At 53.5% G+C, this 134,558-nt stretch overlaps 11 protein-coding genes and 1 non-coding gene across 23 annotated transcripts in view; 7 read left to right on the top strand and 5 right to left on the bottom strand.

Moving 5' to 3' along the window:
- LRFN1 (leucine rich repeat and fibronectin type III domain containing 1) overlaps positions 1–4,660 on the bottom strand; it is a 7,054-nt gene extending 2,394 nt beyond the window's left edge. Inside the window, exons 1-2 of the mRNA XM_035023404.1 lie at positions 4,633–4,660; positions 2,812–4,254 (exon numbers count right to left, since the gene is read on the bottom strand). Of these exons, the coding sequence (XP_034879295.1) occupies positions 2,812–4,217 (1,406 nt within the window). The 5' untranslated portion in view covers positions 4,218–4,254; positions 4,633–4,660. The remainder of the gene's footprint in view (positions 1–2,811; positions 4,255–4,632) is intronic.
- A 9,870-nt stretch (positions 4,661–14,530) lies between these two features.
- GMFG (glia maturation factor gamma) lies at positions 14,531–22,714 on the bottom strand. Of its 6 annotated transcripts, none has more exons than XM_035023401.1 (7): positions 19,132–19,235; positions 18,585–18,681; positions 18,414–18,463; positions 17,377–17,426; positions 15,376–15,458; positions 14,871–14,944; positions 14,531–14,726 (listed from the first exon to the last, which is right to left on the bottom strand). In XM_035023401.1, the coding sequence occupies exons 1-7, from the start codon at positions 19,132–19,134 to the stop codon at positions 14,655–14,657; spliced, it is 429 nt and encodes a 142-aa protein (XP_034879292.1). In that variant the 5' UTR covers positions 19,135–19,235; the 3' UTR covers positions 14,531–14,654. The 6 variants fall into 6 exon arrangements, 5 of the variants coding, with proteins under 5 accessions (XP_034879292.1, XP_034879291.1, XP_034879290.1 ...); XM_035023400.1 differs by lacking the exon at positions 19,132–19,235 and adding an exon at positions 18,860–19,110; XR_004682544.1 differs by lacking the exons at positions 18,585–18,681; positions 19,132–19,235 and adding an exon at positions 22,403–22,714 and having other exon boundaries at positions 15,294–15,458.
- Positions 22,715–23,176: 462 nt separating this feature from the next.
- Positions 23,177–60,744, top strand: SAMD4B (sterile alpha motif domain containing 4B). The gene is made up of 13 exons (XM_035023396.1): positions 23,177–23,261; positions 36,232–36,634; positions 46,159–46,629; positions 51,042–51,281; positions 52,362–52,471; positions 52,632–52,718; positions 53,398–53,740; positions 54,368–54,453; positions 55,072–55,190; positions 55,732–55,930; positions 56,136–56,259; positions 58,211–58,294; positions 58,504–60,744. The coding sequence occupies exons 2-13, from the start codon at positions 36,439–36,441 to the stop codon at positions 58,530–58,532; spliced, it is 2,088 nt and encodes a 695-aa protein (XP_034879287.1). The 5' UTR covers positions 23,177–23,261; positions 36,232–36,438; the 3' UTR covers positions 58,533–60,744.
- A 96-nt stretch (positions 60,745–60,840) lies between these two features.
- Positions 60,841–65,737, bottom strand: PAF1 (PAF1 homolog, Paf1/RNA polymerase II complex component). Its single transcript, XM_035023397.1, has 14 exons — positions 65,330–65,737; positions 64,713–64,742; positions 64,522–64,614; positions 64,077–64,198; positions 63,913–63,979; positions 63,712–63,813; positions 63,524–63,629; positions 63,355–63,423; positions 63,169–63,272; positions 62,962–63,078; positions 62,727–62,855; positions 61,686–61,791; positions 61,485–61,575; positions 60,841–61,406 (listed from the first exon to the last, which is right to left on the bottom strand). Exons 1-14 carry the CDS (start codon positions 65,374–65,376, stop codon positions 61,003–61,005), a joined length of 1,587 nt encoding a protein of 528 aa, XP_034879288.1. The 5' UTR covers positions 65,377–65,737; the 3' UTR covers positions 60,841–61,002.
- A 125-nt stretch (positions 65,738–65,862) lies between these two features.
- MED29 (mediator complex subunit 29) lies at positions 65,863–69,792 on the top strand. Its single transcript, XM_035023398.1, has 4 exons — positions 65,863–66,151; positions 66,866–66,924; positions 67,184–67,268; positions 69,479–69,792. Exons 1-4 carry the CDS (start codon positions 65,936–65,938, stop codon positions 69,719–69,721), a joined length of 603 nt encoding a protein of 200 aa, XP_034879289.1. The 5' UTR covers positions 65,863–65,935; the 3' UTR covers positions 69,722–69,792.
- Positions 69,793–75,284: 5,492 nt separating this feature from the next.
- On the top strand, positions 75,285–77,806 carry ZFP36 (ZFP36 ring finger protein). Its single transcript, XM_035023395.1, has 2 exons — positions 75,285–75,366; positions 76,201–77,806. Exons 1-2 carry the CDS (start codon positions 75,343–75,345, stop codon positions 77,152–77,154), a joined length of 978 nt encoding a protein of 325 aa, XP_034879286.1. The 5' UTR covers positions 75,285–75,342; the 3' UTR covers positions 77,155–77,806.
- Positions 77,807–80,792: 2,986 nt separating this feature from the next.
- TRNAI-UAU lies at positions 80,793–80,885 on the bottom strand. The gene is given in 2 exon segments: positions 80,793–80,828; positions 80,848–80,885. It is a non-coding gene; the product is annotated as a tRNA-Ile (tRNA).
- A 363-nt stretch (positions 80,886–81,248) lies between these two features.
- On the top strand, positions 81,249–93,100 carry PLEKHG2 (pleckstrin homology and RhoGEF domain containing G2). 4 transcript variants are annotated; one of them, XM_035023392.1, is made up of 19 exons: positions 81,249–82,025; positions 82,689–82,815; positions 83,635–83,903; positions 83,981–84,081; positions 84,854–84,920; positions 85,032–85,078; positions 85,303–85,453; positions 85,754–85,891; positions 86,066–86,266; positions 86,749–86,841; positions 86,933–87,019; positions 87,383–87,416; positions 87,508–87,609; positions 87,743–87,790; positions 87,870–87,908; positions 88,091–88,107; positions 88,213–88,389; positions 88,500–89,427; positions 89,507–93,100. In XM_035023392.1, exons 2-19 carry the CDS (start codon positions 82,707–82,709, stop codon positions 91,096–91,098), a joined length of 4,200 nt encoding a protein of 1,399 aa, XP_034879283.1. In that variant the 5' UTR covers positions 81,249–82,025; positions 82,689–82,706; the 3' UTR covers positions 91,099–93,100. The 4 variants fall into 4 exon arrangements, with proteins under 4 accessions (XP_034879283.1, XP_034879282.1, XP_034879284.1 ...); XM_035023391.1 differs by having other exon boundaries at positions 82,686–82,815; XM_035023393.1 differs by lacking the exon at positions 81,249–82,025 and having other exon boundaries at positions 82,307–82,773.
- Positions 93,101–95,017: 1,917 nt separating this feature from the next.
- On the bottom strand, positions 95,018–97,333 carry RPS16 (ribosomal protein S16). The gene is made up of 5 exons (XM_035023389.1): positions 97,157–97,333; positions 96,921–97,022; positions 95,519–95,615; positions 95,355–95,402; positions 95,018–95,227 (listed from the first exon to the last, which is right to left on the bottom strand). The coding sequence occupies exons 1-5, from the start codon at positions 97,202–97,204 to the stop codon at positions 95,082–95,084; spliced, it is 441 nt and encodes a 146-aa protein (XP_034879280.1). The 5' UTR covers positions 97,205–97,333; the 3' UTR covers positions 95,018–95,081.
- Positions 97,334–98,581: 1,248 nt separating this feature from the next.
- LOC118022906 lies at positions 98,582–101,220 on the top strand. The gene is made up of 4 exons (XM_035023871.1): positions 98,582–98,738; positions 99,217–99,375; positions 99,495–99,539; positions 100,222–101,220. The coding sequence occupies exons 1-4, from the start codon at positions 98,595–98,597 to the stop codon at positions 100,468–100,470; spliced, it is 597 nt and encodes a 198-aa protein (XP_034879762.1). The 5' UTR covers positions 98,582–98,594; the 3' UTR covers positions 100,471–101,220.
- A 1,386-nt stretch (positions 101,221–102,606) lies between these two features.
- On the top strand, positions 102,607–129,864 carry SUPT5H (SPT5 homolog, DSIF elongation factor subunit). 3 transcript variants are annotated; one of them, XM_035023386.1, is made up of 30 exons: positions 102,607–102,693; positions 102,949–103,026; positions 107,616–107,781; positions 111,131–111,196; positions 111,739–111,750; positions 112,248–112,317; positions 112,434–112,502; positions 112,601–112,666; positions 112,918–112,948; positions 113,305–113,373; positions 118,170–118,421; positions 119,759–119,848; positions 119,958–120,028; positions 121,447–121,552; positions 121,799–121,892; positions 121,984–122,120; positions 122,587–122,742; positions 122,844–122,990; positions 123,814–123,960; positions 124,048–124,173; positions 125,037–125,121; positions 125,463–125,582; positions 125,665–125,767; positions 125,856–125,983; positions 126,086–126,191; positions 126,597–126,755; positions 126,872–127,040; positions 127,378–127,581; positions 129,279–129,374; positions 129,453–129,864. In XM_035023386.1, the coding sequence occupies exons 2-30, from the start codon at positions 102,952–102,954 to the stop codon at positions 129,594–129,596; spliced, it is 3,264 nt and encodes a 1,087-aa protein (XP_034879277.1). In that variant the 5' UTR covers positions 102,607–102,693; positions 102,949–102,951; the 3' UTR covers positions 129,597–129,864. The 3 variants fall into 3 exon arrangements, with proteins under 3 accessions (XP_034879277.1, XP_034879278.1, XP_034879279.1); XM_035023387.1 differs by having other exon boundaries at positions 102,618–102,686; XM_035023388.1 differs by having other exon boundaries at positions 102,692–102,710.
- Positions 129,865–131,137: 1,273 nt separating this feature from the next.
- Positions 131,138–134,558, top strand: part of TIMM50 (translocase of inner mitochondrial membrane 50) — a 6,450-nt gene continuing 3,029 nt past the window's right edge. The window contains exons 1-4 of one of the 2 annotated variants that reach the window (XM_035023383.1): positions 131,138–131,280; positions 132,146–132,302; positions 132,836–132,867; positions 133,069–133,090. In XM_035023383.1, coding sequence (XP_034879274.1) covers positions 131,173–131,280; positions 132,146–132,302; positions 132,836–132,867; positions 133,069–133,090 — 319 coding nt within the window. In that variant the 5' untranslated portion in view covers positions 131,138–131,172. Of the gene's footprint in view, positions 131,281–132,145; positions 132,303–132,835; positions 132,868–132,919; positions 132,961–133,068; positions 133,091–134,558 lie in introns of those variants that run through there. The other variant, XM_035023384.1, reaches the window with a different exon arrangement.

Below are 134,558 nucleotides of genomic sequence, written 5' to 3'. Positions count from 1 at the left end.
TTCAAGGTCTACATATTTCCACCCTTTAAGGGCCCCGACACAACAGGCCACCTCTCGTTTCCTGTAGGTCCCATCCTCACTCAAGTGGACACTGAGGTCAACTCACACACCCTGTATTACTGCTACCGGGACAATGGGTGCTCTTCTAGTTCCTCTTTTCTATATATTCCCATCCTTTCTGGGGAAACTATGATACAGGCCACGCCCCTCATCTGCATGTCCCACCTTTGGGTAAATACATCAAGCTGCGCCTATCTTCTGGGACAATTACCAAACCCCTCAACTACATATTCCCACCCACTAAGGGGCCATGGCTATAGGCCACTCCCCTTTTGATTGACCAGTGGCTTCCAAGCCACACTCCCAAGACCTACTAGGGATGGTTTCCCTACTGTGCCTAGAACCATGTCCACTCTTTGCATGTCCTGCAACCAATCACTCTGTGTGCATGCTCTGCCCCATACCACCAGAGGCATGAAATCATGCCCCCCCCCCCCCCCCGTTAATGTCATCTGTAATTGGGTAAAATGTAGCCCAGCAAGCATGCCCTTTCTTGCTATAGGACCCTGTCCTCCAGTGAGGGACAGTGTAAAGAAGTGCTTATGCTGACAAAGTCTCAGAGCCTGTGTTTGAGTCTCTCTGCCACTTGCTAGCTCTGTGACCTTAGGCAAGTTTCTTAACCTCTCTGTGCCTCATTTCCCCCAAATGGAGATATTAAGGACTCCTTCATCATAGAGAGTGTGATGTGTGAATGAGTTAACACACCTAAAGCCTGGCACTGAATAATTTCGTCATGATTAGCGTGCATCCCACCCAGTGTGGACCAGTAGCCCTTGCTGTGGCTTTCACCACCAGTTGCACTCTTCCCCGTCTGTAAGACCATTCCCACTAGGCCTTGACCCTCTTCTGTTGGGCATATCCCTTCTGTGCTGTTGGCCATGTCTGTGCTGTTGGCTAAGCCAGGACTGCCCCATCCACAGGAATTCGCATTCCCAGCACTCAACCTCACAAACCCTCCTCACCTACAAAACTCTTAGTGGGTCGCCAGAGACAAGGACTGCCACCTCATCTGCCTGGGACCATGCAGCAGGAGCTCCATCTCCTGAGAGAGGCCACGCCCCCATCTCCACAGGCCTCCTCTCTCAGAAACTTCACATTCCCTCCAACCAGGCCACCTTTCATCCTGAAGCCCACCTCAGCTCCCTTACCACCAAGAGCCACCCTTCAACCAGAAGATTTCGGGTAAGGGCCCCACCCCCTCATAAAGGCCTACCCACATTTCCAACTGACCCCCTGCCTGCCATTTCACACACTGCCCCCCACCCCATCCAACCTCGGGCCCCTTAGCTGTTAAGTCTTCCTCTTCCTCTCCCCTCCCCTTCCCAAGAGGCTTGGATTCCTCTTCCTCCTTCCCCCAAAGTAACCAGTTGCTAGGGGCTCCCCACTTTTCAAGGATAGAGGCTGGCTCCTTAAGAAAGCTTCAGCCCATGTGTCTCTAATTGGCTGCAAGACCTAAGCAAGCAGCAGAGGAGGCTTCTGGTTGGATGTCACCTCCGCCCATGGCAGCAGCGAGGAGGTTAACCCCTACAGCACCGTAGCACAGGCATCTGCAATGGGGGACAGAGGACTGGAACTGTGGCCTTCAGGGGAAAGGAAGAGACCAGGGATTTGTCACCCTGCTGGGACAGAGGGCCACCAACATCCACATACATACAGGGTCTGAGGAGCACCCCCACCCCACCACATAGTGGCCAAGGGTTAGACCAAGAATGAAAGAGAGAAACAGAGAGGTGGAGAGTCACAGAAACCAAGAGTCATTTACAGAAATGTATTATCCTTCTCCCCTAATCCCTGCCTGGCAAACAGTAGGTGCTCAATGTGTGTGTTCAATGTCAAAAGGGCAAGATTAGGAGTTAGAAGGGTAAAGCCTGGAATCCTGGCTCTGCCACTTTTCTCTGTGACCTTGAGCAAGTGATTTCCTCCCACTGAGTCTCAGCTTCCCTGTCTATAAAATGGGAGGGGGGGATCACTGCTGCTTCACGGCAGAGTTGGGAAGATCGAATGAGGTAGCACAGGGCCTAGCACAGAGCAGGGGCTCAGTGCCTAATAAGGGCAGGAGGGAGAGAGGGTACAGACAGAGGCAAAAGCAAGAGAATAACAGAGATTATGGGAGAAAGTAACCTTTTTTTAATGTCTGTCTTATACGGTACAGATCTGTCCACACCAGGGCAAGGGCTTCTAACCCAGTGGATGGTGGAAATAACTTATGGGTGCCTATAAAGTGGGAGGGGGTATCATCACTGCTTCGCAACAAAGTGGGGAAGATCAAATGATCATTTATATCTTTTTCTCATACTTTTCCTTTTCTGTTCTGTGATGTACCCAATGGGTTGATACAGTAACGCTGGTATATAATCTGTAAATATAAATGTAACTATACATATGTAAGTGTGTGAGTATATTTCATGTTCCTAAATGTTTAACTGACAAGGTGCACAACCAGACACCTTTGGCCAGCAGTGAGGTAGACCGTGAACCCCAGAGAGCAGGGATCATGCTGGGCACAGTTCACGTCTGGCTCGTATGGGATCTCAACGAAGATTACCTAACTGCAGGAAAACCAGAAAGAGAGAGTGAGACAGAAGGAGAGAGAGAAGGAGACAGGGCAAATGAGAGCCCAAGACAACTCCGCACGGCCATCTAGAGAACCCCAGTGGAGCAAAAAGGCCAAGGGAGTGGGGCAGGTGATGGGGAGGGCCCCCGGAATCGGGGGCAGGGGCGGGGGGTGGTTCCTGGGACTGCAGCACCCACCTGTAGACAAGGGAGTCATCCGCGGAGCTGTTGTACTGGACCTGGTACATGCGGATGCCGGGCACAGGTCTCTGGGCGGGCCAGCGGATGAGCACCGAGTTCGAGGTGAGCTCGGCCGCCACGAGCCGGCGTTCGGTGGCCGATTCGTTGGCACCAGGGCGGCCGGGCGTGGCGATGTCAGAGGAGCCGGGCTCCGTGAGAGGCGGCGGGGCGGCTGGCGGGGGCGCCATCAGAGGCAGGGGCACCACGCACACCTCCACGGGCGCCGTGGCTTCCCCGGCGGCGTTGGAGGCGATGCAGGTGAAGGTGCCGCTGTCCCGTAAGGTGGTGATGGTCACATCCAGCGTCCCATCCCCCCGCACCCGGGTCCGGCTCGAGTTCCCCAGCAACCGCCCGTCGGGCGCCACCCAGTGCACCACGGGCTCGGGGTCCCCCACGGCGCGGCACCGCAGGCTGACCGCCTGGCCCTCCACCACCAGGGCCCGGCCCCCCGCCTGGCGCGTGATCAGCGGGGGCTCACACAGGAACTCCTCCTCGGGGATGGACCAGAAGTAGCGGTCGGTGAGGTGCTCGGGGGTGGCGCACGTCTCCAGGTCGTCCTCCCGCGTCAGCCGCCTCAGCCAGAGCAGCTCGCAGTTGCAGTGCAGGGGGTTGCCGCCGAAGCTGACCGTGAGCGGCGTGGGCGGCTTCGGCCCCGAGCCCTGGGACCTCAGGAAGAGCCCATCAGGGGGCAGTTTGTGCAGGCGGTTGGAGGTCATGTCCAGGCGAACCAGTTTGTGCAGCTGCACGAAGGTCCCTTCGGCGATGTGGTCGATGAGGTTGTGGTCCAGCGTGAGGGTGTTCAGGTTCACCATCTGGCCCACAGCCTCCCACGGCAGGGCCTCGAGGTTGTTGTAGGACAGATCCAGGTCCTCCACGGTGGCCAGGAAGGCATCGAAGGCGGCGGACTCCACCCGGCGGATCTGGTTGTTGCCGAGGATCAGGTGGCGGAGGTTGCCCAAGCCGCGGAGCTGGTCGCCACGCACCTCGGCCAGGCGGTTGCTGTCGAGGTGCAGGGCGCGGAGGGCGCGGAGGTCGGCGAAGGCGCCGGCGGCCACCTGGCCGATGGTGTTACGGGACAGGGTGAGGTGAACCAGGCTGGTCATGTTGGCGAAGTCTCTGCGGCGGACGGCCGCGATGAAGTTGTCAGTGAGCCGCAGCTCCACCACGCGCCGGTCGATGGCCGGCGGCACGAAGAGCAGGCCGGTCTTGGCGCACAGCATGGTCAGCGTGGGCGCCACGTTCTGGCAGATGCAGCGGCCGGGGCAGGGCTGACCACGAGACGCCCCGGCCCAGAGCAGCAGCAAAAAGGGCAGGGCAGCAGGCGGCGGCGAGAGGAGCGCCGAGGAGAAGGGGCCCGGAGCCATGGTGCAGGGGGAAGGCGGGAGGAGTGGGGCGTGAGACCTGCAAGGGAAGGAGACGGGTCACGCAGGCGCAGGCCTTGACCACCAGCCTGGCCGCCCACCGCGTCCTGCTGGGAGTCTGACCTGGGGCAGATCAGTGGCAGGACTGATCATCAGCAGGCGTGCATTTCATTGTTAACAGACCATCTTTCCATGCTGGCTGGTAAACTACACTGAGTGTCCCGATCCCAACTGGGACGGACCCTCCTCTAGGAGGCCCAGGCCTCTCATGACTTCCCAGCCAGAGGGGTGACACCTGGCCCAGCCTGGGCCTTCCAGTACCCACTAAATATTTTGAAAAATCAGAGCTGACTAGGGTTTAAGGTCATGGATTTCAAAGCCATAGTCCCTGGGTTCAAATTCCAGCTCTGACACTTACTAGCTGTGTGACCTCGGGCAAGTGTCTGAACCTCTCTGAATCTCGGTTTCTTCATCTGTAAAATGGAGATAAAAACAGGCCTTACCTCTGTGAGGATTAAATGGATTAATGAGCTTAATGTACTTAGAACCGTGCCTGGCACATAAAATGTGTTCAATACATGTTGGTGATTATTATCATCATGATCATCGAGTGCCCAATATGTACCCATCGAGTGCCCAATAATAGTGTGCACTATTATTAAGAGTAAGTGCTCTGAAATCAAACAGACTCAGGTTCAAGTCCTGGCTCCCCCACTTGCTACCTCTGTGACCCCAAACTAATGATTTCCCCTAACCTAGGCCATAATTCCCTGATTTGTAAAATGGGATGATAATTGTACCATCTTCAGTGGGTTGTTGCAAGGGTTCCGTAAGCTCATTCAGGGGGGCCACTGAGCACAGGGCCTGCCACACAGCAAATATTCAATAAATGTTAAGGGTAACACCCCCCCTACACACACACACCCTTGGGAGTGGCAGAGGGAATCTGAAGGTAGGAGGAGCTGAGAAAAACACATGTCTTCCTGCTCAGCCTTGAGAAGTCCTTCTCTGAACCTGGTTTCATCCTGGGCCCTGGTGAGCTCCCAAGCAGCGGGCAAGCTTTCATGCTCACATCAGTGGGCACATACAAGGCCCCACACGTACCCACACTCACACGCACTCTTCACACACTCACGCTATGCCTCTGCTCCAGGCAAAACCTTCCGGCGGGGATTCCCCTGCGGCGCCTGCAGCCCACGACATGTCAGCTCCCATCACAACACGGGGTGGGTGGGGGGTGAAAAGGAAAGGATGGGAAGGGGGCGTCCCTGAAACTGTTTTCACCCCACCCCACACCCAGTCCCTGCTGGCCCACCTCCTAGGAATCTGCAGTTTGAGGCTGCAGCCTGCTGTGGCCCTAAATCCTTCAGCCTGTGGGGAGGGGGACCAAGGGAGTCAGAGAGAAAGAGGTGAAGAGATAGGGAGACAAGTGGGGGGGAGCAGGGGGCACAGACTGGCAGAAACAGAGTCAGAGAGAGAGAAAGAGACAAAGTGGCAAAAAGAGAAAGAATCTGAGGGGTGCCTGACGGGCAGAGCATGTGACTCTTGATCTCAGCGTGGTGAGTTCGAGCCCCACATTGTGCCAAGAGCTTACATAGATAAATAAGTAAATAAGTGAGTAAATAAATAAAAGGAAACGAGAAAGAATCTGAAAGCAAGGTGCAGAGGCAAGGAGCCAGCCTGACGCCAAGAGAGACTGAAGAACAAACAGAGGAGACACAGAGAAGGGCATTGAGATCAAGAGATGAAGAGGGGAAGAGTGAGCCAAAAGAGGCAGGAGGAGATCTGAAGACACTATAGAGAGAGACCCAGACGGAGGCAGAAAGAGATAGAGATGGAGAGCCAGTGCCTGGGCTAGAGAGAGGAAAAGAGGCAGAGTGAGGGCGTCCCACCGTGTCTCTGAGTGCCCCCCATTAATTGGTCTTGCACTCCGCCTGGGAAACTGCTCTGTGTCTGATGGAAAACCCTGGCCCGAGAGGCGGAGCTCCTAAGTTTGGAGGCCCAGCTCAGCACCTGCTTGGCTGTGGGGTCTCTAAGGCTCAGAACCCCAGTCTCTGAAGCACAAGTACACGGTTTTGCCTCCCACAGTTGGGGGGAGGGGGACTCAAGTTGAAGGAATAATAACAGCAATGCAAATAGCTGACATTTATTGAGAGGCAGTGCAGCATTGCAAGGAAGAACCCAGACCTGATTGCTGGGGCTCGTACCCCAGTTCCCGGCTGCGCGACTTTAATCAGGTGACTTCCTCTCTTTGTGCCTCAGTGTGCTCAGCTGTAAAACGGGGATAATGATAGCACCTACCTCATGGGGTTGTTTTAAGTATGCAGAGATAATACAGTGTAATGGGTTTAGAATAGTTCCTGACAGAGTAAACCCTGTATAATATTAGCAGCCATCATCATCATCATCATTATTATGATTATTATTAACATATCATTTTCTCTGGCTCTCTCTCAGCCACCAGCAGGTCAGGTGACCAGGAGAGCTTCCCACATGCACACATGCATGCACGCGCACGCGCACACACACACACACACACACACACATACAATGGTAAACCATGTCCATGTCGCTCTCCAAATGCAGGGGTCACTTCATGTTGTGAAACTCTCTGTGCGCTTTTCCCATATCATCAGGAGACTTCCCCGTCCCAACCACCTCACCCATCCAGAGAGGGGATGCCTCCAGGCCTGAAACCCCCCACCTACCACCCAAGCCCTGGCTCTACCACAGGCCCTGACCCAAACCCAATGCTCCTGACCTTGTTGTCCCCCCACCCAGCCCCGCCCCTTGGACACGGCCATACTCTGCCCTGAAATCCATACCAGGCAGGGCGTCAGGCCTCCGGCTGGCTCAGAACAGGCCCAATCACTCCACATCTCTCTCCCCAGCCTGAAGGACCCCACTCACCTCTCTGCAGGGAGTCAGGGCCTGGGCGGGTACCTGCAAAGGAACAAAATGACCCTATTAGCATCCTTCGGGCTCCTCTCTGAAGACCTGCCTCAGAGACCATCTGGGCCAAGGAAGTCCCTGATGTGATCACTCTCTCCGTCCTCCTGCTGCAGGTTCTGTATAGTCTCAGACAGACCCAGTGAGTCGTTTCTGGAATCCAGGGAGTCTGGGCCTCAGGACTGTTACCCCTCCAAACCCAGGAGTCCAGGAGTTTAACCCTTTGTCCTCTGTGGGCTCGCCAGACCAGAGACCCCAGGCCCCTCCTCCCTCAAGACCCTGGTGTCTGCAATCCCAGACTCTTCCTTCTTCAAACTCCAGAGTCCAGGTCTTGGTTTCTTCCTTTCTCAAGACCCAGGAATCTGGCCTCCCAGCCGCCTTCTCTTTCAGATCCAGGATTCCAGGCTCCCAGCCTCTTCCAGAGTTCATATCCCAGTCCCCCAACTTTGAAGAGCTGAGTGGTACCGAGGGTAGGAAAGAACCAGAGGTCCCCATCCTCCCCATTACACTGCTGTCACACCAACACGTGTGGACACGCCAAAACCCACATGGACCCACAATCCAAGCCTCTACATCTGGATTTCCAGGGACACACCAGTAATGATGTGTGCCCCCACCCTCCATGGGCTCTTGGCCTGGCATGAGGACACACTTGTGTCCTTGGACCCCCTGGATGGACCCCAGCATACCACAGGTCACACCACACAGGCCCCAATCTCACTGGGCCACGAGTGAGGTCAGCCTCGTGCCAGGGAGACAGATACGTGCGTGCATATTGCCCTGCACGTACGTTTGAACAGATACAATCCCAATCCCCAGACACCAACATTGACACATAAATGGACTCACAACACAGACACACACCCTCAAGGTGGACACACCTGCACACAACCACACATGTACAACACTGACTTTCTTTGCACGTTCATACATACTCATGGACACACACAACAGAGAAACCCATGTGCCCCCTTGCAGACAACCAGATACATGCTCCTATAACAGATACACACTTGCACGCTAGCCAACACACAGGGGCACACACATATAACATATCCTCAGTTGCACAAACAGGTGATACACAGGTGCATGCTCTTAAATGCCCAAACACACTCCTACACACTCATACAACTTCACATATCCCCCAAGATGCACGGTCACAAAACGGATACATCCCCACACCACCAGATGCACAAATGCACACACTAGCAGATAGACACACCTCACACACACACACACAGAACTACAAGCATACACAGATACACAAAACTGAGACACACTCAAACAAGCACAGAGGCACACAAAGATCCACCTTGCACAGACATTCTGAGATGTTCACTCATTACAGACACAGGCTCACACAAGAGTCCTGGGAGGGATTTTACACACTTCCAAAATGCACACAAAATATTGAACCACAGTAGCATAGTCAACAGGCCTAGATTCACACACACAGGCATGAACACACATCCCTCCTAGCCCTGAGGTACCCCCACCCCACCTACTTCCCAGGCCAAAGAAATCCTAACATCCTTCCCTCCCAGCACATCCCCCCCCCCCCACCCCCAACCAAGGCACCAGCCAGGGCCTGAGGTCAGAGTTCAGCAGGTAGAGTCTCAAAGGGTTGGGGGGCTGAGTCCTGGAGCCCGGCTACAAGGCAATCCTCCCACTAGCAGCCCAAAAGTCCCCCGGCCTGGCCATCTGTATGCCGGCAACTCCGGGCCCCATCTGCGGAGATCTGGCGGGGGTGGGGATTGGGGTGGGGTGGGTGGGGAGGGCCGGGTCTGTGCCCCTCCCCTCGGGCCCATCTGTCCATCCCTCGGCCTCTCATCCTTCCATCTGTCCACCTACCGGCCGCCCATCCCCCCCCTCCCAGGCACCGGGAAGGGGAAGACATGGCCGTCTCCCCCAAGGACCGCTGAGGACCCCCCCAGTTGACATGGACCGAGGGAGCGGCAAACTCCCCTCCCCCAAACCCACACAGAGGCCTGGACCCACAAGGAACGAGCCCCAGCCCCCGGCCGGGAACCTGACGTGGACGCACAGACACACACCCTCGGAGACACACAACCCGCAGACACACACACACACACACACCACAAATGGACACCCGAACGGGCACACCCGGCTACACAAACCCTAGGATGGACATCCAACCTGGACACAAACACCCAACGCAGCCAGCCCCGCGCACACTCGCTGGGGGGAGGAAGGGGACCCACACCTGGGCACACAACCCACGCACACACACCTGCACACAGCCCCTCCGATGGGCGCGCGACAGCCCCCCAGACACACAGCCGGAGGGGCAAGCCACTCAGGGGGACACACGCGTGCGGCCGGACACAGCACCTCGGCTCGACACCCAGCACACACCCGGATGGCCACACAAGCAGGGCGCCGCACACGCCGGCGCCGGGCACACACAGGGCCGCGCGAGCGCACGCCGGGCCCGCCGCAGCGCCGCGGACACACACTCACACGCTCGCACGCTCACACCCGCGCTCCCACCGGCGCCCCCGCCCGCCGCCTCCCGGGCCGCTGCGGGCCGTGCTCACCCAGCCCGGGGGGGCCCCGGGCCCGGCCCCGCCGCCGCCGCCGCCTCGCTCCGCGCCATGGTGGGGGGAGGGCCGGGGGAGGGGGCGCGGTGCCGCGGGGCCGCCTCCCTCCCGCCTCCCGCCCTCCCTCCTGAGCCGCCGCCGAGCTCCGCCCTCCGCGCCGCCCGCCGCCAGAGCCCCGCCGCCGCCGCCGCCGCAAGGGGGGAGGGGGCGCCGACCGGAGGGGGCGGGCGGGGCGGCCGCACCGCCCAGACCCCCCCCCCCCGGGGCGCGCCGCAGACCCCTCTCCACTGCGGAGCCGCCGGCCCGCCCCCGCCCCCTCCCCAGCCCCACCTCCAGCCCCGCTGGCTGCCCCAGAGACCCCCCCAGACCACGCCCCAACTGGCGTGGGGACTCGGATCTCGCAGCGGAGACCTGGGATCATGTCCCAATACCCAGGGGAACCTCAGACCATGCCTTACCTCCTCTGAGGACCCAAACCATGTTCTACAGCCACCCGGACCACAAACCATGTCCTCCTCTCCTAGGTGACCTCAGACTCTGTCCCATACTCCAGTGGGGACCCCAGACCATATCCCAGAACCCAAGGGGATCCAGAGCATCCCCCAAAGGGACCCCAAATCATACCATAACATTCAGGTAGACCCCAGAATATGCCCCAGCTTCCAGAGAGGACCCAAACCATACTTCAACATCCAGGGAGATACCAGATCATGTCTTACTTCCTTTGGGGACCCAAACCATGTCCTACTGCTTCTTGGGGACCCCCAGCCATGTCCTTCCACCCTCTAGGACCACAAACCATTCCCTGACCCCCAACAGGGACTCCAGACCATGTCTAATTTCTAGGGGGACCCCCAAATGTCTCTTATTCCCCCTAATTTTCCTCATTACCCCCATTAGACCCCAGATCATCTTCCCCTCTAAGCCCCCCCTTAGTTTCCAGAACCCCTGATTTGCCCCCAGATTCTTTCCCTGCCTCCTTCCTGTTCCTACTCTTTCTTTTGGACCCTGCAGACCCTCCCCCCTCCCTGTGACTTCCATGGAGCCCAGATTCCTTGCTCCTTCCTTGGTTAGACTCCTTTCTTGCCCAACTCCAACCCAATAGCTGATCCCCAGTCCCTCCCCCAAATCCCACTGAGTATCTCAGGCCACTTTCCACTTCTTTCCAGGATACTCACCAGGCCCCCAAACCCAACAAGGCCTCTCCTCCAAATCTGTCTTATTGCAGTCCTCTCGCTCCCTGGCAGCTCAAACCCTTCCCATTTTGGATCCCACTGTATCAAGGTCCTTTACCAAACCCCTTCCCTAAATTCTTCCTAGTCACATCATCGCTCGAAGCATGCCCTATCCCTACTCCTCCAACACACCAGCTCAGTCCAACCCTTGGTCTTGGCACTCTTTCCCCTTCCTTTTCATTCAGGTCTTAATTCAAACGTAACCTCTTCAGAGAGGCCCTCTTTCCCCCTCCCCAGTATGGACCCTCACCCCCACCAATTGTCCTGATGTCTGCCAATTACTGTAAAATCCATAAAAAAATAAGATGGGTTATGGATGGGTTGATGGATGGGGATGTGATAAAGCAAGTCCAATAAAATGTTAATGGGAGAATCTAGGTGGTGGGTCTATGGGTGTTCACTGTAAAATAATTTCAGCTTTGCTGCATGTTTGAAATTTTTCATAATACATATTGGGAGGTGAGCAGGAGGACTCTTCTATTTTTTTTTTTTTAAGATTTTTTTATTTATTTGAGAGAGAGAGGATGAGTGAGAGAGAGCGCACACATGAGAGAGGGGAGGGTCAGAGGAAGAAGCAGACTCCCTACTCAGCAGGGAGCCCGATGCGGGACTCGATCCCAGGACTCCAGGATCATGACCTGAGCCGAAGGCAGTCGCTTAACCAACTGAGCCACCCAGGTGTCCCAGGAAGACTCTTCTAGAAGAGACTAAAGAGGCAACAAAAGGTCCCACCATTTCTATCACATCATCTCATTTTATTTCCTACCTAGCTCTTATCGTGCTTGTTAATAATCTTGTCTCTTTATTGTTTACTTATTTGTTTGTTTATTGCTTATTGTCTAGTCATTGAAATATAAGCCCCCTGAGGGGAGAGGCATGGGCACCAATTTTCTCCAGTGTCCAGAACGGCGAATGGCACCCAGTGGGTGCTCAGCAAACACATGTTCTTGAATGCCTCTCAGGAGACGGCCTGGGAGCTAGGCCCACTCCAGACTCCCTGTAGGAGCCACACTCAGCAATAAACATCATGTCCCAGACTGGGGTCACTAGAAGGGAAGGGGGAAACCCCCAGCGGTAGGAGGATGCCCCATAAGGTCGGGGAATGTGAGTTGGCCTAAAAAGAGGACAACAGGTGGAAGTTTCCTCCGGCCTTAATTCCTGCCCCAGACTTCCTAATAGAGACTGGCAACCATTCTCAAACTTCCACAATTAGGCCCTGCCCCAAGCCTAGTTACACACACACACACACACACACACACACACACACACACACCACCCCCTCTCCAAGGCTCTGCCCAAAGCAAAAACCCCAGCACTTTCTGACCTCAGGTTGCGCTCAGGCCTAGGTCCTACCTTCTTAGCCCCAGCACTGCCCTCTGCACCTTAAACTCCACCCCAAAAGCATCTAGCTTTCAGTCCAGGCACCGGCCCCTCTTGGCTAGTTTAGATCCTCCATTCTCTGTTTCACCCTAAATCCCGTTTCTTCCTCTCCAACATATGCCCTATTTTCCTTGAAGGTTAGCAGGGAGGAGAGCCCCAGGGAAACCCTAGAGCCTGGATTCAAAAATTAGGGAGCCTGGATCTGTGAAGCCTAGGTGAAGGCTGGCGGGAAGAGAGGAGGTAGTCCCTAGTTTGGGCGGGGGAGGGGGGGTGGCTTGAAGGAGTGGCCCCAAACCTGGAGCCATGCCCCATTGTGCTGACTCTCCACTGGATAGTGTATTCTGCTCTGGCCTCTCTGACTGGTCCCTCTGCAATCCCTCTAGCCAAACCTCCTCTGCATTGGGCAGTCCCCAGAACCACCCTCTCTGATTAGTCCTTGCTTTCCAAACTCCCTGCTCCTGATTGGGCAACTCCTCGTACATGCCTTTTTCTGGTTGGATTGTTTGCAATCATGAGCCTGGAAGCTGACAGAAGTTCAACTACGTGGGAAGGACGAGAGGGAGAGGGGAGAGGGAGGAGAAGGAAGGGATGAGTCCCTAAATCCCCGGCCAGGGAGAGGGAGTGGCCCTTGACCACCAGATAGCCTTGAGTTAAAGTTCTAACTGTGCAAACCACTAGCTGTGGGGCTTCAGGCAACTATTTTTGGCTTCTGTGCCTCAGTTTATTCATCTGTAAGTTGGGGATAATAATGATACCGTCCTCATGGGGTACTGTAAGGATTGAATGAGTTAACACCTGTAAGTGCTTATAGAAGTACTTGGCACAAAGGAAGCCCTCAATCAGGGAGTTAACTATTATTATTAATTTGATCATGTAAGTGCATGACCTTGGACAAGTCCTTCTGCCTCTCTGACCTCTGCAGCCGGCCGTTGCTTGACCTCTTAATTGAACGACCTCTCCTATCCCCAGCCCTCTTCTTCCATCTCTAGCCATCAGACACTGAGGCTGTGATCACAGGGAGCAGTAGAGATATGCCTGGCAGAGATGGGCTGGGGAGGGCACTAGGACGGTGTCAGAAGAGAAGCTCAAATCCCGCCCCCCCAAATACGGGGGGGGGGGGAGTGTGTGTGCGTGGATTTCTCTATGCAAAGGGCTTGCCCGACAGGGGACAAGGAGCAAGGGATGGGCAGAGGCGGGTGGTGAGGGGATGGTGTGTTCTGGCCGGGAGGGCTGGGGAGGGGTTGGAGCTGGGCTTGTGGACCCTCCCCCAGGAATGACAGGGCTGGGGGAGGGACATCCCAGGCACAAGGTCATTGTGTCATTGTTACCAGGGCAACGAACACCTCTCTACAGGGAACCTGAAAAGGGGGAGGGGGGAGGGAGCTCCCAGGTCCCTGGATCTGGGGACGGAGAGAGGAACAGAGACCGGGAGGAGAAGTACAGAGAAAGAAAGAGTGATTTATCTCTGTGAAGACTTGCCCATCTCAAAATTCTCAGAGCCCGGTACACTGTGGGTGCTCAGTAAATGTCCCTCAGAGACAAAGACAGAGAGCCCAAGAGACTCAAAAGCCCAGAGATGCCAGAAGAAAGAAAGAATCTCCTGACTGGGGCGGGTAGGATGTCCCTTTCCTGACCTTCAACTTCATACCCCTCAGGGGTCCACTGAGAGCCCTGGATCCTCTCACCTTCCCCAGCCTTGGGTCCTCAGGCCTCCCTAACCCCACAAACCACCCACCCCAGCAACTCCCTGAAGCAATTATGTTTGATCCTTCAACAACTTTTCTGCCTTTAAATTCTTCCAGCCTGGGAGCTCACTGAGAAAAGTAGCATTCAGAGCCAGCTAATGCCTGCTAGCTCCTAGAGCTGGGGTGGGAAGTGGGGAGGAGGGGAAACAGGCACTCTGCCTCCTTCACTCTCAGGAACCCAGGTGTCCTCATTCCCCTAGGAGTGGCCGCCTGCTGGATTCGGATATTTTCCAATTCCTCCCGGAACCACCACCCCCGCCCCCCGCCAACTCCTCCCCAGGAAACCCTACAGGTCCCTCCCTTTCTTTCCGAGAAACAGGTACCCCCCCCCCCTTTCCTCCTGGGACTCAGCGGGCATCCACTTGGTCTGCCTGCCCTCTGCTGGCCTAAGGCCGGTACTGCAGGGAACCTCGGCTAGCGCTCACAAGGAGAAACAGAAACAGAACTGAGGATCTCTGAGTTCCTGCATTTTAATTTCCGTCGGGTCTCAGACGTTCAGGCCCTAGGGGTCCCAGTTCCCAGTTTCTTCAGGGACTCCGACATCAGGAATCCAGTTCTCCAGCCCATAGGTCAACGAAAGAAAGACAACTTCTCCTGGAGCCAGGCCTCGGTGAGGTCATCAGTGGTGCGGATTTCAAACACCTGGGCAGGGAGAGGTCTCCACATTAAGACCCACTCAGGAACCGAGGGGGTGAACACTCTGACCCCCTCCGCCCCTCAGAACAGGAGCCTCGACCCTCAGCCCATCCTTCTTAGCGCTGGGGAGCCTCAGCCCCAGGCCCAGACCTTTGTGAGTTCTGCAGTCTGCACCAGTCTGTTTTTACTCCCTGCATACATCATCTGCTGTTCAGGCTTGCAGCCTGTGGGGAAAAGAGGAGAAAAGAGCATAACTGGGGGACACTGGTTATCAGTAAGGCCCTAGTAATGTCATGTAGGCCCTGAAGTTTTCAAAGGGTCCTGAGAGCTGTTCTAAGGTGGTCTCTTGACGCTATGCCCAGCGTTTGGGGGCTTGTTATTCTGAGAGTCCCTGGAGATGGTTTAGAGGCCACACAGGAGTTTCTAAGTAAAAGCGAGAGGTTAACTGGCTTATACACCTTGGGACTCAGGAGGATGGGTGGGCCCTTACGGAATCTGAGTCCCCACCTCCACCCCACTGCCCTCCCAGCACCCACACACCACACATGCCACACACTCACACCAGTCACACACCTGCACCCACGGACACGCTCCTCCATACGCCACGCACAGAATCTAAGACCCTCTTGTGGGGACAGGGAGAGCTGTGCCTCACCCACGGGACTGGAGAAGATGAAGCACAAAGGGTAGGACACTCGGCCGTCCTCATGCACATACTTGTAGCTGTAAACCACGAACCTACACCAGCGAAAGGGAATTCAAATTCAGTGCCTCCACCCAATGCCCATTGCCTGAGTCCACAATCTCGAAATCTTGCCTGAGTCTGAAAAGCTAGGGTTAACAAATGAGACCCCAGGATACTGGCCTCAAATACAAAAGGATGAAAAATAATCATGGTAGGTGCTTGTTTGATTCACAATAACCCTCTAACGTAAGTGCTCTTATTATCCCCATACTACAGATGGGAAAACTGAGGTCCAGAGTCACTTAACGAGGTTCTGTGGATACAGGAAAGATTTGAGCCCTGGGAATTCAGTGCCAGAGTGTAAGGGCTCAAATACCATGCGGTACCGTCCAGAGCTCTAGACCTCTGGCCTGAGACCAGGGCGGGCTCCATCATTTGCCAAGCGCAGTGCAAAATGGAAATGTGGGGCCTGCTGTTCAAAACGCAGGAGAAAAGCTGTTCCCTTTCCTCCGCAGTCTCCTTCCCGACTGGTCATGGTCTTTTAAAATTTGTTACTTCAAGTCAGGCTCTCTTGGGCATGGGGACACTAGCAGGGGAAGTACAGATGCTCGAAGACAGACCCTTGAAATTGTCATGCGGGGGGGGGGGGGAGGTGTGCCAACCCTGACCCTGATTCTGATCCTCCCCCTATCTGCACTCAGGCCCCCCGCCAGGGACAGAAGACCAGGGGAGATGACCAGGGGAGAACCTGTCCAGGGCCAAAGGAGGGAACACGTGTGAGCCGAAGAAGGCTCCAAGCCCCCAGCACATGCTCACTTTCCCATCAGACTTTACACAAAACACAAATTCAAAGATAAAACCACAAAAAATTTCCAGATGGCAGGCAGCCGCAGAGCACTAAGCCCCGTCTGCGTTTGAATCTCCCTTCTGTGCATGGGGCCTAGTGCGACTGCACGTGTCAGACACCTGGGGAGCTGGTCCTGGCTGAGATCGAGAGCCTGAGATGCAGGGTCAAAATCCTGGGGCACCCCAAATTCACCCTAGCGGAGATGAAAAATCTAAATAGACTAGATTTCATAGGAGTTTGACGTCAAAGAGCTCCTCCGTACAAAAAGCACCAGACTCAGGGCGCCTGGGTGGCTCAGTTATTGGGCACCTGCCTTCGGCTCAGGTCATGATCCTGGGGTCCTGGGATCGAGCCCCTCATCGGGCTCCCTGCTCGACAGGAAGCCTGCTTCTCCCTCTCCCACTCCCCCTGCTTGTGTTCCTGCTCTCACTATCTCTCTCTCTGTCAAATAAATAAATAAAATCTTTAAGATTTTATTTATTTATTTGAGAGAGCGAGAATGAGAGAGAGAGAGTACATGAGAGGGGTGAGGGTTAGAGAGAGAAGCAGGCTCCTCGCTGAGCAGGGAGCCCAATGCGGAACTCAATCCAGGGACTCCAGGATCATGACCTGAGCCGAAGGCAGTCGCTTAACCAACTGAGCCACCCAGGCGCCCCTAAATAAAATCTTTAAAAAAAATAAAATAAAATAAACTTCAATATAATCGCAAAACTTAAAAAAGAAAAAAAAAAAGTACCAGACTTGGGAGGCATCACACAGGATTCCCCCCCATCATTAAAAGTCAAATGACTCCTCTGCTTCCCAAAGTATTCTCAGGCATTGAAAAAGAAAAATTCCATTTTTTGTTTAATGAAGTAAGTGCAATCATGAGACCAAAACCTGACAAAGTTTGTACAGAAAAAAAAAAAAGAGCAAGCTCTAATATCACATGTGACCATCAGTGTAAAATTCTGCAATAAAATATTAGTATACAAACAAAAAGTCCTAAGCTGTGAATTCGTGGCCTCAAACCCAGATCAGAGCCTGTGATTAAGACTAGAATCCAAGGGGTCCCTCAGTCTGTTCCTTCATCATCACCCCCCTCTTCCCGGCTTGACCCTCCCCCCTCCCTACCCCTAGGATACCTGGGCTGTCTCTCTGGCAACTCTGTTTTTAGTTCCTCTGGAGAAATGTTCTGGGGGGGGAAGCAAAAGAAAAGACTGTCAAAGTAAGCATGAACTATGTGCCAAAGCACTGGTCTAAGAAAGACACATAGATCAACTCATCGACTTCTCCCACAATTCTGTGCGGTAGTTTCTCTTCTCACCACTTTACAGGTGAGTAAACTGAGGCCCAGGGTTGTTAAGATGCTGGTCCAAGGTTGCGGATAGAGAGCGGCAAGATTCAGATTTGAATCTGGGTTCAAATCATAACCATTTTGCTACACTGCCTTTCAAAGGACCTGAGAGAGCCCAGCTCCTAGCCAATCCCCCTCCCCTGTCAAACAGCCCTAGCCTCAGCCTCCAGGGGCCAGCCCCCAAATCCTTACCACAACACAAGAAGTAAGCCTTATTATCATCCCCGTGTGACTGATAAAGACAGTGAGGCAAAAAAGAGGGAGATCTACCCTTTTATACAGGATTTCCCCTAGCTTTTTTTTAATTGTTATGTTAATCCCCATACATTACATCATTAGTTTTAGATGTAGTGTTCCATGATTCACTGTTTGTGCATAACACCCAGTGCTCCATGCAGAATGTGCCCTCTTTAATACCCATCACCAGGCTATCCCCTCCTCCCACCCTTCCCCTAGCTTTTTGTTGACTTATCTGGAAACTTTCATTTAAGTGCCAATAAAATATCATCACCATCGTCGTCGTCGTCATCACCATCATTTTATTGAGCATATTCTATGTGCCAGGCCCACTTCTAAGCCCATGACAAGGATTAAAGCATTGAATCCATAGACCCTATGAGGTAGGTAAGGTATCCCCATTTCACAGATGGGGAAACAGAGACCCATGCAGGTGAAGTCTCTTGCCTCGAGTCACAGCTGAGCTGGGATTTGACCTCCAGGCCTTTCTGGCCCCCAAATTCAGGCTCTTAGCATCAGTTCCAGCCCCCTGGTTCTCCCAGTCCCACCCTGCCCTTCTTGGGGGTCCCATCCATCCCAGACTCTCACCTGAAATTCTTCCTCGAGCACCACCATCTGCCGGTCTTTGTCCACCTTCACTGGGGAGGAATGGCACACAGGGGTTAGTTGCCCCTTCCATGCAGCAGCGACACTAGCCCAGACTTCCTTGTTTGTCCCCACTCCCTCTGCCATCCTTCCAGGGGAGGAGATGACACTCACTTATTATGGCTGCATTGTCTGTCTCTTTTCTGAAGCGAAATTTTCTCAGCTTTTCCTTTAGCTCAGGGTCCACCTCGCACACCACCAGGGAATCGGACTGCAGAGAAGCCCAGGAAGAGCTGAGCTGGCCTGGTCTCAGCCCCCCCCCCCACGACCCCCTTCCCCAAACCTCAGTTTCTCCATCTACTCATTAAGAGGTGGGTCTGACGGCTCACAGGACGCCTCTGGGTACTTTAGGGAAAGGGTGCTTTCCTCAGGCAGGTGCTACCTCTTACCAGTGCACACATTTGGGGTGCAGGGCAGAAGCTGGGCTCCAGCCCTCTAGGCAGGTGCCCTTGGGCAACACTTGAGGAGACCCGGGGATCTGCTTGCCTGGGGCTAAACCCGGAACCAGCCTCTCTCTTCCCCACAGCCAGGCCCTTTGCCGCAGCGGGGTCACCTTCCCAGCCCCTGACTAGCCCACAGGCTGACCTTCACCCAGGCACTCTCCCAGCCCCAGCCCCAGCCCAGCCCCCAGCCTTTCCCATACACCCCCCAACCCCCTGACCATGACTTTTCTGTCCACAGGCCTCTTCTTTTCTCAGTTCCGCTGTCTTCTAGAGGTGGGGACTAGGGCTGCAGGGGGCGGAGTGTGGGGCAGGGGAAAGGTTTCATCCAACACCACATCCTGTTTATGCCCATTCTGGGACAACTGTCTCAGAGGGCTCCTCCCCTTCCTTCCTTCCCCTCATCTGCCAGGACCTCCCAGGCTTTGCAATCACCCAGACTGGGGTTCGAATGCTGCCTTGCTGTGTGACCCTAGCTAAGTAACTTCACCCCTCTGATTCAGGATTCTTGTGAGGATAAAATAGCTTCACATACCTCCTGGCATGGTGGACATGCTCAATACACAGTAGGTAACAATGAGCTCTTTAGTTCCTCCCCTCCTCCAGGAAGCTCTCCTGGATTGTCCCCCCCTCTGGAATATTTTAATTCCAGAGTAGAAAAGGGGAGCTTAGGGATGTTTGGTAGCCAAACTGCCACTCATTTGTTGATGGGGAAATGGAGACTTCACAGCGCCCAGGTAGTGCTGAATTTTTTCCTGCAGTTATTCAACTTCAGGGGCCTAATAATGGGCCCTACAACAATGGTGTCCAATTCTGTCAGACCAGTACCCCCTTTTTTATTAAGTGCATTTTGTGTTGCCCCCTTTCCCACTGTGAAATGAAATTCCTAGATAATGTAACCTACTTATACACAAATTCCCCTCCCCCAAAATCAATACAGTGTCCTGTCATATAAAGGAGAAATAAAAGGGAAGTAATTTATGGGAAAACTCCATGTATTTCAGTGAGAAAATATAAGCCAACAAAAGAGACTCTTCACAGGTCCCAGTTCCCCATTGGCTGGCCCGCCATGCTGGCTCCAGCTGTAGCCTTCCAGAACGCCCTCCACAGGCACTGGATCCCACCCTGTCCCCCTCTACTGACGGGTGTCACTGGAGCTATTCTCCTTCTCCCTGCATCATCAATGTTCCCACCCCTACTAGATCTTTCCTCTTGGCCTACAAGCGGGGTTCTCTTCCTTCTTAAAAACGAAGAACCCTATCTTCCGTTCAGCACTGCCCATTCATTTCCTTCCCTTTTCAGAAAAACTTCTCGAATCATCTACACATGCAGCCTCCTATGTCTCCTCCTGATTTTCTCTTCAGCTCTCTCCCAGCAGATTGTCACTCCTGTCCCCAACCCCTGAAGTACCCTTGCCGGGGCCACCAATGACCACTATGGTGTTGGACCTAATGGTCAATTCTCAGTCTTGCTCTGTCATGCCCTGTCAGCTGCATGTGACACCATCCATCCCTCTCTGTGCCCTGAAGAAACACTTTCCTCACTTGGCTTTCAGAACAACACCCTGGCCTGGTTTTCCTCCGAGTGTTCTAGCTGCTTCTTCTTGGCCTCTCTTGCTGATTCTTCCTTTTAATGGTGGGGTGTCCCGGGCCTCAATCCTTTGTCTCTTTTTCACCTACCATTCTCTTTTGATTTCATCCAGTTTCTTGGCTTTCAAAGGGGATACCCTATTTATTTCTCCAGCCTGGGTTTCTCCGTGCACTCTACACTCCTACATCCAACTGCCCAGCTGACATCTCCACCTGGATGTCTGTCATCCTTAACCTGTCTCATTCCTCTCATCGTACATTAGAACTTGTCAGTTCTGAACTTCATTTTGAAATGTAACCAGAACCTGCCCACCTCCCCCCTCCACGGCCCATACCCTGGTCCCATCAACCTCCATCTCCTGCCTGAACTCTCGCAGCAACCTCCTCACTGTCCCCCTGCTCCCCCTTCCATACTCTATTCTTCACAGGAATGCCAGAGGGATCCTAATAAAACCCAAGGCAGATGACATACTTCCTCTCCCAAAACCCTCCTACAGCTTCCATGTTATTTGAATAAAAGCTAGAGTCCTTACGGTGGCCTTTATCTGGTGCCTTTACCCCTCCTCCATTACCACTTGGACCTTGTCTTCTACCCTCCTCTTTGCTCACTCCATTTCAGCCGTGTTATCCTCGTTGTGGTTCTGTGAATAATCCTGCCACTGGGCCTTTGCAGTTGCTGTTCCCTCTTTCTGGAGCCCTCTTTCCCTATGGTTTACCCCTTCATTTCTTCAGATTTCTGCTCAAATCTCACCTGATCCAAGACACCTTCCCTCCCCCAAAATAGTGCTGACCTCATCACTCCATCCCCTCAGCTTGCTTTATTTTTCCCCGTAGCACTTATCACCAAATCACATTGTATTTATTTATTTATCATGTCCCCTCAACCAGAATGTAAGCTTCAAGCATGAATGTAAGCTTTGTTCTATTGTTTAATTTCTAGAAGCTTGAACACCACCTGACACATATTATATTAGGTACTTGAATATCGTTGAGTGAATAAATGAACTGTTATCTATGGAACTACTATATATGCTGTGAAGGTTTTTACTTAAATGTAGGGGGTAGTGGATGGGGTTTGTGATATCCCCTCCCCCGGCTTGAAGTGACCTTTCCTCACTGCATCTTCCTCTCTGTCTGGCTGCCCCTCCTCAACCTTGGAGAGATGTCGATTCCTTTGCTCAAACCTTAGGTGTCCCCCTTTCTTAGGGTTCTGGCCAGTCCTTGTCTCCATTCATCCTTCGTATCCTCCCAGGCTAGATCACTAACACCCACAGCTTCAATGACCATCTTTGATGATCCTCAAATTTTGGTTTCCAGCCCCAATTTCTCTCTTAAGCTCCAGACCCGGCGCTGTGCAGCCTCCTGGCCCCCCACTGCTGGGTGGCCCACACTGGACTCAGCATCTTGCAAACCTGCTTCTCCTCTGGGTCTCCTTCTCAGGGAGGCACCACCAACCCCTAACCCCCCCAGCCAGGGGCCTTGTCTAGGATTTCACCCTCTCTCCCCGCTCTGCGGCCAGCCAGTCCCAAGGCAGGTTCACTTGCCTCCTGGGCGTCTCTCCCGCCCACACCGCCCCCCTCTCCCACAGTCCCGCCCAGGTGCAAACGCCCCTGTCCCACCCCAACTGCCTCCCGGTACTGAAAGCCCCCAGTTTTATTCCTTCCAATCCACGCTCCATATGAAAGCCAGAGCCATCTTTCCAAACCTCCAACTCACCATGACTCTCCCTGGCTTGAAGCCCTTCCATGGCTCCCTAGTGTCCTCAAGACAAGCCCAAACTCCCTCAAGTGGGCAAACATCTGGCCACAGCTCATTTCCCACCACTCCTTGCCCGGAACTCTACACTCCGTCCACCCGGACCGCATTTTCTTTGAGTTCCTCTAACACGCCATGTCTCTGTCACCTTCTGGGTGAGGGCCCCCGCTCCGCTTAGTCACCAGATCCAGGGAAGTTTGTGGAATGAACAGATTACAATAGTCAAAGCAACAACTCCCATTTGTTGACGGCCTCCATTGTGCCAAGCGCTTTCTACGCATCGTCTCTTTCAATCGTATTCCCACTTGGGAGAGGGCTGCGGTGGTAGAGCTGAGACTCCAGAAGCCTGGGCGCCAACCCGTAACCCGGCCGCTCGAGCCCACCCGGGCCCAGGCCTTAGGCGGGCCGTGCAAGAGGGGCGAGGAGGCGGCCTTGAACACCAGATGCAGGAATTGTGACCTAGCTCACGGCCGCTGAGGTAGCCGCGCGCGAGACTGCCCCCTGCGGGCCGGGAGGCCCAATCTCGGGCTCCGCCGCGCCCGTTGCCCATGGCAATGCCGCGCGCGCCCCGCCCCCGCCCCCGCCCCGCCCGCCAGCCCCGAGGCCCCGGCGGGGCCGACTGCCCGTCAGCCCGCAGCCAACCAATCCCACCGCGCAGGGGGCGGGCCTCTGGGGCCTCGCTCAACCTCCAGCGCTCCCCTCTCTGCCAAGACCCCGCCTTTCTCCGCGCACACCTCCCGCCCTTCGGGCTGCCCTCGCCGCCCGTTGGCGGGCGCGCCGTTCGTCACCGCGGCGTGAGCTAATGCCGGCGCGCGGCGGCCCCGGCGGGGCGGGGCCAGGGGCGGTGACGCACGGCGCGGTGACGCAGCGCGACGGCGGCGGCGGCGGCGGCGGCGGCGGTGGTCGGTGCGGGAGGAGGGAGGGGAGCTCGCGGGCCGGAGAGGGGGCGACGGCGGCGGAGGGGGCCTGAGGAGGCCCGAGCGGCGGCGGCGGCGGCGACCGAGGCGGTGAGTCGCGGGCAGGCCCGGGCGGCGGCGGGGCGGCGGCGGCGGGTCGGGGCGCGCGGGGCTCACCTCAGGGCGCCCCAGGCCGCGCGGGCGGCCCCGCCCCCTCAGGGACCCCGAGCCGCGGGCGGCGGCGAGCGCGGGCCTCGGGGGTCCCGGCCCGCGAGAGAATCCCCCACCCCCGACCCCCGAGTCGCCGGCCCAGGCCGCCTGGGAAGCTTTCCTCCGAAACCCTCCTCACACCCTGGGGACCGCGAGGGGCCGGGTCGGGGGACCTTCCCCGTGACCCCCCCGCAGGTCTGGCTCAGACACCTCCCTGGAGGGCGTTCCCACAGCCCCGCCAAACCCGCCCTAGAGCCCCCTGAAAACCCGCACCCCTCCTCCGGCCCGAAATCTTTCCGAGAGACCCCCCTTACGTCCCCACAGTCTTGTCCAGACGCCGGCTTAGGTCTCGGAAATCTTCCTCAGCGAACCCCTTCTCTGGCCCCAGATCCCCCATCCTCCTCCGTCCAGAAATATTCCCCGGAGGCCACTCCTCATCTATTCCAACAATGTGTGTCATATCTCCTCCTGGAGCCTCCCTCATAAGCCCTAAAAATCTCCTGCAGTCTCCCTGAGATCCCCTCCAGACCCCGCACATTCCAGAAATCTCCCCCAGAGACCTATTTCGCATATCCCCACAATCTCCCCAGGTCTTCCCTCTCACAGGTCCCCCAAATTTTCCCTCCTACCTACCCCCCCATTACCAGAAATCACCTGGGAGACGTTTCACTCATGGCCCCCAAATCTCGGAGCCCCCTCCCTGCCACCATGTCCTTTGGAATGTCCCTGATAATACTTTGAAAGTCTTCCTCCAGAGACTCTCTGAAATGTGCTCACATCCCCAAAATTCACCTAGAGGGACACCCCTCCCCCCCCACGCACCAGCCATCTCCCATACACACTCCCCCTTCCCAAAGTCATCCCTTAAGACTCTTCCACAGATCCCAAAGATTTCAGGTCCCCCAAGTCTCACCAGCCCGAAATGCCCTAGAGATCACCCTCACATACCCCAAAAATCTTCCTCCAAGACCACGCTCACTTATCCCAAACATTCCTCCAGAGATTCGCTAAAATCCCTGGAGAACTCTTATCCCATATTCCAAAAGCCTTTTCCACAGACCCTGTTACATATCCCAACTCTTCCCGGTAACCTACACCACATGTTCCACAGATTTCTTCAGGATTCCAAAAACGTCCCTTGTAGTCTCTGATATTCTCTAGAGTCCTCTTTAGATGACCCTTGAAAATCCCCCTTTCTAGACTGACATTTAGTTGAAGTTTCAAAACCCTTTAAACCGTAAGACTCTCTTCGTGACCTCTGTGAGATGCAGTATTTCCAAGACCTCCTCACATCTTCTCAGAGACCTCGGCAACCCCTCAAGCCCTCCTGGGATAAGCCCTTGAAATCCCTCCCAGGACCCTTCCGACACCCCCCAAGAATCCACTGAATCACTGCTCAGAGACCTCCTGCCTTACTAAGATACTTTTCCTAGAGGTTTCACTCCCTGAACTCTTCACAGGTGCCCTCAGGCCCTCTAGAACCTCCTCCCCATTCAGTCTTCCCTCAAAATAACTGAGCTCCTGCTCTTAGAAAGTCCCAGAATTCTTTCTGAAAAACCTTCTACTCTGACATTCCCATATTCCACTCAGAAGACCCACCTTTCCCATACTATACCCTTTCGAAAACTTTACTCAGAGGTTTCTCCTCATCTGAGCTCTCTTAGGAGTTCCTGAAAAGACCTCTGCCATCCTGCTCCAGTACATCCAAGATCTCTCTCAGGAGACCACACCTCCCCCAGACACCCTTTAGAGAATTTTCTTCAAAACTGCCCTGCATCAACAACCTAACTCCCAGCACTTTTTGAGACTTCTTCAGAACATTCCCTCATTTCCACCTGTGACATCCTCATCCATTCAGAACCCTATCAGATTTACCCCTTTTGGGATCCCTATTTATACCCTCTCACCACCTCCATTCTCTTTCCTTTGAAATCAACTTCGAGATCCTTCTCAGATCTGGACCTCCTTCCCCCCATTGTCCCTTCAGAGGCCCCCAGCATCTTCCAGGCTCCCCTCACCCCCGAGAGCCTCCACTGTGTCCTTTTAATAAAAAAAAATCCTCAAGAGACAGCCTCACCTCTTGAAATCTCAACCCTCAGAGACTTCTCAGGCCATTTTTCTTAGGTTTCATCCTCATAGACTCCTCCTCCCTTCGGAGATTGAGAGAGCCTTAGCACCCTCCTTAGAGACTTCTTGAGGACTCCCCCCATTTTCTTTTCAGCAGCCTTCTCCTTCCTTTTCCCTTTTGAGGGCCTCCTCACTAAAGAATCCCTTCCCCTGTAGCAGTGGTTCTCAAAGCATGGTCCTTGGACCAGTATCGACATCACCTGGGAACTGGTTAGAAATGCAAATTTTGGAGTCTAGCCCAGACCTACTGAACCAGAAGACCTGAGAGTAGGACCCAGCAGTCTGTTTTTAGGGACCCTCCTGGTGATTCTGATGTATGCTCGAATTTGAGAACCATTGCCCCCTGAGAGGATTTCCCTTTCACCACAGAAAGCCCGCTGAAAGATGCTTCAGGGTATGCCTCTGAACTCCTGCCCACCCCCATTTTCCTGAGAGTCCCCTTTGTGAAATATCCACCCTCTAGAAAGTCTCCTTGCCCTCCTTGAAAGGATTTTGGTTTCTCTCAGAGGTCACCCCACTCTGTGAGCAATTACTTCATATTCTACCTTTGAATGATTTCTTTTCAGGTCTTCCTCAGCACTTTTACCTTCTGGCTGCCCCTCCACACCATACCCTAGCCTTTGGTGCATCTGCTTGAACACATATGTCCCTCTCTAATCTTCATCTATTCCTCTCCACATAGGCACCCTCCCTTTAAGGCACCTTCGGGTCTTTTCATTCTCTGTGTCTTACTGTCCAGAGTCCTCCCTTTTACTTCTTAGGGCACCACTCACCTTCTCCCTGTAGTTTTTCATGTACTTGTCCACTCACCCTCACTGGACTAGCAAGTTTGGAAAGTACTGGGATGTGTCTTATTTGTCTCTGAATCCCACAGTGGGAATCAGAGAATGGGCAGCTCTTCCTTCACATTTGGCCAGAAATCTCTTAAGTTTTTCAGATCTCACTCCCCATTCAGGTTCTATACACCTTCCCCACCCCCTCCTGTCTTCTCTCTCTACCCAGCCTCCATTGCCTCTCCTCCTAGAAGAGGCTGTCTTGCCCCTCCAACTGCTATTTGAGGGACTTTTCTTTGTGTTCACTCTTGATTCTGAGCTGCCTTAGGTCCTATTCTTGGTGATCTGCCTTACCCCATCCTGGTTGGCTTCTCAGCCTTTATAAGTCTGGGGCCTCCACAGGGCTCTCAGCTTTCTCTGAGGGATTCTGTTTCTCTCTAGGATCAACAAGAGGAAACAGAGATCACAGGATAAACACTGGAGCCTGCCTTCAGTGAGCTCACAGTACATTAGAGGGGCTGGGCAGGTACATGGGACAGAACATGAGGTACAAATTATATGCTTTGGAAATTTGGCAGTGAAAGAAGGAGCCCTTTATCTGGAAAGACTTCATGGAAAAGGTGATATTGGGCTCGGTGATGTTCCACAGGAGTTGGGACAGTGGTGAGTAGCCTTCCAGGCAGAGTTAACAGCTTTGCAATGGGTCAAAGACAAGGCCTCCTCATCTCCCATCCATGGCACCTCTTCTCTTCTCTTAAAGGACAGAGATGAAAGAAAACAGATCTCTTCCATCTGTATTGTATTTGCCAGCTGCACTTTTGTGACCCATAGAGTGGTAATATTAATGACTACTGTTTATTGAGTAATTATTATTTGCCAGTCACAGTTTAAATGCTTCACATGTATTCTCACCTCATGTTCCTCATAGGAACCCTATGAGGTAGGTAAGCTACAATTAATCTCATTTTACGAATGATGTAATTGAAGACAAGTGGCACAAATAGAAGGTCTCTGGACCCTGTCCATCCCAAGATGATAGTGCCATGAGTCATAGAGTTGGATTTTCTGTTCAGATAGGGTTGGGTGCAGTGAGGCATAGTAACAGTGGTTAAGTATGCAGATTCTGGGGCTAGACAGGATTTGCATCCCACATTGTCACTTACCAGTTTTGTGACCTAGGACAATTACTTAAATTCTCTGGTTCTTAGTTTCCACATCTAAAAAATGAAAGTAATAATGATATTCTATGTTATAAAATTATTGCAATGATTGAATTAGTTAATATATATAAAGTACCTAGAACAATACTCTGCATGTAAGTGCTCAGTGTTATCAAAAATAAATGGTAAGTAAATAAATAAATAAATGGCTCGTGTCAGCCAGGACTCCAAAGACATAAAAGAACCTTAGTCCTTAGTTCAAACTGGTTTAATCAAAAAAGAGAATTAATTGGTTCGTGTTACTAAAAAGTCCAGGGCTGGGTTGGCTTCAGACTTAGCTTCATCCAGGAGTTCAAACATTCTTCTCAGTAATCTCTGCCCATTTCTCCAAGGAGTTAGCTTCATCTTCAACAGATTTCTACTTTGTGGTGACTAAGATGGCCTTCAGCAACCCCAGGCTTATATCCTACCTCCTTAACAGCCTTAGTGGAAAGAGAACTCTTGCCTGACAGCCCCAGTTTGAAAACAGTTTCTTTCCTGAATAAGTGTGAAATAACAGAAGATCCTTAGGGACGTGTTTGGGGTTCTATACCCTGGAATTCTCTATTGCTTGCTGAGGTTGCTGTGATTCCATCCCATGATCTTTCTGAGTACTGGTGGCAGTTCCCCTCCTCCCTTGTTCTCCAGCCCCAGTCATTCTCCACTCTGTGATGGTTTGGATCTGGAGAGAGTCTATGGTTAGTCTGACCCAACCAGACTTTCCCTTGGGATCTCACTGAGAGACACAGGGAAGAGATGACTGCCTGGGTTTGGTGGTAGCCTCAGTAGGATAGTGGAATCCAGGAGTAGTGGTGTTCAATCCTGTACCTCAGCTTTGGGTTTTCCGGACTCTGAACTTTGTGAGAGGGTTAGGTAAATTACTTTGAGTAGGGTTTTGTTTTATTTGTTTTAGTGTAAATTTGTTGAATAGAGTCTGATTGAGGGCAAGTTACAGAACAACAGTGTATACAGTGTATAAATTTCAACTCCAGCAGTTAAAACAATTTATGGAGGCACTTTTCTAGGTACAGGACATATAGCAGTGAATGAAACAGTCAAGGTTTTGGAACTCATGGTGTTTACGTTCTGATGGGGGAGTGGAGAGGATACATAAACAAAAGAAATCAGTGATATGTGCTGTGAAGGAATTAAAATAGAGTGAAGGGCGCCTGGGTGGCTCAGTCGTTAAGCATCTGCCTTCGGCACAGGTCATGATCCCAGGGTTCTGGGATCGAGTCCCACATCAGGCTCCCTGCTCGGCAGGAAGCCTGCTTCTCCCTCTCCCACTCCCCCTGCTTGTGTTTCTGCTCTCGCTCTGTCTCTCTCTGTCAAATAAATAAAATCTTTTAAAAAATAATAATAAATTGAAAAAGAGGGTGGCTGTGGCCACTATATTCAGGATGGTTAGAATTGGCCGCTGAGGAGGTGACAGTTGAGCCTGATAACCTGAAAGATGAGAAGGGACCAGGTGTGGGATGATCTCGGAGTGGGGCGTTCCAATCTAAGCATTGTTTTATGTGGAGAAAGGACTGCTGCAAGGGTGGAGGGGGGGATTTTTCACAGACATAATGAGGGTGTGTTTGCTGTGTGCCAGGTGCAATGCTAGGAACTGAAAATGTAGCAGTGAATAATACAGCCACAGTCTTTCCTTCCCTCGTGGATCTTACAGTCTAGGCATTTCTGGAAAAGCTGCAGCCTTCAAAGAAATACCTTTCGATGATATCAGACCAAAAACTCCTTGGGGAGATGAGGAAGACTGGGACACATATGAACCCAGATCTGATTGATGAGAGGGAACCAGCCATGTGGTGATCTGGGGAAGAACATTTCAGGTAGAGGGGTCAACAGCGACAAAAGCCCTGAGATGGGCTCAAGGAACAACAAGGAAACCAGTGTGAGGGAGAGGGGGCAGGGAATTGAAGAGGCTAGATCATGTAGGGCCTTGTGGGCCATGGTAAGGAGTTTTACATTTTCATTTAAGAGACTTGGGAAGCTATTAGAGGGTTTTTAAAGCAAGTCAGTGACATGATCTGAATTTTTTTTTCTTTAAAGAATGTTCACTGATTTATGCAAGGAAAACGGGTAAGAATGGAAGCAGGAGGTAGATGAGGAGGCATTACATTAGTCCAGATGAAAAAAGATAGTAACTTAAATATGGTGGTGGCAGTAAAAAATCAGAGAGATAGATGTATTTTGGGTATAGAGAAAACAGGACTTAATTATGGGATTAGAAAGAGAGGAATCCAGGATGATAATAGCTAGCAACTCTATGAGAGTATGTACTATTATTAAACCCATTTTACAGATGAGAAAACAGGCACAGCAAGGTGAAATCTCTTGCCCAAAGTTACACAGGTAGTAAGTGGTAGGATTCTCTTTCCAACCCAGACAGTGTGGTCCCAGAGCCACTTGAGTTTTAGGAAAGAAAAAGGAGGGCATGTTTAGCTGACGTTAAGAAAAAAAGAATTATTGGGACGCCTGGGAGGCTCAATCAGTTAAGCGTCTGCCTTTGGCTCAGGTTGTGATCTCAGGGTCCTGGGATTGAGCCTCACATCAGGCTCCCTGCTCGGTGGGAACCCTGCTTCTCCCTCTCCCTCTGCTTGCTTGTGCTCTCTCTCTCTTTCTGTCAAATAAATAAATAAAATCTTTAAAAAAAAAAAGAAAAGAAAAAAATTATCGAGAGCAGATGAATAGATCTTATGGAAGAGAAAGGAGTCCAAGATGACTTTAAGAAATTCTGAGTTGTCCACAGAAAGGTGGTAGTTGAATCTGTGGGAGTTGATTATCAAGTGATAGGATACAAGTATAGAGAAAGGAAAGAGCTAAAGATACTGTTTTATTGGGGAAGGGTCAACACATTTAAGGGTGGGATGAGTGAAAGAGAGCAATACATGGGGGCAAGGGGGAAGGGATGCCAGCTTCCTCTCTACTCCAGGGTTTCCCACAGCTTCCCAGGGGGGCGCTTATCTTCCAGGAGGCCCTGCCTGGCTTCTCCCCTCCTCTCCCTCTGTTCCTCAGAACTATTCATACAAAAGCCTCATTCTTGGCTGAAGCAATAGTATGCATATTTTGTGTACATATTTCAGGAGTTTCTGAAAATAATGGTTGGTCTTTACAAAAGAGAAGTTGAGCTCCCTTGGCATCTGACATTCTCCTGTTCTTCTCCGGTCAGGATAGTGAGTTAACGTTAGGTAACTAGCCTGTTACCTTGTTCATGAAGTATGAATTCCTGAAAGGCCTAGGTGGGTGCTGTAGAAGGGCTAGGAATGGGTAAGAAGGCTAATAGGACCCCCTTATTTAGAGATGTTGGCATTAAAGGGTGTACCTTTTGCCCAACTTTTCTAGGTAGTGGAAGGGAACTTACAGGAGGCTGTAATATTCTGAGGAACAAGCAAGAGCCAGACTATCTGGCCTTGAAAATCTGAGCTTAGCTGTGTGTAGTCTTAGGCAAGTGACTTAACCTTTTCTGTGTCTCAGTTTCTCCATTTGTTGAATGAGAATAATATTGTGTGTGTATATCTGTAGATATGTGTGTAATACATGTGTATCTTACGTATATGTGTGAAATATAGCGTATATGTTGTTTTTAGAATCAAATGAACTCATCCACAGAAAGCTGTTAGCATAGGGCCTAGCATATGACAGGATAGGTGCTATAGGAAGATATGCTAAGGATCATGGTAGGTATTTTTATATACATTGTTTCATTTCATTCTTAATAACAAGCCTCACTGAGGAAGAAACTGAGTTACTTGCCTAAGGTCAACACAGCAAGTAAGTATCAGTAGGAGAGCCCAGGTTTCAGCCACATCAGACTCCACAGCCTGGCTTCCAAATGAGGAGAGCTGACCTGCAGAGGCACCTCCTATCTGTGAGCCACTTCTTGCTGCTTGAAGCCAAGGAAGGGAGCCTAGTGAACAGTTTTTCCTACAACCTCTTAGCCAATTTTGGCTTCATTTCTCACCCTCCAGGGTTGGTAGATGCTTCCAAAGAGGGTTACTTGGTCCCTTAGAGACCAAATACGGCAGCGGTAATATTGGACTGTTTAAGTGGCTTTTGACATAGCGGTTCCCCTCTAGTGTCTTGCCTCAAAGGAGGGAGTAGTTTTTTGGTCATACAAAGACAAGACCAGAGCACTGGTAAATTCTGTTTTTGTATGGGGGAGCAGTCAAGGCTCTTCCAACTTTAAGTGATAGAAACACAATTCAAACTGTCCTTAGCCCAAAAGGTATTTATTGGTCCATATAACTGAAAAGTCTGGAGTGAGAGGCTTCAGGCTAGCTGGATTTGATCCAGGTCTTCAAATGTGAACAGGTCTCCTTCTTTGTCCCCTTATCTCTTGACTCTGCTTTCATCTGTGTTAGCTTCATTCTGAGACAGGCTCTCCCTGTGAGGGAGCAGAAGTGGCAGCCAGTAACATCAGGAGATGTATATCTGAGTAACGCTGATAGAGAACTTATTTTCCCCAGTAGTTCCAGCAGGAATTCAGTGAAGACTTTCCTTGGCCAGTAGATTTTCTATGTCTATTCCTGGAGCCAAGGAAGACAGTTAATTTTCCAAAGGTACCAGAAGATGGGAATGGATGTTTGGTAAGCAGATCCACCAGAATCCATCACAGTAAAGAGCCTTGGAATAGTCAGTGCTGATGCCTCTTTCCTGGCCCATCGTACCAACCCAGGCCTTCCCTTCTCATTGCTGCCAAGCACCCAGGACAGGAGGTAGCTGGGACCTCTGGCCCTTCGATGGAAGAAGGCCATACAGTCCTCCCCTCCAGTCACCATCCAGACCAAACACCCAGCATCCTTCTTCTGTCCTAAAAGTGACTGTTTCTCTAAAGCCCCCAGTGTTTACTGAGGATTGTCAGAGCCATTGTTGGGCATTAGATCCTCTCTGCCAGTCATGTTCCCGAGCAGCTGGGTGGTTTGAAGGTATAAACCAGAGAGGCCTGAGGGAAGGATAGTTAGCAGACTCCTGGTCTTTTCACAGTTTGTGTCCATCTATTCCAAGGACCGCAGGCCACAAGCTTTGTTTGTTCCTTATAGTGGTTCATTGTTGCTGTTTTAATGTGAATTGGTTTCCAACATTTAAAAATAGGGGAATTTTATTTAAAAATCCTGATTTCTGGTTCCTCTTTAAAAAAGCAAAAAACAAAACACACACACACACACACACACAACTAAGACCTAACAATACTGGGCCCAAATTCCCCCATGGCAGCAGTTGATTAGAGCTAAAATAAGTGACTTCTTCCTTTAGACAGGGCATGTGCTTTCCAACTCACCATAGTCCTCACCAGCCTGCTTCATTCAAAACCTGGCCTTATTATTAAATGTCATGTTTGAGACCCTGCTCTGTCCCACAGCTTTGCTTATTTGGGGGAAGAAGCTGGCCAGCAGCTTATTTGGGGGGCACAGTGCTGTTGCTTAGGAAAAGTAACAACCCAGTAAAAGTTCATGGGAAAGACAGTGCACAACTTTGGTCTGTTTGTGGATTTGGTCATCTTCTTGCCGTAAATGCTGTTGGCATATCAAACCTCTCGTCACAAATGTTCCCTCTGAAATAGTAACATGTCCTTCTATCTTATGAGTTGCCACCCAGTGAAGGAATCCCTCCCACTCCCAAGGGATGTTCATGTAGCTTCCACTTGACCACTTCCATCAGCCAGGGAGCTTATTACCTCCTCACATGGCAGCCAGTTCCTTTCTTGGACAGATACATTATTTTAAAATTCTTCCTTATGTTGAGGCAGCTGCTGTCTCCGTGGGGCTGAAAGCCACAAAATGCTGGAGCTGGGAAAGGAGACTGATTTTTTCAGGCCTGTGAACTACCATTCATCCATCCTGCATTCAGGGCAACCATTGATAATCAATCACAGTTCTTTCTCACTGAGCTGGGAAGTAGAATGCAACCTGAAAACTTTTTCAAATAAAATTATTTAAAAATTACAAAAGTAATATGTGTTTACTTGCAACTAGTGAAATGCTACAAAGTTATATGAAGGGAGTTAATTCCTTCTTCTCTCCATGGTAACCAATGTGAACAGCCCAGGGTGTGTCCTTATACGCATTTCTTTATACACGTGCATATAGAGATATAATATATAAGGGTTTTTGTATGGCTTTTATTTTCTTTTTACAAAAATGACCTTGTATTGTATATATTACTACGGAGCTTTTGATCATCCCTGCAGGTTGGTGGTTAAAGATCAAACACTATATATAGTTGTGTTTTTCGTATTCTGCTGTCGGGATCAAGCATGTTTTTGATAGCTACACAATATCCCATCGTGTGAGGTGTGTCCCCAGTTTATTATTATTGCCCTTTGATGGGTATTCATATTGCTTCATTTCTTCAGGATCCTTCTCACCACAGTGCTCCACGCAGCCACTGCCAGTCGTTTGGAGCTGATCTGTGAAGTAAAACCCATTTGTCATGTCTGATCCAGTCTGGCTCCTTATCTTACACATTGCAGAGAAGGGAAGCAGACTCGCTTAAAGATCAAAGTGAATCAGTGTCTGGGGCAAGACTAGAACTTAATTTTCTTGACTCAACATTTCCCATGTCACCTCTCACTTCCAGCTGTTTTTCCTGGTTCTCCTCTGGAGTAAAAGAACAAGTCTAATTCCTCTTCTGTGTGCTACCCCTTCAGATATTAGAAGTCAGTTATGTCATTCCTTCTGAGTCTTCTCTTCCCCTGGGGAAATTTCCTCAGTGCCTTCAAATTTTTCTCTTAGGACAAGGTTTCTAAATCTGTTTACCATCCCGTGAGCCATTCCTTCTATCATCTTCTCGCCGCAAGGCTCAATCTCAAGTGTGGCTTCCATGCTTACCTTCTTTATTCATTCTTTCAACAAATACGTATTGAGCACCATCTATGTACCAGTCACTGTTCTGGGCACTGGGTGACTATATAGCTTGCTTTCTGGTGGAAAGAGAAACAACAAAAATAAGGTGATACCTGAGGGTGTCAAATTATATAGAAGAAGTAGCGTTAGTGTGACTCCTTAGACTGGATGGTCAAGGAACCTCTCTCTGAGGAAGTAACATTGAGACTTGAGTGACAAGCATAAGTAGGTTTGGGGGAAGAGAATTCCAGTGAATAAGAAAACTTGGTACAAGATGAGGTTGGAGAGGCCACAAGAGTCTTGCAGGGCCCTGTAGGCCATGATACGTTCAGGTTTAGTTTAGGTTTCACTTAAGTGAAATGGGAAGTCTTTGGAGGATTTAAGCCAGGAGGCAACATTTGATTTCCTTTTAAAAAAGATTTCCGGGGGCACCTGGCTGGGTCAGTCAGAAGAGTGTATAAATCTCGATCTCTCAAGGTCATGAGTTCAAGCCCCACGTTGAGTGTAGAGATTAATAAAAAGGTAAATAAACTTTAAAAAAGATATCTGAAAGGTCTGTTTAACTTGGAACAAGGTTTCATTTTCCCCTACACTTTTCCTTATATCCAAAGGGATTGACATCTGGGGCAGTTTGATCTGTTCAGGTGTCCCACAGAGGATCTGCCAGGTGAGTCACAGCCATCCTCAGATGTACCTCACAGCCCTCTTCAGCGGGATCATGGAAGTTCAGGGAGATGGCAGTAGCTCCCTAAGACCTGAGCCCAGCAGGTTCAGTGGGTCTTTGTGTGGAGTTCTCAGTCCTTTGGCAGCCAGAAGGAGATGGAGCCAAATGTGGTTTGGGGATAGAGCCAAGGCACTGGTTGCAGGAGAGACAGGGAAATGGGAGTGGAGACCTAGAGCTCAAGATACTTAGAAAAAGGCTTCAGAGTAGTGTCCAGAAATCAGTCAACTGAAGAATAGGCCTGTTGTCTGCCCAGTTAACACAGCTCCTGTGTAGTTCCTGTCTAAGAGAGGAATTTGGACACTTTCTTGCTTGGGAGTTTTTTTACTTTGGATGTGACTCTTCTCAGGTTGGCATCTTTTGTGCTCTTAGGAGTCTGGGTGACAGTCTGGCATCTTTGGGAGCCAAGGGAACTTCCCAACCCAGGGGGCTTGGGTCAGGAGTAGCCTTCAGGGGAATGAAGAAGAGGTCTGGGGGAAACTCACCTCAGAGCAGAGACGAGTGAGATCTTAGAGGTCAGAGCTGCACCTTTCCCAGAGTGGCAGAGTTGGTTTGGAGGAGGTGAATCCCCCAGCCTGTTGGAAATCTTTGAAAAAGCCTTTGTCCATGCCCCTACCCATGGGCACTGAGGCAGTTACTGATCAGTTAGCTGTCTGCATACTTGAGATCTCCACTGGGATTGCCACCCCATCATCCACTCACATCTTAGCTTTGTGAGTCTTAGACTGAAATAATATAAACTCCATGGAGTCCTCTTAGCAGGTGAGCAGTCACTCTTTCCCACTCTCAGAAGAGGTGGCCAGAGACCAGCAATGTCAAGGCATGTGCTGGGGGTCATGTGTCACCTGGGACCACGTCTCCATTAATTCAGATCTTTCCCTGTAGTGTGCAGCCTCTCCTATTTCCGATTTCTGGAAAATCCTACCAACTTACTCTGCTTCCTTTGGTCCCATGACAGCCAGGCATGCTAGGCAACATCTTCTCCTCAGTCTCTCTGAATCCCAGTCAAGCCTTTTCTCTGGATCTGGAGATTGGAAGGAAATTTGGTTTAGTATCTGGTAATTGGCTTCATCTTTCTCCCCGGGGGCTCAGCAGAGCAGATACCCTGAGAGAGGAAGGCATGAAGGCTCCTTCCCCCTCAACCCCCACTAACCATGCTAGTTCCAGCCCTTTCATTCTGTCTGACCCCCTTGCTTCCTTTTCTAGGAGCCTGGAGAGGTGTGGCTGGACCAAGACCTCCCCCGATGTGAGCAGGTTTCCTCCTCCCCCCACTGCCCGTTGCCACCACGCCAGGGAACGTCCTCAAGCCCTGGCCCTCAGGGGAGAGGTAACAGGAGCCCCGAGCCGAGACCATGTGACGGCGCTGGCCCTCGCCACCGCCGTCCCCTCCACCCTGGCCCCAGGCCCGGCACCATGATGTTCCGAGACCAGGTGGGCATCCTCGCTGGCTGGTTCAAGGGCTGGAATGAGTGTGAGCAGACGGTGGCCCTGCTGTCACTTCTGAAGCGGGTCACTCGCACCCAGGCCCGCTTCCTGCAGCTCTGCCTGGAGCACTCGCTGGCGGACTGCAATGACATCCATCTGCTGGAGTCGGAGGCCAACAGTGCTGGTGAGTCTCCACCCCTAGAGACAAGCACAGTGGAAGGGAGACCTGGAACAAAAGCAGATGTCAGAGGGCTGAGGAGGCCCACCCCCACAATGGTGCTGAGAAATGTAGGTCCTGAGCTTGTAGCTGGGTGGGGAGTCCCTGACCTCCCAAGTCATCATCATAGGTCTCCTGGGGCTTTGTTGCCAGATGTCCTCAGATATGGAATGGGGGGTTACTGGGGAGGACAGTGCAAACTGGAAACAACCCATAGCAGAGGAAGAGTTACGTAGGGTGGCCTGTCTAGGCAGCAGAGGAAGAGACTAAAGTCATTACCTGTGAAAGGGGGTTGGAAGCTGAGCAAGTAATTCATTTCTCAAGCTCTAGGACACCAGAGCTAGGAGGGAATTTTAGAATTCTTCCAAAATTTGTGAGTCATCTTAAACTGTTCTTTACTCCCAAAGGTAAGTTGGACTTAGGCATAAAGAGCTTCAAGAGAGTTTTGAGTTTAGATATAGTCCATATCAGTTCCCTAAGCGCTCAGTAGAGAGGTATATTCTGTGTCCCATGAGGTTGGCGTTGGGATGGCTGAGCCAGGCTTCTCTAAAACTGTCTGTCCCAAGAGCCCCCCTCGTAGACCAGAGTCAGGCTGGAGAAGAGGGCAAGTCGTGCTACCTGAAAGCTAACTGGGGAGGGGACCTGGAGGCTCCGTGTCAGCGCATCCAAACCCTTCCCACCTTCTTCCCCATGATAATAGTTCACATTGAGCCCTTACAACAAGCCAAGTACTGGCTTTACTTGGACACTAACTTTGAAAGCAGTCTTCTTTGGCGGCTCTAGAGCCCAGCTGTCTGGATTTAAATCCCAGTTCTGTCATTTGCAATATAACAAAGTAACTTAATCTTTCTGAGCCTTGATTTCTTCATCTTTAAAATCAAGACAGTAACTATGCTTACCTTCTAGGGTTGTTGTGAGCTCTGAGAACAGTACCTGGCATGTAGTAAACACTCAATAGATGTAAATTGTTTTTATTGTCAGTAACTTATTTAGTTCTCACAACAACCCCATGAAATAGGTACTGTTATTATCCCCATTTTATAAGTGAGGAAATCCACATGGGCTGCTAAGATTGGGACTGGGGAGCCACAGAGTTACCTGGTTTCCCTCATCTCCCCAGGCCCATCCACTTTGTAATAGTCACCTTTATTTTTCTGAATTTTTATGTACAAGTCACAGAAGCACCGTGGTTATAGGGTGAGGTGGCTCCTCAGGCCAGGAGTCACACCGGCTTAAATCCCTCACAGGAGGACAGTGAGAACAAGAACCTAGCAAGGCTGCAGCAGACTCAGAGCTCAGCAACTTCACACCCCTCCCTCCCTCCCCACCAGGGAAGGCTCCTCTCTGCTCTCTAGCATCAGGGGCAGGAGTTCTTGGTTGCGGGATGGCTCTGCCCCCAGAGTAGGGCTCCTTTGGGGCAGGCCATTGTCTTATGCAGTGTTGGCACACATCCCTCCCACCCCATCCTGAACAGGCAGTTGTTGAGCACTGGATGCCAATCTTGTCTGTATATCAGAACCATCAGTGGTGTTTATTCTATTGTTTTATTAGAACATGTTTAATTTTTGTGTTTGTTTTCAAGACTTGTAAAATCAAACCGTATGAAAGGTAAAAAGTGAGGGCTCCTCCCTTCCATACTTCCACCTTCCCAGTTGGTGTATGTTTTGTGAAATATTCTGTGCATGTATGAGTACATATACTCTCCCTTCAGCTTGTTCATTGTTTTGATCGTTTTAATACATAGAGTGGAACACTGTACATATTAACCAATTTTGTTTAACAGTATAACTTGAAGATTTCATATATATATATGTGTGTGTATATATATATCCCTCATTGTTAATGGGTGCATAATAGCAAGAATACATAAATTGGTATGTTTGGCCTGCTCTTACAAACAGTGTTGTAATGAGTACCCTTTAAGCATCTCTAGGATAAATTCCTAGAATTCTGTGGAACTGCTAGTTTGAAATGATGTGCATTTAAAATATTCCCTAGGGGCACCTGGGTGACTCAGTCAGTTAAGTCTCCAACTCTTGATTTTGACTGAGGTCATGATCTCAGGGTCGTGGGATCGAGCCCCGTGTCAGGCTCCATGCTCAGTGCAGTCTGCTTGTCCCCTCTGCTGCTTCCCCTGCTTGTGTGCGCATGCACTCTCTCCCTCTCCGTCTCTCAAATAAATAAGTAAAATTTTTAAGTAATAAATAAATAAAATATTCCCTCTTACCACATTGCCTTGAAAGACATGGTACATTTTATTCCAAGAACAGAGGCCCATCCCAGATGGTTTGCATTGGGATTTGAGGGGTAATGCCTAGCCAGGGCTGAGAATTGATGAGGAATGAATTCACTGGTGTATGAAAATATGAATCAAGGCCTTCGGCCATAGTCCCATGTCAGATGGTGAGATGGAGAGGTAGGGAAAACTTAGAATGAGAGAAGAGAAGGAGGGCTATGGTGTATATCAGAGTTGGCAGGAATCCTGCCAGGATTAGAGCAGAGCATGACTGGAGAGAGACGTGATCACAGAGGGGCACCTGGGTGGCTCAGTCATTAAGCGTCTGCCTTCAGCTCAGGTCATGATCCCGGGGTCCTGGGATCGAGCCCCGCATCAGGCTCTCTGCTCAGCGGGGAGCCTGCTTCTCCCTCTCCCACTCCCCCTGCTTGTGTTCCCTCTCTCGCTGTGTTTCTCTCTGTCAAATAAATAAATAAAATCTTTAAAAACAAAAGAAGTGATCACAGAGGTAAATTCTATAGAGCCTTGAGTGGCTCTTTCTTGATAGACATGGGCCTCCAAGACTAAGGAGGCCTGTGTCTCCTGTCTTGGTGCCTCCCTCAAGTAGAACAGCCCCCTTGCGTTATTTGTGAAGGAAGGAGCTACTTCCTGGGCCTAGAGGCCTGCCTTGTGGGAGGAACTGTGCACCCTCTGCCTTTTTCTCTTCCCTTGTTCATTATGGCCTTCCCATTCCCTTGTGTTTCCCAGACTTGCATCATCATCCACCTTACCTGGTGGGAGGTAGTGACTGTTAAAATCCAGCCCCTACCTGCCCAAGCCAGACCCACCAAATCAGAATCCTGAGGGGATGGGCCTGGGAACACATACCCAGGTTCTGCTGACCAGGCTGTTTGAGAGATGATGCCCTGCTGGATGAATCATTTGTCATGGGACTTGAGAATAGGAATCCGGACATCTAGGAGTTCTAGATCCATCTCTGCCCCTAACACCTCTCATGTGTTGGACCAGTTCCACCCCTCTTAAGCCTGAGAATCTGTATCTGAACAGTGAGAGGGTTGTTCTAGATACTCTTCAAGTGCCTCTTGGGCTCTGAAATAACGCACCAAAGAAGGTAGAGCCACAGCCAAGCATATTACTGCCTTTGTTGGGAAGCCAAGCACGTTCTTCTAAAAGAATAGTTCTTAGTATTTTAAGAGATGGACTCTTCAGAGAATGTGTTCCCCGCCCCCACCCACCACCACCAAGATGCACACTTACCCCACAGATCAGATCATGAATTCGTTTAGTACACCAATCCCCAGGGAAGAGCTGCCTCATAGGGTCTGAAACTCTTCAGCTTTTTAGATACCTTCAGCAGGGTGGCTGAACAGTGAGGCAGATCCTCTGCCATTTTTTGGGTTTGTGCTCTGTGTCCCAACCACCCAACCCTGCCCCTTCTTTAAGTTCTCCCAAGGAGATCCTGGGTTCAGGTTTGGGTTTGGGTCAGAGCTACCCACCTGCCCATCTCCTCAGAAAGGGCTTGATCTAGGCAAGTGGGTCCCAACCCTGGCTTCATATCAGAATCATGCAGGCACCTTATAAAAATAATCTGAGGGGTCGCCTGGGTGGGGCTCAGTCATTAAGCGTCTGCCTTCGGCTCAGGTCATGGTCCCAGGGTCCTGGGATCGAGCCCCACATCGGGCTCTCTGCTCAGCGGGAAGCCTGCTTCTCCCTCTCCCACTCCCCCTGCTTGTGTTCCCTCTCTCGCTGTGTCTCTCTCTGTCAAATAAATAAATAGAATCTTAAAAATAATAATAATAACCTGAGGCCTGGGTCCTATCCCCAGCAAGTCTATTTGTTAAGCTCCCTTGTTGGCTCTTGTGTGCATCCAGTGGAGAACCACTTGTCTTGATACTGGTGCTGATTCTGGGTGGGCCCAGGAAGGTGGTGAGGGTATGCAGCCTACTGGGAGTAGGGAGTTGGGGCTGTGGAAGGGGGATCTGGTCTGGGCTATTCCTTCCTCTCAAGCAGCTGGGAGGGTTTAGGGAAGTCCCCCAGCCCAGGCAGCCAGTGTTGGTTTCATGGAAGCAGAATCTGAAACCATACCCAGGAAGAGAAAAGCAGTAGTACCCTACGGGTCTCTGGAACAGGGAAGGAGAGGCCCCAGCTTTCCCCTTGCTGTCATCCCTATTCCTTTTCCCAATGCTGTCTTCCCTGCCTGTTTGGAGCTATAACAGTAATCCTGGCCCTCTCTTTCCCCCTGATGCTGACTTGGACCAAAAGGGTAGAGCCAGGGAAGCTGAAATCCCCTTCGCTTCCTGGGCCACATTTCCTGCATTTCTTTCCTCCTCCTGTCCTCTGAGTCAGAGTCCCTGTATCCAGCAGGTTTAAACTCCTCCCTCTCTGGCTCACTGAATCTGGGTGGGGAAACTGAGGTCAGGAGGGGGCCGAGGCTGAATGAGTCACCAGAGCTCAGCTCTCATGCCTCCACCCTCCCCTTTGAAGCTCTACTGACACAGTTCATCAAACAAAAATGTGAGCCCCCTGGCCCTCCCCCATGTTTGTGCGAGCCGGGGTGAGGTAGAGAAGGGCGTGCTTGCAGCCAAACCCCAGCCCCTGTGACGAGTGCCTGAGGCTGCCACGATTGTTGCAACAGCCCAGCACATAAAAATGGATTTGCTCCTATGGCAGTCTCCAAGATATATTTGGCTCCTATGATTTGCCAGGACCCAGGGTCATGACCTACTTAGCTCTGGTCACCTGGCCAAGGAGAGTACTCATGCACCGTCTCTCTGGTGCTCTCTGTGCCTACAGAACCCAGGTTTGCAGCTTGGTGAGAAGCAGCCATTGGCATGGCATTCCCCAGCCCCCTCCCCCATCCGCCCACCTCTAGAATTTCATCATTGCTTATTGTGCCTCTAGCTCAGAGGAACCAGAGACATGTCTGTTTTTGGTAAATAACTGCATGAAATTCCCCACCCCTGTCAGGCATCTTAAGGGGGAGTCCCAGATGTGCCCTCTTATGTTAATTGCTCCCCACAGCCCCCACACAGCGTGGGCTCTAAATCTTCAACCAGGAGCAATGACAGTAATAGTTAAAATGCGTGGAGTACTTAACACATAGGTGCTTTGCACAACTGTCTCATTGAACCTTTACAACAACCCTGTGACAGGGTTTTTACTACCACTGTTGTACAGAAGAGGAGACCAGGCTCAGAGAAGTTAAAGGACTGGCCCACAATTACGTTGACCTAGGTCATAGAAGCAGAGGTAGATTTTGAATCCAGGCAAGCTGGCCTGTTGAAGCTGTGCTCTTACACAGTATACTCTGCTAGGACATGAGACAGGGTCACTTGAGGGGTCAGGGGATCCTCGAGAGGGCACATGAAACACACTTAGACACCACTACCTTCTAGGAGACCATCTGGGTTCAATTGTGCAGGTATTCCTCAGGCCCCTGCTGTGCTTCAGCTCTGGGTCAGACTTTTCTGATCTGAGCAGGAACGAAGTTTCATCCCCACCCGTCATCTGCAGCCCCGGCTGGGCTCACCCCAAGGGGCCTGAGGCTGCGTAAATTCCTTGGACCAGTTCCAGTGCTCACTGATGCTTCCCAGTCATGGGAGGCCCGCCCTCCCCACCACGCCGCTGCACAGACACATGAACACATTTCCCCAGGGTCAGCCTCTAGTCGTCCAAAACCACTCTCTCCTTTCTCTGTAGTAGAACAAGGTCCTTCATTGAGCCCAAGCCTTGGGGCTGTTCTGTCATGTCCCCTGGCAGTACCAGAGGAGAAGCTGTGTCCTGTAGCTCTGGGGTCCTGGCAGTATTCTGGGTGGGGGAGGGAATAGACAAGGCTTCTCTCTGTCCCAGAGGCCTCTGGCTACCCTATAAGGCCTAAACAACAGCCATTGAGAACATCAGGGTAGGGCTGGAAGGGGTAGGCTGACTGCTGGAGAAGGAAGAAAAACACCAATCACTGAGTCACATACTAAGTGCTTACTGTGGGCAGACTCTGTCAGGTGCTTTACATGCATTGCCTCCCTAAATCCTCTCAATAGCCCTGTAATCCCCCTTTTCCAGAGGAGGTAGCACATTGCCCAGGCAACTGTATAACCCAGCCGGGATGCAAGCCTCCTTTGACTTTCTGTCCCTAATCTTCATCGCTGTATTTCTTCTTCCTTCTCATCAAGAGCAGAAACTTCAGGTATTAAGTCAGGGAAATGGGGTACCAGGGTATTCGTTCCTATGTGATCAAGTGCCAGATGGAGGTAGGAGAGAAAGGTGAAGGCTTCCTGAAATCAGGAAGGTCTGTCCCACCTTGGAAACATCCTTAGATATGGGGATGACCTAAGAGTCAGCCTTGGAGTCGTGGGGAGCTGGTTCAAGAGAAGATGGAGGAGATGAGGTTTCCTAGCCTTGAGTGGCAAGTCCTGCATGAGATCTGGGAAGCCAGGGACGGCGATGGGATGGAGAACAAGAGACTTGGCATTGGAGAACTAGTACAGTGTTACAGGTAAAAGTTCCTCCCAGTTCTGGAGGCTGACAGACCAGGGTTCAGATCTTGGCTCTGTCACTTTGGGGAAGTGATTCCACCTTCTGAATCTAGTCCCTCATCTATAAGATGGAGATGTTAAAAGAGGGTTGAGGTGAGGTTCTTAGCATAGCGTCTGGCATATAGTAAATTCTCAATAAATGCTACCTGTTATTACTGTTGTGTAGTATCACTGTTCTGTTTTGGCCAGTACTATGGGCATAGCAGGAATTGAGGACTCTGCATAAATGGATGAATCCCTGGGCACCCGAACAGGGCTTCTCTAGGAAGTTCAGAGCAGAGAGTCCCAGGCCAAGAAAATGTGTAGTTATATGGCCAGGAGTTGGGAGTTGTGTGTGATTCATTTTCTTAGAGCTACAGATTTAAGCAGAATTGGAAGAATTTTTTTTAACATTTTATTTATTTATTTGACAACGAGAGAGGGAACACAAGCAGGGGGAGTGGGCGAGGGAGAAGCAGGCTTCCCACTGAGCAGGGAGCCCGACGCGGGGCTCGATCCCAGGACCCTGGGATCATGACCTGAGCCGAAGGCAGACGCTTAACGACTGAGCCACCCAGGCGCCCTGCAGAATTGGAAATTTGTGTGAATTCCTGGACCGTAGATTTCCATACAGGTCATTAAGAGAAAGAGAGGTGTGAGGGGGTGTTTCTCATGTTTTTATGCAAGGCTCCCTATGCAGAGGAGACCAGTGGTCCTTGGAAACTTAAGCCTTTAGGAAGTTGGGTTGAGACACCATCAGATGCAGAGGGATCCAGAGCGGGGCTCAACTTGCAATCCAGATGCCTGGTACTCTGAGGCTCTCCTTATATAATATACACCCATTCCCAGCCTTTCCAGGACCAGGAGTGGGCATGTGGCTTTAGAATCTCTGTGGGTATTTGAAAAGAAGGAGCAACAGTGAGATATAATAACCGTGATGTTAGATAGGGCAGCTAATATTTGCTGAGGACTTACTTTGTGCCCTACTTTGTGCTGTGGTCTCACTTAATTCATAGGAGCTATGCCAGGTAGGAATGATTCTGACCCCTACTTGACAGATAAAGTAAAGCTCAGTGAAGTTACCACATTTGCCCAGAGTAACATGGTCAGTAAGTGGGAGAGGAGGGACATAAGCCACATCTCTACCTGTTCTTTTTCATCACTCACCCCTCTAGAGTCCTAGCTCTGTCAGGTTAGAGCCAGCTCCTTTACCCCTTCCCAGGACCTCACCGATAGCCCAGTAGCTCATCCCTCAGAACGCCTGTGTTAGGTGTTTGCAAATCATCACCCTGGCTACAGGTCTGAGCTCAGTTGCCCAAGAGGGAGGACACAGTTGGCCCTAGTCCTTGATCATTATCTTTTTTCTCAAGTATTGGTATTCTTTGTCCCTTTCCTTTGTGCTGTCAGCATTTTCTCCCATCCTCTACTCCATTGAGCTAGTTACAGAAGTGGTAACAAGGTTTTCAAGGAGGACAGTCAGACCTGTAATAGTTCCTTCCTAAGGCCTCCTTTATGTGGCCAGGCTGTGGTCTTATTCCTGGGGAGTGCCCTTCTGAGGGGAGGGGAAACCTGGCTCATCTCCACAGACAGACTTTAGGCCATCACACTCTGGGGTGGGAAGAGAACGTCACCAGATCACTATATCATAGAGCAGCTGGGAGGCTTCCCGGAAGAGGGCAGGTTTAAGCAATCCAGAATTTGGGTGCCTTGGTGGCTCAGTCGGTTAAGTGTCTGCCTCTGGCTCAGGTCGTGATCCCAGACCAGAGTCCTGGGATCGAGCCCCGAGTCAGGCTCCCTGCTCAGCGGGGAGTCTGCTTCTCTCTCTTTCTTCCCCTCCCCCTGCTCCTTCTCTCTCGCTCACTCTCTCAAATAAATAAATAAATCTTTAAAATAAAAGTAAGGGGCGCCTGAGTGGCTCAGTTGTTAAGCGTCTGTCTTTGGCTCAGGTCATGATCCCAGGGTCCTGGGATTGAGCCCCACATCAGGCTCCCCGCTCCGCGGGAAGCCTGCTTCTCCCTTTCCCACTCCCTCTGCTTGTGTTCTCTCTCTCGCTGTGTCTCTCTCTGTCAAATAAATAAAATCTTTAAAATAAATAAATAAATAAAAATAAAGCCATGCTAAAAAAAAAAAAAAAACAGCAAGCATTTAGTAAATGTATTCTTTCTATATGCCTGGCCACTTTCCATTCTTTATTAGCTCATTGGATCTCAGGACAACACTGTGAATTGGGTACTGTAATTATCTCCAAAAGTTTTCAGGTGAGGAAATCATTGCTCAGTGAGGTTCAAGGTGACTTGCCCAGGGTCTAGCTAGTGAATTGGAGAGTCCAGACTGTCTGATTCCAGAGCTCAAACTGGTAACCATCATATTCCACTGTCATCTCCTTTCAGGAAGGAGGCTCTTTTGATAGGGAAAACGGGGTGTGGGTAGAGGCTGTGAAGATAATGAACGGGGATACAGCAAGAAGGGCAGGCCTGGGGATAGCAGGAGGAGCTCAGATTCCAGAGTAGCAAGCAGGTTTGGCTGATGGGGAGCCACAGCAGGTGTTGGAAAGTAGGAGGGATGGAACCAGGAAAAATTACTCTGGCAGTAGGGTGAGTGCATTGGGTCTCACCAATACGAAGGACAAGCTTAGGGGTCATGAAAGGAGAAGGGAGAGGACATTGGAGCTGAGGGAGCAGACTATAGGTAGCACTCCTGGGTCTCCCTGGCTCCCCTGACATTTCCTTTTGTCCCCTCTGCAGCCATCGTCAGCCAATGGCAGCAGGAGTCCAAAGAGAAGGTGGTATCCCTCCTGCTGTCCCACCTGCCCCTGCTTCAGCCAGGCAACACGGAGGCCAAGTCGGAGTACATGAGGCTGCTGCAGAAAGTGCTGGCCTACTCGATCGAGAGCAATGCCTTCATCGAGGAGAGCCGCCAGCTGCTCTCTTATGCCCTCATCCACCCAGCCACCACACTGGAGGACCGCAACGCACTGGCCCTCTGGCTGAGCCACCTGGAAGAGCGGCTGGCTAGCGGCTTCCGCACCCGGCCTGAGCCCACGTACCACTCACGCCAAGGCTCAGATGAGTGGGGGAGCCCTGCAGAGCTGGGCCCTGGGGAGGCAGGGCCAGGCTGGCAGGACAAGCCACCCCGGGAAAATGGACACGTGCCCTTCCACCCATCCAGCTCAGTGCCGCCAGCCATCAACAGTATTGGGAGCAACGCAAATGCAGGTGAGGGAGTGGGGGTTCCAGGAGGCCATGCCTACTTGAAAAAGGTCAAACTGGTCTCTTGACTCGCTGTTCGGCCTTGGGCAAGTCACATAATCTCTCTGGACCTCAGCTTTATGAGGCCGTGCAGAGCTTGTGAACTGGCGTTCTGGGAGACATATCTGACCTGCAGACATGTCTTGTTGAGCCCAAAGTGAAACTTTGGTTTTGTCTTGTTATGTGTTAAAATAAATGTGGTGACATAAGAAATTGGGAATTTTCCCCTAAAAATCCAGATTTCAGTTTCTCTTAAAAGTTAAAAAAAAATCTGACAACTCAAGTCCTATAATCCTGTAGCAACAGTAAGATGGAGCTGAATATTGTGTCGTTCCCTCCGCCTGCAAAATCCTGCACATGTGCCCCAGTTGGCCGGTGCCCCTGCCACCTTCCTTTGGGCATGTCTGATACCGGCCGGACCTCTGAAAGCATTGAGTCACTGGCCATAATCTAAGGTCCCTTCCAGCTTAGACATTGTGGATTTGTGCATATGGCTTCAGCCAACAGCATTGTTTCTGAGAAATCTGTGTTTGTAAGCCTGTTTATGTAAGATGTAATTCACACTATAAGGTATTAATAATAGTAGGTAACATCGTTGAGCGTTGACTGTGCTGTAAGCGCTTTTCTGACATGATCTCATTTAATCCTTGTCGCAACTTTATCATCAGCCCCATTCTAGAGATGACATTGAGACTCAGAGGTGAAGTCATGTATTCAAGGTTATACACAGAACAAGTAGTAGAATGGTCCAAAGTTCAGACCCAGGCAGTCTGACACCAGAGTCTGCCCCTGGCAACTACGCTGTTCTCCAACTAAGCGGTCTGGAAAGGGCTGTGTTGGTCAGCACCCCAGAGGCTGGGGTGAGCAAGAGGAGCTGGTATTCTAGTGAGTTTTTGAAATATTAGTTGAAATGAACAGGATAGGTGAAAGTGGCATTTCCAAGGCTTGGTGAGGTAATATTACCTGACTCCAGGTGTGAGAGGTTTCCAAGATTTAACCTCAGCATGGCTGGTCCCCTTTGGCTGGCTGGTAGTGGTTAAAGCAAGCCAAGAATGAGTGGCAGTGAAATGTCATCCATCCAGCGGGTGGGGCGAACCTGGGTCTCCTGTTGGCACCTGGTACACATCCTTGATGCCCTGAGCCTCTTTCTTCCCCCAGTTTCATACGGATGTCCTGGCCACCTGCCTCCCTCTCAGGTGCTGGTAAGAATCAAGGAAAATAGAGGGATAGGAGAGCATTTCTGGCATCTCTAGCAACCCAAAGTGTGTTAGACCTTGTTTTATAGTCTCAGAGCATCACAGTTTCTGGGTCCAAATTGGGAAAATATATTAATAAGGATAAATCTAGCTAAGATTATTGAGCATTCAGTCTTTTTCAAAAGCTGTTCTGAGAACTTTACACATATAAATTCTTTGGCTGAGTCACAGAAAAGTCACCTGCCCCAGGTAGTATAGCCAGAATTTAAATCCAGGCAGTCTGGCTCCACAGCTCATACTTCTAACTGCTGTGCTACATTGCCTCCACCTAGAAGGGACCCTGCCATAGATGCTCGGACCTCATCAAGGGGAGGGTTTACCCATGCAGGGTGCCCATACATTTCTTCCTCCCTCCAATGGGGACAGCAGCTATTAAGGGACTAACTGAGCTGGAACAACGTCAGAAGGGTTGAACCAGAAGAGAGAAAGGAATTGGGCATTCTAGGTAGAGGACACAGCATGAAATGAAGTCACAGGGGTGGCAAATTGGAGTATGCAGACGGGTCTGGCTGGGATGGAGAGACGCAGGGATTTAAATGAGTAATAGCAGTAGCAGACATTCACGTTTACTGTGTGCCTACCCCTGTGCCAAGGCCATTACTTGGAAATGGAGGCAGAGGGGGCAGACAGAGTGACTTGCCCAGGATCATAAAGTTAATAGGTGGCAGAGCCAGAATTCTAGTGCAGGTCTGTCTTTACTCCCAAATCTCAGTATATTAGGGCCACGTTCTGGGGGGCCTTGAAGGATAGGGTGAAGCTTTTCAACTTCAAGCAGTTGCAGGAAACAGGAAACCATTAAAATATTTTTGAGTGGGGAGCAAGGATTGGCCTGTAAGGGCAGGCAGGGTGGGTTTGGGGTGCTGCCAAGGACAGACCAGGGTTTCTTGGAGAGTGTGAGGCCCTGGATCTCCGGCATTCCTGTTTTTATAGCTCTCATGCTGTGCTCGGCCTCCACCCCAGTGCCTGGCCAAGCAGAGCTCCTCAGGAACTGCACGATCACTCCAATCAGGATAATTTCCTGCCCTCTCAGCCTTGCCTGCCTCCTTCTTGGCTGAGAAGGGAAGAGGAGGAGGCCATAGGCACCAAGACAGGCAAAAGAAAAAAAAAAAAAAAAGTCTATACTGAGTCCCATGGGGCCCAAACGGTGCCGTTTTCTGGGAATCCAGACACTTGGAAGAAGCCGTGAGAAGAGGACCCCAGAGGTCACAGGCAGACGTGGAGGCTGGCCTGAGGGGATGGATCACTGCACTGCCCTGTCCTTCAGGTGACTCCCTGGCTAGGAGCATAGATTTTGTCACAGATGGAGGAAGGTGGTTTAGGGTCTGTACCAGGCTGATTGTCCTTTCTGGGTTGAGTTTCGGTGGAGCACTGGCAGGAATCTCAGCCTTTCCATCAGAAACAAGGCTAGGGTTCTTCCGTTGCTGCCTCCCAACTCCCTCTGGCACCTGGGGCAAAGTGCTTCTGTTCCCTGAGCCTTGGTGTTCTCACCTTCCCAGGTGAGGCTTTTTGGCTTTGTGGCCTTGTCTTTTTATTTGACTTTGGGTACTTTTGAATTCCCTGTGTCAAGCTCAGAGGTGCCCTTAGCACCCTTAGGATGGACCATGGGTGCCCTCCTTTGGGCTTTTATGAAACTAAAAGCGGGGTTGCTACTCCTGCAACTGCTTGAAATTGAAAAGCTTCACCCTGTCCTTCAAGGCCCCCCAGAATGTGGCCCTAATATACATGAGCCCAGAGTCCAGTACAGGAGGCGGGCGGGTGATGAAAGTAGTAAATGCTAGGCTTGAGGCAGTAACACAGGGCCCCAGGGAGTGCAGAGGAAGGAGTCACAGAAGAGCTAACACTTGACTGAAGAGTGAAGGCTGAGGTGGCTGGGAGGGCAGGGTGGAAGAGCAGGTGAGTTAGGCAGAGGAGTAGTTACATGGAAAGGTCTGGAAGCTCGTGGAACCTGCCTTGTCCTGAGGATGGTTAAAATCAAGTTGGAACCCTTTTCCTACCTCAGGAATGGGATGAATGGAGAGTATGAAACATCTTGTGGAAGAAGCCCTGGATTCACCCTGAGTCACTGGGCCTCATGGGTGGCTGATTTTAGCTCAGTACAGGAAAAATCTTTGGGAGGTGGTGAGGCCCAATGACAGGGATGTTGAAGAAGCAGTTTATGTATTTCATTAATTCATTTACTTTACAAATACTAATGAAGCAGCTCCTCTGGGCCAGACCCCACTATAATTACTGAGGATACAGTGATCTTTAAGACAGGACAAGTCCCTGCTGTCGTAGATCTTGTATTATAGCAGGCATGTACCGTTCATAAGCATGTGCACAAATAACTAGGTAAAATCACTCCAGGTATGGTAGGTGTTATAAGGAAGATAAGTAAGAGTCATATGATAGAGTAACCAAGATTGGTTGGGGCCAGCTACTCAGGGAAGGCCTTGGAAGAGATGATGCTTGCTGGAGATGAGACTTTAGGGAGCCAGCTGCTAAGATCAGGAAGACAAGAAGAAAGAACAAATGCAAAAGTCCTGAGGCTGGATAGCTTGAGTGTTCCAGGAATAAATGAGGGTTGGTGGGGAAGCAAAAGCTAAAAAGGCTTGAACTGAAGGGTGAGTTGGGGGGAGGTGAGAGGTCAAAGATGAGCAGGGCTCAGGTCCCAGGTCCCACAGGGCTTTGTAGGTGTGTGGAGAAGTTTGAGTTTTATCCTCAGCGTGAAGGGAAGTCATAGGTGGGATTTAAAGCAGGGGCTAACTTGGTCAGGTTTGCATTTTTAGAAGGATCAACATGACTTCTGTGAGGTAAATGGACTGTAGGAGGCAAGAATGAAGGCAAGAAACCAGTAAGGAGGCTATAGCAGTAATTCCAGCAAGGGACACCAGTTACAGACCAGGGTGCTGGAAGAGAAAGTGAGGAGACCCAGAGATGTGGTTGAGAGCTTGCTGATGGGTTGGGTGTGGGGAGGAATGAGGGAACGAGCAATATCTTGTAGGTGGTTCCCCTCAGACCCCAGGGTCCCTTCCTGTTGTTGGATTCTGGGGCCGAGCCGCCGTCCGTGGCACCAACCAGGGGGCATAATCTCCTGTGGTCAGATCTCCAAACCTGACCTCTTGCCTCTCCCCTTCTGGCCAGGTCTCCCCTGCCAAATTCACCCCAGCCCGCTGAAGCGCTCCATGTCGCTCATCCCCACGAGCCCCCAGGCCCCTGGTGAGTGGCCGAGTCCGGAGGAGCTCGGGGCCCGGGCTGCTTTCACCACGCCCGACCACGCACCCCTCTCGCCCCAGAGCAGCGTGGCCTCCTCTGGCAGTGAGCAGACGGAGGAGCAGGGCTCCAGCCGGAACACTTTCCAGGAGGACGGCAGTGGCATGAAAGGTACGACAAGGGAGGGCAGCACTAGGACTCTCTGAAGAGAGGCTTCTGCATAGCCTAGAGGACAGAAGGGAGCCGTGGTAGCTTCTACCTTCCTGTCCCATCACCCTGTACCCTACCCTAGGCAGGGACAGGTCTGAGGGGAAGAGTGAGTCTCTGCCCTTAGGGCTCAAGACCGAGCAGAGAGATCCCTCTAGGCCCTGATCTGATAGGGGAGAAACCCCTGCTCTCAGACACCCCAGCCTAACAAGGAAGCCAGGACACAGCGGTAGCTGATGGAACAGAAGTTCCAGGAAGACTTTAGGGATACCAGTGAAGTCATCCTAGTACATGGCCAATCAAGCAGCTCAGAAGGGTCAGATGTCCTGATATCAGGGAAGGCCACCTAGAAGGGTGTGACTGGGCAGGAGAAGTGGCTTATGGGGGCACCTGGGTGGCTCAGTCAGTGAAGCATCTGCCTTCGGCTCAGGTCATGATCCCAGGGTCTTGGGATGGAGCCCCGTGTTGGGCTCCCTGCTCAGTGGGGAAGCTGTTTCTCAAACCTTCTCTCTCTGCCTGTGCTCCCCCTGCTTGTGCTCTCTCTCTCTCTCAAGTAAATAAATAAAATCTTAAAAAAAAAAAAAATGGCGGGCGCCTGGGTGGCGCAGTCGTTAAGCGTCTGCCTTCAGCTCAGGTCATGATCCCAGGGTCCTGGGATCGAGTCCCACATCGGGCTCCCCGCTCTGCGGGAAGCCTGCTTCTCCCTCTCCCACTCCCCCTGCTTGTGTTCCTGCTCTCACTATGTCTCTCTGTCAAAAAAATAAATAAAATCTTTAAAAAAAAAAAAAATGGCTTATGGACCCTTGACTTTCCCCTACTTCTCCCAGTTTTCTGCAGTTTCTCATGTTACCTCTGGTTATGTTGTATCCCCGTACTCCAGGGGATTCCATAGGGCTCAGGAGAAGGTGGTTTGATGCTGGGGCCTCAGGGTCCCACCAAGGATGGACCATTAAAAACTGCAGAAAACTGCTCCCTCCCCACAACCCTTCCCCTGCCCTGGTCACAAGGGCCAGATTCCCGACCTCTTTCTCTCCTTTTCCACAGATGTGCCCTCATGGCTGAAAAGCCTCCGCTTGCACAAGTACGCAGCCCTCTTCTCACAGATGAGCTACGAGGAGATGATGACGCTGACTGAGCAGCATCTGGAGTCTCAGGTGACGCCAAGGGGACCATCAGGGAGGTGTCATGGGCAGCACCATTTTGACGTCACCCTTGTGGCCCCAGCCTCTGATGTCTCTTCAGGCCTTGTTGGGGCACCCCAAGTACCTCAGCCTCACATTTCCAGCTTCCTATCCCTTTCTGCCCCTACCACAGAATGTCACCAAAGGTGCCCGCCACAAGATAGCCCTGAGCATCCAGAAGCTGCGTGAGAGGCAGAGCGTCCTCAAGTCCCTGGAGAAGGTGAGGACCTGGTACTCCCATCTCCAAGGCCAGCTGACTGCCCAGTGGCTCTGGGTGGCCTCCCCTGCGGGCTTCCCCAGCCCTCAGGTCTGACCTCCAGAGGCCCCAGCCCTAGGGAGGCCAAGAGCAAGTCAGATCACTGTGTTCACCTGCCCGTGGCTGAGAGGCTCCCCTCCCTTTCTGTCCTGGTCTGTGCCTCCAGACTTTGTCTCTCTTAACTCAATCCCCGCTGTCCCCTTTCACTTTTTCATTTCTGACTGGTGTTTCCCATGGAGCCGAATGTCTCCCTGTGTGCATGATCTCTCTTTCTATTGGTGGTTTCTCATTCACTCACTCTCTTTTCATATCTGCCTTGATTTGCATTCCTTTTCCCCTTTCCTTGCCACTTGCTTTCTGGTTCCATCCTTGGTGGGACCCTGAGGCCCCAGCATCAGACCACCTTCTCCTGAGCCCCATGGAATTCCACTTTGAAGGGGGGAAAGCGGGAGTACGTGTATACAAATGTGTACATACATGTGTGTATATGTGAGCTTGTCTTGTCCTTTCCTGCCTTCTCTAAGTGCTAGGACTCAAGCTTCCACCAGCCCTCTCTCCAAGCTCTGTCTGATCCCACTTGTGTAGTCATTCTATGTAGCTGTGGGGGTCAGCATGTGACCCAGGATGTGTCCTCCCTACTCAGGATGTGCTGGAAGGCGGGAATCTGCGCAACGCTCTGCAGGAGCTGCAGCAGATAATCATCACCCCCATCAAGGCCTACAGCGTCCTCCAGGCCACCGTGGCTGCTGCCGCCGCCACCACCCCTACTGCCAAGGATGGGAGCCGGGGGGAGCCACCACTGCCAGGTGCTGAGCCTCCCCTGGCTCACCCCGGCACAGACAAGGGCACTGAGGCCAAGGACCCTCCAGCTGCAGAGAGCTACCCCCCTCCACCAGCTCCAGCTCCCACTGATGGCAGTGAACCAGCCCCGGCTCCCGTCGCCGACGGAGACATCCCCAGCCAGTTTACACGGGTGATGGGCAAAGGTGAGACCAGGCAAGGCCCAGCAAGAAGTTCTGGGACAGGGAGCCAAGTGAACCCAGTCATCAGGGATCAAATCCAAGTTAAATGATGGGAGCAGAGCTTTTTAAAGTACCCTGGGGACTAGATCACTTCAGAGAGTGGCTGAGACTGAGAGTAGCAAGGCCCTGCCCTCAGGTATGTCCTGGTTGATGGTGGGAGACAACCCTTACTTACCCGCACAGTGTCTCTAGCCTGAGCAGAAGGGGGAACAGTGTGTCAGTGGAAATTGTGTACAGTATGAGGCAAATCCATTGGTTCTTTCACGGGGGACTAAAGTCCACAGGATGGGGATGGTGAAACTCACAGTGGGCTTGGCCTTTCCTAAGGCATAATGGCATAGCCGACTTTACACTTGGGTCCATATCCTTTTAGCTGTGTGACCTGGGGCAAGTGATTCCACCTCTCTGAGCCACTATGGTGGGCTTTATATATCCTCATGATAGCCAGGTACTGTGCTTCGCACACAGCCAGAACGCATCCAGCCTGAGTGTCCTCTTCCAACTTTTGTGCTGGCCAGCAGGGGCCAAGGGAGCTAGAGCATGGCACAGGACATGCTGGGGCTAACTTCCTCCCTCTCCCTTGTCCCTCAGTGTGCACCCAGCTGCTGGTGTCCCGACCAGACGAGGAGAACATCACCAGTTACCTCCAGCTCATTGAAAAGTGCCTGACTCATGAGGTGAGGCCTTCTCTAGGGTCCCAAGAAGGGAAAGGCTGCCCCCATCGCTCTCAGCATCCACATTCCTCACGTGGCCCTCAGGGCCCTGCCCAGCTGGCACCCATTCAGCGTCTCCAGCCCTCATCCCACCAGTGTTGGCTCCAATGGCTGCTGTGAGCTCTCCTTCTCAGAGTCTTACTACATATTCCTTCTCTGGGGAGCCTTAGTACATATTCCTTAATAATATAACATTCTTGGGCCATAGATTCATCAGTTACTGGGGATAGGATGCACTGCCGATGGGGCCTGTAATACTGGAACATAAGAAATATATATTTGATCTTCCCTCCCTCCTGCTGGTCCCTCGGCAACTCAGTTCGAACGAGTACACCTCAGGGATGCCTTCACTGGCCCCTCATAGCAGATCAGGCTTCTCACACCTCCTGGGCTTCTCCCTCACGGTGCTCATCACAGTTCAGATGGCCCGCGTATCTTCTCCCCAGCTGAACCGTGAGCTCTGTGTGTACAGGTTTATCTCTGCACCCCAGCATTGCCTAGCACAGAGCAGGCAGGCACAGGTGGATGAATGGAAGGCAGATCTGAAAGCACACCCTCCCTGCTTCATGCTCCCAATTCTAGGCGTTCACGGAGACGCAGAAGAAACGGCTGCTGTCCTGGAAACAGCAAGTGCTGAAACTCCTCCGGACCTTCCCGCGCAAAGCCGCACTAGAGATGCAGAACTACCGGCAGCAGAAAGGGTGAGCGGGCAGCCGGGCTGTGGGGACCTTCCCTCCCGAGGCCCTTGGTGCTGGACAGGTGGTGCTCAGTGGGCTGATCGCGTTCTGGGCTGGGAATTGGTTGTCCTTGTTCAGTCACTGGGTGACCTTCCACAAGTCACCCTGTGAAGACTTTCCCAGAAGAAAATCAGGGTGTTCTTACCACTAGAACAGGGTACTGAGCTGGCAGAAGCAACACCTGTCCCGTGTTCTCCTCCCCTGTGTGCAGGGGGCTGTGAAGTCCCTTTTCTCCCCAAATACTAAATACCGCATTTGAGAATTCAAGTTAGAACTGCTGTAAGTGGATGTGAGGAAACCTTTGTCCGCTCCCATCTCCATCCTGGGGGTACCTTGGGATAGGAGTACAGAGTGTGTGATACAAGGACTTGGGCAGGGAGTCCTTGTTCAGAGCAGGTCTGTGTTCTGTCCTTCCCATGGGGATTATGACGGGAGAGGTGAGGAAGGGGCGGACAGAGGGGCCCCAACCACCTCAACTGACACTGTGCCTTCTACTCTCTCACAGCTGGGCGTTCGGCTCCAACTCACTTCCCATAGCTGGCTCTGTGGGGATGGGGGTGGCCCGGCGGACCCAGCGGCAGTTCCCCATGCCTCCCCGGGCCCTCCCACCCGGCAGGATGGGCCTTCTGAGCCCTTCAGGCATTGGGGGCATCTCCCCCCGACATGCCCTCACTAGCCCCAGCCTTGGGGGCCAGGGCCGACAGGTGAGCCAGTGGGAAGCGGAGGGCCTGGCACTTCTGGGATTGGGGTGGTGGTGCCTGGGCTGTGCGTGTCCATGTGTTTGCACCTGGGCCTGGCTCAGAGGGGAGAAGCTCCTTTGCCAGCTCCACCGAGCCTGGGCTTGGGCCTCGGGCTTTGGCCTCTTCCCACTCAGCTCACCACTTTTCTCTTGCCCTGTGCCCTGTGCAGAACCTGTGGTTTGCCAACCCCGGAGGCAGCAACAGCATGCCCAGCCAGAGCCGCAGCTCTGTGCAGCGCACCCACTCCCTCCCGGTCCATTCTTCGCCCCAGGCCATTCTCATGTTCCCTCCAGGTAAGCTGCCCCCACCCTTGGGGCTCCGCTTCGGCAATACTCTTAGGTGGGTGGCCCTCCTCTCAGTCCCATTCCCACTATCCCCTCCTTCTACCTCCCACCACTCTGCACCCATCTTCACACATCCTGAGTTTTCTTTTACCCCCCACTCCCCCACTTCTGTTTTCTTTCTCTGATTCTGCTGCTTTCTCTGTCTTCTCTCTTCCCTTCTCCCAGCCCTACCTCTCCACACCTCTCCCTCCCTGTGTTCACAGTTTTAGTGTCCCTGTTGGTCTTCGTCACCATCTCCTTAGAGGATCATTAAATACTCAGTTTGGAAGGGGTGGAGGGGAGGAGACAGTCAAAGCATCGAGGTTTCTATGGAGGGGAGTCCTGCCTGTCAGTCCCCTGGGATTCTTTCAGGCAGGAACCAGAGACTTCAGTTCTTAGATCGGGTTCCACACTAAAGGGTCTATGAGGTGAGACGGCTGTTTTCCTTCAGCTCACAGACCAGTCTAGAGATGAGAGATCAGAATGAGGGTGAAGTGGGCAAAAGGGAGGTTAGAGAAACGCTAGCCCTGCCTTGCTCGTCGAGTGGGGGTATCCCCTGCCCTGGGCCCAGCCTGCTGCTGGCCACTGAGGCTGCAGAGGCAGAGAAAGCTGTTCTGGAAAGGGCTGCCTCTGGAGAGATCTTCAATTTGTGGGTGATGGGGTGCCTGGCTGGCTCATCAGTAGAGCATGCAACTCTTGGTCTCAGGGTTATGAGTTCAACCCCCATGTTGGAGGTAGAATTTTACTTAAAAAATTTTTTTTAATTAGATTTGCAGGTGACCCTAAGCTCTTCATGACATAAACTGCCAAATCAGTGGGTTTCTTAACTTAGGAGATTATGTGAACTGCCATCTGTCAGAGGCAGAGGACCCTGTCCATTGTGTCCATCCTAGCGTAGGGCTTGGCACATGGTAGGCATCTGTACCTGATGTAAATGACTGGATGGATGAACTGCGTGAGCAAAAAATTGAACAGTTCTTTCTACTGGCGTGCTGTGTGCTGAACTGTGTGTCCGACGGCTTTCCATGCTGTCAAATCAGATCCTCCCAGCTGCATACATGAAGGCGCTGGTGTTATTCCCATCATATCAGTCATGAATCTGAGACTCAAGTGACTCGCCCCAGGTCAAAAAAAATATTTGCTAAGAAGAGAGAATTAGGTGTCCCGACATGGCCTGAGCTCAGAGTTCATTAGGGATGTGATGACAGGCGAGTCTGGAGGTGGGAGCAGGGTCTTCTGAACTCAGGTAGAAAGCTCAGCCTTTCTCCCCATAGCGGTGAGGGGCCAAGGAAGGGGTTTTAAGCAGTGTGGGGTGGGGTCAGGTCTGCTCAGGGAGGTGGGCTGTTTCCCAGACACCAGAACAAGAGGCCCTTGAGAGATGGTTTGAGGACAAGCCCCATGGCTGCTGTCCTAATTTGCCCCATCTGCCAGGCCTGCCCAGGGGAGCAAGTCCAAGTGGGGACGGGAAGGGTTCTAATTAAGCTTCTGCACCAAGTACAGAGCAGGTCATCAGTCAAGGAGTTCGGGGCTGCCCAGTGCCTGGGGCTGGTGCCCAGACCGCACCTAAGGCAACATGCAGCGTGTGGCCTCCAGGAAGCTCCCTCAGCTTCCCATCACTTCCTCGGCCTGCTGGTCAGGCTTTCTTTTCCTTGCTAAGCCTCTGCCCTTGCCATTATTGCCTCTGCCCTGCTCTGTGAGACACCCACTCGTCTGTATTCTCCAGCCCTGCCCCGTCATCCTTCCGTGGGAGCGTGCGCCGTGTCTTACATGTGGTTTCTCTGTCTCTTGCCTCTCTCCCTCCCTCCTTTTCCTCCTAGCCCTCTCAGCCCCTCCCCCACACCAGCCCATCCAGTCCTTTGTCTCCCAGGTTCTGCTTTCCGCACTCAGTTCAGCCCTCGCCTCTGTTCTCTCTCCCCCTCAGACTGCCCGGTCCCTGGGCCTGACCTGGAGATCAATCCCACTCTGGAGTCTCTGTGTCTGAGCATGACAGAACACGCCTTGGGTGGTGAGCATTTCCTCTTTCCCTGACCCAGCTCCCACCTACCCAGCAGCGTCTCCGCCTCTGAACTGAGCAACTCAGAGCATCCTGAGGGGTCCCTAGGGGAGGCCAGCCTCCAGGGAGGGCCTGACTGGGATGACAGGCTACCCGAGCGCCTTTTCTTGGGCCTCCCGCCAGTTCCTGATCTTCCTCCCTTCCTCCCTTTCTTACCACAGATGGGACAGACAAAACCTCCACCATCTGACGGGACCCACAGCCCAGCGCACCCATAGGCTCCCTGGGCGGCGGGCGGGGGCCAACCCCCAACGGGCTTCTCCGCGACAGCAAGAGGGTGGGCTGGCTCAGCTATACATTCTAGTATTTTTCTACTCTCTCACCCTTTTAACTTTTGTTTAACATTGGCACACGCCTTGCTCACTCCCATGCCCGTCGAGGGATCTCTGCTGAGGCTCAGGGAGGTAGGGGGCAGCCAGGATAAAGGGGGCAGGGACTGGCCAGCCTGACTGCCCCTCCTTCCCTCCCTCATCCCCCACCTGGCCCCGTCCCACCCCTGCCTCCTCCAGACTGCCGGCCACCTGCCCCTCCTAAGGGAGCAGCTTACCCCTATCTTGTGGGACCTGCTCAGAACCATCTGACATTTGGGGAGAGAGAAGCAGGGTTGATAACCTGCTCTCCTGGATGTTATTTGAGAGGAGCTAAAGAGAAGGTGGTAGATGAGGAGAGGAGCCTGCCTCTCTCTCTTTCCTTGCCACCTTCTTCTCCTTCCCCATTCCCACCATTCCCCGAGGACAGGAGCCACCCTCCTTTCACTCACCTCCTTTTGCCCTGTTTATCAGAGGTTCTCTACAATTAATTTCTTAGGCCTATTTAAGATGCATATTTATATAGTTCTTAACGGTTTTTCTCTCTGATCATTCCCTCTCATTTTTAGAATCCCCAGGCCTCTCTCTGAGCCAAGAAAGTGGCAGGGGGAGCCTGAATTTTACGAGGGGAGAGGGCAGAGCCCCCTCCTCCAGACCCCCTCGCCCTTCCCCACTTCCCCCCAGTCCTGGCTCCCCAGAGGCAGAGGTTGAAGGCAGGGAGCCAGGGCAGCCAGTGAGGTCAGGAAGTCTGTTGCCTTAACATCCCCTTCCCACAACCAACATACACCCTTGTCCACTCCCAGGTCTGGTTGCTGAAAGACTTGGGGTAAGGAATAAGGGAAAGGGGATTGTTTGGTTTTTGGTTTCTTTCCCCACCCCTCTTTTCTTTCATCCTTCCCCACCCCCCATTCTGTCATGACCTCACTTAAGTGGAACACTATATCATAACCCAGAGATTTGTCCCAGCCGTGGAGTCATACAGACCCTCTGGTCTCTGTTCCTGCTGAGGGGTTGTGCTGGGGCCCAGGTGGAGGGAGGGGACTTGGGGGTTCAGGCTGTGGGGAAGCCAGGGTCCCCTATCCCAACCCCCTCTTCCCACTCAACCCACCCACCCCCCACTGGGACATTCTCAAGCTTTTCACACCGAAAAGGAAAAAAAAATGTTATTTTTAGATACATTTTATGAATAACTTTTGTTATGAATATGGCTGGTAACCATTGTGTATGTTATTAAAGATACAAAATGTTGGGAAAAAACAAAAAACCAAAAAAAAAAAAAATTTTAAAACCACCGCCCTCCCTGCACTCTCTGCCCATTCCCCAGACCTTCTTGCCTCTGCCCTCCTGGTCTGGACCTCCCTCAGCTCTGAGCCCAGGGAGGGGGAGGAAGCCAGAGGGTGGGGTGGCCCTGGGGATCTGCTAAGGTCCCCACCTCCTCTCCCAGTGCCGGGCTGGGTGGGGTGTCAGGTTTATTTATGTACCTCTTGCACACTCATCAACCTATGCAAGTCCCCCACCCCGGCCCCTCCATGTTTCTGTGCCTTTGCTCATTCCCCTCAAGCTCCCAGGGCTTCTCCAGTCCCCCTCCCAGTAGCCCCGGGAAGTGGGATGGACAGGGGCCACCTCGTTTGGAATCAGCAGGGTGTCCCTCTTACAGAACCCTCACCACCTCCCAGCCAGTCCTGTCTTCTTCACTACCCTTCAGGGTGAGCTGGCTCTGCCTGGCATTGGGAGGTGGTGAGGGACACCCCCCCACACACACACACACAATGGGAGGCAAGAGCTGCCCCCCTCCCCCCACCTGACAGCAGAGTGTGCAGGACGCAGGCGGCCCCACTCTGATGGGCAGGACCCTGACCCTCTTCTGCCCCAGCCCCTCCCCAGCCCCCTCTCCCCCACCATGATTTCACCCTCCCTCCTATCCCCAGCCCCACTGGCAGAATCAGCTTTGAGTAACTGTACAGTTTTTCTCGCTGTTGGAGAAGACTTACTTGTTGGAGTTTCACTTGTTTAATGGTCTGGGCTTATTTTGGAAAAAAAAAAAAAAACAAGAAACAAAAACAAAAAAGGATTCTGACCTTTGTTATGCTACACTTCATGGAAAACCTAGCGGCCTTAAGCTGAGGCCACTGAGCTCCTGGGTTGGGGGGAAAGGAGAGGTATAAAGCGAATGAGACCATAGGGCTGGGATGGGACGTAAAGGGAAAAAAGTTGGCTTTATTAACAGCAAGGCTTGGAGGAGACGAAGGAAACAAAGGGAAGGGCTCGCAAACAGACCACTCGAAAAGTGCCTTCCTGCGCGTAATAATCGCATTATAATCATGTCTGCACCAACCCTGAAGGACCTGGGACTCAGTCACTGTCACTGTCGGCTTCACTGGAATCGGAAGCTGCAGCTTCACTGCCATCCTCCTGGGCGGAGTGCTCACTGCCACTGGGGAAGGGACTAGCACTGCGGCTCCGGCTCCGCTGGCCACCCCCATCACTGCCACTGTCCGAATCATTGTCACTGCCACGGGCCTGGCCTCTGTCCTCATCATCAGAATCCACATCGTCTTCCGAATCCGCATCACTGCCAAAGATCTCCTCTTTGTCCCGAGCGGCCCGGGCCTCGTCCTCGCTGCTCTCATCCTCGCCGCTACCACTCTTGTCACTCGCCTCATCCCTGTCACCCTCTTCACGTTCACTCTCGCTGCCCGAGCGCTCATCCTCGCTGCCTTCCTTCTCGCTGCTGCTGCCTTTCTCTCGCTCCTCATCTGTAAGGGAGCAGGGAGAAATGAGACCCAGTTTCCCACCCTTCCAGAGCTCCTGGGATTTGGCCTGTCCAGCTTTACCTGAGCCCCCAGCTTCTTTCTCTTCTGTCTCCATCTCTTCTTCCTCTTCCTCCTCGGGTTCATGGTTCTCCAACTGGGCCTTCCGTGCCTCCTACAAGTGGCAGGGTTGAGGGGAAGGAGGGTGTACTGTCAGGCTTCTGTCTCTCTCCTCACCCACCCCCACCCTCTCCATGGGTGCCCTGGGCCAGTGAGGTTTGTTACCTGGGCTTCTAATTCCTTCTCATTCATGTCCCGGTGTTTGACCACAAGCAGGGCATTGGTGCCAGACTGAACCCCAGCCTTTGCCCGACGTTTACTCAGGCGGACCCTGCAGTGGGCAGGTTGGGTGGGGAGGGGTGTGTGGAAGATGCATTTAAAGACCCCAGCGGGGGATCTACTCTGACTTGGTTCTTACTTTCTCACCAATGCTTACTCCAGAACAGACCAGAATAAATGCAGGTTGAATGAAGGAGACTAAAGTCAGAGGTTGGATAAGGGAAAGGGAAGGATAATAGCTCCATGAGTCGCATGTATTTATAAAATGTACACACACACACACGTGTTCAGTGTATGTAACAGATTTAAGGTGAATTAGCAACACTTAAAAGCACAGAATCTAGATTGCTGGCTTTTGGAAAATGTTAATTTGTGGCTCCACTGGGACTTTTCCTTCCCATAGAATAGCAACAATAGGTTGGAGCCCTTTGCTGGGCTAGGTCATGGTGCCCCTTGGAGGCCGCCAAGAGCTCCAAGTCACCCAGAGCCCACCAGCCCACAGTGCTACCTTTTACATGGGATCAGAGTTTGTGATGTCTGCTTTAAACAAACTCAGAGTCACACTTTCTTTCCCAACCCTTAACACTGCATCAAGGTCCCTAGCACAGGAGTAAACTTCTAGCTCTCAGGAGAAAGTTTGTGGGGATCCCCTTTTTTAACTCGGGTATCCAGGATTTCATTTAAAATATTTATGCTAATTTGATGTATTACTCTGTATTTCACCTATGTTGACTTTCACATAAAGTCTTATTACATCAGAGGGAACTTGGCTATCCACCCTACAAAATAGCTCAATCTCGAGATTTTTTTCCTGGGTTCGTGTGTTAGAACCAGGTCCAGCTCACATGCTCAAGCAAGCTTCTGCTATTCTTGTTTGAAATGCCTCCAAGGCCTCCAAATGACCTCCATGGTAGTTCCCACGTACCCTAGGATCAGGATTCTAAAGCACAGACCCAGGGTAATCTGAGGTAGGAGTGTACCAAGTACCTGGTCTCCAATTCATTGTAGTAAACCCCGTCACCCTCCCGGAAGATGAAGAAGTAGTTCTCCTCGTAGCCCTTGCTAGCTTTGTTCTTCACATTCCAGTTGTACTCCCGAGCAATCTTGTAGTCATACCTGATGAGGATGAGGGGAACAAGGTCAGCACCCCCATTTCTTTCTTATGAGGGAGAAAAGGGAGACCCAGTCCTCAATTCCCAAAACCTAACCCCAACCCACGCACACATCATCCGGTGCATAGTCCATCTCCTCCTCCTGGTCCCGCTTTCGTTTCTTCAGCGTCTCTTCCACAGGCAGGAAATAGGCCACAAACTGGTTCCCTTCCTCATCCATCATGCCTCTGGATGGGAGAAGAGGAGGAAGAGTGAAGAGTGAGAACAAAGGAGCAGTGAGGAACAGGCCAAGGTGGGCAGTGGGGCCACTTACTTACCTGATCATGGCCTGAGACATCATCTCCAAAGCAGCTGCACCACTCGTGTCCTTGGGGGCTGGGTCTGAGTCAAAAATTACCTGAGCACATGGGTTGATCCACATCTAGGGGCAAGAGCACTGGGATTAGACTGGGACAAGCAGAGATGGCAGGCTATCCCTTGCTGCCTCCTGCCCTGGATCTGACCTTAAAGTCTGGGAAGACAGGCATGACCTCCACTGGTGTCACTCGGGGCTTGCTGTAATGCTGGGAGATCTGGTAGGGGCAAAAACAGGGTGGGTGAGGAGGAATGTGGAGCTCTGGAACTGCACCTTGGTCTGCCCCCAACCCCATCCCATCCCAGTCCTTCAAATACCGATTTCTGGGCATCCTCAAAAGTTTTCTCAATGGCCGTGATCTGACTATCCCTGTCTTTGTATATTTCTTCCTCCGTGAACTGCTGCTTCACAGAAACCCCAATCCTAGGAGTAAAGAGAGAGGCCTTTAGGGATCACTGGACACACCTGAAATCTCCACGTTCCCTCCCTACCCACCACAACTTACTTGACCTCAGGCTTCTCATTGGAGATGCCATAACGATTGAACTCAGTGGAGATGTACTCAGTCTTCCGCATCCACGGCACCACCTTCGCATGCTGCTGGGATCTGGGGGTAGAGTATTAGGCACCTAGGATCCACCACCGTCCTTCCATCATAGATTCCCCCCACCGCCCCATCTCCAATCCCCACTCAGCACACTCTCACCTCTTGGAGCTTGTGGGGGCCTGAATCTCCTCTTCCAAAAGCTTCTCATCAGCTGGATCTAGGAGTACTAGAGGAGAACAAAGGGGTAGGAGGACTATGAGGGCTGTGAGGGAGGGCCTGGCCTTTGCTGGCCTAGAGCAGGCCCTCCCTGCCTTCCCACACACCGTTGGGGTCGATGCGGTAGGTATCGGGGTTGATGAGATCAATGGTGACCCCCAGGTCTGGTTCAGTGAGGAGGTCGTGTTTGTGCTGTTTTTCCAAGGAAGTTGCTTTGTACTGGACGAACCTGGGTGGGGAAACATACCCATTATGTTTTCCTGATTCCAGCTTTATCCCTCACATTCCTGCTTCCCAGAGCCTAAGCTTTTCGAGGGAGGAACTCAAAATGGGAGTGTCCCCCATGTTGGAGTCAGAAGGCTGGCTCTTCAGTGGGAAAAGACTAGGACACTGCTTGTTTCATTCGTTAACAAATATTTATGGAGCACCTACTACCATATTGCTAGGTACTGTTCTAGGCCCTGAGATGAGAGCAGTCAACAAAAGAAGCAATCCTTGCCCTCAAGGAACTCATGATCTGAGTTGTTTCGCCCTCCTCCATCTCAGTCTCACCTGTTCTGGTCAAAGGGGTAGGTGATGAACTTGGGGTCGAAGGGAATGTCCGGGAGGCTATTGCAGTACTTGACTCGGCAGACCACTCCTGACCTGGGAATACAGTGGCTCAAAACCCAGCCCCTGCTGCCCCACCTCTGCTCCCAGCCCCCACTGGCCCACCCCTTCTGGGAAACCCCAATGGGGCTCACCTTTCAGGCAGAGTCCGGTGAGAATTGGGCCTGGTAGGTAAGAGAGAGAGAGACATTGACAGAAAGATGGAGAAAACAGGATTGACAGAAGAATTAAGGGGGGGGGGTGCTTTTAAAAAAGGGAGGGGGTGACAAATGGTAATCCCTTGGGTGCTCCAAGAACTTTAACGGAAGGACCCTAAGATTCAACTCCTTGCAGAAAAAGTGTCTCCAAACGCTTTCATGAATGAATCCAACTGCTCAATCCCTTTTGGAGGGGCCGTCTTCATGTGCTTTAATAAAACTACGTGCTCAACTGCTTTTAGCAAAGGGGTTCTCCAAACGCTTGACTGAAGTAATAAACGCACAATCCCCTCTAGATAGTCTCCCAAAAGCTTAATCCCTGAACTCCATGGCAGGGAGGTGGGGGCAACACCCCATCCCTGAAGGAACCCACCCCCGTCTGTCAAAAGTGAGCGCTCCGTGACGTCACGGCGTTCGCGGCGAGGGTTTGGCATCACTGGCGGACCCGGGGGGCTGGTGACGTCGTAGGAAGACACCCGCGCCCGACCCCCCGCCTCGCCGAAACCTGGATAGACCTAGACGAAAGCGGTACAGCCAGGTGGCGTGGCGCCTACCTGTGGCCATCCTCCCGCTGGGCCTGGGTCTGGATGGTGGGCGCCATGGCGACAAGGCGAAGGAAGCCCGGACGGGGTCCTTGCTGAGCCGCGGCGAGACGCGGAGGCGGGTACCGACGTCGGCGGACGCCTAATCCGAGGGAGGGCTCGGTCTGGCGCCGCTCTCTGCCGGGGTAGGGTCGGAATGAGGTAGGCTGGTGAAGAGTTCCAGGGGAGACTCAGCTAAACGCGCAGGCAGCGCCAAAGACGGACTCGCAGCTCCGGCTCCACCAACTGCCCCCAAGACGCTGAGGACCCGACAGGTCGCCTCAGGCCGCGAGGCCTTCTGGGAAATAGAGTCCGGATTACACCCACACCCGGATTGGCAAACGGCTGGGTAAAGGGCGGAGCGAGGGAGGAAGAGCCTCTTGTGATTGGCGAATCGGTATCTCAGTCTGGACGTCTTATTTGAGAGTCGAATCCGGGAGGCGATTATTCTCTCCTCCCATTGGCTGAGTTGTTTGGGAGGCGGAGCTAACTAGCAAGCGGGGCTTGGAGACAGAGACGCTAAAAAGAAACAGCGAGAGACGCTCTGTGGCGCACTTCCGGCGCGCTAAACTGAGAAAGATGGCTGCGTCCCAGCAGCAGGCTGCAGCTGCTTCGTCTGCTGCGGGTGTGTCGGGTCCGGGTTCGTCTGGTGGCCCGGGTCCGCAACAGCAGCCGCAACCACCAGCACAACTGGTGGGGCCTGCCCAGAGCGGGCTTTTGCAGCAACAGCAACAGGACTTCGATCCGGTGCAGCGTTATAAGATGCTCATCCCGCAGCTGAAGGAGAGTCTACAGGTGATTGGCCGAGAGCTGCTAGAAGCTAGCGGGGTTTGGTTCTCTGATTCCAAGGGGGAGGGCAGAGGGGCTCTTTAGTCTGGGAGAGAGCAAAGAAGCGTTAGGCAGGAAAGCGGAATGACATTTGGTCCTCTTGATGAGGCCAAAGCGAAGCTCTGCAGATTGATAGTGTGAGCGGATCAGCACGGATGTTGGGCCTGGGAATGGCCGGAACTCGAGTGGGAGGGAGTTTAAAGGTAAAACAAGGCTCTGGTTGTTAAAGCCTGAGGAGAGGACTGGCCTCTACAGAGATTCTGCCCGTGATTGGTGGGTGTGGGAGGACTGTAAGATCTGTCGGAGATTACTGGGAGAACCCTAGGTGAGAGCGGGCCTCTGGGAAAATATGGCTGCTACTCTGGATTGACCGGAGGAGAGGTGCCAAGTGAAGAGGAGGCTTGAAATTGAATAGATTTTTTAAAAAGATTTTTATTTCAGAGAGAGAGAGCAAGCATGGGGGGGACGGGGGAGGGGCAGAGGGAGAAGCAGACTCCCCGCTGAGCAGGGAGCCAGGCGCCGGCCCATCCCAGGACCCCGGGATCATGACCCGAGCCAAAGGCAGACACCGACTGAGCCATCCAGGTGCCCCGAAATTGAATAGATCTTAAGGAAGAGTGTAGATCTATCAAAAGTGTCCCCTTCTGTTTCTCTGTTTTCTGCATTTTTTTTTTTAACTAGACCTTGATGAAGGTTGCAGCCCAGAACTTGATTCAGAACACTAACATTGACAACGGACAGTGAGTATAGTCCCCTTTCCCGAGTCTTAGAACCTCACACCTGGATCCTCACCCACCTATCCTCCTTCCTTCTGTTTTCGAGCCCCACTCCTTAGCGACTAGGCTTGCTCTTTTGCCTCTTCTAAAACAGCCCCTTAGGCCCTGCCTTGGGGCTTCTGGGCCTAAACTTGGTTTCCTGATGGATACTTGGTTGGGTAGACACTGAAGTCCCAGAGATTGGAAATCCATTCTCCAGTCACCTTCTTCTCCTGGGCTATAGAAAGAGCAGTGATGGACCCATACAGCGCTTTGACAAGTGTCTGGAGGAGTTCTACGCACTCTGTGACCAGCTGGAGCTGTGCCTGGTAAGTGGCCTCCTAGACACTGGGTGACCACAGTCCTGCCTCAGTCCCCAGGTCTTCAGGAACTGTCATTCAGTCAGTCAGCACACACTGGGCATCTCCTAGGGGCCACACTTGTGCCTTAGCTGATGCTGGGGACACAGTGTTACTCCGATTCTTGCCTTCACTAAGCTTCCAGTTCAGTGGGGTGACATACATCCCCAAACAGTGACAGCTGAGAGTGTTCAGGGCTGTAATAGGAAAAGCCCAGGCCACAGAAGTCAGGGCTATGATGGGGGAGGCACAGGAAGAGGGGTCAGGATTGAAATGAGGGAAGCTCAGAGGATTGTGGAAGCCCAAAAAAGGCACCCGACTCTGCCTAGGGTGGGGCAGGGAGAGGAGAGGGTGGCTCAGAGAGGTTTACTGGTAGAGAGCACATCTGAGCTGAGGCTGGAGCAAAAATAGTAGAGGGGCAGGAGTTTCGAGGAGGGCAGGTGGCTAAGAGCACAGCCTCTGGAATCTGGATGGACCACCAGTCTCTACCTGTGAGCTTCGGGTTTCTCCTTTGAGAAATGGATTTTGGGGAAAGACGGCAAGATCATATATGTAAAAAGCGTAACATGGTACGAAGCACGTGGCAAACGTTTCCTGTAGTGACATCATCATCATCATTATTTTAAACGGGTTTGAGGCACCTGGGTGGCTCAGTCGTTAAGCATCTGCCTTCGGCTCAGGTCATGATCCCAGAGTCCTGGGATCAAGCCCCACGTCAGGTTCCCTACTCAGCAGGAAACCTGCTTCTCCCTCTCCCACTCCCCCTGCTTGTGTTCCCTCTTACTGTGTGTCTCTGTCAAATAAATAAATATTTTTAAAAATAAAAAAATAAACTGGGATTTGAAGGAAAAGTCAGAATTTGAGAAGCCTGGTGGTGGTAGAAGGGTGTTCCAACCAGAAGGAACAGGTTCTACTTTAATTTCCCTTTAGGAATGTCACGAAATTCAGTTTAGCTGAGATATAGTAGGCATTAGGGCTTGTTGGATTTTTTTTTTTTTTTTTTAAGGTTTCTTATTTATTTATTTGAAAGGGAGAGCACATGTGCATTCGGGAGCAGGGGGCAGGGGCAGAGGGAGAGAGAAGCAGGCTCCCCACTGAGCGGAGTCTGACGTGGGGCTTGATCCCAGGACGCCCAGATCATCACCTGAGCCGAAGTTAGACACTTAACCGACTGAGCCACCCAGGCGCCCCAGGGCTTGTTGTATTTTGAATATAGCCCCGAGGGTGCTGGGGAGCCATGGAGGAGTTTAAGCAGGGAAGAACGTGGACCTGCTGGGTTTTTTAGGAATACGGCTGCTATATTCTTTGGCTGCCAAGTGAAGGATGGGTCAGAGGAGCCAAGAGTGGAGGCTGAGAGTCCAAGGAGGCAACCATGACAGGATTCAGGTGGGCTAGGCTGCAGCAGGACAGGGCCCTGAGGAAGTGGGGAAGAGCAGATGGGAAAGCTACCCAGAAGGCTCTGTGTACAGGCCACGGGGCTACCGGACCGTGGGAGGAGCGGTCTCCAGGATGAGGCCCAGGGCTCCAGTTGGAATGGCAGTGCCCTTCCTGAGATAGGGACCCAGGAAGAGGAAGAGGAACAGTTTGGTGGGGAGGGTAGAAGAACTCTGGGATTTCAGGGGAGGCTGGGGACACAGGTGTGGTGTTGTCACTGCAGAGGTGAGAGCTGAGTGGTGTATGTGGGTGGGACAGCCGTGAGAGGCCATGAGAACGAGAGGAGCTGGGGCCTGGGAACTGCCCCCCATAGGGCTTGGGCAGAGTAAGCAGGAACTAGACAGAGCAGCCAGAGAAGGAGGAGGAAAACCAGGAGTAGGTGTCATCAGAGAAGTCACTGCCAGGGTCAGGGCTGGAGTTAGGACAGTCCCAGTACCGGCAGCTGACCCTCATTCCGTGACGTGCTAGGACCTGTGGCTGTCTCTCACGCTGTTCTCCCCACTCTCACCTGACGAGGTAGCAAAGGCAGTGATTAAGCCCATTTTGTTTTCCAAAGAAGGAAAAAGACTCAGAGAGAAGCAGCCGCGTGCCTCAGGGTCACCCAGCATGTGGTTGGCAGGGCCAGGCTCTGACTCCAAGTCCCTGGGAGTCCAGAGGCCAAGCAGGCTACCCGAGGCTGGCCCTTGGGGTGGGGTTGGGAGTCCCGGGAGTGACCCTGATGCCGCACCTTGCCTGCCCGTCCACAGCGCCTGGCCCACGAGTGCCTGTCCCAGAGTTGCGACAGCGCCAAGCACTCTCCAACTCTGGTGCCCACGGCCACCAAACCGGACGCCGTGCAGCCGGACAGCCTGCCATACCCACAGTACCTGGCAGTCATCAAAGCCCAGATTGCCTGTGCCAAGGACATTCACACTGCTCTCCTGGACTGCGCGAACAAGGTCACGGGCAAGACGCCTGCACCACCTACAGGCCCTGGGGGCACCCTGTGAGCTGGCAAGGCTGGGAGTGGGCAGGCTGCGCGGGAAGGGGGCGGGGAGGGAATGAAAATGACCTCAAAGCAGCCTGGTCTCTGCCTTTTCTTCGCGCCTGAGCCCTGTGGCCGGAGCCAGCAGGGGGCAGCAGAGGCCAGCAGGGAGCACGCAGGGCGGGGCCTTGCCTCTCCCGGCCCCCCCCCCCCCGCCCCGCCCTGCTGTCCTGCCTAGCCGGGATGCACTTTGGACCGCCTGTTGATGACCTCTTCCAGGGGCTCTCCCCCAGTCTGGCCTGAGCAAAGAGCCCTGACCTGCCTCTCTTCTTCAGTCCTTCCGGATTTTGTCTGTCGGGGGGGTGGTCTCTCTGTGGTGGCTCCTTTTTCTAGCTGTCTCTCTGTGTGTTTCTAAGGCATGGGTCTGTTGTCGGTCTCTCATTTGGTCTCTTTGTCCCTGTCTCTCTGCCTCTGTGGTCCTGTCTCCCTGTCTCTGACCATCTCTGTCTTAGTCCCCTTTTGCTCTCTTCTGCCCCCAGTTCCTAAGTGACTCTGTTCTGAAGGGGGCCGGATTCCGGGAGCCAGACCCCTAGGTTACTTGGGGCTAGGGGAAGAAGTTGCATTTCTAGGGGCCACCGCCAAGTCCAGGGATCCCCAGCACCTCCCCTGTCAGCCCAGCCCCCAGGTCCTCAGCCCAGGAAAGGGGAAGTGAAGGGGTTCTAGGCCCTGACCTCAGCATGCCTGGTCTGAGAGCAACTCACTCCCCCCACCCGAACCCAGAGCCTGCGTCAGCAGCATTCAAAGGAGGGGCATTGTGCAATCCGTGGTGAAGCCTAGCCCAGCTGGATGCCTGGGTCCCTGTATTTTTAGCCCCAAAGGAGAAGTGAAAAGGCCTTAGCAGGGGTGAATCATCAGTCCTGGGGAAGAACCCAGGCGCCTGGGCCCCAGCTCCGGGAAGCAGGCCTTGGGGAGGGGGCTTCAGGGAAGGGTGGCCCACTGGGCTCCCCTCTTCTCTGAGAGCGAGCTTCGGGAGTTCAGGCTTGGCTTTCAGGCCTGGGCAAGTACAAGGCGGAGCTACCAGCCCAGGCCCAGCTATTGGGGTGTGAAAGGCTCAAGTGAGTCAGCCTGGTTGCGGGACTGCCCCACCCAACACCTTCTGTGCCCTGGTTCCCATCTCGCCACTCAGAGGCGTCCTGTCCTAGACCCCACATCTGGAAGGAAAGCCTGGGACTATGGAGACCTGTGATTCACCCAGAGCCCGAGTTCCCACACTGGAGTCCTGGGAAATGGCCAGCCCCTCTGTGTGTGTGTATATGTGTATGTGTGTGTACACATCCCAGAAGGTTCCTTTCTTGAAGTGCCAGGCATGCAGGGCAGGCCCCCAGGAAGGGTAGCAGACCTCTCTCTCGGGCACTGGCTGAAGATACTGTTCCACAGGAGTAAGTCTGACACAAATGCAAGCTATGCAGTTGGAGAATTATGTTACTGTGTTAAAAAAAAAAAAGTTTGAGAGCTTAGGTTGGGTAGTGGTCTGTGGGTATTCATTATTATTATGGTCTGTAAATAGATGTTACACATATTACTTGTTAAATAGATGGTAAGATTTACTTTGGGGGAAGAAAAGTCCTTGGCAGAGGTCACGAAGGCCTTGCTGAGGTGGTGATACTGGAGCAGACTGCATGTGGGCGTTTGGAGAAAGAGCATCCCGGGGAGAAGAGCGGCCAGCGCAAAGGCCCTGAGGCAGGAATGTGCTGATGTGTTTATGGGACAGTGTGGAGGCCTGGACCACAGCACAGGGACAGGGGTAGAAGTTCACACAGGTCACGAAGGACTTTAGCGGAGATTTTTACTAGATTATTAGACCCAGAGGGAGATTATACAGCCTGGTGCACAGCCACATACTCCAGGGAAAGGTGTACATGAGAACCACAGCCACACAGGGCACAAGAGACCACGCAGAGAACAGCTTAACCCACCGTCCTACAGTCATGGTGTCCCCAGGATCTCCGGCCCAGTGACAGTCCCACAAACAGACCCTAAAGGAACAATCCAACCACATGAATATACAAACAACTCTCTAATCACCACTTAACCCACTATCTTGCACCCCATCGCAGACTTTGCCCATCACAGGCTGACTCAGCCCTACCCTCAGCTCAACATTATCGAAAGCAGCCTTAGCTGGGGACAGATAATGCTTCTCAGGTACGAGTGCATGCGTGTCTGTCTCGGCTCTGCCCATGGAGGCGGCGAAGAGTGACCAGCCACCCTCCCCATCATGTGCGTTGTAGACGTCAGGAACCGAAGTTCACCAGTTTCACTGCCTTGTGACTGGGCCTCAGAGGAACCTCATCCAGACTGTGGCCTCCCCGTGTTCTCAGCCTCACCCCAAATAAGGACACAGACACTTGGACACACTGATTCGCGACACACGCAGCTGCGGGGACCATGCACACAGCCACAGCCAGCTACAGTCACGCAGGTGCTCACACACGCGGCTTCCACGCCGCGCTCACAGCCCCGCCTCCCGCCAGGAGGCCCGGCCAGCCAGACCCTCAGCAGGCACCCCTCAAGGAGCTCCCCACTCTTAGGCACCCCAGAGCCCACCGTGGAGCCGGGCTCCGCAGGTGTGCATGTAGGTATGCAAGTCACACGTTCTGGTGACGGCCCCCTCGGAGACAGCTGCAGTTGAGTACACACTCCCACACGCAGAGATGGCTAAAGTAAACAGTAGAGTCACCCACACAAGCGCAGGTGGTTTCACACATGTATTCACACAGCCATGGCGGGCGGCACTGGAAGGACGCGGCCCTCACACAGGAAGCGGGGCGCGCACCCTCGTGTCCCACACCTACTTCCCCTAACTGTGCGCCCCGCCACACCGGGGCACCCACGCTCGCACCTGCAGTACACACACACGCACACACACACTGCCACACAACGTCCGACCCGGTCCCCCCCGCCCCCCGGCTGGCCCACGCAGCTGCACACTCGGCGGCGCCCGCTCGCGCCCAGGCACGCCAGGCGCGCACACGTGCTGCGAGGACACGCTCCCCGGCTCGCCCGCGCGCTCGCACCGACTCTCACACCCCCGCGTTTCCCGTCCCCGCTTGTTTTTCTGGAAACTCTGCTCTCCGTTCCCCTCCCCCTAGGCCGGAAGTGCCCGCAGTATTTTTAGCCGCTCTGGTTTCCGCCCCTTTCCTCCTCGCTCGGCCCGCCCAGGAGCTACCCCCCTGCACCCCCGCGGGGGACCCCGGCCATCCCCTTCCCCACCGTCATTCCAGAGGGGATTCCCGGCCGCCGCTCGGGCCACGGATTTTCCCGCTGGCTACGTGGGGAGCGGGGAGAAGTCCTGCCCTGAACTTCCTCCCGGGCTGGGCGTCTGGGGCCTGGACGGGGTGGGAAGGGGGATGGGAGCCAGACTCCTAGATGGGAAGGGGGGAGAGGCTGGGGGCTCGGACTTGGACTGGAGAGAGAGAAGGGGGCTGGGCGCCCGGACTTGGGGGTTCTGACGTAGGAGGGGCTGGAGGCCCGGTCTCCTGGATCTGAGCAGAGAGGTGGTTTGGAGATCCGGACCCCTAGATCTGAGCAAGGAGGGGCCGGGGCCCGGGGCCCGGGGTCCCACCCGTCTGCGTTTCGGTGGAGGGTCGGCCCTTCCCCGCGCGAAGCTCCCTCTCCAGCCTCTTCGAGCGTCGCCCAATCCCAAGCGTCCTGGCTCTCGGGGCCGATGACTAAGCAGATAGGAGAGGGGAGGGGGTCAGCCTGACTCAGGGCTGGGAAATGCTCCCTGTCCCTAGGGAATCGAAACTCCTCCGGGATCGCGGCCGGGGCCGAACCAGACTCCGGGGACCCCGGGGTGTCTCCCCACCTCCCGTTTCCCCGCCGCCTCCGTCCTACTAGCGGCACAGGGATCTGGAGCCCAGCCGGGAGGCGGGTACCGGACACCTCCCCTTTCGCCTCTTTCCCGTTGTCCTCGAGGCTGTGTTTACAGGCGACACAAGCCTTGGTTACAAGAGAGGAACCCGAGCGTCCGGGTCGAGCCTCCTCGTCACGGCTTCCAGGAAGCCCCCCTCCCCCGCCCCTTGCGAATGAGTCACGGGCGAGCGGGAGGCTGCAACCGTGCCAAAGCCGCCCGCAGCCGCCCAGCTCACGGGACTGGCCGGGAAGGCCCCTCAGCCCCAGAAAGCGCCGCACCAGGGATTCCCCCGAGCTCTGTCCGATGAGGCAAGTTGGTGTGCCTGCCGACTCTTCCCACCTCAGTACGAGCCCGCGGTCGCAGCTTGCAAAAATAAACTTTCCACCTTTATAACTGCACTCTGTGGCAATGATTTCTACCCCCAGGTTTTCACTCAGGGCAGCCAGCTCACCAAGATCCCCTTAAAAGTAAACTTTCTTCCCAGGTCTCTGTAACAGAGTGTCACTCAGGGCACCCCCTTGACAATCACAGACTTGCCAAACTGGGGCGTAATCCCCGCAAATTAAGAGTTCTCTCGAGGCACACCCCTTTACAAGACACCCCTGCAACCATCGGTCGGGGGATGACCCATTTCTCCCGCCTCCAGACGACTTTCCATCAAGGCAACCCTCCACCACAACAAAAGACCTCCCCCTTTCCAATCTTGAGTTTTCTCAGAGGGCAAACTCTTAGTAATAGGCACTAGGAGAGTAACTTGGCCTTTCTGTGCCTGAGTTTCCTGGTGCGTAAAATGGGCATAATACGCCCTTGAGTCAATGTATGTAAAGCACTTTCATAGAACAGTCGGAAGTGCCATTCATTATCTGTGTGAGCATGAGAGGCTCCCTTCCTGCCTCTCCAGGTATCCCGGGCCCCACGCCCCCGGCGAGTCGGGGTAGGAGGATGGCGAGCGATCAAAGGTCTCCGGATCTGGGCTGTTTGGGGGTGAGACCCAGCCAGGCGGGCAGGTCTCAGAATTCCCCATCCAGCCTGTTGGTCTCCTCTCGGTGTTGCTCCTACGGATTTGTGTTTGTAGGTGTTTGTTTCTCCCTGTTTTTCTCCCTTTTTCTGTTTATGTGGCCCTCCCTCTCGCTTCCCGCTTCGAGTTTGTCTTTCTGGAACTGTCTCTAACATGTCTTTTCTGTCTCCCAACTTCTCTTCTCCCTGCCCTGTCTCACCCTCTGTGTCTGTGTCTCCCAGCGTGTGTCTCTCCCTCCACGTCTGTCTCTCTTTGGGTCTCTCCATTTCTGTCTCTTTCTCTCCCTGCGTCTCTCCCCGCCCCCGCCCGCCTCTCCGGCGCACGCCCTCTTGGCCTCAGCCCGTGTCAATTCCCCCGGGAGCCCTGCCCCCACCACGGCGCAGTTCGATTCTCCACGCCTCCGTCTCCAGCCTTGAAAACTGGGCCGACACCACCCCCACCCCCCCTCCCAACCCTGGGCACTCCCCGCTGGGTCGGGGCCGCCCGCGGGCCGGGCTCTGGTCCGTCTTGGCCGGGGGCCGGGGGCCCAGAGGGCCTTGCTGGGGGCGCGCGTCCGGGAAGCGCCCCTCCTGGCCCCACCCACCGGGGCCCGCCCCACTGGCCCCGCCTCCACCGCCTCTATAAAAACCCCGGCTCCGCCATCCAACCGCAGCCTGACTTCAGCGCTCCCACTTTTGGCCGACTCCGCAGCCCATCGGCGTTTCGCGCCGCCATGGATCTCGCCGCCATCTACGAGGTGAGCCCCGCCGACCGACACCCCCGGGGTCCGCTGGCTTGACTCCCTTCTAAAACTAGGGCTTTCCAGCGCCGAAAAGTCCGGCCCGGGACCTCCGGCTCCCTTCGCCAACTGCAGCTAGGAAGGGTCGCACACTCCGGCCCGGGGTCCCTGTCTCCCTTTTGAGACCAGTGCGAGTCTCGGGAGGTGCAAATGGAGCTCGCGACTTTCGGGTCTCCGCCGCAACATTGGTGGGGTGGCCCTCGGAGATGGAAAGTTGGAGGACTTTTTTCAGACTCGGGCTGTCTGGAGGCGGAAATGGCCCCACACCTGGCTTACCCCCTAGGAGTTGCTGAGGGCGCGGTTTTGCGCGGAGGCGTTTCTGGGGTTGGAGTCTCGGGGTGAGGGGAAGCCGACTTCTGTCTCTCCACCCCTTGACCCAGCGGAGAACTCTGGGAACTCTAAACTCGAAAAGATCCCGACTCCTGGGTTAAGTTTGCATGCTTCTCCAGTTGTGAAACTGGAGAACCCCATGCGCGGGGTCGGATCCCGAGGGGCCCAGAGGCTCGAAATTGGGAGGACAGTGGTGGTTGTCTGACTTTGGGGGTCTCCTCTTGATCCGGTCGGGGGATCCGGGGTGCCTGCCTAGGTCCCTCGGGATCGGCGCCTGTCGCGAATAAACTCAGAACGCCCAAAGAGGGATCCCCGCGATCCGGCACCCATATTTTAATGTGGGCAGGTGGGGCTCAGGCCGCGAAGCCCACAAACCGGACTGGCAGGCTCTTAGGTGCCCTGCAGCTGTGGTGGGGCGTCACCCAGCATTTTCGGTGTCTTAAACAATCCCTGTTCCCACAGAGCCTCCTGTCGCTGAGCCCTGACCTACCATCTGACCACGGAGAGACCGAGTCCAGCCCGGGCTGGGCCTCCTCCGGGCTCTGGAGCCTCAGCTCATCGGACAGCAGCCTGGCTGGGGTGGGTGCCCGCCTGCCTGGCCGCTCCACCAGCCTGGTGGAGGGTCGAAGCTGTGGCTGGGTGCCGCCACCCCCAGGCTTCGCCCCCCTGGCTCCCCGCCCAGGCCCTGAGCTGTCGCCCTCACCCACCTCACCTACTGCAACCCCCACCACCTCATCCCGGTACAAGACTGAGCTATGTCGGACCTTCTCAGAGAGTGGGCGCTGCCGCTATGGGGCCAAGTGCCAGTTTGCCCACGGTCTGGGCGAGCTGCGCCAGGCCAGCCGCCACCCCAAGTACAAGACCGAACTCTGCCACAAGTTCTACCTCCAGGGCCGCTGCCCCTACGGCTCACGCTGCCACTTCATCCACAACCCCAGCGAAGATCTGGCCGCCCCAGGCCACCCCCATGTGCTGCGCCAGAGCATCAGCTTCTCGGGCCTGCCCTCCGGCCGCAGAACATCACCACCACCAGCAGGCCTGGCAGGCCCTTCCCTGTCCTCCTGCTCCTTCTCTCCCTCCAGCTCCCCACCACCACCACCTGGGGACCTTCCACTTTCACCCTCCGCCTTCTCTGCCGCCCCTGGGACCCCGGTGGCCCGAAGGGACCCCACTCTGGCCTGTTGCCCCTCCTGCCGAAAGGCCACCCCCAGTAGCGTCTGGGGGCCCTTAGGTGGCCTGGCTCGGAGCCCCTCTGCACACTCGCTGGGATCTGACCCTGACGAATACGCCAGCAGTGGCAGCAGCCTGGGGGGCTCCGACTCCCCTGTCTTCGAGGCTGGGGTTTTTGGGCCACCGCAGCCGCCTGCAGCCCCCCGGCGACTCCCCATCTTCAACCGCATCTCCGTTTCTGAGTGACAAGTGCCCACCCAGTACAGACCAGCTGGATCTCAAGGGGGCCATTTCTCTTTTGCCGCGGGCTCCACAGGGGCCCCGGGGGCTGTGGGAAACTGCGGGACTCAATCAAGTAGCCTCCCCGCACTTTCCAAAGTGCATTAACCCACTCCCCTGACCCCACGCTGGGGCAGGTCCCCAGTGTACAAGCTCGGTGTTGGTGGTGTTGGGGGAAGGAGAGTTTTCCGGGGTCTTGTAAAAAAAAAAAATGTAGCAGATTTGAGGAAGGCAGTGAGCCCTCTACCCACCCCTCCCTTTCCCAATGCTGTGAATAATAGGCTCCCACTGCCCCCTTCCAATTTCTCCTAGACCCTGAAGTTCCAGTGTCTGGTGGTGATTGGAGCGTCCCCTTGAGGGGGAATCCTGGTGCTCAAATTTCCCTCCAAAAGCAAGTAGCCAAAGCCATTGCCAAACACCACCCCCCCACACACCCCCAGCCATTGGGCCCCTTATTTATGACGACTTTATTTATTCTAATAGATTTTATAGTATTTATATATATCGGGTCGTCTGCTTCCCTTGTATTTTTCTTCCTCCTTTTTGTAATATTGGAAACGATGGAATAATTATTAAGTATACTATAATATATTAAGTAATATATTATTAAAAGTTTATTTTTGTGTTTTTTGGAATTTTTAAATAAAAGGAATCTGCGTGTAAGCTGGAATCCTGGATTTTCTGCGGTCTAGAAGCTGTAAAAAGGAGCGGGGAGGGTGGCGTGGGCTGTTTTCAGAAGCGGGATAGGTAGGTACGGTCGACCGATCGCCCCCTCGAACCCTCGCAGAGCCGCCCGCGGCGCTTACCTGGCAGGAAGTGACGTCACCTGGCCCGGCCGTCCACCTGAAAGGGCGGGGCCCAGGTGAGGTCACCCTAGGAACTCGGAGAGCCGGTTCCCGGGGCGTGGGGGCGCAGGCGCTCCCGTCCAGCCGCCTCCTTGACCCAGCTCGCGGCCGGGCGGGGACGGGGACGGCATGTTTCCGTCCCCGCGGGGCCGAGGGAAGAGGGCGGGGCCGAGCGGAGAGGACGGAATGTGCCGGGGCGCGAGCCCAGGACGGACGGGGGTGGCGCGGCGGGTGGGGGAGGGGGCAGCCCGAAAGTCGGGGCGCCCCAGGGTTCCACCACCCGGCGTTCCAGGACGTGAGAGCCTGGGGGAACTCAGGCTTTCTTAACCCCGGGGCAGGCAGCGTGAGAGCCCCAGGATTCCAGAATCTCAGAGGCAGTCTTGGCGACTCGGAATTCCAGCCCCCTCGTGTTTCCGAAAACTTGCAGGGACCGCAAAACGCAGCATTCTGGCTTTTCGGGCCCCCAGAGCCTCGGGATTGCAGAGTCTTGGCCCGTCGGGACTCGAGAAGTTCGGCATTTGGGGAGCCTTGGAAGATCAAGGGCTCGCGCTCCAGGCGGGGCCGGGGGGGGGGCTCGGGCTCGCCAGGCCCGAGTGTGGGTCGCGGCCGCGTCGGGCGGGGCCCCGGAGACCGCGGCGTCCTCGGACCATACAAGGCAACAGGCTGCGGGAACCACCCTGGGGCGGGGGAGCCGGCCGCCCCGCGCCCGGAAGCCGCCCCGCGTCAGCGCCGGGGCCCCGCCCCCCTTCCGCCGCCTCCTCCGCCCCCCCTCAACCCCTTTCCCCCCCTTCCCTTTCCTCTCCCCTCCCCCACTTCCCTCTCCTCTCCCCACCCTCCCCCCTGTCAGTTCCTCCTGCGCCGCCCTTCCCCTCCCCAACTCTTCTCCCCCAGTAGTCCTCTCCCTTCCCCCTTTTTAATGTGTTCCCCTTCCAGCCCCCACCCCCTGTCCTCACCCCCTCCTTTCTTTCCTTCAGTTCCCCTCCTCCTCTCCCTTCCCCCCTCTCCCCCCCACTCCGCCCTCTCCACCCTTTTCCTCCCGGGCTCACTCACTCATTGTCTTCTCGGTTCCACCTCTCCTCCCCACCCCTCTGCTCCCTCCTGCTGGTGTTCTCCCTCACCCTCTCCAGGCCCTTCCCCTCCTCTGCCTTCTCCCCTCCCTTCCCCCTGCCTCCTTGCCCTCTCTTCTTTGGCTCTTTCTCCTTGCCCACTGGCAGGCCCCGACCACTGATCTCCTCTTCCCAGAAACTGCCCTCCCCTCATTTTTGGGAAAGGGCTCAGATACCCAGACTTAGGAGAAAGGGTTGGAATAAAAGAAAACACGGAGACCCAAAGACATTAGGGAGGTAGAGAGCAAGAACAAGCCACGCAGAGACAATTTACAGACACTGAAAGAACAAGAAACTGACATCTCTGGCCCTTCCCTTAGCAAAAACAGATTTACTGCCCCTTCCTAAAACAAAAGCCTCATTTGAGAAAATGACCCCTACCACCAGCTACCAGTGCCAAACACCTGGAAGTCCCCTTGACTCCTCTTTGTCAAACCCACAGCCCAGTCCAGGAGCAATTCTGTCTGATACCTTCTACATAGATCTACGTGTCTCCTGTGGCTCCCACTCTGGTCTTATCCAGCATCATCTTGCACCTGAACCTTCCTAGCAGCCCCTTCCTGGTTTCACCGGCTCAGGACCTACCCTCAGTCTCTCCCCACTCCCTAACAAGACAACCCCAGGGAATCTGTCCTGACACCTGAGTCAGAGTCAGATCACATAAAAGGCAAAGTCCTAAGTCCTTCACCAGCCTACATGTCCTGGTTCTTTGGCCACTATTGAACTAGTCACACTGGCCTTCTAGTTATACCTGACCTGCTGCTTCAGCCACAGGGCCTTTGCACTGGCTGCTACCTCTGCCTGGACTATTCCCCCAGGTATCCCCATGACTTACTCCCCCCCCATGGGTCTCTGCTCAGATGTCTCCTCAGTGAGATGGTGTTTGACTATTATTATTACAACCCACACTGAAGCTCTGACACCCTCATCCTCCCTACTTTGCTCTACTTTTTCCATGACATTCACCACCACCTACCATATAAAATGTAGTTTTCATGCTTATAGAAACCTGCCTCTCCTGCTAGAACGTGAAATCCTCAGTGGCAGGGACTTTGTCTTGTCATTGCTGTATCACTCATGCCTAAATCCTAAACAGGAGTCAGTCACAGAGTGGATGTTCAGCATTTGTTGAAAGAAACAAATCAGTTCAGAAAAAGGGAGGAAAAGAGAGTAAACTCCAAAACACTGGAGGAAAAAAATAGTAACTATGTGATGTGATTGATGTTAACTGAACTTATAGTAATCATTTCACAATTTATACATATATTGAATCGTGTTGTATACCCTGGACTAATACGGTGTTATATGACAATTATATCTGGGGGGAAAAAAATCCAACACAGAAAAGATGGAGAAAGAGGCAGTGCCATACCGTTTGCAGAGGACCCGACACATCTACAGAAGTCTTAAACTGAGATTTGCAGACCCAATTAAATGCTCGGGCATTTAAGAGGCGACACTACCCTCTGGCGGCCCGGATGGAAACGGCACCTCCCCACAATACAGAACACTGCAGGGCGGTCGTCAGAATTCCAGGAGTTTCAGACCGAAAACTCCGAAGATCGAAACGTTCATTCCTCTAAGTGATGATGTAGATGTTTTGGTTGATTTCTAAGATGTATAAATTTATAAAAAGAGACTAAGAGGAAAAAGATGCTCCAGGTGAGGATCGAACTCACAACCTCGGCATCGCTACGCTCGCACTGTCGTATAAGTACCGCGCGCTAACCGATTGCGCCACTGGAGCTCCGGCCGCACCCTCGCGTCGCGAGGTCCTTCAGTCGTTCTTGGCCACGTGACCTCGCTGGACAGCTCCGCCTTTTGCTGCATATGCAAATGAGAGTGTTTTGGCTGACCAATGGGAGAAAGTGCCCTGCCAGTTCCGGATTCTCACGCCCCGAAGGCCCTTGCTGTAAAAGGGAAAAGTCTGAGAGGCGTTTGGAATGTGGGGGCGTAGCCTGCCCGGGGCTCGCCTTCTCATGAATATTCAGAATACGGGGGGAGGGGTCTTAACCCTTTACCGGCTGCCTGGCCGGAAGGCAGCCCCTCCCCCCCGCGGGCGGGAACAGGATATGAGCCCGGGCGGCTGGGGGGGAGGGGAAGCCCCAGGCGCCCGCCCCCCGCCTCACAGCTGGGACCGGACTCTCCCGCCACAGATGTGGCGCCGCCGCCGTCAGAGCCCCGTGATACTCATCCCAGAGCCTGAGGGGTCCAAAGTCGTGGACTCCGGAGTCGCGAGTCTCTGCACCGCGCCCTGAGAGACCCCAAAGCTCAGGCTAAAGGAACGCAGATATCCAGGTGCCCAGCGCCCCCTCCTGGAGGAGCCGGGAGGCCGAGCGATCCTGCAGGCCGAGCTTCCTGCACCCCGGCTTAAAGAACTTGGGATCCCAGACCGGTGATTTACCTCCAGGGGTTCCCAGATATCCGAACCCAGATATCCGAACTCGGCATACGGACTCCTCGCGCCCCAGCCAGTTCTGTTTGGGGCTAAAACGCCCGCTACTTCAAGGGGACCCAGGAATTTGGGACTCCCCTGCGCTCCCGCCTGGAGATGGTTTAATCTCTGCTCCAAGAGTTAGGGAACTCAGGAATCCGGTCGCCCCACGGCCCTATCTAGAAGACTCAGGAGTTTGGGTCCCCAGCGCCCCATCTGAGACCCAGGAGTCGGGACTCCCAGCATCCCTCACTTAGAGGACCAAGAAATTCGGACCGCTGCATCCCATTCTCCGAGAGACCCCGGATTCTGATTCCCGGAGCCTGAGAACCCGAAGTTCACGCCCCTGACTTGCAGAGACCCAGGAGTCCGGCTGTGCGCCTCCCCGGGGACCGTGCTAGGGTCGAATAAGAATCGAGCAGCCTCGGTTCGGGGCTGGAGACTCCCTGGGAGGTGAGGGGGGAGGCGAGGGGCCCCGACGGGCTGGGGGGAGGGGGCGGCGCCGCAGCCGCTGAACAATGAGGGGGCGTGCCGGCGGGGGGCGAGCGGAGGCGCCGGCGGGAGTTTGGGTCTGGAGGGGTGTGGGAAGGCACTGGGGACCCGGGCCGCGGCGGTGGGGACAGTAAGCGGATCGCGGAGGGACTGGCTGGAGGGGGGGGGAGGGGCGTCGAGGGCTCAGGGCCAGCGCCCCAACTCGCAGCCTTGGGCGGGGGGAGGGAGCCGTCTGCAGGACCCTGGCATCCGGTCCCCCAGCCTCCTCCGCCCTCCCCTGGGACCCCGCGGCCTCCCGCCCACGGCTTTTCCCAGCCCTGCCCCTCGCCCTCGGCTCCAGCCAGAGCCCAAACGTTCCCAGGATCCCTGAGCCTCCGGCCCCAGACAGACCAGACTCCCAGCTTCACTCTTCTTTGTCTCCACCTTTCCATCTTTTTCTCCGTATTATTTTCCCTTGTGCCCCTGTTTCTGTCACTGTGCCTTCGTCTGCCCCATTAGTTACTCCCAGGGGATCCCTCCTGGGTGTAGACCGCGCTCCTGATTCTCTGGCCTAATCCGTGAGTGTGGGCGGCGGGGGAGGCCGATGGGCTCCTGATATCCGAGACGGGGATCTTTCTGAAGCAGCCGCTGAGCCACTCAGCCATGCCCGAGGGAGCCCGTGGACCGAGCCTGTCCAAACCCAGCCCTAGCCTTGGCCGTGGCCCCACAGGTGAAGTGTGTGACTGTGCAGCTGTGTGTGAGCCCCAGACAGGTGAGCGTGCAGGGTAGGGTGGGGTCCGCTGGGCATTGAGGCGCTGTGCAGGCCTGGGTGCTGGGCCCTGCTAGCAACGCGGGGTGACCGAGACGGCCCCAGCCCTGCCTACACAGAGTTCCAGGTCAGCTGGGGCAGATGGAACCATCCCCGGATGCTGACAGTCCAGAGGGGGAAACCCAGGGTAGAATGGTCAGGGCTGGGACAGGGTTGGGGTGGGGGGTGGAGAAAGCCCCATCCCCTCACTGTGGGAGTCTAGTCCGGTTGCGCAGCCAACAGCTTGGTGCAGGAGGGGACACCTAAACAATTCAAAGATGAGGAGGAATGAGTTGGGGAAAGCAAGGAAAAGTATTCCACACGGAGGGAACAGTGTGTGCAGAGGTGAGAGGAACTGGTTTTTCATAAGTAACTGAAAGCAGTCGAATAGGATTGGAGTCTGGAGTGTGACAAGTGGTGTGGCTGTGGGAAGAGAGCAGAATGGAAAGGACTCGATGGCCATGTTGCGTATGGCCCTGTGGATCTGAGAAGTTTGGACTTTATCCTGAGGACATGAAGGGGTTGTACTTGGAGTGACGGAGTCAAATGGGCAAATTAATAAAGATCTCCCAGGTTGATACATGGAGGTGGATTAGAAGAGTGGAGGCCAGAGCCCAGAGCAGACCCTGATGGGAGAGGACTGGACAGGACCGGGGCAGCGCAGTGGGGGGAGGAGACGGGAGCCCGGGGGAAAGATAGTGACCTGGTGTGGGTGAGTGTAGGGCAGAGAGCACTCACTCAGTTGGGGAGACCCCCTGATCTCCTGCTCCACACCCCCAGCAGCCCCTGCAGCCCCTGCCATGGCCTCCCCCCGAGGTTCTGGGAGCTCCACATCCCTGAGCACGGTGGGCTCTGAGGGGGACCCGGCTCCAGGGCCCACCCCAGTCTGCTCAGCGTCCAGGCCAGAGCCCCTTCCAGGGCCCCCCATCCGCCTGCATCTGTCACCCGTGGGGACCCCGGGTTCGGCCAAACCCTCGAGGCTGGAGCGAGTGGCGCGAGAGATCGTGGAGACAGAGCGGGCCTATGTCCGGGACCTTCGCAGCATTGTGGAGGTGAGGCAGGCCAGCACCTGAGCACAGTGGGAACCCGGGCCAGCCCTCCACCCCCATAACCCCAGTCATCCCCACAGGACTACCTGGGCCCTCTGCTGGATGGTGGGGTCCTAGGGCTGAGCGCGGAGCAGGTGGGCGTACTGTTTGCCAACATCGAGGACATCTACGAGTTCAGCAGGTCAGAGGCGGGAAGGATGGGCAGGGGCACCAGTCGGTAGGGTCAGGGGCGGTGGGCTATATCCTAACCCAAACCTTGGAGCTCCGTAGTGCCCTGTCCAGGCTGGTACCTGGGGTGCGGTGACATGGGGCAGGGATCGTGATGGGGAGTGAGGGACCAGAGTGGTGGAGGGTGAGATGGATGGGAGCCTGAGGACCCAGATGAGGTCTAAATACTGGGATGGGTCTCAGCACTATGTCAGGTCTGGGGTCATGATGAATCCAGGGCTCTTACGGGGCCCGAAGGTCATGCCAGTGTGAGCATTTGTGTGACCACCTCGGCCTGGGAACTCCCTCAGTTCCAGATAAACCAGGTGGTTGGCCAGTGGGACCCAGGGAGGAGGATGCTGGGGTCCAAGGATCATGACCCCTCCGAGTGTTTTCATGAGATCTTCATGTTATTGCAGGAGATGGGAGAAAGCATGACAAGATCTCAGGATCGCAATAGGATCTTAAGATCTTCATAGCTCTGAGGGTCATGACACCCCTCTTCCTGGGTCATATCACAAGACACTGCCCCCCCACCCCAGCTGATTTTGAGCTAAGGAATAGGGCGCTGTCCATGGACAAAGTCTGAGCGGGTTGTGACCTCCTGGGTCACAGTCAGAAGACTCCCTCTGGATGTGGTGGCCCCTTGAGAGATCCTGGCTGCCACCAAGGCCCCAGATCTCCTACAGTCCTCCCACGGGGCTGTGGGGATGGGGCAGTCCCTCACCACCCTCTCTCCCTCACAGCGAGCTCCTGGAGGACCTGGAGGGCAGCCGCAGCGCGGGGGGCATTGCCGAGTGCTTCGTGCAGAGGGTGAGTCGGGGCGAGGGCGCTCAGTCTGGGAGGGGGTCTGGGCTAGGCCGGAGGGGGGCCCCCCTGGGGAGGTGGGACCTCGGGTCTCCCTGACTCCCGTGTCACCCGCAGAGTGAGGATTTTGACATCTACACCTTGTACTGCATGAACTACCCGAGGTGAGGGGTGAGGAGCCCCTGCTGGGCCCCAGGCCTTGCCCAGAGTTGCTGTGCCAGCCAGCCTCCCTCCACCTCGACCCATCCAGCTCCAACCCCTGCCAGACCGTGACAGTAACTGACCTCGCCCTAAGCTGCCCTTGACCGCCCACCCCGCCACTCCCCGCCCCCTCCCAGCCCCACCCATGTGGGGCCACCAGCCTCCCTGACCTGTGCTGTGCCCCCAGCTCCCTAGCCCTGCTCCGGGAGCTGTCGCTGTCCCCGCCCGCAGCCCTGTGGTTGCAGGAGCGCCAGGCCCAGCTCCGCCACTCACTGCCCCTGCAGAGCTTCCTGCTGAAACCCGTTCAGCGGATCCTCAAGTACCATCTGCTGCTGCAGGTAGGCTGTGGCCCTGGGGGACTGCTCGGGGAGGGCAAGGTCCTGTCCGTCGGCCACCTGGTGGGATGTCTGGGGGTGGACCTAGGACAAGTCCCCAGAAGCAGGGACGGCAGTTGGGGCAGGGGCTTGCGGCCAGTAGGGACTGGTCCTAGCTGACCCCACTTTCTGTCTCTGCCTGTGTGTCTCTCTGCTCTGGGTCGCCACTTCTGCCCCTACCTTTTTTTTCTCTCTGTCTCCTGTCATTATCATTCTTACTGTTGTTTCTGTCCCCTCCCTGCGTGCCTGGTGGCTGCCTGGCAGGAGCTAGGCAAGCACTGGGCGGAGGGCCCGGGCGCCGGGGGCCGCGAGATGGTGGAAGAGGCCATTGTGTCCATGACCGCGGTCGCCTGGTACATCAACGACATGAAACGCAAGCAGGAGCACGCCGCGCGCCTCCAGGTGAGCCCGGGGACGGGGGCTGGGGCTGCTGGATGGGGGCAGGGGGCAGGAGGGCCTCCGGTGGGGGCGATCAGCCTCCAAGGGCGGGCTGGGGCAGCACAGCCCTGTGGCTGACGCCCCCGTCTTGGTGCGTGTGCACTTCGGTGCCTTTCGCACCTGGCGGGGTCCCGGCAGGAAGTGCAGCGGCGGCTGGGCGGCTGGACTGGCCCGGAGCTCAGTGCTTTCGGGGAGCTGGTGCTGGAGGGCGCGTTCCGAGGTGGCGGAGGGGGCGGCCCCCGACTTCGAGGGGGCGAGCGGCTGCTCTTTCTATTCTCACGGATGCTGCTCGTGGCCAAGCGCCGGGGACCGGAGTACACCTACAAGGGACACATCTTCGTGAGTTCAGGGTTGGGGGCGAGGCCAGAGTGTCCCCCGCAAGGTTTCTCGTGTATACCTATACCCGTGTCCCTACAGGGAGGCCCGGGGACGGGGTCTGCAAAGGAGGGACCACCCAGCTCAAAAGGGCCACGTTTTCTTGAGTCCAAGGATAGGGCATGAGGTTTAATGAGGGGTGAGGCCAGCAGGATGCAGGTGAGGGCCTGGGGGTGGGGGGGGCTGGATTTGCCCACCAGGCAGGCATCTTCATGAGGGGAGCACATCTTCTTGATCTAGATGAAGGCGAGGGGCTGGTGAGGGGGAGCAGAGCCAGGCCTGGTGGGGAGGCTCAACAGGGGGAAAGGGGACCCACCACGCAACCTTACGGGGCACGTCTTTCTAGAGGGTTCCTAAGCTCAGATACGTGCAAGGTGCACACTGCTGAGTCTAAGGGCTCTGAGCTTGCTGCCCCTTTCTGTCCCCCCCCCGGCCCCCTTATTCAGTGCTGCAACCTGAGCGTGAGTGAGAGTCCTCGAGACCCTCTAGGGTTCAAGGTGTCCGATCTGACCATTCCCAAACACAGGCACCTGCTCCAGGTGGGTGCAAGGTGGGGCTGGGTGGTCAGGGCTCCCCTCAGCCTCTAGACCTTACACCCAGCTCCCGACTCCACCCCTGTCCCACCCCCAGGCCAAGAACCAAGAAGAGAAGAGGCTATGGATTCACTGTCTCCAGCGCCTCTTCTTTGAAAACCACCCCGCCTCCATCCCTGCCAAGGTATGGCTCCTGCCATATCAGTCGGCCTTGAGCGCGCTGGAGGACCACACCCCCATAGCCCCCCAAGACCCTGAGGACAGGGGGACCCTCTTAGACCATGATCAATAAATTGCAGAGTTAGGCTGCCTGGGTTTGAAGGCCAGCTTCACCATGTCCCTGCTCTGTGACTTCGGGCAAGTAGGGCAACCTCTCTGGTCTCCATTTCCTCACCTGGAGGAATCAGCACCGACCCCGTGGAGTTGGGGGGATTACTAATAATCATCAGTCACATGACGTGCCTCGCGTACAGCACCCATTAATGGGACTGTGACCGGGGTGCTTAGGCCCCCTCTGCCATGCAACCCTCATCCTTGTCTCTTTCAGGCCAAACAAGTTCTCCTTGAAAACAGCCTGCACTGTGAGTTGGGGCCTTGGGTTGGGAGGATGTGGAAGTAGAGGATTACTCCCAAGGAAAAATAGATTATCGGGTTCCAAATGTCTCCCCATAGGTGCTCCTAAAAGTAAGCCTATCCCAGAGCCCCTGACACCCCCGCTTGGGTCTCCCCATCCTCGGGATGCTAGAAGTTTCACCCCTGGACGAAGGAACACAGGTAAAGATGGAACCCTGAGCTTCTCCCCGCCCCTCCCCCGGTTTCTCCCCCAGGAACCGTCCCCCCAGCCTTCTCCCCCTTCGGGAGCCTGGAGCTGGGCCCCTCATGGGCTTCTAATCTCCCTCTCCCACAGCCCCATCTCCAGGACCCTCTGCCACCCGCCGTGGCCGCAGACAGTCCGGTGAGTGTCCTCCACCTAAAAGTTGACTAGAGAACGCGGTGGGAGCTGGGCCCTTGACATCACTGTGTCCTCTCCCCAGAGCCAGTGAAGGACCCGTATGTTACATTTCCACAGAACGGTAAGTGACCGCCGTAGCCCAGCCGGGTCCAGCCCCGTCTGTCTGTCTGTCTCTTCCCTGTCTCTTCCCAGGGGATGTCCTGTGTGCATGGGGGCGGGGTGACAGGGGCAGCTCATCAGCTGTCAGGAATGACCTTGTTCCCACATCTCACTCTTTTCTCTTTCTCATCTCTCCTTCCCCAGCTAAGCCTAGACTCAAGGTAAGAAACACCCTACAACAGGGCCTGGGGACCTGGACTCCTGGGTCTGGGAGAAAGGGATGGAGCCCTCGACTCCTGCCCTCCATCCTCTCTCCTTGCTCACAGCATGCTGGCAGTGAGGGGGAGCTCTACCCCCCCTTAGAGCCTCAGCCACCAGTGCAGGCTTCCGGACCCCCTGAGGACCTGGAGGACTCTGGACCCCCCACGCTGGAACCCTCCGGGACCTCCATCACTGAAGAGATCCTGGAACTGTTGAACCAAAGAGGCCTCCGGGATCCAGGGGTGAGCTGGGCATCACATCATGGTGTGCTTGGGGCTGTCGGCTGGGGCGGGCACAGCTCCGGGGGCTCAGGAGGGCCGGCCCGCCCTGACATCTTTGGTCTCTTGCCCAGTGCCCACTGCAGCCATCCCCCCACGACATTCCCACGTTCCCTGGAGACTCCCAGGTGCCGGGCGACAGTGAAACCCTCACATTCCAAGCCCTGCCCAGCCGGGACTCTTCAGAAGAGGAGGAGGAGGAGGAGCTAGAGATGGACGAACGGGGGCCTTCCCCACTCCACGTCCTGGAAGGACTCGAAAGTTCCAGTGCGGCTGAAACTCGCGACGTTCCCGGCCTTAGCAGAAGTCCAGACGCACCCAGCCTCCCTGAAATTCCCGGCCTGTCTGAAATTCCCAAGATTCCCCGCCTTCCCAGTCTCTCTGACATTTCCAGTGTTTTTGAAATGCCCTGCCTTCCAGCCATACCTAGTGTCCCGGACATTCCTAGTCTCGCCGGTGCCCCCGCCCTTCCCTGTGACTCATGGCTCCAGGGACCTCTGCGGGGGCCCGATGAGGCTCTAGCCACCAGGAGAGAACTGGTCCCCGGAGGCAGCTCGGCAAAACTGGGAGAACCCTCCTCCGGCGGCAGGGCAGGGCGGGAGGAGGCTGAAGAAGGGGAACCGTTCCCAGATTTCCAGCCCCAGGATGTCCCCCGAGATCAGGGATTCCCGGATGGGCTGGAATTCCGCTCTTGTTCAGAGATCCGGAGCGCCTGGCAGGCCCTGGAGCAAGGGCAGCTGGCCCGGCCTGGGTTCCCAGAGCCACTGCTGATCCTGGAAGACTCGGATCTGGGCGGAGGCAGCGGGAGCGGGAAGGCAGGAGCCCCGAGTTCCGAGAGGGCAGCTTCCCGCGTGCGAGAGTTAGCGCGGCTCTACAGCGAGCGGATCCAGCAGATGCAGCGGGCCGAGACCCGGGCGTCGGCCAACGCCCCCCGCCGCCGGCCCCGCGCCCTGGCGCAGCCACAGCTGTCCCCCCGCCTGCCCCAAGAGCAGGCCGAGCCAGGTGAGGTCCGCGTGTGTGGTCGGCAGAGACGGCGCAGATGGAGACCTCCGTCCTGACTCCGTTCTTTCTGTGCACACAGGGCCCCTGCCTGCCTTCGGACATGTGCTGGTATGTGAGCTGGCCTTCCCGCTGACCTGTGCCCAGGAGTCTGTCCCCCTGGGTCCTGCTGCCCGGGCTCAAGCCGCCACACCGCTGTCCAAGCAGGGAGGCGGCCTGGATGGCCGGGGTCTCCATGTTTCAACTTCGCCTGACCCCGCCACTACCCCTGTGCCCGAGCAAGGAAGCCCCTGGAATATACAGAGTGTGGCTGCAGCCACCACAGCCTTGCCCCGGCAGGAAGACCCCCGAGATGTGCAGGCGCCCACTGCAGCTTTGCCTGATCCGGAAGACCACCTGGAAATCCAACTTCCAGCTACCGCTCCTTTGCCTGAGCAGAGAGGCCATGTGGATGCCCAGGTTCCAACCAGCCCAGCTCTGCCCAGGCAGGGACGCTGTTCTGATGTCACGGTCTTAGCCACCGCCACTGTGCCCAAGCAAGAAGGCCCCCTACGTAGCCAGAGCCCGACCAGTACCCCGTTAGCTAAGCAAGGAGCTTCCAGGGATGTTCCGTTCCCAGCTGGTGTTTGCGACCAAGCCGTCAACGTGGAGCATCCGCACGGAAGCAGCCTGGACCATCCGACCCCAGGCAGCACGGCACTGCCCTTGCAACATGACCTCCCGGACGTTCCGGTTCCGGGTGCTTCACCTCTGCCTGCCTGGGAAGGCCCCCCAGACCATCAGATCCCAGCCAACAGCCCAGTGTCTTTCCCCCAAGATCCCTCAGACATTCAGCTTCTGGGCACCTCACCCTTGCCGGCACACGGAAGCTGCCTAGACCGTCGGATCCCAGCCAACACCCCACAGTCTTTGCCCCAGAACCTGAATGTTCCAGCCGCCACACCTTTGCCCCAGCAACCAGGCCTCCCGGACACCCAAGTCCAGGCCCTCCCACCTTTGCCCAAGCAGGGAGGCCTCCCAGACATCCAGGGTCCTTCTGCTGCACCTTTGCTTCAGGAACAAAGCTTCCCAGACCTTCAGGTCCAAAAACTTACACCTTTGTTGGAGCAGAAGAGCCTCCCCGACGTCCGTGGTCCGGCTGCAACACTTTGGCCTGAGCAAAGAAGCTCTCAGGACAGTCAGGGCCTGTTATCCACCCCGGGTCAGACCACCGTGGTTTTGTCCAAACCAGGATGCCACTTGGCCTCTCCTGTTGCCAGGTCAGAGTCTTCAGAGTTGACCCCACCCCACAGTCCCCCTCCTCCAACCCGGCAACTCCTGGGCCCCAATGCAGCTGCCCTCTCAAGATACCTGGCAGCCTCGTACATCAGCCAGAGCCTGGCTCGGCGGCAAGGGCCTGGGGGAGAAGCTCCCTTGGCCTCCCGGGGTCCCTGGTCCTCCTCTGCCCCCGCATCACGGGCCCCTTCACCCCCACCCCAGCCCCAGCCCCCACCCCCCCCAGCCCGGAGGCTCAGCTACGCCACCACGGTCAACATCCAGGTCGGGGGTGGCGGGCGGCTTCGGCCAGCCAAGGCCCAGGTCAGGTTGAACCACCCTGCTCTCTTGGCCCCCGCCCAGGAGTCTGTGGGCCTTCGCAGGGCCCAGGGAGCTCCTGATGCCCCGTTCCACATGTGAGCCAGGAGACCAGGCTTCTTGAAAAGCAAGGACTTCAGCCAGATGCCACAGACCCTCAGAACTTCACCCAGAAGTCCAGACACTGAACACAGGTGTAGAAATTGCTGCAGCTTTCCAACTCCTGGGAGCTGCTTTGGCGAATGGTCCTTTTTACTTACCTTTATTAACTCAGCAGGGATGGGGAAGGGGATGTCATTAATATTTTGTTAATATTACGAAGTTATGTATCTTTTCCCATTCTGGAGGCAGTGGGGGGATGACAAGACAATGAACGCGAAGGTCGGACACATGAATCAGTGGTTCTGAAAACAGGAGGAATCTCAAACTTGAGAATTACCGACAACCGCCCATTACAATTTGGTGTTTGCTTTTAGGGAGTTTATGAACTACTCGATGCCATCCAGGAAAGGCAAGTTAAGCAGCTTGGTTCCAGGCAGACTTAGAAGTCCATTTCCTTAGCAATTTATCCAGCTCATGCATCCTAGCATCTCATCTGTTCAGCCGTCTCTATGTCTAGCCATCGGCTGTGTGTCCATCTCCTGCCTGGCTACCTATCTCATCTTCCAATCCATATGCCGTGATTTAGTCAACTCTACCCTATTCATCCATTCATCATCCTACCCATTCTTCCATCAGTCCATTCCTCCATTATCCTACCTGTCCATTTTGTCCAACTAACCTTCTTCCATCAGTCCATTCCTCCATTATCCCACCTGTCCATTTTGTCCAACTAACCCTCTCCATTCATCCATGTTCCTCCATATTTCCCCCTTTACCCATTTGTACATCTCATTCACTCAACCATCTAATCCATCAGCACAACCACCCAACGTTCTCTACCATCCATCCATCCAACCATTTTGATCTCTCCATCCATCCTTCCTTAATCAGATTCTTCTGGGTCCTGGTACTACAGAATTTCTGAGATTGTTCCACACTAACAACAGAGTCAATTGAGTTTGGGATTCTGCAAAGTCCGTTCCACATCTGATTTCTCACTCCCCAACACATTAATGTCCCAATTCTTGTGCCTGCCTACACACATCAGATCTTTCTACCCCCTCGCTCTAGTTTGGGACCTCTCCAGTGCCTCAGCGTGCCCCCACCCCCAAGAAAGAAATTCAGGTCAGAGACAAAGGCTTTTATGTTAGAATCATTCTGCGCCCCCCAGCAGTGGCATGCTGGGCGGGCAGCATAATTTAAGCAGTTTCTTTGGTAATACTAGCTTCATTCAATGCTAAACCTCTTGTACTTAGCACATTGTCTTATTTAATTTTTCCCGGAATTCCCTGAGGCGCCACGTCATAGCTGAGTTCAAATCCTGACTTTTCTAGTTGGCGTTATGACCTCCGAGTCTGGGTTTTCTCAACTGTGCCAGCTGAAAAACTACAACAGTACCTGCCCTGTAAGATCGTTGTAAAAATTCAGTGAGCACAGCCTCATTTCCCAAATGTATTTGAGCCTCTGACTCACCAGGACACTGTTCAACTAACAGATCCCCCAGGATCCAGGATCTAATTCCAACCTATGGAATCAGAACTTCCAGGGCGGGAGCCTGGGAATCTGAAGTTTTAACAATTGGCTAAGTGGACATTTATTGAGTACTAACTGCACAGCAGTTAGTCACTTTATGTGAACTCATTCACTTTGAATCCTCTCAAATGTCCCTAAAAGGCACGTGAGGATGGTTTCTGATCCTCACTTTAGAGATGAGCAAACAGGACAGAGTAAGGGATTTGCCCAGTCACAGCTAGGAAGGGGCAGAGTTGGAACTCAGATCCACACAGCCTAGCTGGGGTCCATACTGTTAAGTGTTTATCCTATGCCAGGCACAGTTCAAGAACCACTTCCCTCTGGAATAAGGCTTATAACCTAGTGCCTCAAGCGCCCTGGGTGATTCTTAGCTGAGTGAGGTAGCCAAACAAGGCCTGGCTCAATAAATGTTAGCTGCTGGCTTCTATTTAGTTATTTATTGGATGGTTACTGTGCTCTACAGCAAAGCCGGGGCTGAGCTGGACTCCTCAGCCTGGGCCCGCTCCACTGCAGCCTCCCGGAGGTCAGGACTGAGCTTGGCCCTCCCCTGCTCCACCCCCAGCTACACATTCCCAGCTGAAGGAAAGTTCTCAGCCTGGCCTGGGCTCCCAGTGGCGCCGGAATTCCCGGTATTTGAGGAGGCGGCTGGGAGGAAGAAAGGGGCTGTCTACTCCAAAGCCTCAAGTGGGGAAGGAGAGGGGAGCCCCCTCCGCCTTTCCAGATGCAAGATGCATCCCAGCTGTGCCTCTGGCAGGGAGCCAGGAGCTTCAGAAGGGGGTCTCCAAACCCTGGAGAACCATGGACACCAGGCTTGCTTCAGGCCCCTCCTGAACCCTGTCCCTGGACTCCATTATTCCCACCTGCCAGACTCCTAGCTCTCCTTCACAGCCCCAGCTGACACCTCCTCAGGAATACCTTCCTTGCTGGTCCACTAGTCTGCCCACTGTTAAATTTGCCCAGCCTTCCTTAGAGTCACAGTTCGACTGGGCTCAAAGTGGGAGGGTGGTGCCCTGCTGCCTTCTTTGGGACATTTATGTTAATGCCAGCCAGACCCTTAACTCATTAACTGCATCTCCAATGCAGAACTAGGTGAGCTGCAGTTTGTGGCCACTAGGCTAATTTCCTTACCTAACATCTAGACACCTGCCTGCCACCAACCTCACAGGGACAGTGCTTAGCTGGGCACCTAATTGGTGCCAATCAACCCCACTGTCCATCTGTAAGAAGCACTATCCACATACACTCCCTGTGTATCCATGTGGTCCTGCAGAATGTTCCTCACAATGGAAATGTTCTCTCATTGGTGCAGCCCAGTATGGCAGCCACATGGGGCTAATGTATTGAGTGGGGCAGATACAAAAAGGGCAACTGGATGATAGATTTCAAGTCCCTTCTTTTATATATATATATATATATATATATATATATATAACTTGTAAAGTTTTCCCTCCTCCATCAATGTCGAACTGCCTCCCAACTTTCTTTCCAGTACCCCCGGCAGCAGGGGGAGCAGTGTGGGCCCCCACCCGGGGACGGATGGCTGATGTATCCAGGTAGCTACAAGGCTAATGTGGGCGGAGATGCCCTTTCCACTCAAGCTCATTGGCTTCCTGCAAAAACGCGAAGGGTTGGGGGGGTAGGGGAGAGGACCAAAGGTAACTGAATCCACAAGCAACACTTTACTTCCCTAATACACATACATCAGTGCTGTCCCACAGAGCTTTCTTCGACAAGGGAAATGTCCCACGTAGCCCGGAGTAGCAACTGAGAGCCCACTACGTGCTGGCTCTTACTATGATGAACAAGTCCTCAGACACACATTCTGAGCCCTGTAAGAACAGTCACCACAATGAGTGCAACCGGGACCTTTTCCCAGGAAGGAGTACTGACATCCTGAAAGATGAACCAGTCGGGGAAATCCCACCCCACCCCACCCCCACATCCCAAGCCTGTCTCCCTACAGGTTGGCACTAGAAAAAATTCCTTTCCAATCCAGGCGCGCCCTTAGCGGTTGACTTCAGAATGCACCCAGGAGGTTCCTTCTGCCTTCGTGTTCAAGTTTACTGATCGTACTCGTTTCTACCGCTCCTCCTTGAAACGCCATCACGACAGCAGCAAAGGGACTGAAAAAAAGACAAGCTCACAAGGACACCTCACACAAGCAATGGCCCACTTGGCCTCCACCGTGCCCACACGTACTGGACTCTACTGGAGGTGCAGGGAGACTGGGAGCAAGCCTGCTCCCACCTGCCTCTCCCACCCATCCACACTGACCCTGGAGCGGTGTCTTCTGCAAAGGCTTGCGATCCAGACTGGCATTGGGCTGGGGCATTTTTTGCATTTGTTTTAGTCCAAGACCCACCACAAACGACCAAAGCACAATCTCTGAAACCGTTAAGTCCCGTGACAATTGTTTATTATAAAGATGAACCCTCATCCTCACGATAGGCTTATCGGTAGGATTTCTGGTAGCGAGCACGGGCACCAGGACCGCCAAACTTTTTGGATTCGCAGCGCCGGGGATCAGCTACCAGTAGGGTCCGGTCATATTGGATGAGGATGTCTTTGATCTCCTTCTTGGAAGCCTCATCCACGTCTGGGAATGAAAAGAGAGTGAAGACTGAGATAGCCATGGAAGCGCCCTCCTAGTCTCTCAGGCTAAAGACGGGGGGCTGGTCCTCCACTTGCCACCCACCCATCGGGAAGGAGCCATTCTCACTCACATTTCTGGTAATAGGCCACCAGGGCTTTGGAGATGGACTGGCGGATTGCTGTGAGGGAAATACATGCACGAGAGAGTGTTGTCAGCTTTGTGAAGGCCCAAGAATAGGGCCTTGCTCTCAAAAGTCACCTCCCCACCTCCACGTGCCCAGTTCCTGGGACTCACCATAAATCTGGGCCACGTGACCACCACCCTTCACTCGGACTCGGATGTCCACCCCGGCAAATCGCTCCTTGCCCAGAAGAAGAACAGGTTCCAGTAGCTGGAGGAACAGGGAACATGACAGGATTTTAGGTCACAACCCGGGCAGCTGAGTGAGCCTGGATGCTTTTGTTTTACCTACTTTAGGTCTCAGCTCACAGATCCCCACATTCACCTCCACCTCCCCCAAGCCTGTCCTGATCCTCCCACCCAGGCAGAAGCCTTCTCTGGGCTCCCCCATCCCCGCCCGGACTATGTTGCAGCAGGGTCTGGTGCTGAGTCCAGTCTGCCTTCTCCACTGGACTAGGAGCTCTATGAAGGCAGGGCCTGGGGATACCTGGATCACTGCTGTGTCCCCAGCACTCAACATAAACTACACAAACAAAACCTTTGTATAAATGACAATTAGTAAGAGTAAACCACAGTGCTTGATGTCTGCAATGCAAAGGAATCCCAGATACTGTCATATTAAATTCTAACTAAACCTGCAACACAAATGTTGTTTTTCAGAGTTAGAAGTGACACTTTTATTATACCTTGCACACCAGAAACTAACATTGCATTTCGAGTACGCTAAAATTAAAAAAAAAAAAGTAATAAAGTAAGAGCAACGCACTTTAAAGAACAAATGCGTTCTCATACACACTAAGAAGCTTACACCGACAAACTATCCTCAAAACAGTCCCTCGAGGTAGAAAATTATCCTTTTATAAATGAACCCAAGGAAGAAAAATGGAGTTACTTGCCTCAAATAACAACATAGGTAAAAGAGGCAAAAAAACAAACCCTGCTCTTTCCATTCTGAGCTCAAGAAACTGTGGCCAAAACTGGCAGGGGAGGAACCCCTTTCACAGCAAAGCACGACAAACCCTAATTCTGTTCCTGTTCTTCCAATATTTAATTATTAAGCACCTACAATGTCCAAACTCTACTTTTAGACACAGTGTGTTTAAGAAACCAACTGATTTCTGTCCTCAGAGAGTGTATACTCTAAGATGCAAGAAAGACTTTAGACTGTAAACACGACACACGTCCCCCATTAACTTACAAGAAACCAAGCCGCACAAGCTCCCCTTATCCTTCAGTCCCCAAATAAGTGGGTTTCCAAATGTCCCCGTTTTGAAAGCACCCTTTTAATCTGCACGTTTTCACTCTGTCCGCTCCTATCACAATATCTGAAGCCCCAAAAATCCAGCTCCATCTCCAAATACCCTTTTTTCTGTCCCCAACTCAGCTTCTAAACATCCCATTGTTGATCCCAGATCCCTCAGCTTCCAAGACCAATGAATTCCAGGAACCCATTTATTTAACTCTCTCTCTCTAGAGCCCTCCACTCAACCCAAACGCCCACCCTCAATGCCAGCACCTTATATTGCAGCGTGCGAGGCTCGATCATCTCCAGTGGCCGCCCATTCACCTTGATGAGGCCGTTGCCCCGTTTGCAGTGCGCCACGGCTGTGGCCGTCTTCTGCGGAAAGCGAGAAGAAACAGCGGAGCCACGTGAGCTTCGGCCCCCGGATCCCAGGTCGACCCCAGAACCTACCCATAGGCCCCTGAAGACCCCGGCCTCCCTCCGCCCCTCCAATCGGGCACCCGGCCTACCTTGCGTCCGAAGACCTGCACGGACTGCAGAGGACCCTTGGACGGCATGGCTGCGAAGGCAAGAGCTCCTCACCGCGCGGCGCCGCAACCGGAAAAGGAACATGCGGGGCCACCCCGGCCGCTTTTCAGGGTCTGCGCAGGCGCTTTGGGCGCTGTGTCGCGACGGGAGAGCGCTTTACGGCTCATATTGCAGTCAGAGGGCGGGACTTCGGAAAAGCAGCGGGAAGGTGGGTCCCAGAACCGGAGGAGGCGGGACCTGGGAGTGGAAGGGGCGGGGCCTGAAGTGCGGAGGGTGCAATCGCGGAGGAAGGGTAAGGGCGGGCTGTTCTTCACATTCTCGGTCCTCGTTGGTCACCGCCGGTTCATTTGCATTTCGGATCTTTAATAATCTTCCTCCACCCAAAGATCAATTCTCACCCTCCTCTGAAGAGGCTCCTTTTACCCCGTACCACTGGTCATCATCCTCCCCTGTAGACTCCATCCTGCCCTCTAGACACCCTTCTCCCGAAATCCTCCTCTGTCAAAATCCGCAGCAGGAAGTCGGTCAGGATTTCCAGATTCAGGATTCAGAACCCACCTCCTCCGAGAGTCCTCTCCCAGAATCTTTCCTTTTAGCGCCCCTCGCCCAGAATCCACCTTTCACCAGGATTTCCTTCCTTTTAGAGTTTCGTCCTCCCAGAATCCCCCTCCCCAGAGCCCTCACCCAGACTTCCTCTTTCCCTGAATCCTCCTCCACTCAAGAGCCCCAGAATCTACTTCTGCCCGCAATCCACCTTTCCCAGAACAGCCCCGTTAGAATCCCCTTTCACAAAATCTCTCTCGCTTTCAGAGCCCCCTCCTTCAAAATCTAATTTCCTAAGAATTCCTTTCCCTTCAGGGCCTCCTCTTCCCAGCAACTGGTTTCCCCTCGATTCTCCACTCCTTAGAGACCCTCCCCCCATATTGCCCCCCTTCAGGGTCCCTACCCTAGAATCCGTTTCTCCAGGGTCCTTCAAATCATCTCTTCATTTCCTCTGGCAAATCACCCTACTCTCCAGGCTCCTCCCCCACAGAATTCTCCATCCCCAGCATCCCCCCCGCTCCCATCTGAGGAACCTCAGGATTGAGTTGCCCTCTGCTCCCCCACACTCAGAATACTCCCTTCCCAGGCAAAAGGCTTCTCTCTCAGAGTTGCAGAGAGCCCATGGTTGCTGCTTCGTTTCTCTGGCAGCACTGACTCAGAGGTCCAAGGTTCAAAGGGTGGTGGTGACTTACCTTGTGCTTGGAAGGTGGAGACTGGGTGGAGGTTGGTGGGCGGGTCTGTGGCAGGAGGGAGGATCCTCAAGCCCAGAGTCCAGCTCCAAAAGGGTGAGAGAGGGGAGAGGTGGAGGGAGGGAGCACCCAGAGGCTGACCTGGGGGGACACAGACCGATACACAGCACAAGAGAGACAGGCACACATGAAGGAGAAAGACAAAGAAGGGGCCAATGAAGAAGAGGAGAAAGAAGATAGACACAGGGTCAATTACAGATGGACCCAGAAAACACAAGTGACGGCGATTCGGAGGCAGAGAGGCCAGCCCTCAGAGAAAGAAGACGGACAGGTACAGGGAAGCATGGAGATTCCAAGATATTTGAAATATGGAAATACATGATACAGAAATAGAAGTAGAAAGGAAAGCAAAGACTCCCAAATATGCACCTGCAAACACAGATAAAGCCTATCAGGGGTGTTTTCCAATGAGAAAACAGGCCACAGGATTCACATACTCTCATGCATTCTGTACTGCCTTACGGACCTGTTGGGGGAGGGGGGTGGGACGGGACTTCCCCAAATCCTCCAATCTCTCTGGGCTGATCCTCCTGCCCTTGCTGAGACTTTTATCTTCCTGTGGGCAGTGGGGGAAAGGTATCAGGGAACCCTCTGACCTGGACCCTCCCTACTGTAGGGTGACCATCTTCCGCTGGGGCTCTTGGAGAACATTCCCTGAGTATCTGTGGGTTGAGTAGAGCTGGGCAGGAAGGGGTCAGAACACTTCAGTCTTCTAACTTGCTCTGTCTCTCTGTACTTGTTGCTTCCAGGATGCTGGGCTGGGACCAGAGAAAGCCTGGGGTGTGGGCAGGGTGCCTGTGTGGCCTCTCTGGACCATCCTCCTCCTGGTACGGCCCTTGGGAGGCCTAGGATCACCCCTCTGTCCTCAGGAGCCTTTCTACTTCCTCGTTGCCATAATGAAGATGCTGGTGAGGAGGAGGGAGGGGAAAGACAGCAGACAGGCAGGGAGGGGGTGGGAGGGCATATTTGAGGAAGGGTCAGGCTCTCCCCTCCAAGATCTGATTCTTCTCCCTGCCCCAAATTATAGGGAAACAAAAATGATGGCACTCTCTACACCCCAGATGATCTCTCAGTGAGTATTTCATTATCTCCTTACTGGACCTTGGAAGTTTAGGGAGAATCCACTAGGCTCAGTGTTCTCAGCCTTCACAAATACGGTTTGTTCACTGCTGTCTCCAACACCTATTTTTTTTTTTTTTAAGATTTATTTATTTGAGAGAGAGAGAGAGCACATACACACGAGCAGTGGGGAGAGGGAGAAGGAGAGAGAGAATCCCAAGCAGATTCCCCACTGAGTGGGTAGCCCAATGCAGAGCTCAATCCCAGGACCCTGAGATCATGACCCGAGCCTAAACCAAGAGTTGGTTATTTACTTATTTACTGTTCACACTGACCCTATGAGGTAGATAGGGCCACCGCATATGGATGTGAAGAATGTGTACTGCACAAGGATCCCGCCTCAACAAGGGCAGTATTCACACCTGGACATATTTGTCAATTTCTGGAAGATAACAGTAATGTATCTTGTTCTAACAAACACTTCCAAGTGTTTTAAGAAAGAAGTGTCATTTTCTGGGTATAGGCTAGTGTCAGCCCTGAAGGTAGGAATTCTTCAGAGTTCTCTTTTACAGATGAGGAAACTGAGGGCCAAAGAGGTGAAGGGGCTTATCCTAGGCCATGGTTCAGAAACCCCAGGGTTGGGGATTTGGGTTCAGACCCTTGCCCAGAGACACCAAGTCATTCTGTTCCCACAGGTGTGTCCTGCTGAGACTCTAGGGTGCTTCCGGCTGGAGCTGTCTGTGATCCAGTTTGAAGAGGGCCCATCCTTGGGGATTGCCGTGTTCCGGCTGCAGCGTCTGCTGGATGCACTGGGGTCCCGGCTGTGGGTGACTGGCCAGGGCCCTTGTCCACCCTGCGAAGGACATCCTCAGAGACCTGTCCCTCTCTTTCTGGCCAAACTCTTGGAGTTATTACAGGGGGCCTGTGCTCGGCACCGGCCCTGAGCATGAGCCTGGGAGGACACAGACTCCCTGGTACTGCTGGAGAGGCTGGGTGCAGAGGAGAGAGGACTTGGTCTCCAGCCTCAGCTAGAGTCCTAAGCCTTCTCCTTCTCCTTTTAGGCCAGAGGACTTCATGTGCAGCCCAAAGAGCCAAGGGGAAGAGGAGAGAAGGAGGAAAATAAGATCCGAAGCCTGAAGTCTCTGACCTCCTGGGGTGGGGGGGTAGATAAATTGGCCCCCATCTGCCCCTATTCTCCCTCTCAGACACTCCCTCCTCTCTCCTCTTCCAGGAAGGGACAAAGCATGGCACAGGTGTCTTCTAACTGAATCCCACCCCTAGAGGACAGGGAGGGTCTTGTACCTCAAGTCCCTGATTGCAAATAATTACCACCTGGAGAGATTTAAAGTAATGCTGATGGCTAGGCCCCAATCCAGAGATTTTGATAATTGGTCTCTGGTGGATCCTGAACATCATAGTTTTAAAATCAACTTCACTGAGGTGTATTTGACATATAGTAAAAAGCATACATTTTAAGTGTACATTTCAATGAGTTCTGACAAATGTATACACACAGCCACATTTCCATCACCCCAAAGCATCCCTCATGCCCCTTCCCAGTCAATCTTCACCTTCAGTCGTAGATACCCACTAATCTGCTTTCTGTCTGTATAGATCAGTTTTGCTTTTTCTGGAGTTTCACATGAATGGAATTATAGTATGGACATATATATTATATATATTACATATATATATCTTAGTGTCTGGGTTCTTTCACTCAGCATGATGTTTTTGAGATTCATTCATGTGCATAGCAGTAGTTTATTACTATTCCATTGTATAGACACACCCAATTTGTTTATTCACTGTCCTCATGATGGATATTGGGTTGTTTCCACTCTGGGTCTACTGTGCATAGTCCTCTTCTTGCGTCTTCTTATGTACCGCTGGGCTTGAGCGTCGAGAACCACTGATACACCAAGGAAGAACTTTCTATGGGTTGGAAATTACTGTTCCTTCTTGTTCCTGGAGTAAATGTCTTCCTACAGCAATGTCAATAGGCATTTTATATGTGGAATCGTATTTTGAAGAGCTGCCGTTTAAAGGAACCGAGCTTATAGAGGGAAAACATTTTTATAGTGCGACAGCCCCTCCCCAGTCTGTCTTGGTTTCAGTCTGGGATTGCTGGATCAGGGAGTGTATGCTTATATAGACATGCACCTGTGGTATTGGTCATTCCCTGGTCTTGTGAGCCAGCTGGTTGCCCAACCACACCATGCTACCCTGTAACTAGGTGCATATTAAATTTCTGTAAATTGAATCCAGGTGTCTCAATACTTCTGCAAGAAATTTTAGCAATTTTTTTTATTCTTATGTTAATCCCCATACATCACATCATTAGTTTTAGATGAAGTGTTCCGTGATTCATTGTTTGTGCATAACACCCAGTGCTCCATGCAGAATGTGCCCTCCTCAATACCCACCACCAGGCTAACCCATCCTCCCACCCCCCTCCCCTCTAGAACCCTGTTTGTTTTTCAGAGTCCATCGTCTTTCATGGTTCGTCTACAGCAATGTGTTTTAAAAGTTTCTGATTTGTTTTCCCCTTCATCAGATTCATTTTTCTTATCTCTCTCATGCCTGGTCCTCTTTGCCACCGTCAGACAAATAATTACTAATATGTAAATTCACATTGATTTAACTTAGGTATTTGTAAAGGAAAACAAGGATTTTCAGGGTCACCTAAACTTGGGGAGGAGCCTTAGGTCTGCCACTGTGCAGTTAGTTTATTTCTCTGAGCTTCAGTTTCCTTGTCGGCAAAATGGGGGTACTTACCTCCTAAGAATGTTTTAGGGGCTCTAGGAGATAAAGTCTGATTTCTTTGCTAATTCATTATTGTTTGGTCATTCCATGACTCCTCACGGCCTGGCACACGGCATTAGTAAATTCAAGCACGAATTCCTGGCTGGAAATGCGGGTCGGAGAAGGGGAGTACTTTAACCCCTCTTTGACCCTCCCAAGATGTCGACCCCATGCTCTACGTTAAGCTAGATCTGCCACTTTCAAGATGGCGTCCTGGAAGTGCGTCGCCGGAGATTAGCGCCGGAAATCTCGCGTTAGGCGAGGCCAACGGGTAGGTTCTCGCGAGAAGGCACGTCAGTCCCAACCAGGCGTCGTGTGAACAGCTGCTGGTACCGAAGACTGAAATAAAACCGGAGCGGTGAGGGGTGGGTCGGACGCCTAGGTAGCAGGACCGGGGGTCGCCGGGGCCCAGGGAGGCTTAGAGCCCGGATTCGGGGACACGGAAGGTGTAGCAGGTGGCTTAGGGGGTAGCCTTTCGGGCTCACGGTTGCCAGAACGAGGCTGCCGGAAGTGCGCTCAGGGATTTTTCTTCTCCCGGGAACTGGTGGGGAAACTGAGGCTGGGGTGGGGCTCCTGTCTGGAGGACGCACTGAGGCCGCCGTCTTTTCCTGCAAGAGCAGAAGATGTCGGACAGTGAGGACAGCAATTTCTCCGAGGAGGAGGATAGCGAGCGCAGCAGTGACGGCGAGGAGGCCGAGGTGTGTGGCTGGGACATGGTGGGGAGGCATAGCGCCTGGGGACAGGACCAGGGCAGAAAGGCCCCTGTGGGAGCTCAGAGGAGATCAGAACGAGCTCTGGCCTCTGGGAGCTTCCAGGCTGTTGGTAGTGATAGAGAAGTAGGTAAGCCTAAGTCAAGCAGAGGGACAGGTGCGGGAGGCCCGGGAGGCCCCAGGTACAGTGAAGTAACAGGTGATGTGTATAAAGAACCTGGCATATAGCAAGCACTCACTGTTAGTTTTTATGAAGAAGTGTGCTCCGTCATTTCGAAAATACATTTTTTGTGCCTACTGTGTATTAGGCACAATTCTTTGTCTGGGGGCTGCACCAGTAAACAAAACAGATTTTGAAAGTCTTCGCCTCTGTGATCGTAAATAAACATAACTGATAAGTATATCGTTTAATAAGGCAGAGGGTACCCTGGAGAAAAGTAAAGGGGAATAGGGAGTCTTGGTCAGTTTTAAATAAGGTGAGTCTGAGAGGGTGATGTTTGAAAAAAGATGTTGAGGGAGTGAGTCGTGTGGAGGAAAAGCGTTGCGGTAAGGGGAAGCAGCACGTGCAAAGTTGGGAGTTTGTCTGCATGTTGAAGAAATAACAAGGAGTCGAGTTTGGCTGGATCAGAGTGAGTGCAACAAAGAAGTAGCAGGAGCCAGATCATATAGGACCTTGAAGGTTCTGGTGAGGAATTTGTCCTGATTGAGTGCGACAGAGCCGTGAGAAGTTTTGGAGCAAAGAAGGGGTGTGATCCCATGTTTTGAAAGGATCACTCTGGCTTTGGATTTGTTTCAGGAACCAAATAAATATTTCCTGGGACATACCTGATTTTAAATATTCTGCTATTAACTGTTTTCTTCTTTTGTTTGTTTGTTTCTTTCTTTTTTTAAAGATTTTATTTATCTGACAGAGAGACAGTGAGAGAGGGAACACAAGCAGGGGGAGTGGGAGAGGGAGAAGCAGGCTTCCTGCCGAGCAGGGAGCCCGATGCGGGGCTCGATCCCAGGATCCTGGGATCATGACCTGAACCGAAGGCAGACGCTTAACGACTGAGCCACCCAGGCGCCCCTTCTTTTGTTTATTTCTGACTTATTTGTTGATTAAATGTTTGAGCATCTACTACTGTGTTCCAGATTCTTCTGGGTGTTGGAGAGAGTGGAGCAAGGCAAATTTTTGCTTTCACAGAGTTTACACTTAGTAGGCAACAGTTAACAAACAAACAAAGAGATGACTCAATGATTGTAGATGTCTCCTTTAACCTCCAGAAACGTAAACCAATTTTTTAAAGTTAGTTGCCAATACTTGTAAGGGCTATTTCATGTAAAAATCATGATTTTTCTGGGAAAGTGAGAGAAGCCAGCAACCTGAGACCCAGGATTGTTCTACCTAGCAGCTCTTTGCTCAAAAAGTATCAGCCTGCTGGAGAATGGGGAATTTTCTCCCAATTCCTGGGATATATTAGTTGCCATCTATCATCATGCCTACCTTATGGGGGATTTAAGTAAAGGAAAGATTTCATGTACTTGTGTCCTGGGGAATATCAGGTAGATAGAGAGTGCCATGGGTTTCCTTTGAGCTGTCCTACTTACTTTGGTTCTTTTCTTGACCTCTGTAGGCATTTGATTGTCAATCCTTGTGCTCTCTGGGGAGTCCTCAGCTTCCAGTGAAGAGTTGGAGGAATTGGGAAGCCATGGTGGGGCTGAGGCAAATGGGAGGATGCTAGGAAGGACTTTTGTTTCAAGCAGTAGCACTGGGTTCTTGGTCTCTCTGACTCATGGCTTCAAGGCATTGCTTGTGGTTAAATCCTGGTGGTAATGAGATCAGGATCCTGGGGTACTTTTCCTGGCTGCGACATCTGGTTTGCTATGTGCAAATGTCACTTACCGAACGCCACACCAGGCTCCTGACTCACCTGCTGGCTCGTCTGCTGTCACCACATGAAGCAGGTGGACAGTGAGACGCCAGCCAGAGATGGGACTACATAGGCTTTTTGGACAGCCAGAAGTTAGCATATCCTTGAAGGACCAGGCCCTGTAGAACGAAGAAGGTAGGGATGGCAGATGATGAGCCACTATTGGGGGAATGATCTGTTTCACCATTCGCAGCCCCAGTAACCTGCTCATTCATTCATTGAACAAGTGTTCCTAGTTTCGGTCATGTTGGAATCACTGGCTCCCTCATGGAGCTCTCTGTCTTGGGGTGGAGATAGTTTTATAAACAGATGGTTCCTTCAGGGGATTGTGAGGATGGACAGTGTAAGAGCACATTCAAGCCCCAAGATAACACAAAGATAGTAACGGGAGTCCTCTTCTCGGGGACTGGGGAGCCAGGTTTAGAGAGAGGGTTTTGCTGGGACTGAGCCAGGGGAATGATGACAAGGTTCCTTGAAATCAGGCTGTGGTCCTCTTGTGGTTTGAGTTGGTAAGATGTGGGACATTGTGGATTAGTCAGAATATGTACTAAACAGATCTTTCAATTGTCTTCTGTTCCCATCCCTGGACTGAGTGATGTTGGGAACCCAGCAGTGCCTGAGATAGCCTGGGCCCTGCTCTTAGGGAGCTCTCAGTGGTCAGGGCTGTGATGGAGGATGATATGCCTGACTTTGCTGGGGGCGGGGGATAGGCATGACTTCCTGGAAGAGGGGATATTTTGATTGAAGTAGGAGTGAGAGGCAAAGGAGAATAGCTTTTTTTTTTTTGCAGAGGACTAGCATGAATGCTGGATAGCACTGAGAGAGCATGGTACAAGTGTTTCATTGTGGCTGGGACCTAGCATTTGGAGGGGGAGCCCGAAGAGGCAGGATGAAAGGGAGAGGCAGTGAGTGTGTGTTTCTAGTCTAGGCTGCTAGGGAGCTTGTTCTTTACCTGAGAGCAGTGGGGAGCCATGGCCATGTTTGAAGCAGGGGACCAAATGATCCGTTTCATGTTTTAGATCATATTTAGTTTGCCAAGACTACAGAATATACTCTAGGTCGGGGGTGATGAGAGGTGCTTTTAGGTAGGAGAAGAACAAGACCTTAAGCCACATTGAATCATCATGAAGTTATTTCCTGTATAAGTTGCATGTCCTGTCTTTTGATTGGGTCACGGAGAAAGTTTTACTTTGGTGCTACTGTGTCTGAACACTTTTCTGAAATTTGCTTGTCTCCATGTTTATCAGGAGAACAGGCTTTTGGCTTAGAGCCTGCAGCCGGCAACAGTATCATGCTAGGACCTAATAATAACATTGTTTTGCTTTTATCTTTATGGTTATTTGTTGCTTGTGACAAGCTAAATTTGAAAATGTTTTTACTTCTGAACTATTTCAAAGTATGGAAAAGTTTCTCTGTTAAGCTAAATGAAAACGTGAGTGAATTTAAAGAAAATACCAGGTAAATGAATTTAAAGAAAATAAGTAAAGTGAATTTAAAGAAAATATCAGGAATATCAGGTAAATATTAGGTGAATTCACACTGATGTGAACTTGGCAAAAAAGCCTGAAGTAAGTGAAGAAAAGATTGGAGTTTGGGGAACACTGTTTTGTCTGGATCATTTCCTTTTGTGACTGGTTTGACAAGAGGGATTAGAGGCCAAGAGGCTGGGCAAGGAGCTAGGATTTAGAGGGCAGTGTCCCTGTCCAGACTAGGGGCTGTAGGGATGGGGAAGAAGGGACAGATTGGAGGGACAACGTTCCAAAAGCAGAAAGGCCAAGAGTTTGGTGCCTAATAGAAGCTAGAGGGAGCCAGCACAGGTCTGGGGGAAGACATTGAGGTCAGTGTAGGATGTGGTATGTGTGCAGGGCTCAGAGGACATCTGGGGGAGCCATTTGTGGAGGCTGCTGACACATGGGGGCCTCTAGTTCTGGAAGAAAGTGTGGACTGGAGACAGATGGGGTATCACCTGCAGAGACAGGATCTGAGGCTATGGAAGGTAAAGTGGTCCGGGGAGAGTGTATGCAGCGAGAAGCAGAGTGGGCCCCCGGCTGAAACCTGGGGACAGAAGCCAGCACTTGAGGGGTGAGCAGAGAAAGAGGGGAGTGCAGAGGATCAGCCAGAGAAGTTGGGGAAAAGCCAGGGTACTGTGATGTGACAGATGCCAAGGGAAGAGCTTTTCTCTAGCGACGGAGGATCAGTGGTGTGAAGTGTTTTGTAGGTAAGGAGTAAAGATGGTTCATGGAATTAGCAACAAGAGGCAGGCAATGACCTTGGGGAGCAGTGTGGACTGGAACTAGAGACGTCCAACAGCCAAGGGAGCAGATGAGATGGCCTAGGGAGTTGTAGGGTGGAAAGAGATGAGGGCCAAGGACCAAACTTCATGGAGCTACATTTACGGGCCAAGCGGAGGCTAGCAAGGAGCTCTAGAAGAGCAGGGGGTCTGGGCCAGCTCCCAGGTATTGGGTGGGTGGGTGACAGTGCTGTTACTGAGATAGGATGGCTAGCTAGAGAGAGGCCCAGCCAGGGGGGAAGGGAGTGTATGCAGAGCAGAGGGGGTTATTGACTAGCCAGGCAGAGCTGGCATCAGATTTGAGGGTGGGGGGGCTTGGTGTCTGGATTTGGGGGTACAGAGCCTTGGTGCCCCAACCCTACCTGACTCTCCAGGTGGAGGAAGAGCGGCGGAGTGTAGCAGGCAGTGAGAAGGAGGAAGAGCCTGAGGAAGAAGAGGAGGAGGAAGAGGAGGAAGAATATGATGAGGAAGAGGAAGAGGAAGATGATGACCGGCCTCCCAAGAAACCCCGCCACGGCGGCTTCATTCTGGACGAGGCTGGTACGTCACAGGGGTGTCCGGTGCTGAGCAGCAGCTGGACTTCCACCTTCGCTTCTATTTCTTGAATGTACTTTTTAAAAAAAATTTGGGTAAATGTCAAACCCACAGTAGTAGGATAGTGTGTGGAACCTCCGTGTCCCATCAGCTTGCCTCAAGAGTTAACAGCTTAGTACCAGTCTTGTTTTGTTTCTTCCTCCTCACTTCCACCCACTGCTGGATGATGTGAAAGCAAATCCCAAATACATAATTTTGCCCTGAAATATTTCTCTCTGTATTCCTAAAACATCAGTCCTTTTATTTTTTTATTTTATTTTATTTTTTTAAAGATTTTATTTATTTATTTGACAGAGAGAGAGACAGCAAGAGAGGGGGAGTGGGAGAGGGAGAAGCAGGCTTCCTGCCGAGCAGGGAGCCCGATGCGGGGCTCGATCCCAGGACCCTGGAATCATGACCTAAGGCGAAGACAGACACTTAACAGCTGAGCCACCCAGGCACCCCACATCAGTCCTTTCCAAATACAACCGTTATAGTACTGTCATCGTCCTTTAAAAAGCTTGAAATCTGTGCTCGTCATGAAAAGCTCCCAATGACCTAGACGTAGGCAGGACAGCGTCGTGGAGGCCGACAGGCCTGGGTCCCTCCTGGCCTGCCTCTGCTCTCTTCTCCATGTGGCCCTGGGGGAGTCGCTGTCCATCCCTTGGAGCCCCTTTTCCCCTCCGTAGAGCGGGGACAAACAGTCCTTCGTATTCCAGAAGGGATATTTTGAGGACTGGGGGGGGCCGAACACATAAAGTACATCAGGTAGATGGCAACCCAAAGCGATGTGCCCAGCCTAGAGGGGGTTACCTATCAACACTCTATAGTCCCATGTCACACCTACCGTTCTGTAAACTGCTTTTTTTACTTTCAGCGATGGTGGAGGAGCATGTAACGTAGCGTAGATTAAATGAGTTAAGTCATGTAAAGAAAGTTTTCTGAACAACTTTTGGCACCTCAGTGCTCAATAAACTTTAGCAGCTATCATCATCATCATTGTCATCATCCTGGAAATACCCATTCTTTTTCCCCCATGGCTACATAGTACTTTTTCCATAATCTGTTTTATTTGACCAGTGTCTTATTGGATATTGAAGTTTGTGTTTTTCATTATTACAAGCAGCATTGCTGGGAACACCTTTTTATGTACTTAGACACATAGACGCAAGTTATTTACCTAGATCGGGGGTTCTTAATCATAACCTTTTTTGTGCTATGGCTCCTTTGGCAGTCTGGTGGAGTCTGCAGACCCCTTCTTAGAACCATGATCTGAAATGCTGAGAGGGGAAAATAACAGGATTCCGAAGAGAACAATTATACTGAAATACGGTACCTAAATATTCACAGAATGTGTGGGCCTCATCATGAATGCATTGAAATAACAAGATTTAGTGGAGGGTCTGATAAGAGTCTAATTTGGAAGTAGCAATGAGTGCAAATGACATTTTGAGGTATCTGCAGCTGTAACGTGCTGGGAAAATATCAGAGTTCGCTGCTAAGGTTGTTGTGATTTATTTCCATTGTTTGTAATTGACATAAATATGACTTTTCAGTTAGAGATGAGTGAAAATGTAGTATTTTATCTGTCATGGAGCCCGAAGATTTTCTACATGGTAAATCCCTATAAGTCAGACTGTTGGGAAAGGGGATGCATATGATTTTAAAGACTTTTCGATGTCTGCAGCCAAATATTGGCCCCTGAAAAGGCCATACCCGATCCTCCCACCAGCCATCCATGAGGGCGCTTCTTCCCTACCCATGTAAAGGAGAATCCTTGGAATGCCATCCGCCGTTTTCTTGGGACCCTCTCCCCTGAGGGAACAGAGGGGCAGGAGATGCTCGGGACACTCCTGGTCCTCCCCTCAAAGGCTGAGGGGAGGGAGTCCTTTCTTTGAGAAGAGGTCTCAGATAGCAGAAGGGCCAGATCTAGAGAAGGGATAACACGCCGTGTGACACGGACTGGACTGCCAGGGACAAGCCCGTGTTGGGGTGGGAGCTTTGTCGGGCACTGCGTGTGGGAAGGCTGTGCAGCGGTGCCCGTTGACGTTTAACAGGCAGGGACCCTTTGATCCAGGAGTTCTTTTTTCGGAATTCACCCGACAATTAAACCCGCACAGGCGTGTAAAGACACGAGGCCAAAGACAGTTGCGGCAGTCCTGTTTTCAATTGTAAATGTCTGGTGACCTAAATGTCCACGTAAGGGCCTGGGAAAAGAGTTACAGGGCAGGTCATCAGATAGCAAATGAGGCATGGGCTTCTGTGGAAGCGCCCCAGGCTCGTAGGATTGTTTAGAAAAAGAGGAAGGTACCGAACAATGTGTTATAAAGTTGCATTGGGGCAGGTGGTGGTGGAGGGTTTAGACGCATTTCTTGTATATGCACAGGTGATCTCTAGGCAAGAAACTGGTTATGGAGTTGCCTCTGGGGAAGGAGACTGAGCTAGCGGGGGCTAGAAACGGGAGGGAGACTTCCCTGCACACTGTACAATCCTCTGAACGCTTTGGGTTTTTTCATCACGTATGGGTATCACTGTTCAGTTTTTAGTATAATACTCGCTACGTACGGAAGAGCATGAGTAACGTAGTGAAGAGGTCGGTGCATGAACCCTGGAGCTAACCTGATTCTCCGGGACCAGCTGAGAGTCTTGGGCCAGTTAGGTCCCCTTTCTGGGCCTCAGAGCCCTTGGTGGACAATCCGAACGGTGCAGGTACTGGAGGATTCGGTGAGGAGTCTGTGGCAAGTGCTCACAGCAGGCAGGGCACGCGGGACACTCTCAGTGAGCAGTAGGGTCACAAACCTGAGGGGATAATAACAAAACCAACAGATTGTGGATCGTGTCTTTAAAAAAAACTATATACTGGTCTTGATAGTTGGAGAGAATTTTTGTGTCTGCTTCTTTTGATCTGATTTTTTTTTTAAGTTTATTTGATTATTATTATTTTTTTTTAGTAATCTCTACACCCAACATCGGGCTTGAACTCTTACCCCAAGATCAGGAGTTGCACGCTCTGCTGACTGAGCCAGCCTGGTGTCCCTGTCCGGATTTTTTAAATGGACTTGTGGGTGGGGTCGGGGGAGGGATGGGTTTTAGAGCCAGGTGGGGTTGGAGCTGCCTGGGAGACGCGATCCTGTGGCCTGAAGCAGCTCCGTGGTATTGGGCGAGAGCCTCACTTGTGCGGGCGTCTCTGCCCTGTCCTCACCTGCAAGGTGCATGGTTGTCCTGCCCACCTCCCAGTGATGTCTCCCGGGAGCCACTGTCATGAGGTCACCTCTGCTGCAGCTGCCTCCCTGACCTCTTGGCTTTCCTGTTGCAGATGTGGACGATGAGTATGAGGACGAGGACCAGTGGGAGGACGGAGCAGAGGACATTCTAGAGAAAGGTTTGTGGGGTCCCCACCTCTGCAAGACCGCTTTGGGGTGTGACCGAGAGGGTCTTGAGAACCCATCCCCCACCCATGCCCTGCACCCCCCCCCCACCCTCCTCACCTCGCTTCTTTCTGTCGTTGCCAGAGAGACCAGCTCTGTACCCTTTTCCTTTTAGGCCCATGAGTTGGGGGGCGGGGGCTGTGGGTGGTGGGTGTGGTGGGAAGAGGACTCTGGGATCCCAGGGCCCCAGTGAATCCCTTCTGGGGGTTGTGGGGGGGTGGGCTCTGTCCCAAGATACCCCCCACTTCCTGGGCCAGTGCCCCCACTTCCCTGTTATTTTCCGTTTTGTGCGCCTCATACATTTCGGCTTCTCCCCCAACCACCTGGTGCCTGGCCTTTACTTTTGATTTTCAACCTTCCTGTGTCCCTCCCTTCCCCTTCCCCCAACCCATTGGTTGATTTCGCTGCTATAATTTGGCTCATACTTTGTCTGCCCTCGCCCACCACCACCACCACCACCACCACCACCACCACCACCTCCTCTTCCTCCAAGTAGAAGAGATCGAAGGTAAGAATCTGGAAACTGTGATTCCCCGACCCTCCTCCCGTATCCTGACATCTCCTTCCTGCCCACAGCACCCTCCCTCCACCCCTGACCCCCGTCTGGCCCTGGGGGCTCTGACTCATAGAGGGTCCAGAATCAGGGAGTTCTGAGGCCAGGTCTCTAGCCGTTGGCCTGGGAAAGTGTGTATGTGTTTATGTGTGTGTGTGTGGGCGTTGGGGGCTGCAGCGATGGGTGGGGTGGGATGGAGTTCAGGGCATAATTAGTGGCTGTGAGATGGGGAATGGCTGGGTGCCCTCACCTGTTGGGCCCTGTCCCCCCAAGTCTTTTTCATGAGAAGCAGGATTGCTGAGTAGGACAGAGTAGAGGGTGAGGGTTGGGGGTTCCTAGTGAGGTCTCTCCTGCCCCAGGGCCCAACTCCGGCCCTCTCAGCCCCCATCACTTCCTCCAGGCCCCTGCCTTTCACCTCCCCTTACTCACCCCATTTGCCCATTTTTCTGTAGCCTCCAATATCGATAATGTTGTCCTGGATGAAGACCGTTCTGGGGCTCGCCGCCTACAAAACCTCTGGAGGTAAGCAGGAAGGCGGAAGGGTGAGACTGGTTCCCAGGGGAGACTTGAGGGCAGGTCAGCCCACCCTTCTCTCCACAGCCTTTCATTCATGTTTACTTTCCCCCTTCACACCCCAGGGACCAGCGAGAGGAAGAACTGGGCGAGTATTACATGAAGAAATATGCCAAGTCGTCTGTGGGAGAGACGTAAGGGCACAGGGTGGGGGCAGGTGGTCCCTTTTCCAGAAGGGTCAGGGCTCTGACAGAGCATCACCCCCCCTTCCCAACTGCTATCCTCTTTCCAGGGTGTATGGAGGATCTGATGAGCTCTCGGATGACATCACCCAGCAACAGCTGCTCCCAGGAGTCAAGTAAGGGGGGATGGTGTGGGCGGGCTGAGATGGGGGAATCTTGTATTGGGGTGATATGTGTACACAGACACAGAGTGGTCGATGGTGGGGACTAGTGGCAGGTTGGTGCTCAACCTCTTCCTCCCGCTTATGGATGGAAGGATGGAGAAGGAGAGGGGGTGGAGGGAGAGGAAGGAAGATGGGTGTGGTGATTCGGGTCTTTCGTGATGAGGCCATTTCACTGAAGGGCTTCCTTTTCCTCTCCTGTCTAGGGATCCAAATCTGTGGACTGTCAAATGTAAGGTGTGTTCTCTGGGAGGCAGGGGAATAGGGGAGGTGGCCTTGTCAGGGAGAGCTCACCACCTTTCTGTCCTGGGTCTCCTTGGCATGTCAGTCTCTCAGTCCTGTCTCTGCCTCTTCATCCCCCACCTCCCAGCCCCCTGCCCTCCCCTCACTTACTCACTGTCTCCCACCCCTGTCTGTCTTGCCGCCCATCCCTCTTGCTCTGTACCTCTTCCTCTCCTGCTCTCTCTCTCTCTCTAGTGTCTTTTATCTTTCTTGCCTGATGATTCTGTCTGCCTTGCTGCTGTCTCCTGTCCCCTTCCCTGTGTCCGTCCTTCATGTCCTCATCTCTCTGAAGTCTGTCTCTCTTCTTCCAGATCGGGGAGGAACGGGCCACAGCCATTTCCTTGATGCGCAAGTTCATTGCCTACCAGTTCACAGACACGGTAAGTCGGGTAGGCAGGCAGCATGGAAAAGAGTGAAGCCCAGAGGGAGGGACAGTATAGGTCCAAGGGTACTAGGTGCCCGTTACATGAGCTGCTTTAGCTAAAATGATCCCTCCCTGGATTGAAGGGCTCTTCATTATCTAACAGAGGTGCCATCTTCACTGTCTTTGCATTCCTGGCGGGGTCACCGGCCCCTGTAGTCCTCCAGAAGTCAGCCTTCTTAGCTTCCTGAAGCTTTTCTAAGCCAGTTCTGCCTTTTCACCAACTCTGTTGGGCAACTGTCACTCTTTTACTGTTTGGGAGGACTCCTAGGATGGAACAGTGTGGCTGAGTGTGTCAGGGGACAGGCCTGTCAGGGGGAGAATTCCTTCCTTCTCTCTTTCATGCAGTCATCACATATCCGCTGAACCCCTGCTCTGGGCAGGTCTCTGCACTGGGAGGTGCTAAGGATACATTGGTGACCTTTCCAGAGCCAGTCCCGCCCCTTCAGGGCTCACTCACAGCACATAAAACATGAAGATGCTACATTGAGTTCACAGATCTTTCTTTAGACTGTGGGAGTTTGAATCCTGCCCCTGCTGCATCCTGTCCCTGCTGCGTCCTAGTCCTGTGACCTTGATCAAGCCACTTCCCCTTTCTGGGTGCCCTGCTTGCCCCTCAGCATCATTAGGATTAAGTAGCTTTAGACATGTCCAGCTCTCAGCCAGGACTTGTCCTGCAGCTTGTGTTCAATAAATACAGTTATTGTCGGAGGCATAATTGTCAGTTTGGGAACACGGGCAAACCCTGTGAAGGATATACTCAAAATTGACGAAACATGGAGCGAATACTAACCCTGTGCTGGCTGCTGATTTTCTCACTTAATAGGATCCGTGTTAGGCCGAGTGCATTGCTTTTACTTGCTGAAACAGTGGATGTGTGTCAGTGGGGCCAAGTGGATAGTTGTAGGATTTGCAGATCATTTGAAGTGTGCTCAAACCTCGATCATGTGTCCTGGGCAAAACACTAGTGACCATTTGAGTTAGGACTGATTATTGTTTTAGGTTTTGATGACCAAAGTAGTATATGTGTATTGTAGAAGGCCAACTCTCCCTCCCTGAGTCCCAGTTTTCAGAAGGAATTACTGTCGGTGTGTGTCTTTCCAGGTCATCTTCTCTGCAAGTCAAAAAATGTCAGTTTTATTTGTTTTTGGGTTTTTTTTGTTTGTTTGTTTGTTTGTTTTTCTTAAAGATTTTATTTATTTATTTGAGAGAGAGAGAATGAGAGACAGAGAGCATGAGAGGGGGGAGGGTCAGAGGGAGAAGCAGGCTCCCCGCCGAGCAGGGAGCCCGATGTGGGACTCGATCCCGGGACTCCAGGATCATGACCTGAGCCGAAGGCAGTCGCTTAACTAACTGAGCCACCCAGGCACCCCTGCTTTTGTTTTTTTAAATATTTATTTATTTGACAGAGAGACACACACACAGAGAAGGAACACAAGCAAGGGGAGTGGGAGAGGGAGAAGCGGGCTTCCTGCTGAGCAGGGAGCCCAATGCGGGGCTCAATCCCAGGACCCTGGGATTATGACCTGAGCCGAAGGCAGACGCTTAACGACTGAGTCACCCAGGCGCCCCATGTTTTTATTTTTGTTTTAAACAAAATGGTATTACATGATATATGTATTATTTTGCGGTGAGCTTTTTGTCAATGCCTTAATCATCTTCTCATGCCCAGTAAATAGAAGGTGGTTTCCATTTTCCGCTCCCACAAGCAATTCTGAAACAATTTAGTTGTTTCTTTTTTAATTGAGATACAATTTCCATACCGTAAAATCCAGGGTCATGGTGTATGATTTTTCTTATATGTTGCTGAATCCAGTTCTATTTTATTAAAGATATTTGCATCTGTGTTCATAAGAGATACCAGTCTGTAGTTTCTTAATGATGTCTGTTTTTGGTATCAGGTTAATATTAGATCCATAGGATGAGATGGGAAATGTTCCTGTTCTAGAAAAGAGTTTGTGAAGGATCGATGTTATTTTATTTTATTTTATTTTATTTTATTTTATTTTTTTAAGGGTCGATGTTATTAAAATGTTGGGTAGAGAGGATGTCTGGGTGGCTCAGTGGGTTAAGTGTCTGCCTTGATCAAGCCCCACGTCGGGCTTCCTGCTTAGTGGAGAGCCTGCTTCTCCCTCTTCCTCTTCTCCTCCCCCTACCGCTTATGCTATCTCTTTCTCTCTCTGTCTCTCTCCCTTGCTCTCACTCTGTCTCAAATAAATAAATAAAATCCTTTAAAAGAAATAAATAAAACGTTGGGTAGAATTCACCAGTGAAGCTGTCTAGTCCTGGCTGTGTGTGTGTGTGTGTGTGTGTGTGTGTGTGTGTGTGGAAATTTTTTCTATTGCTAATTCAATATCTTTACTTCTTGTAGGTCTATTCAGATTTTCTCTTTCTTTCTGAGTCAGTTTTGGTAGTGTACGTCTTTCTACAGAAAACATTCGTTTCATTGAGGTTATCTAATCTGTTGGTGTGCACTTGTTCATACTATTGCTTCATATAATCCTGTCAGGTAGGTGTTAATGTCCTTTTTTCCATTTCTGATTTTAGTAATTTGAGTCTTGAGTGACTTGAGTCTCTTGTCTCTTTCTTGGTCAAACTGGCTAAAGGTTTGTCAAATTTGTTAGTCTTTTCAAAGAACCAGCTTTTGGTTTTGATGGACTTCTCTAGTTTTCTGTTGCCTCTTTTATTTATTTGCACTCTCATCTTTGTTATTTCTTTCCTTCTGCTTGCTTGGGGTTTAGTTTTACTTTTCCTTTTTTTTTTTCAAGATTTTTATTTATTTGACAGAGAGAGAGAGAGTGAGCACAAGCAGGGGGAGTGGAAGGCAGAGGCAGAGGGAGAAGCAGGCTCCCCACAGAGAAGGGGGAGCCCGATGTGGGACTCGATCCCAGGACTCCGGGATCATGACCTGAGCCAAAGGCAGTCACCCAACCGAGCCACCCAGGCGCCCTTCTTTTCCTTTTCTAGTTTCTTTCTTTTTTTTTTTTTTAAGAGGAGGGGAGGGGCAGAGGGAGAACGAGAGAGAGAATCCCAAGCAGGCTCCATGCCCAGCACAGAGCCCGACGTGGGGCTCGATCCCACAACCCTAAGATCATGACCTGAGTGGAAAGCAAGTCGGACGATTAACAGACTGAGCCACCAGGCGCCCCTCCTTTTCTAGTTTCTTAAAGGTGAAAGGTTGGGCTATTGATATGAGACTTTTTTCTTTTTTTTTCTTTTTTAAAGATTTTATTTGAGAGAGAGAGTGAGCGAGAGAGAACATGAGCCGGCAGAGGGAGAGGGAGAAGGAGGCTTCCCTGCTCGAAGGAGGCTTCCCGCTGAGCAGGGAGGTCAATGCGGGGCTCGACCCCAGGACCCTGGGATCATGAACCAAGCCGAAGGCAGACACTTAACCGACTGAGCCACCTAGACGCCCCTAGACTTTTTTTGTTTTTACAGCTGTAAATTTACCTCTAAGCACAGCTTTCTCATGTTCCGTAAGGTTTAATGTTTTTGTTTTCATTCATCTCAAAATATTTTCTAATTTCCCTTGTAATTCTTAGGTTTTTTTGTTTTAAAATATTTTATTTTTAAGTAATCTCTGCACCCAATGTAGGGCTTGAACCCACAACCCCGCGATTTAGAGTCGCACACTCCACCCATTGAGCCATCCAGGCGCCCTGTAATTCTTACTTTTAATCCATTGGTTACTTGTTCTATTTCCACATAGTTGTGAATTTTCTAAATCTGTTACTAATTTCTAATTTCACTCCCATGTGGTTGGAGAATGTATCTCATATGATTTCAATTCTTCTACATTTGTTGAGACTTAACTTAATGGCCTAACATATGGTTTATCCTAGAGAGTGTTAAGTGTGCCCTAAGAGTATGCATTCTGGTGTTATTCGACAGATTTCTATCTGTAGATGTGTGTGAGGTCTAGTCGGTTTATAGGATTGCTCAAGTGCTCTGTTTCCTTGTTGATCTTCTATCTAGTCCTATCTATTTTTGAAAGTGGGGTATTGTCCCCAGTTATTATTGGTGAACTCTCAGTTTCTCCTTTTATTTCTGTTGCTTTTTGCCTTGTGTCTTTTGAGGTTCTGTTGTTAGGTTCATAAGTATCCGTACTTGTATCTTCTTAAATGATTAAACCGTTTATCAGTATAAAACATCCTTGTTTGTCTCCAGTAGCTTTTGTCTTAAAGTGTGTTCTGTTTGTTATTAGTGTAGTCATTCCTGTTTTCTTCAGTCCAGTTATTTTTTACACATAGTATACGTTGTTTACCTTTCTTTCTTTTTAAAGAGAGAGAGCATGCTTGCAAGGGATTGGGGAGGGGCAGGAGGAGAGAGAGAATCTCAAGCAGGCTTCACGCCTAGTTTGGAGTCCAACGTGGGGCTCGATCTCACAACCCTGAGATCATGACCTGAGCTAAAATCAAGAGTCGGACACTTAACCGACTGAGCCACCCAGGCGCCCCTATGTTGGTTACCTTTCTGTGTCACTACATAGAGATTTGTTACTTTTTAAGTGCTACGTTATATTTCGTGGAATGATTATGCCATAGTTTAACAAATTCCTCTTGGGGGCATTTACAAACGTCCAGTCTTGTTTGTTTGCTGTCATCAATAACTCTGCCATGGATATCCTTGTGTCCGGGTCGTTGCACGAACATTTCTGTGGGATGAATTCCCGGAAGAGCGAGCACTGTGGTGGCAGCGGTAACTGTTCGGGGCATTCGTGTCTCACTGTCCCCTGCCGTGGGCTCGGCCCTGCAGCCCCTGCAGATTAAGTCAGTGGTGGCGCCGGAGCATGTGAAGGGCTACATCTACGTGGAGGCCTACAAGCAGACGCACGTGAAGCAGGCCATCGAGGGTGTGGGCAACCTGCGGCTTGGCTACTGGAACCAGCAGATGGTGCCCATCAAGGAGATGACAGATGTGCTCAAAGTCGTGAAGGAGGTGGCCAACCTGAAGCCCAAATCCTGGGTCCGCCTCAAGAGGGGCATCTATAAGGACGACATCGCCCAGGTGCCAGGGCTGGGGGTGGGGCAGGGTGGCTGAGGGGCTCGTGGCGGTCACACTCCTGCTCCCCTGTTCTGTCCCCCCCCCCTTTTCTTTTTATCATTCCCGGCCCCTTCCTAGTTCAGAGAGCAGACCTCCACTCAGGTTAGGTGATGCAGAGCCTAGATTTTGTTGGGAGCACACAGGATTGTGTGTGTGTTCAAGGCATACTGAGTAAGATCTGAAGGAGGTGAGGGAGGGAGCCTTGTGGAGGTCTTGGGAAGAGTGTCGCGGCAGAAGACACAGCGTGCAAATAGGCCCGCCCTGGCTGAAGCAGAGGGTGCGAGGGTGAGAGCGGCAGGAGGTGGGCTCAGGGAGGGGACTGCGCCGGTGGCCCATCATAGGGCTTTGGCTTCTACTGGAGGTGGAGGGACACAGTGGGACTTGGATTTTATTTATTTTATTTATTTTTTAAGATTTTATTTATTTATTTGACAGAGACACAGCAAGAGAGGGAGCACAAGCAGGGGAAGTGGGAGAGGGAGAAGCAGGCTCCCCGCTGAGCAGGGAGCCTGATGTGGGGCTCGATCCCAGGACCCTGAGATCATGACCTGAGCCAAAGGCAGACGCTTAACTGACTGAGTCACCCAGGCGCCCCGAGACTTGGATTTTAATAGGATTACTCTGGTAGCTTCACTGAGAATAGACTCCTGGTTCTCAAGCAGGGGCAATACTGTCCGCAGGGGACTTGTCTTGGTTGTGTCAAGTGAGGAGGGAGTTGCTGTAGCATCCAGTAGATAGAAGCCAGGATTGCTGCTAACGTCCTGCAGCATAGGGGACAGCCCCCCACAACAAAGAATTACCTGGCTGTCAAGCCCTGGGCTGGACCGGATGGGGCCACAGGAGCACGGAGACCAGCGAGGAGACTGCCGCCATAGTCCTGGTGGCAGGTGATGGGACAGGCCCAGGGTTGCAGTAGGGAGGAGGGGGAAGAGGTCAGAGCTGAAGACAGAGCTGACAGGAGTTGCCGGCACACTGGAGATGGAAGAGGAAGGGAGAGTCCAGAACAACTCCCAGGCGGTGTGCCAGAGCAGAGGGAATGATGGAGGGGAGAAGCAGGCTTGGGGACCAACAGGAGGTTAGTTGTGGGTGGACGAGGCTTGAGGGGCCTTTCAGATGTCCGAGGAGAGGTGTCAAGCAAGTAGTGGGTATTGTGCTTCAGAGTTGAGGCGAGACAGGCTAGAGAGAATGTGGAGAGGTGTCTGCAGTGTGATTTCTTCACCACCACCCCCTGTCCTGCCCTTCCTGTGTCTAGGGTTGGGGAGGGAAGGCCAGGGCCCTCCTGACCACCTCCTTCTCCTCAGGTGGATTATGTGGAACCCAGCCAAAACACCATCTCCTTGAAGATGATCCCCCGCATTGACTACGACCGCATCAAGGCCCGCATGAGCTTGGTACTGGGGGGTCGCCCTGGAGCTCACGGGTGGGGAGGATGTTTGATCCTTGCCGGTGGCCGGGCCCTCCTCCTCCACCCTTCCCACCCACACCCCCTTTCCTCCACAGAAAGACTGGTTTGCCAAAAGGAAGAAGTTTAAGCGGCCTCCACAGAGGCTGTTCGATGCCGAGAAGATCAGGTGAGTGCCCCTGGGGCCTGGCCGGGCGGGGTCCCCTGAGCTGGGATGCAGGGCGTGCCTCTGACCCATCCATGGTTTGCTTTGCGAGTGGTCAGCTTGGCAGCACTGCCTCCATCAAGTTATTGAACGTCCCTGGGCCTCTGGCTTCTCTGCTGTAACCACCAACAGTGACGCCCCCTGCCTCCTGGGGTTGTCGTGAGAGATGAATTAATGCGCACGTGTACCCAGAATAGCACTTGGCCCCAGGATCACGGACTGAAATGGGATCTCTTGGCACGTCAGGCTTTGTGAGGTCTGTTTCCCTGACCTCCTGATGCCCGGATAGCGGAGGTGGGGCTCCCGAGCCCTTCCCCGTCAGGGTGTGTCCCTCGCCCTCTGCCGCTGGAGGGAGCTTTCGAGCAGCCCAGTGAGCCCAACGTTCCGGGGCTAGCCAGAGGCCTCCCGATGGGGAGGGCGGGAGAGGAGGCGATGCAGGAACAGAGCTGCTGGTCCTGTTCTAGAATGCCTCGTGAGCCACCAGATGGTTTTTCATTCCTTTAAAGGGGGATTACAGAACGCATTCTGAGCTGCATCCCAGGACTTGGCTAGTACTTCACATGCCCGAATTAGGCCCCCTTGCCCCCCTGCTCTCCACCTGACTGGACCTCCTCTTACTGAGTGCCCTGACCTGCCCCGCAGGTCAGCGAACTCAGCACGCCAACGAGAAGAGGATTGAGTGGCAGGAGGAGCTCGGCCTGCTCCCCCATGCTCCCTTTTTTGGGACTGGGGCAGGCTTTCCCTCCTCACTCTAGAAGCGTGGGCCAGAACTCTGTCCACCACCCCACATGCAGGGCCAGGAGAGTTAGGGCATAGGCTTGGGAGTCCCATCCCCCGAATTCGAATCCGGACACAGACCAACCTAACCATGAGGTGTGCCCCGTGCGAACCTCACTCCCTCATTTCCCTGAGAAATGTGGGTCATGTGTGATGTCAGAGGCTTTGGGGAGAAGGTCCGTGAGGTGTGTGGCCAGGCCAGGCACAGGCTGAGTGCTTCATGTGTGAACCATTGGCGCGCTCCAATGCTGGGTCCAGCTACTATTCACCGAGTGCCCCTGCTCTAGGGGAAGTAGCAGTGAATGAAAAGTGTTAGACCTCTGCCCTTCAGGAGCTGCCATTCTGGTTGGGGAGACGCATTAAACAGTAGCTCATCAGAAGTGAGGTGCACTATGCTGCGCAGTCAAGCAGGAAGAGAGCGCAGCGGAGTGCAGGGAGGAGTCTCTGGGCTCAGGACATGTCACTTGGCCAGGAGGGCACACGGTGGGATGGGATGGGGCAGCCATCCTGTGATCCTTCCCCATCAGCCAGCAGAGGAGCCTGAGGGCCAGCAAGATTCTCTTCTTAATCCCCCTCCCAATCTTCTCTCCCCCACAAAATCCCAGGTCCCTGGGCGGTGATGTGGCCTCCGATGGTGACTTCCTCATCTTCGAGGGGAACCGTTATAGCCGGAAGGGCTTTCTGTTCAAGAGCTTTGCCATGTCTGCCGTGGTGAGGGTCCCGGAGGGCATCTTGCTTACCATGCTGGGAAGCAGGGAGGCCAAGTTTTCTCTCCCTCCTTCAGTCCAGGCCCCAGAGCAGTGGGTTATCTGGGTCTGTCCTGGATAATCTTCCAAGTCAGGAGTGTAGGAGCGTCCCTAGGGAAATAAATCTCACCATCTCCCTAGCCTGCTCAGCTGGGCTGTGACACCGACCTTTGTCTACTTCCTTCTTTTTCCCTTGTCTCCTGGGGCTCAGATCACGGAGGGTGTGAAGCCCACGCTCTCTGAGCTGGAGAAGTTTGAGGATCAGCCGGAGGGCATTGACCTTGAGGTGGTGACTGAGAGCACAGGTACTTGGTCCCTGTTGGTAATTCAGGCCAAGGAGGAGGGGGCGGCTCGTGGCGGGCCGCCCCCAAGTCAGCCACGCACCTGCCCCTGCAGGGAAGGAGCGGGAGCACAACTTCCAACCTGGGGACAATGTGGAGGTGTGTGAGGGCGAGCTCATCAACCTGCAGGGCAAAATCCTCAGCGTGGATGGCAACAAGATCACCATCATGCCCAAGCACGAGGACCTCAAGGTAGGTGCCGTGCTGCCCGTATGTGTGTACTGGGCTGAGAGCACGGTGTAATTGTGGGGTAATCCAAGGTGCTGCCTGGTTTGAGTTTGCTTTAAGGGCGCATGTGTCTGGGTCTTTGTGTCCGTCTGAGGGTTTGTCCGGGCTAGCACGGTGTGTCTGGGGTGAGGCTTTCTCCGGAGAGGCCTGAGGAAGTGTCTAGTCTGTGTCATATGTTTTGGGGACCGGCTTTCTGTGTGTGGAGTAAGGGGTATCCGGGCTGATACCCTTAGTCTGAGGTGAGCTGTCTCTGGGGTAGTCTGAGGGTTGTCCAGGCAGCCTACAGGAGTCTGTGGTTGGGTGCCCTGAGCCTGGAGTGGGTCTTGGCAAGGTCTTTTCTGTGAATACGAGTGGCTTCTGGAGACGGGGAGGTGGGCAGGATGTGGTTGCTTCCCTTCCCCGGCTCAGCGTGCCCACACCCAATCCCCAGGACATGCTGGAGTTCCCAGCCCAGGAGCTTCGGAAGTACTTTAAAATGGGGGACCACGTAAAGGTGATTGCTGGCCGATTTGAGGGTGACACAGGCCTCATTGTGCGGGTGGAGGAGAACTTCGTCATCCTCTTCTCTGATCTCACCATGCATGAGGTAGGTGGGGGGAGGTGGGGAGCAGCGTGGAATGTGCCAGGACCAGACCCAGGCCCAGCGGCTGCTTGGACCCTGCTTTACCCCTTTCCCATTTCCCACAGCTGAAGGTGCTCCCCCGGGACCTGCAGCTCTGCTCAGAAACGGCATCGGGCGTGGATGTAGGGGGCCAGCATGAGTGGGGGGAGCTGGTGCAGCTGGACCCTCAGACCGTGGGTGTCATCGTGCGACTGGAGCGGGAGACCTTCCAGGCATGTGTGTCGTACTCAGCGGCGGGGCTTCCTTGTGGGGGTCTCCCTCTCCCTCGAGCTCCTCATCCTGGGAGGTGGCGGAGCGTGGTGGCCAAGAACCCAGACTGCTCTGGGGGGCCGATTGAGCTCTGTCAGCCAGGGTTGGCTCTGTGGTGTCGGGCAAGTGGCATGTCATTTACCCTCTGTGTGTGTTTTGTGCCCTGTAAAATGGAATGGTAGCATGTACTTTTGTTATGACTAAGGCCCTGAGATCAGGTGCTTGCTCAAGGGCTGGGGGCTGCAGGTGCCCTCCTCCCCTCCATCCGTACCCTGTGGACGTGGGAGTCAGAGCCTGATGCTTAGGACCCTGGACTCTGGATTCATATCTTGGCCCTACTGCTCCATGCTGTGTGACCCGGGGCTAGGGACTTGCCCTCTGTGGGCCTGAGATTCTGCCCTGTGTAAAATGGGAACCGTGACCACATCCATCTCAGAGGGAAGTTTTGAGGCTTCAGTGAAACCTTGTGTGAAGAATTTAGTAGGGGGCCTGGCACACAGTGACGGGTAAACATTATGTTAACATCTACTCCTGCACCCATTTCTCAGGTCCCTGGTGCTCATTCGAGATGGAGTCTCCTCCTGAAAGGTGTTTTGGAATGATTGGGAACATTTTTGTTTGACCCAGTGCCTGGGCGGTGGTGCCCCGAGACTGCCAGGGGGTGTAGACTTCTGCAGAACTTGAGGCGGTCTCCCACAAGGAAAGATCATCCCACCTTAGGGAAGCCCTGCTCTATGTCACCCCTTTCTACTCTCACGGCTCAGCATCCTCCCCTCCGTCCGTTAGGTGCTGAACATGTATGGGAAGGTGGTGACCGTCAGGCACCAGGCTGTGACCCGGAAGAAGGACAACCGCTTTGCCGTGGCTCTGGACTCGGAACAGAATAACATCCATGTGAAGGACATCGTCAAGGTCATTGACGGCCCCCACTCAGTGAGTATAAGCTCTTGCCCGTCGGCCCCACCTGAAACTGCTGGGGTGGGCCACAGCCCCAAGAGTGACCATCCTTTCCCCGTCCAGGGCCGGGAGGGCGAAATTCGCCATCTGTTCCGCAGCTTCGCCTTCCTGCACTGCAAGAAACTGGTGGAGAATGGGGGCATGTTTGTCTGTAAGACCCGCCACCTCGTCCTGGCAGGGGGATCCAAGGTGAGGCGGGTGCAGTGGCAACCTGGCTCTTGGGTTCCTGGCCTTCCCCGGCCCTAGCAGTGACAAGAATGGGCTTGTGGGGGATTAGGAGGGCAGATGTCAGGCTCAGGTCCTTGGCAGGGTTTACTGGGATTCCAGGCTTTTTACCAAATCATTCATCCATTCAGTTTTTTTGAGCACCTGTCCAGGCTAGCAACTAGAGCTACAACAGTGAATAAGATGAACGTCTCTGCTTTTCTACAGCTGCTAGCCCGGAGATGAACAAATCAGTAAATACAGACGTTGTACAGCGTGAGGCGAGGTGATGACAGGCACCACGAAGAAAAGTAGAATAGGATAGGGAGAGAGAGAATCATGGGGGGCTGCTGCTTTAGATGGAGAAGGTTCAGGAAAGGCCTGCTTGAGGTAACACCTGCACAGAGACCTGAATGAAGGGACCCAGAGCCGCGTGACTGTCTCTGGGGAGCAGCAGATACAGATGAGGTGGGACGTGTGGGAAAGCTGTACAGAACCACGTCTCAGGAAATGAGGCCCGGGCTCTGGGGAGCTGGGACCAGGGAGTGGTCCTCACAGCCTTGTGCATGGGGTGAGGAATTCTCCTGATTTGCAATCTTTATATCACCGGGGCCAGAAAGCCCTGGCCAGGGGAGAACCGGGCCTCTTCATTGACCAGCCCAGAGTGGCCTCGGGGCGGCAATTTCCCCAAAGGGAAATGGAGGCATCGTCACTAGAAGGAGGGAGGGATGGCCGCCAGGCCAGTTTAAGCAGGAACTGTTCCCAAATGGAGGCAGGCAGTGGCATGGGAGCCGGGAGCCTGTCCCCCAGGCCCCTGCCTGACGGTTCACTTCTCGTCCCTTCCCTAGCCCCGAGATGTGACCAACTTCACAGTGGGTGGCTTTGCCCCCATGAGCCCCCGGATCAGCAGTCCCATGCACCCCAGTGCTGGAGGTGAGGGGGAGTTGGGCAAGGATGTGTCTGGGGGGCTGGGGGAGGGCAGTTATTCAGCCCCCACTCTGGGTGCCTGCTCCGCTGGCCTGGCCATGATGGGGTTCAGGGCTCACAGAGACCAGGACCCTCCCCCACCGCGGCCCCCAGTGGCAGGCCAGGGTGGTTGTGGCAGTGTCGGGGCTCTGGCGGGGGCTGCCCGGAGGAAGCTCCTAAACCAGGCGGTGTGCGTTGGGAGAGTCAAGCAGGTGGAGAGGGGGCTCGAGGGCTCTCTTGTCTGTGGACATAGCATGGGAGGGGAGGACATGGCCCTGGGGACTGCTGACGTTGTCCTTCCTCCGCAGGTCAGCGCGGTGGCTTTGGCAGCCCCGGTGGCGGCAGCGGAGGTATGAGCAGGGGCCGGGGGCGGAGAGACAACGAGCTCATCGGCCAGACTGTGCGCATCTCCCAAGGGCCCTACAAAGGTGACCTTGAGGGCCATATTGGAGGCCTGGGGAGGGGCACGGTGGGGACCGCACCCAGCCTGACCCCCCGTCTCCTCACCAGGCTACATTGGTGTGGTGAAGGACGCCACCGAGTCCACAGCCCGCGTGGAGCTGCACTCCACCTGCCAGACCATCTCTGTGGATCGTCAGCGGCTCACGACGGTGTACGGGCCGGGGCAGCGCCGGGCCAGGCGGGGGGTTGTTAGGTGGCGAGAGGGGCTTACTCATCTCACTGGTTCTCTGTGTCCACAGGGGCTCACGGCGCCCGGGAGGCATGACCTCAACCTATGGGCGGACGCCCATGTACGGCTCCCAGACGCCCATGTATGGCTCTGGTTCCCGCACACCCATGTATGGCTCTCAGACCCCTCTCCAGGATGGTGAGCATGCCCTGGGGGACGGGGACGAGGGCTGGCGTGGCGGGGCCTGGAGACAGGGCAGAACGGACAGACATACACATCTGTCCCATTCTCTCATTTTAGGCAGCCGCACCCCGCATTATGGTTCACAGACACCCCTGCATGACGGCAGCCGCACTCCTGCTCAGAGTGGGGCCTGGGACCCCAACAATCCCAACACGCCGTCCCGGTGAGGATCAGGGGTGGGGAACAAGGTTCCCTGATCCCGTATGTGTGAGTGGTTATGCTGGGTGTCTGCGGGATAGAGGGGTCTGTACGGCCCTCCCTGAATTCTCTGCTCCCAGCGCCAGGCTGCTCACATGCGAAGGGGTACGTGGGGCTGGGGCTGGTGGTCAGATCTTCAGTCCCCACCAGACTAGCCTGCTGCCGTTAAGACCTGGGCTCAGAGACAGATTTGTGTGCTCTAGGTCACGTGATCAGTTGTGTGCCCTTGGGCAGGCAGCCTTGTCTCTGCCTCCCAATGAAATGGAGGCCTCTGGATGGGGCTGTTGTGAGGTGTTCAATGTTATTCTGGAAGCATTTCCTACATCGTTGTGATTACCAGTCATTCTCAACAGACTTCTCTCTCCAACAGGGCCGAGGAAGAATACGAGTATGCCTTCGATGACGAGCCCACCCCGTCCCCACAGGCCTATGGGGGCACCCCCAACCCCCAAACACCTGGCTATCCTGACCCCTCATCCCCACAGGTCAACCCTCAGTATAACCCACAGACGCCAGGGACGCCAGCCATGTGAGTCCACTGGGGCTGACCCTAATCAAACGTTGCCCAGACCCTCTGTGCTGCTGTTATCTTCTTCTCTTCAACGCTGTCCCCAACAAATGTCCTTTTTGTCTTTGACTCTCCAGGTACAACACAGACCAGTTCTCCCCCTATGCCGCCCCCTCCCCGCAAGGCTCCTACCAGCCCAGCCCCAGCCCCCAGAGTTACCACCAGGTGGCGCCAAGCCCAGCAGGCTACCAGAATACCCACTCTCCAGCCAGCTACCACCCCACACCCTCTCCCATGGCCTATCAGGTATGGGTGAGCTTGCATGCCCTTAAGGGTGGTGGACTAGGGGGCGCCAGGGTGGCGCAGTCGGTTAAGCGTCTGACTCTTGGTTTTGGCTTGGGTCATGATCTCGGTCTTGAGATCGAGTCCCGAGTCAGGTTCCAAGCTCAGCAAGAAATCTGCTGAAGTTTCTCTCTCCCTCTGCCCCTCCCTGTGCTCGCACGCTCACTCTCGCTCTTTCCTCTCTCTAAAATAAATAAATTTTTAAGAAAAAGGGCGGTGGGCTAGGATGGGCCTTCGGCCTATGTGGACAGCCAAGGTAGAGGAGCTGTTTGCAACAACACTGTCCCCCTTTCACCCACAGGCCAGCCCCAGCCCGAGCCCTGTTGGCTACAGTCCGATGACACCCGGAGCCCCCTCCCCTGGTGGCTACAACCCGCACACGCCAGGCTCAGGCATTGAGCAGAACTCCAGCGACTGGGTAACCACTGATATCCAGGTGAAGGTGCGGGACACCTACCTGGATACGCAGGTGGTGGGGCAGACAGGAGTCATCCGCAGCGTCACAGTAAGTGGGGCCCAGGCCGGTGGGTGGGCAGGTGTCCTCTCCTTCAGGGTCCCCAAGCTCTGTGGTTACTGGGTTTTTGCTTTTAACCACCTAAACACATTTCCACTACTCTGGGAAAGCAGGGTTGGAAGGGCTGGCCTGCAGGGCAGGGGTTTCTCCTCGGCCTGGAGCAGTGACTGGCGCCCAGGAGCTAGATTACACTTTAACATAGTCCTCTGAGACCAGTTCCGTAGCACGGACTGAGCGTTCCTCTGTGCCTGGCTTTAGCTTAGCGCTGGGCACCCCTACCCTTAGCATTCCCCCTGCTCCAGCATTACTGGCCTTTCCATTCCTCACCGTCCCCGAGTTCCCTGCAGCCTCAGGGCCTTTGCTCATCACTTCCCTCTGTCTAGAACTCTCTTCCTTCCACCCTTTTTCTAGTAAACTACTACTCATCCTTCAGGGAAGCCTTTGAGCTATCTCAGATCTGTCCTCTTATAAGTCTGTGTAATTTTTTTCATGTTACCTACCTGCTGCCTGAAAGCTTAAAGTTTACTCAGGGGGTGATTCTTTGGTTACTGAGCCTGTATTTCATTCCTAAGTAGTCCTAGTTCCTAGATGAGGGACCAATAGCCTGTTGGCCTTCCAGTAAATATTATTTGAATTAATTAATTAAACACCAGAGTCTAAAACAGCTCCAGGCCTTGCCCTCACATAGCTCACATTCTAGTTGGGGAGGCAGACATGTCCCCAAGAGGGAGAGCCTGAGTGACCACAGAGCTGGGAGACAGGAAGCCCCAAGGGCAAGGGGAGCTATGGGAACCTAGAGGAGGCACCCTTACTCAACTTTGGAGGGGCTCGGGGGGTGCTTACTGGAGAAGGAGGCGTCTGCATCGAGACCTGAAGAACGAATAGGAGTAAGCCAAGAGAAGTGGCTGGGGAGGGGGTTAAGTGTGTTACAGAAAGAGGGGACTTGCAAAGGCCTGGAGGTGAGGGAAAGCCTGGTACATCTGGGGAGTTGAAGTATGTTCACTGTGGCTGGAACATAGAAAGCCTAGGGGGGGAGGTGAGTGAAGGCCAGAGAAGTGACTGGGTCAAGTCACGTGGCAGGCTGGGGACCTTGGACTGTGTCCTGAGGAATCTAAGCAGGCAGAGCAGTGGTGGGATCAGGTCTGTGGTTTGGAATTAACTCACCATGTTGCTCTAGCAGGGATGGATTAGGGGGATGAGACTGGGGGCTGGGAGCCCTGGGGGAGGTCAGGCTAGCCTGTAAGGCTGTGAGGAAGAGAGGAGGGGGGGAGGTGGCAGAGACCTTTAGGAGGCCAAATGATCACACCTCAGAGCTGGAGGTTGTCGGTGAAAGCTAACATGACGTCAGAGCTCCGTCCAAGGACTAGGGACTGTGAGGACATCCCTGAGATACGGGTGGGCCCAAGAGGGGAAAGATGAGACCCACTTGGGACATGAAGAGTCACGTGCCTGAGAAGCAGTCTCTTTTGGCCTAAGTTAGCTTCATTCTGGTGCTTCCCATGCTGTCTGGTCACCCTGCCCCCACACACCACACGCCCAGGAATCAGGCCCAGCTTTTGGCTTTTCTTGCCTGTATCACCTTGGGAAAGCGACTTGTAAGAATGAGCCCTGAGCCCATGGCCCCTGAGTATGGGCAGCAGTGCCGCACTGGAAACAGGCCCGACTGACCAGGCTGTCCCTACCCACAGGGAGGCATGTGCTCTGTGTACCTAAAGGACAGTGAGAAGGTGGTCAGCATCTCCAGCGAGCACCTGGAGCCCATCACCCCCACCAAGAACAACAAGGTAAGGGGGGGCCAGGGGACGTGGGGGCCCTAGGCTGCTGACACGGACCCTGACCCCGTGCCTGCCCCCCCTCCCCAGGTGAAGGTGATTCTGGGTGAGGATCGGGAAGCCACAGGGGTCCTGTTGAGCATCGATGGTGAGGACGGCATCGTCCGCATGGACCTTGATGAGCAGCTCAAGATCCTCAACCTCCGCTTCCTGGGGAAGCTCCTGGAGGCCTGAGAAATGCAGGGCGGGTGGACTTTGGCAGATATCTGGCAGATGGAGAGTGTCCCTCCTTCCTTCCCTGGCCCTTGGCTCTGACACAGGGTCTGGGGCCTGGACTAGGGCTAATCTGGTTGTTCAGGATTTCCTTTCTGGGTTCCTATCTCCCTCCCTGATGTTCATAGGAATCAGAATAGAGTCTGGGGGAGGGTCCCCACCTTCTGTACCCTCTCTTCCCCAGCTTGCTTTTGTGTTATGGTCTTTCAATAAAAAGCTGTTTGGTCAAGGGTGTGTGTCTGTGTTTTGTAAGTGGGGTCATTTGCAGACCCCACTTACTTCCTGGGCAAATAACTGAATGGTACCTAAGCCTCAGTTACCCCATCTAGAAAATGATACTGCCCACGCCAGAGGACTCCAAGATGAATGTATGAGGAGACATTGGAGATTATTAGACCAGAGCCTGCCTGTGATTGAAGTTACAGCCCATTCTCGCTTATGTGAAGATCCTTAACCGCCCCCCAGGAAAACCTAAATTCCCCCTACAGTGCAGGGTACCGCAGTTGATGGTCCTCTCCCTGGAGCCCACATAGCAGTGACACCAGAATTGCTGTGGCTTGTCTGATGGCTTGAGGGTGGAGATGAGGAGCAAGGTAGAGAATGGAGCTTATTAGTACCTTGACCTTCCTTCACCTTCCTTATTTGACAATCAAATGTCTTTTTTTTTTTTAATAAATGCAATATAAAATATATTTCCGATGTTCAAAAAAGATATGACACCCGGAACGCCCATGTCCCCACCACCCAGCTCGGGAAACCGTACGTAGCAGGTGGGACCCACTTTAAGCAGCAGCCCCAGTCCATTCCCCTACAGAGGTGACCAGAAGAAGCTTGACCTTAGTTAACTATCCCTAAATGTTTCATGGTCGTTTCCCATGTTTTGAAAGTCTACATAAGCAGTATCTGACCTCCTTTCCTCAAAGTAAGGAGGGAGATTCTTCGTGGCTACCTGTAGCCCCTTATTTATCGACTTCGTCTCGATACGCCTGACCTCGGAGAGCCAGCCGCGACTCCTCTGGCTGGGACCTCGCTGAAATGGCTTGCTTTCCAGACCCTTCCTCGGACGCTCAGGGGAGGAGGAGCAAGGAAGGGCTCTGAGGACGGGAGAGAAGGCTGATTCGGCCTCCAGGCTCCACGTGGGGGAAGAGCTTGGGAAGGCTGGCTTCCAGTCCGCTTGCTGGACGGACCTCCTCTGGGCGAGACGAACTAGCTCGCGGGTTTCCTCTCTCAGGACACCATCCGCAGCCACAGGGTTCCCACGCGGCGGCCTCAGCCGTACCGCCGGGCACTGGGTGTGCCGCCCCGTGGGGCTGCAGGGGCCGGGGAGCGCCCCGGGGCCCGAGAGAGGTGTGAGGCCGGCGGGCTGTGTAGCCAGGTCGGCCGAGGTCAGCACGCCTGCCGCTCTCCGCCCGCAGCCCTTTGTCTCTCTCGGGCTCCCGTCCGCCCGCCCCACCCCTGCGCCCCCATTGGTCAGGGCCCGGGCGCGGGCCCCGAGGGGAGGGAGCGAGTGGGCGGGGCCGCGTGGCGTCAGCGCAAGATGGCGGCCTTCGCGGCGCTGTTCCTCCGCTTGCGGAGCGAGCTCCGGCTCGGCGCGCGGGGGCTGTGCGCGAGGCTGGCGACGCCGCCCCCCCGGACCCCGGACCAGGTGAGCCGGATGGGGGTGGTCCCCCGAGTGCGGGAGTCCCTTTCTGGAGTTCCGGGCGGACCGCCGCCGCGTGCGGGTTCTGGGACGCAGCACCTCAGGTTGCTGAATGGAACGCCGCCCGCGTTTCGGGGCGCTTCCCTGCCTCCCGGGGTGGGCAACGCTTGCGCCCCCCAGCTAGATGCTGCGGGCTGAAGTGCGTCCTCTGAACGCCACTTCCTGTGGACCCCACGTGGGTGCCGGGGGAAGGGAGGTCACCTGTTTCCCGTCCCAGTGACCTCTCAGGTAATACTTGAGGAGAGCCCGGGATGCTGGGGTCCCAGCCTGGCGTTGGGGGTACTTTCCCCGAGGTGATGATGAGGTAGATGTCTGGGCTTTTGATATCAACCTGCCTCCACATTAACAGAGATCCAGCCATTCTGACCTCACTTCGTGCCCTTACTTCCCCAGGCAAGCGATTGCCCGTCTGTCCCCGCTCCCATCCCTTCCCCTCTATACCCCACTACTGTGAGCCCCGGGCATCCGGATGCCTTAACTACCCGTCCAGTCCCCTTTTGTGCCCTCCATTGCCTTGCTCCCGGCATCCCAGTGTCCAGCCAGGCTCCCTGATTTCATTTCCCTGCCCCACAGGATCCTGGGCACCCGGCCTATCAACTCTTGAACCCCTGGGATTCTGGCCCCAGACAGTCTAGTTCTTGCCTATTCTAAGAGACCCAATCTCCTGGTTGCCCCTCCAGAGACTAAACACCCTGAGGCTATGTGGGTGTCTGCTTCCTGGCTCCTGACCTTGATTCTTCTACCAGGGTACCAGAATAATCCTGCCTTTTCGCACTTCCCTTTGGGCTAACCTACCTCCTGTCAATTGCAGGCCACGGAAATTGGGAGCCGCACAGGCACCAAGGCCCAGGCTCAGGGGCCACAGCATCAGCGGGGCACAGAGGGTCCCAGCTACGCCAAAAAAGTCGCACTCTGGCTTGCTGGGCTGCTCGGGGCTGGTGGGACTGTGAGCGTCGTCTATATCTTCGGTGAGACACATATGCCTGTTTCCTAGTTTTGTTCCCTTGGCCCTCTCTTCTGCATAGCCTACCCCCTTTTCCCTCTAAGGGTTTGGCCCATCTTCATTGCCTGGCTCCTCCCTCATTAAGGCAGCCATCTAGAACATCTGCCTTGGAAATGGAGGACCTACTTTGCTCAAGGTTCCACTCTTAGTTGGTTCTGCACTAGGATCCAGAGAGTCATTTAGAAGAGGGAAAGTTGGGGAAGGAGAGGCCTGGACCAGCCTCCTAAGCTGCCTCTTCCTGCAGCACCCCAAACTCCAGCCCTCCCCATCATCCCCTCCTCCTTCAGAGACTGAGTGAGACCCAGCCCCAGTCCCAGTCCCTCTTCTCTCGGAAACCCAGGATCCTGACTACCAGCCCCCTCCTCTCTTGATCTTAGGAGACCATGCCTTTTCCTTCTTCTCTCAGACCCAGGAATCCAGGCCCCCTGCCCTCTTCCTTCCTCAAGACCCAGGAGACCAGGCCCCAATTTCTCTCATTCCTCCCTGTCTCCCTTACAGGAAACAACTCTGTGGATGAAACGGGTGCCAAGGTGAGGGGGAGAGAGACCCAGAGGCTATGCCAGGGGTCCCAGCCTGTGGGTCCTTTCCCCTTTGGTCTGCTCAGGCTCATTTCTGGTCTCGGGGTGAGCCCTTTGCCTACTCCTCCCTGGGCCCTGGAGATTCCTTTTTTGGGTTTGATGGGGTTCTGCCTCTGCCATCCCAAACCATATATTTTTGTCTCCACCTTCCAGATTCCCGATGAATTCGACAATGGTGAGTGAAAACAAGCACAGATTCTGAGGTCCCCGAAACTCCCTGTTCTGCTGTTTATAGGGATGTTGCCTTTCCCATCTGGTGCCCCCCCAACCCCTCCTCCTTCCATTGGTGGGTAGGGGAGTCAGCAGCTGGGTGGCTTTGTGGGGAAGGGCATTACAAAGCCTCAGTCCTCTTCAGTCCTCTTCACTGGCCCAGGAGCAGATGGTCAGGGACAGATGGGGGAGGGGAGTCCACAGTAGGCCTGCTTGGAGAGAGGGGGCTATCACCGGACACATGGCTTCCTGTGCCTTAGATCTGAGCGGCTGCAGCCCTTAATCCCCTCCTCTTTATAACAGCCTCTTGTTTCCCCCCAGCCCCCCACCCCATCAGGCTCTTCATTTCCAAAACAATGTCTCTTTCCTCCCTCCTCCTTGTAGTTAACCAGCTTTTGGTGGAGAGTTTCTGACAAATTGGATAGTAGAGAGTAGTTATCAGTCCTGTCACACCTGGCCCTTCCCAGGAGAAAAATAACATTGGTAGGTCCAGAAAGCCGCCTGTTCGTGCTGGGGAAGTCTGCAAACCCACATGTTAATACATAGGTTACTTAAGTTGGGCAGGTGGGTAAGTATGATCTTTTAACTGGGTAATCTTTCTGGTTCAGATAAATCAACACACTGATGTAAATGGGGCAGGTAAACACGCAGGTTTAAAAAGTGTGTGTTTGCGAGCATAACTCGTTTCAGTATTTTGGCTGTGAAAAGGCAGGCCCATACATAGATAGTGGCTTAACTAGACTAAAAGTACTGTAATGAAGTAGGCAGTCAGGTAAACTTCCTGCTTTCAGCTGGCTTCAGTATATCCATTTAAACCAGGATTTTTCAGACTTGGCCCCCTTGGTACTTTGGGGCAGGTAGTGCATTGTTGTGGGGGGTGCGCCCTGTGCCTTGGAGGGTGTTGAGCAGCATCTTGGGCCTCGGTCCCCTAGACGCCAGTATCTTGACAATCACACGTGTCGTCAGACATTGCCTAAGTTCCCCGGAAGATGGTGGACCAGACTGCTCCTAGTTGAGAACCACTAGTTTATAAAGTATATAAGCGTATGTATATAGTTAGTGCGGTTTAAATAGACTCGGCGTGTTAGCATAAAGCAGACAGATCTGGAGGCCTGGTGGTTCAAAATGGACTGAACACACTGGCATAATGTCAGCAGAGTTCTGTGTATGTGGGTTCTGAGTGGGCAGACGTATCAACGTTCTGTTTTATATGGGGGGGCGGGTGTGGGTGTGAGTATTCACATTAAAACTGGGCAGATGAATAAGTATATCTACTCCTGCCTGGCGGTTATGTCCTTGCCATCTACCTTTGGACTTAGGAGTGAGCTCATTCAGACCAGGTGGGTATGTAGGCTTGTTTGTGTTGGGTAGGTAACTAAACCCCTGGTTCGTCCTGGAGGTTGTGCAGTGGCTCATCTTGGAACCCCTTTGTG

This window comes from Mirounga leonina, unplaced genomic scaffold (assembly GCF_011800145.1).
Source record: "Mirounga leonina isolate KUSES-001 unplaced genomic scaffold, KU_Mleo_1.0 Mir_177, whole genome shotgun sequence".
Classification (NCBI taxonomy): Eukaryota; Metazoa; Chordata; class Mammalia; order Carnivora; family Phocidae; genus Mirounga; species Mirounga leonina.
The sequence above is the reverse complement of the archived record's forward strand: the minus strand, read 5'-3'. Positions and strand labels throughout refer to the sequence as shown.

Coding starts and splice junctions, on each gene's coding strand:
- GMFG (XM_035023399.1), bottom strand. CDS start 22,535: ATGCGTAGAAAGCGCTTGGCACAATGGAGGCCGTCAACAAATGGGAGT. Junction 18,464..22,402: donor CGGGGGCCCTCACCCAGAAG/GTGACAGAGACA, acceptor ATTCCTCCCCAG/TGAAGGTGGACAAAGACCGG. Junction 17,427..18,413: donor TGCTCGAGGAAGAATTTCAG/GTGAGAGTCTGG, acceptor TTCCCCCCCCAG/AACATTTCTCCAGAGGAACT.
- SAMD4B (XM_035023396.1), top strand. CDS start 36,439: ATGATGTTCCGAGACCAGGTGGGCATCCTCGCTGGCTGGTTCAAGGGC. Junction 36,635..46,158: donor GTCGGAGGCCAACAGTGCTG/GTGAGTCTCCAC, acceptor TCCCCTCTGCAG/CCATCGTCAGCCAATGGCAG. Junction 52,472..52,631: donor AGCAGCATCTGGAGTCTCAG/GTGACGCCAAGG, acceptor CCCCTACCACAG/AATGTCACCAAAGGTGCCCG.
- PAF1 (XM_035023397.1), bottom strand. CDS start 65,376: ATGGCGCCCACCATCCAGACCCAGGCCCAGCGGGAGGATGGCCACAG. Junction 64,615..64,712: donor CACCGGACTCTGCCTGAAAG/GTGAGCCCCATT, acceptor CTGTATTCCCAG/GTCAGGAGTGGTCTGCCGAG. Junction 63,980..64,076: donor CTACCGCATCGACCCCAACG/GTGTGTGGGAAG, acceptor GTTCTCCTCTAG/TACTCCTAGATCCAGCTGAT.
- MED29 (XM_035023398.1), top strand. CDS start 65,936: ATGGCTGCGTCCCAGCAGCAGGCTGCAGCTGCTTCGTCTGCTGCGGGT. Junction 66,152..66,865: donor AGCTGAAGGAGAGTCTACAG/GTGATTGGCCGA, acceptor TTTTTTAACTAG/ACCTTGATGAAGGTTGCAGC. Junction 66,925..67,183: donor ACTAACATTGACAACGGACA/GTGAGTATAGTC, acceptor CCTGGGCTATAG/AAAGAGCAGTGATGGACCCA.
- ZFP36 (XM_035023395.1), top strand. CDS start 75,343: ATGGATCTCGCCGCCATCTACGAG. Junction 75,367..76,200: donor ATCTCGCCGCCATCTACGAG/GTGAGCCCCGCC, acceptor CTGTTCCCACAG/AGCCTCCTGTCGCTGAGCCC.
- PLEKHG2 (XM_035023392.1), top strand. CDS start 82,707: ATGCCCGAGGGAGCCCGTGGACCGAGCCTGTCCAAACCCAGCCCTAGC. Junction 85,454..85,753: donor AGTACCATCTGCTGCTGCAG/GTAGGCTGTGGC, acceptor GCTGCCTGGCAG/GAGCTAGGCAAGCACTGGGC. Junction 85,892..86,065: donor AGCACGCCGCGCGCCTCCAG/GTGAGCCCGGGG, acceptor GGGTCCCGGCAG/GAAGTGCAGCGGCGGCTGGG.
- RPS16 (XM_035023389.1), bottom strand. CDS start 97,204: ATGCCGTCCAAGGGTCCTCTGCAGTCCGTGCAGGTCTTCGGACGCAAG. Junction 95,403..95,518: donor TCACGTGGCCCAGATTTATG/GTGAGTCCCAGG, acceptor TTTCCCTCACAG/CAATCCGCCAGTCCATCTCC. Junction 95,228..95,354: donor GGTGGCCTATTACCAGAAAT/GTGAGTGAGAAT, acceptor TTTCATTCCCAG/ACGTGGATGAGGCTTCCAAG.
- LOC118022906 (XM_035023871.1), top strand. CDS start 98,595: ATGAAGGAGAAAGACAAAGAAGGGGCCAATGAAGAAGAGGAGAAAGAA. Junction 98,739..99,216: donor CAGAGAAAGAAGACGGACAG/GTACAGGGAAGC, acceptor TGTTGCTTCCAG/GATGCTGGGCTGGGACCAGA. Junction 99,540..100,221: donor ACACCCCAGATGATCTCTCA/GTGAGTATTTCA, acceptor CTGTTCCCACAG/GTGTGTCCTGCTGAGACTCT.
- SUPT5H (XM_035023386.1), top strand. CDS start 102,952: ATGTCGGACAGTGAGGACAGCAATTTCTCCGAGGAGGAGGATAGCGAG. Junction 107,782..111,130: donor CTTCATTCTGGACGAGGCTG/GTACGTCACAGG, acceptor TTCCTGTTGCAG/ATGTGGACGATGAGTATGAG. Junction 123,961..124,047: donor TCATTGACGGCCCCCACTCA/GTGAGTATAAGC, acceptor TTCCCCGTCCAG/GGCCGGGAGGGCGAAATTCG.